Here is a 106,211-nt window from a genome sequence, read left to right as displayed (position 1 = left end):
AGACATCTTAGTATACAACTAGATCACGAAAGGCATAGACTTTGGTGAAAGAATATCAGGTGTGTTGTATGATTGTGATTAGGGTTCGCGTTATGGGGTGCCACAATAGGCCTAGGTCATGGTACGGTGAGCCTTGAGAAGAACCTCTAATGTTTCGTAGAAATCAACAAGTCCATGGTGAAATGTACGCTAAAGAATGATCCTTGTCCACCACCTTTCCTAAAAGCAGACAGACATACATACTGAAGAGAAAAAAGCTCTCAGGCACTTTCAACGAGGAAGGTTTTTGACTTCTTGATAGTGGGATCCCACGCTTTATCCAGCGTATCTTTCTTGCTTTGGAACCTTCGTCTCTGATATCGATCTAATTTTTTCGAATTGTTCCCCTGTTTGAGTTTTATCCACCGGTCTCTTCCCTTCACTGAGCTAAAACCCACCGGATTCTTCCCTCGACCCGGGTCGGAGGGACTGCCTCCGCCGTGCAATCTCACCGGAATCAAGACCTGAAGATGATAGAACTACAACTGAAGGAAACCCGACGAGAATCACCCAAAGGAAGCTCTCTAGCAGTGAAGTTCTGAGAAGTGCCATGTTTTCATCTTTATCCAGTGGTTACTGGAGCTTATCCTTTCGCCTCCAATCTCAGCAGGGAAGGACTCCGCCCTGTTAATCTGCTCATGCTCCTGTTGTGTTACAATTTACCTAGTGATTACTAAGGTGTCTGCCTCTACAACCACTCGGTATCAAACCAAGCTGCTATGTTTCTCTAAAATGCAAAAAGACTCTCCTCCTCTGAAAAAGGAAAGTATGTGGCTTTGGAACATATCCCTGCTCCCCGCAAAGCCAGGATTCGAGTGGCTGAGCCAGACATCTCTGCTCTGAAGGAGAAACACTCGCTCACACTGATAGGAAGGGTTACAAACCCATCAATGCAAAAAGTCTGGTCCCTTATACCTTTCTTTACTGACCACTGGAAAGCTGATATTCCACCAGTGGGCTCGGATCTCGGTCTCGGCATGTTCCAGTTCCAGTTCGAACTGGAGTCTGATCTCCTCACGGTTTTGGAAAAGCAACCCTACCACTATGCTCGATGGATGATTATCCTCCAGAGGTGGGAACCAACCGTTTCTCCTGACTTTTCCTCTATGATACCATTTTGGATCAAAGTTCAAGGGGTACCGATTCATCTGTGGAAGGAAGCAACAATACAAACCTTAGGAGAGGATATCGGTACTTTCGAAACATTAGAAATTACATCTACTTCCATGCGTATGAGAGTTCATGTAAATGGAAGATTACCTATCATCAAAAGCTCGGTTATTGAGTACCCAAATGGAGATGAGGTAAAGGCAACTTTGGTCTATGAGAGACTTGAGAGACACTGCTCTGTGTGCCAGCGACTTGACCACGAGGTCAGGGATTGTTTGGAAGCTAAACATCAAAAGAAGGCACTCATTACGACTCAAGAGGAAGCGCAAAGGAACCAAGCGGCTATGCCAAGTCTCTCCTCAAGGAAAAGCTCAGAGTTCAGACCTCCCCTGAACCATAGAGAGATGCCTCCCCCGCGTCGTGAGGAGACGACACGATGATCCCAAGGCGTTCTTGTTAATCACTCCTCTACTGACAAACATTCTTTCGGACCTCCCCGTCAACGTCCATATCAGAACGACTCAGTTCATAGAGGGCGCTCTACCCACAGACAAGAATGGCAGCCACGAGGTTACTGTGAGGGACTAAACTCACCTCCTAATTTTAGGTCAGGTTATAGTTTAGGAAAGGATTAGGGAAAGATAATCGTGGGCTAAATCCCGTAAGAACTTGTAGAATGAATGATGATTTTATTGATGATTTTGGTAAAGAATGGTTACAAGGAATGTTCTCTGATGATTACAAAGATAATGAGAATGTTACAAAGATAATGAAAGTATTGTGTCGAATAAGAGTTGAATAGATCTTCTTTCTTGATTCACTTTCTCTTTAAATAGCCTCAGGTCCCGCTTGATCGTCACCAACTGGTTCCCGAGATCTTCTCCGTTTATTGAGGAATCCGCAACAGCTTCCTTTGACCGGGTCATGCGCTCCTTCTGTTATGATGTGAGCTTCCTCTTTACAGTGACCTCTTTGGTAAAAGTCCTTAGCTCTCAGCCTCCGGCTCCAGCTTAGCTCCTTTCAAAGATTGAATTCGTGATGGGCCTGTCGTGGCCCGTTATCGTCTTTTGTTATTCATTATTCAGCTATCGGGCCATATTCGGGCCCAACAGTTGCCCCCAGCTCTCGAGATTAGGTTTCGTTATTCTCGGGAGCTAGACATAGCCGCCCAACCTAGATTTTCTTGTTGAGATCATGATTACTAGCTATCTCGACCATGTATATTCCTATCTGATCGAACGGCTGTAAATTCCCTTCGATTAAATCGATGGTTTAGATTAAGAGGAGTTTGAAATGTAGTTTCCGATTTTCGAGACATGATGGGATATAAAGCTGTGAATATTAACTACATGTCTCTCTCTCCACTTCCTCCACGCCTCCGACGGTTTCCAAGGTAACTTCTCCCTCTTCCTTTATTTTACTGCGCTTTGTTAATTTTTTTTATATCCGTTTCTTGATCGAACTAGTTCTTCACTCTTAATTCTCTCTGAGATTTCGTCTTAGTCCGATTCCTCTCTTTTGCTTCCTATTTCCCTTTCACTTTACTATCATGAGTCAAAAAGAAGGTTCCGGCGAGGTTCAAATCTCAGCCTCCGGTGCCCGCATTATGAAGGTCAAGCGGAAAGCCGGTGAAAAGATGACAGAAGCCAAGAAGAAGAAAGTTAAAGACTCGATCGGAGCAAGAGTCAAGAGGATGAAGAAGAAAGGTGGCAAGAGCGCCTCCTCTGGACCTCACTTTCCCTCGCTCTTGAAGAGTCAAGACGTCGTCAATCTTGCTGTTCAAGCCCATGGCAAGAGTGACCTAGCTAGAGCTTGTACCGAAGACGAAACCCCCGAAACCGTTCCGGAGGGTTGGTTTTGTGTTCATGAGAAATATATTTCTAAGTGTCATCTTACATTCCCTCTCCCCACCCTCTTGCTAGATCTCCTAGATCATTAATAACTGGCCCTTTCTCAACTCTGTCCATCGGTTATCCGAGTGATAAACGGGTTCATCACTAGGGCCAAGGAGGAAGGAGTTATCGTGGGGTTGACTGAGCTAATGAGTCTCTTCTCTATAAAGGAGAGTACTTCCAAGGATGGCGGAAGCGGTACCTACTACCTCCCCTGTCGTCCAGGGCTAGGCATCTTCAAGTTTACGGCCAGTGATGATGACTGGCGGAAGAAGTACTTTTATGTCAAGATTGACCCCTCGACGGTTCCTGTAGGCCGAGACCTCAGGACCTCTTGGTCTGACATTTCTGGTTAGGATTTTAGGGATATGTTTGCATATTTATTTTTGCTTATCGTGATGTGCTAATTGTCTTTTGATTCTTTTTGCAGAAGTTGAGGACCCTATCAAGTTGTCTGGTAAACTCACCAGAGCTCTTCACAGGAAGCTGCAGCACAGCCCTAACACTTGGGGAGCTTATACCACCTCGAGAGTTGGGTCAGCTAGATTTCCTGAACGATACAAGGCGTCCTTCCCTGATTCAGTGACGGTTGCTGGTTTAGAAGGTAACCTTCCCTTAATAATTTCTAATTTTCATTACTCGAATCTTTTTTTTTTGTGAGATTAATGAATTCTTTTCATGATTCAGTCTCTGAAGGTGATTTGGTATTCGAAGTCTCGTCTGGAGCCAGTACTTCTGAGAAGACTCAGTCACAGAAGATGCCTATTCAGCCCTCCTTCCATTCCAGGGGTAGATCGACCAAAGCTGCCAGCTCCTTTAGAGGAAGCGACAAGAACCAAGGAGGATCCTTCCTTGATTCCTTGAAGGAAGTCCTTAATGAGGGAGGCTCTGCTCCTGCTAAAGATGTTGGTCCTTCGGACCCTAGAGTTCAGGAAGTTGGTCTTCCCTCCGAGGTTCCGATGACGGAAGCTGATCCTCAAATGGCGAGGGGTCCCCCAGAATTTGAGCCTCCGAGGAGCAAGAGGTCCCGGACAGAACAAGTTAACAGACCCTTGAGGTCTTCCTCCTCCTCTTATAGGGGGGGAACCGTTGGCTGGAACTTTGCCCATTCGAAGCCTAGGTCAGTCTTAGATGACTCATGGGGTTTGGCTACGTTAATGAGGCATATGAAGAGGACTGGATGTGCTCTCCCCTCGATCGCCAACCTCTCCAACAAAGAGGAATACGTTGACATTGCCCATTGAATGGGTCAGGTATGGTTTCCATTTTGGACTTTTATCTCAAACTTCTTTGGAAGATGTTTATTAAGTCTTTGTTTTTGTTTTTGTAGCTGGCTGGCGCTATTAACATGGCTCAGTTCAAGTTTGAGGACGCTGTGCACAATGACCCCAGCGCTGAGGAATTAGCTCAGGTCACTGATCTAGTCAAGGCCACCAAGACTGAGCTCGATCAGACTCGGGCTCTGATCTCGGAACTCCAAGCTGAGGTCAAGAGACTTGGCTCCAAAGCTGATGCTCAGCAAGGGACGATCGAGAGCCAGTTGATTGACATCCAGGTGAAGAATAGGAAGATTGGGGAGTTGGATGCTGCTCGGAAGATAGCCGAGTACCAGGTTAAAGAGCTGATTGCTTCATCCCAAAGCAGCCAGAAGAACAAAGAAGCTGAAGTCAGGCTAGCTGTCCGGAGAGGAAAGAGGGAGGTAGCTGATGCTTACAACAAGGTTCTGGTTGCTGTCAAGGAGAAGTTCTCCAAGAAGAAGGACGAAGTCGATCTCCTGGTTCATGCTTAAGAGATTCAAGCCAATACTGAGCTTCTGAAAGACATGCTGGATGGCGAGAGTAAGAGTGCTGAGGATGAGTACGCTCGCTTGGTGGCTATGATGCCAGAAGCTGTTGCTGCGTATGAGAAGGCTCAGGTCTCGGACTTTTCGATCAGCAAGCTCCCTCTTCCTCAACTCTCTGAGAGCTCAGGTACTTTTGAGGTTAATATGTTTAATCTCTCCTTTTCTGGAGAGTTCAGTTCTAATTTGGGATTGATGGGTTCTTGCTCAGCCCCAGTCGAAGCCGCCCCTGGAGATGGCGACAAGGAGATGGAGGAAGAGGATCCTGAGGAGGATGATCCGGTTGACAAGGGAGCTGAGAAGAGCTCAGGTGACAAGGAGGTTTAAGAGCTAAGGCTCTTTCATGTGTTTCTGGGATTTCCGCCCAATGGGCTTTCGTTTCTTTTATTTCTAAGACTTATAGCCTGAGGAGGCTTTTAAACCTTTGTTTACGTTAAGGTCTTTTGAACCTTTGTTGGCCTGAGGAGGCCTTTAAACCTTTTATCTATCAAGACTTGGTTTTCAGTTTCGTTTCAAGTCTTTCGATTTTGACTTAGTCATTTTTTTGGATGAATTCGTATTTTGTTAAGAATTTCGATAGGAAGGGGGTTAGTGAATCCTTGGGATTAGATCCCGAGTTTTATGATAAGTCTAGGAGACTTGGATCGTCTTTAGTTCCTTAAGAGGAATTCTTGGGATATCGAGATTAGCTCAAGGTTTTTAGGAACCTGAGCTCGGTTTGGGCTCTCTTCTGAGATTGGTTCATGGGAACCTTCATTCGTTTGTGGGATTTTAGGACCCTTTGAAATTTGCTTAGGATTTTAAGACCTTTTGAGATTTGGTAAGGATTTTAAGACCTTTGTATTCTGTTAAGGATTTCAAGACCTTAGGTTCAGATCCATGGAGACCTGATTTTGTTTGAGGGTTTCAAGACCTTAGGTTCAGATCTGCAGAGACCTGATTTTGTTTGAAGGATTTTAAGACCTTAGGTTCAGATCTGCGGAGACCTGATTTTGTTTGAAGGATTTTAAGACCTTGGTGGTTTCTAAGGATTTTGAGACCTTAGGCTTAAGTTTATCAATTTTTGATTTTATTTGAAGGATTTTAAGACCTTCGAGAGCCTTAAGGGTTTTAAGACCTTAGGTCCAGGTTCTTGGCGACCTGAATTATTGAAGAATCGAGGTACCGAAAAATAATTACTTTATTGATAATTGAATACATGGTATCATAATAATCATACAACTGCTGTTTGGGCTATGTGATTTTAATCAGACATATGCCCCCTTTGGTTGTGGTGAACAAAGTATTGAAATGAGGTTGGGGCTGCACTCATGACGGAGTTGCCTACGTACCCAGTCAAGGGATCAAGCCTAACGTAGTTCAGGAATTTTAGGTACCTAATGATAGTATCTCTTAAGATTCGTGGCGTTCCACGATCTGATTTCAGGTACCCCGGTTCGCACCTTTTGGAGCTTGTAAACGCTAGGTCGTACCACATGGATGATCCGATAGGGACCTTCCCAATTGGTTCCTAACTTCCCAGCATCTGGTTCTTTGGTTCCTTCGAAAACTTTCCTAAGTACTAGGTCACCTACAGCGAACTGTCGGGGCCTAACTTTGGAGTTGTACTGTCGTGCCATTGCTTGCTGATAGTTTTGAATGCGAATCAGGGCTCGGTCCCGTCTTTCCTCGATTAGATCATGGCTGTCCGTTAGGAGTTGATCATTAGCTGCGGGGTCGGATGTACAGAGTTCCCGGCGGAGGCTACCAGCAATGGTTTCAGCTGGGACGACAGCTTCCATCCCGTAGGCTAAGGAGAAAGGGGTTTCTTCTGTAGCCTTTCGTGGGGTGGTTCGACATGCCCAAAGTACTTCATGTAACTTTTCTGACCAGAGTTCCTTCTGGGTTCCGAGGCGTTTCTTGAGGTTTGCTAATACTGATTTATTAGCAGCCTCCGCCTGGCCGTTTCCTTGAGGTCGTCGAGGTGTTGAGAAGGTCAGGCGAATATTCCATTTGTCACAAAATATTTTGAAGTCGTGGGATATGAACTGTCCTCCATTTTCGGTTACGATTTTATATGGGACGCCGTGTCTACACACGATTTCTTTCCACACGAATCGTTCGACCCCGACTCTGGTTACCTGTTGGAAACCTTCAGCCTCTATCCATTTCGTGAAGTAGTCTGTTAGGACTAAGAGGAAGCGTAGCTTCTTCTTTCCACTTCTTGATGCTACTAGTGGTCCTACGATGTCCATGGGCCACCTCATAAATGGGTAAGGGGTGGATATGTTGGATAGCTTCTCCACAGGTTGGTGTATAATCGGTGCATGCCTCTGGCACTTGTCGCATGAAGAAGAGTAGACCTCACAGTCTGCAATAATGGTAGGCCAGAAATAGCCCTGTCTTTTGATTCTGATGGCCAGAGCTCTTCCTCCAGAGTGGTTCCCGCAGGAGCCGTCGTGCATTTCCTTCATGAGTCTCATAGCAACGAGGCCATGGACACATTTTAGGTAAGGTCCGGAAACGCTTCGTTTGTGGAGGACAGACTCGATTATGCAGTATCTCGCGCTTAATGCTTTGAGCTTCCGAGCCTCCCATTTATTGGGTGGATTCTTTCCTTCCAGGATGTATTGCGTGATTGGTATTTTCCAATCCTCTCTCCCTACAACTTTGTTGTGAAGAGACGAGGGAGGTATTCGTAGGACTAGGCTCGTGGTGCCCCGGAGGTATTCGTAGGACTAGGCTCCAGGGAGTCTAAATTCCGAGGAATACCTCCAATTTCTTCATTGGAGGTATTCGTAGGACTTGAAGAGACGAAGTGTCGTGGTGCCCCCGGAGGTATTCGTAGGACTAGGCTCCAGAGAGTCTAAATTCCGAGGAATACCTCCAATTTCTTCATTATTCTCTGGGGTCTGGATAGTGCCTCCAGGTGAATTTCTGAGAGCTGAACGGCTTCTGGTTTTAACTCTGCAGACGAGTGGGTCTGAGTTGGTGGCCCCGGAGGTATTCGTGAAATTAGGCTCCAAGGAGTCTGAATTTCGGGGAATACCTTCCGTGTTTTGGACTGTGTTCCCGGAGGTACGCTTTTTAGAGCTACGTATTTTGGCTTTTGGGAACCAGAATGTTGTGAGAACTTGGGTAGCTACCGTTTCAGGGCAGGTACCTTCGGGTTGCTCTTTTAGCCTGCTGTCTATCTCAGTTTTAGTAGCTATGTCGATGCTTGGTTTTTCGATTCCTTCTACGGGTATGATCCGTTTTACGAGGGGGTCCGATGTGGAGACTAAAGCAGCCAACGCATCCGCTGAGGAGTTCTCTCATCGTGGGATCCTTGTTAGCTCGAATTTGTCGAACTGCCTAGTGAGGTTCTGGACGACTTCGAGATATGCCCCCATTCTTTCGTCCCTCGTTTCATATTCTCCGTGAAACTGGCTAGCTACTAGCTGTGAATCATTATAAGCGTTTAGCTCTCGAATTTCGAGGCTTAGGGCGAGTTTCAACCCTGTGATTAGTGCTTCATATTCAGCTTCGTTGTTTGATGCGCTGAATCCGAGCCTATAGACCGACCCCGGAGCCCTGTTTTGATGAGGCTCCGTCGACATACAGGCTCCACTTTGGAGATTCCATTTCGGAGTCTAATTGCTCGGATGCTAGCTCAATGACAAAGTCGGCGAGGACCTGAGCCTTCGCTGCTGCTCAAGGTCTATACTCAATGTCGTATTCACTGAACTCTATGGCCCATTTAGCCAATCGCCCTGACTGGCTAGGGCTGTGCAATATCGTTCGTAATGGTTGTGAGGTCATTACGACGATTGAGTGCGATTGGAAGTAAGGTCGTAATTTTCTGGCAGCTGTTACGACTGCTAGCGCTAATTTTTCCATTGCAGGGTACCTTGTTTCGGCGTCTATTAAACTCTTGCTGGTGTAATAGACAGACCTTTGTTCGTTTTGTTCTTCTCGTACTAGGACACCGCTAACTGCAGCAGTCGATACGGCGAGGTACATGTACAGTGGCTCTCCTACTACATGTTTGGATAGGATCGGAGGTTCAGATAGGTAAGCTTTCAATTGTTTGAAGGCTTCCTCACATTTCTCGTCCCGTAAGAACTTCTTATTATTTCTTAGAAGTTTGTAGAATGGGAGGCACTTATCGGTGGACTTGGATATGAATCGATTTAATGCTGCGATTCGTCCAGTCAATCTCTGTACCTCTCTGGTTGTCTTAGGTGACGGCATTTCTAGGAAGGTTGCTATCTGCTGCGGGTTAGCTTCAATGCCTCTTTCGGTTACGAGATAGCCTAGGAACTCGCCTGAGGGTACCCCGAAGGTACATTTAGTGGGATTGAGCTTCATATCGTATTTATTGAGGATATCGAAGCATTCCCTTAAGTGGGAGATATGGTCTTCTCCAGCTGAGGATTTGACTAGCATATCGTCAATATAGACCTCCATGGTTTTTCCGAGTTGCCCAGCAAACATCTTATTTACTAGCCTCTGATAGGTAGCTCCTGCGTTCTTTAATCCGAATGGCATAACTGTTGGGCCCGAATATGGCCCGGTAGCTGATTGCTGAATAATGAAAGATGACGATGGGCCGCGATAAGCCCATCACGAGTTCTAAGTCTAAAGAGAGCTGAGTAGAAGCCGAAGGCTGAAAGCTAAGGGTCCTAACCAAGGAGGTCACGACGAAGAGGAAGCTCACGTCATAACAAGAAGAAGCGCAGGACCCGGTCAAAGGGAAGCTGTTGCGGATTCCACCTCAAGCGGAGAAGATCCCGGAGATTAGTTGAAGACAACCTAAAGAAGTCCAAGGCTATTTAAGAGAAGGTCGAAGACTAAAAAGGGACCCGATCCCACTCAGATTTTACTTAACATTCATCGAAACATTCTTAAGATATAATCCTTTTTATTATCTTTGTAATCATCAAAAGAAACATCTTTGTAACCATCCCATTTCTATTATATCAATACAAATCGAAGTTCATTCATCAAGTTCTTACGGGATTCAGCCCGCAGTAATCTTTCCCTAACCTTTCCTAAACATAAAACCTGGTCTGAAATCTAGGTGTGAGTTTTACCCCTCACAATTGGCGCCGTCTGTGGGGAAGAAACAATCGAATCCCTTACTCTACTTGAGGATGAATCCTACCGATCAGACAACAACCCCGTCTGACCTTAACCTCCCGATTCAGGGCGATGGCTCACCGAACGACGGAGGCTCTAGTCTTGTAATCACAGAGCCTCAATGTGGCGACCACCGATCTGGGTAACAGCCTCCGGTTGATGCTCGAACGAGCCAAACTACAACCGGAGTTACTAACCCGAGGTCATCAGGTGGAAACACCTCCGGGCTCCCGATTACCGAGAATCCTCAGCAGCAAGCCATTCCGAATCAAACGGAGGCTCAGCTCTCTGAGATCCGCCAGATGATGATACAATTGGTAGATAAAGCTCAGGAAAGTGAGCGCACGATGCATCAGCTGACTGTACGTCAACAACGATTCGAAGAGATAACTAGATCTCTAAACGCAACAACCCAACCACCGCAACGTCAGGCTCCGGGGGTCACCTTTCATGATCGATTAACCGATCCCTCATTTCCCCGAGCACGTTTAAACTTTTCCCCTGATAGCACTACCCCGGAAGGACGCGGATCTGCTTTCCAGACACCTCATACTGGAACAGCTCCTGTGTTCAATCCACCTAATGCCAGTGCTATGGGAAGTAACATAGCAACAACTAGTTCCACACCCGGTCAGGTCACTGACAGGAGTACTCGTTTACCTCCTCCGCCGCCTGATCCTAGGTCCGGAGCAGGAATGTCCTTCCCATCTGGGGGCAGAGCGTCAGCTTCGGTTTATCAAACTAGAAGCTCGATCCCGAATGGGGACGGTTATCAAAGGATAGACTCCGATAACCCAAGAAATGCCGAGCGATTTAGCCCACCAACCGCATGGGAGGATGAGCCAACTCGTTTACGTCAGGAACCTACCCGTCGGATACCTGCGAACGATCCAAACGTCCTTCCGTTTGAAGGACCTGAAGCTATCCGTAGATATATGGAGCGAACTCACGCGGCTCTCCAGAAATTGGGAGCTCAAGTCCATAAAGCTACGAGTTCAGCTCCCGAAATCGATAGCTTAATTGAGGAAACCCGTGGAACTCCATTCACAGACAGAATTGCCAGCTCTCACATAAGAGATACCTGAAAAATCAGAATTCCTGAGTATGATGGGACCTCCGACCCAAAAGCCTATTTGAGAGCTTTCCGATTGGCAATTGTTAAAGCCCATTTCACACAGGAAGAATGTGAAGCAGGTTACTGTAGGACATTCGCCGAAAACTTGGTCGGAACAGCCCTTGAGTGGTTCTCCGGTCTCGAGCCAGCCTCGATAGACAATTTATGAAGCAATATTCAACCCATATCCAGAAGCAAGCCTCTGAGGCCGACCTTTGGAAGGTTAGTCAAGGAATGGGAGACTCATTACGAGTCTACATCGAGAAATTCAGGGCAATAAGAACTAAGCTCTCGAATCCTAACGACAAAGTTGCCATCGAGGCCCTTAGGAGAGGTCTGTTCTATAGATCGAAATTCTGGTCAGAGCTAACACTCAATGCTCCTCCAACTATCGATGACGCTCTTCATAGAGCCACCAAATATATTACTTTGGAGGAGGAGACAGCTGCACTGGATAAACTCCACAAGAAACCACAGAATCATTCGAAAGGTGACTCCTCCGAGACTAAGGGACCTCATAAAAAGGGTAACCCTCGAAATAATCAAACTCAGGGAGAACATTCCTATGCAATCGAGGAAGACAAGGAAGAGAAACCTATTGCAGCAGCAAACAAAACTCCCTGGTCAAAAGGCTTCGATAAAGGCAAACATTGCTCTTATCACGATCGCGAAGGACACTCAACCGAAGAGTGTTGGGACCTCCAACGCCAGCTGGCAGCTAAATTCGCAGCCGGAGAAATAAAGGGCGTGGACCTTAAAAAGCCGCCACCTTATCAGAAAAGAGGTTCCAGGGACACTTCCCCGAAACGCGAGAGGTCACCTGAGAAGGAAACCGATTCGCCACCTCCAGGTCCCAAAAAAAGAGTCGACATGATTCTTGGGAAATTCCCCCAAGGAAAAAGTTTACAAGTCGAAGCTCTCTTGAGCAAACCCTCCCATCAATCGAACCCCGACTCGAGGGTGGACTGTATCCTTGGAGGATCAGACATATGTCAAGACTCCGTCAATTCCATTAAGAATCACGTGCGGAAGGCTGTGTCTAACACTGGACCTAAGCCTCCTAATCCTGAATCCAACACTAAGATTTCTTTCTGGGAGAGCGAGACCTCAAACCTTGACAGACCTCACGATGATGCGTTGATCGTCACCCTGAACATCGCAGGATACGAGGTTCCTAAGCTCATGATAGACACAGGAAGCTCTGTCGACCTCATTTTCTATAACACCCTAAAAGGGATGGAAATAGACGACTACGAAATTATTGGCCAAAAAGCTAATCTCGTAGGCTTCTCCGGAGAAACAGCTACCTCATTGGGAACAATCAAGCTCCCAGTCATAGCTGGCGGAATAATGAAAATGACCAACTTAGTAGTCATCGATAGACCTTCCCCGTTCCACGCGATTTTGGGAAGACCTTGGATCCACAAAATGAAGGCAGTAGCCTCAACGTACCATCAGTGCGTAAAATTTCCAACACCCGAAGGGATAGCTACCATACACGGTAGCCAGAAGATATCTAGGATCTGCTATTTGGGAGGGTTCGAAATCCTCAAAAAATCCCCCCAATAGCAATTACAGATCCAGGAAGGTCGCGAAATGCAACAAAATATTCGAGGTCCCCCCAGGAACCTAACCGAAAAAGTTTGCATCGACGACTCAGATCCTGAAAGACAGGTGAGCATCGGGTCCGAGCTACCTCTTGAGACAAAAAAGGAGCTCATTGATTTTTTGAAAAGCAATGTCAAAACCTTTGCATGATCCACCAATGACATGAAAGGAATAGACCCGAACATCACCACCCATAAGCTAAAAGTTGACCCTACTTTCAAACCGATCAAACAGAAGCGTCGTAAGCTAGGTCTCGAAAAGGCTCAAGCTGTTAACGACGAAGTTGACCGACTTACGAAAGCTGGGTCCATTCGAGAGGTACATTACCCCGACTGGTTAGCTAACCCAGTAGTGGTAAAGAAGAAAAACGGGAAGTGGAGAATCTGTGTAGACTTCACAGACCTAAACAAAGCTTGTCCTAAAGACAGCTTCCCGTTACCTCACATCGACCGCCTGGTTGAAGCAACAGCCGGCCATCAAGTCCTATCCTTCATGGATGCCTTCTCAGGATATAACCAAATCATGATGGATCCTGAGGACCAGGAGAAAACTGCATTCATAACCGAACGAGGAACCTATTGTTATAAGGTTATGCCATTCGGACTAAAAAACGCAGGAGCTACCTATCAGAGGCTAGTAAATAAGATGTTTGCTGGACAACTTGGAAAAACCATGGAGGTCTATATCGACGACATGCTAGTCAAATCCTCAGCTGGAGAAGATCATATCTCCCACTTAAGGGAATGCTTCGATATCCTGAACAAGTACGATATGAAGCTCAATCCCACTAAATGTACTTTCGGGGTACCATCAGGCGAATTCCTAGGCTATCTCGTAACCGAAAGAGGCATTGAAGCCAACCCGCAACAGATAGCAACCTTCCTAGAAATGCCGTCACCTAAGACGACCAGAGAGGTACAGAGATTGACTGGACGAATCGCGGCATTGAATCGATTTATATCCAAGTCCACTGATAAATGCCTCCCATTTTACAAACTTCTAAGAAATAATAAGAAGTTCTTATGGGACGAGAAATGTGAGGAAGCCTTCAAGCAATTGAAAGCTTACCTCTCCGAACCTCCGATCCTATCTAAACCAGTAATAGGAGAGCCATTGTACCTATATCTCGCTGTATCAACTGCTGCAGTCAGCGGCGTTCTAGTACGAGAAGAACAAAACGAACAAAGACCTGTCTATTACACCAGTAAAAGTTTGATAGACGCCGAAACCAGGTACCCTGCAATGGAAAAACTAGCTCTAGCAGTCGTAACAGCCGCCAGAAAATTGCGACCTTACTTCTAATCGCACTCGATCGTCGTAATGACCTCACAACCGTTACGAATGATCTTGCACAGCCCCAGCCAGTCAGGACGATTGGCTAAATGGGCCATAGAACTCAGCGAATATGATATTGAGTATAGACCTCGAGCAGCAGCGAAAGCTCAGGTCCTCGCTGACTTTATCATCGAATTGACATCCAAGCAGTTAGACTCCGAAATGGAATCTCCGAAGTGGAGCCTATACGTCGACGGAGCCTCATCAAAACAGGGCTCCGGTATCGGTCTAAGGCTAACTTCTTCAGCAGGAGAAACCATCGAGCAGTCATATAGGCTCGGATTCAGCGCCTCAAACAACGAAGCTGAATATGAAGCACTAATCGCAGGGTTGAAGCTCGCCCTAAGCCTCGGAATCCGAGAGCTAAACGCTTATAGTGATTCACAGCTAGTAGCTAGCCAGTTTCACGGAGAATATGAAACGAGGGACGAAAGAATGTGGGCATATCTCGAAGTCGTCCAGAACCTCACTAGGCAGTTCGACAAATTCGAGCTAACGAGAATCCCACGAGGTGAGAACTCCTCAGCAGATGCATTGGCTGCTTTAGCCTCCACATCAGACCCCCTCGTAAAACGAATCATACCCGTAGAAGGAATCGAGAAACCAAGCATCGACATAGCTACTAAAGCTGAAAAAGAGAGCAAACTAAAAGCGCAACCCGAAGGTACCTGCCCTGAAGCAGTAGCTACCCAGGTTTTCACAACATTTTGGTTTCCAAAAACCAGAATATGCAGCGCAAAAAAGCATACCTCCGGGAACATAATCCAAGTCACGGAAGATATTCCTCGAAATTCTGACTCCTTAGAGCCTGATCTCGAGAATACCCCGGGGGCACCAACTCAGACCCAGTCATCTGCAGAGTTAAAACCAGAAGCCGTACAGCTCTCCAAAATTCATCTGGAGGTATTCCTCGGAATTCAGACTCCCTGGAGCCCAATCCTACCAATACCTCCGGGGGCACCACGACACCAGGTCCCGAACAGGAACCTCCCTCGTCTCTTCATAATAAAGTTGTAGGAAGAGAGGATTGGAGAATTCCAATCACGCAATACATCCTGAAGGGAAAGACTCCACCCAATAAATGGGAGGCTCGAAAGCTCAAAGCATTAAGCGCGAGATATTGCGTAACTGAATCTGTCCTCCTCAAACGAAGCATTTCCGGACCTTACCTAAAATGCGTCCATGGCCTCGTTGCTATGAGACTCATGAAGGAAATGCACGACGGTTCCTGCGGGAACCACTCTGGAGGAAGAGCTTTAGCTATCAGAATCAAAAGACAAGGATATTTCTGGCCTACCATTATTGCAGATTGTGAGGCCTATTCCTCTTCATGCAACAAATGCCAGAGGCATGCACCGATTATACACCAACCTGCGGAAAAGCTGTCTAACATATCTGTCCCTTATCCATTTATGAGATGGTCCATGGATATCGTGGGACCACTAGTACCATCAGGAAGTGGAAAGAAGAAGCTACGCTTCCTCTTAGTCTTAACGGACTACTTCACAAAATGGATAGAGGCTGAAGCTTTCCAGCAGGTAACCAGGGTCGAGGTCGAGCAATTTGTATGGAAAGATATTGTGTGTAGACACGGCGTCCCATACGAAATCGTAACTGACAATGGAGGACAATTCATATCCCACGATTTCAAAATATTTTGTGACAAGTGGAATATTCGCCTGACCTTCTCATCACCTCGCCGACCTCAAGGTAACGGACATGCGGAGGCTGCTAATAAATCAGTATTAGCAAACCTCAAGAAACGCCTCGGAACCCAGAAGGAACTCTGGTCAGAGAAGTTACTTGAAGTACTTTGGGCATGTCGGACCACCCCACGAAAAGCTACAGAAGAAACTCCTTTCTTCTTAGCATATGGGATGGAAGCCGTCGTTCCAGCTGAAACCATTGCTGGTAGCCTCCGCCGGGAATTCTGTACATCCAATCCCGCAGCTAATGATCAGCTCCTAACTGACAGCCTCGATCTAATCGAGGAAAGACGGGACCGAGCTTTGATTCGCATTCAGAACTATCAGCAAGCAATGGCACGACAGTACAATTCCAAAGTCAGGCTCCGGCAGTTTGCTGTAGGTGACCTAGTACTTAGGAAAGTTTTCGAAGGAACCAAAGAGCCAAATGCTGGGAAGTTAGGAACTAACTGGGAAGGTCCCTATCAGATCATCCATGTAGTACGACCTGGCGTTTACAAGCTCCGAAAGGTGCGAACCGGGTGTTGGGCCCGAATATGGCCCGGTAGCTGATTGCTGAATAATGAAAGATGACGATGGGCCGCGATAAGCCCATCACGAGTTCTAAGTCTAAAGAGAGCTGAGTAGAAGCCGAAGGCTGAAAGCTAAGGGTCCTAACCAAGGAGGTCACGACGAAGAGGAAGCTCACGTCATAACAAGAAGAAGCGCAGGACCCGGTCAAAGGGAAGCTGTTGCGGATTCCAACTCGTTTACGTCAGGAACCTACCCGTCGGGTACCTGCGAACGATCCAAACGTCCTTCCGTTTGAAGGACCTGAAGCTATCCGTAGATATATGGAGCGAACTCACGCGGCTCTCCAGAAATTGGGAGCTCAAGTCCATAAAGCTACGAGTTCAGCTCCCGAAATCGATAGCTTAATTGAGGAAACCCGTGGAACTCCATTCACGGACAGAATTGCCAGCTCTCACATAAGAGATACCCGAAAAATCAGAATTCCTGAGTATGATGGGACCTCCGACCCAAAAGCCTATTTGAGAGCTTTCCGATTGGCAATTGTTAAAGCCCATTTCACACAGGAAGAATGTGAAGCAGGTTACTGTAGGACATTCGCCGAAAACTTGGTCGGAACAGTCCTTGAGTGGTTCTCCGGTCTCGAGCCAGCCTCGATAGACAATTTCGATCAATTAACCAACGCCTTTATGAAGCAATATTCAACCCATATCCAGAAGCAAGCCTCTGAGGCCGACCTTTGGAAGGTTAGTCAAGGAATGGGAGACTCATTACGAGTCTACATCGAGAAATTCAGGGCAATAAGAACTAAGCTCTCGAATCCTAACGACAAAGTTGCCATCGAGGCCCTTAGGAGAGGTCTGTTCTATAGATCGAAATTCTGGTCAGAGCTAACACTCAATGCTCCTCCAACTATCGATGACGCTCTTCATAGAGCCACCAAATATATTACTTTGGAGGAGGAGACAGCTGCACTGGATAAACTCCACAAGAAACCACAGAATCATTCGAAAGGTGACTCCTCCGAGACTAAGGGACCTCATAAAAAGGGTAACCCTCGAAATAATCAAACTCAGGGAGAACATTCCTACGCAATCGAGGAAGACAAGGAAGAGAAACCTGTTGCAGCAGCAAACAAAACTCCCTGGTCAAAAGGCTTCGATAAAGGCAAACATTGCTCTTATCACGATCGCGAAGGACACTCAACCGAAGAGTGTTGGGACCTCCAACGCCAGCTGGCAGCTAAATTCGCAGCCGGAGAAATAAAGGGCGTGGACCTTAAAAAGCCGCCACCTTATCAGAAAAGAGGTTCCAGGGACACTTCCCCGAAACGCGAGAGGTCACCTGAGAAGGAAACCGATTCGCCACCTCCAGGTCCCAAAAAAAGAGTCGACATGATTCTTGGGAAATTCCCCCAAGAAAAAAGTTTACAAGTCGAAGCTCTCTTGAGCAAACCCTCCCATCAATCGAACCCCGACTCGAGGGTGGACTGTATCCTTGGAGGATCAGACATATGTCAAGACTCCGTCAATTCCATTAAGAATCACGTGCGGAAGGCTGTGTCTAACACTGGACCTAAGCCTCCTAATCCTGAATCCAACACTAAGATTTCTTTCTGGGAGAGCGAGACCTCAAACCTTGACAGACCTCACGATGATGCGTTGATCGTCACCCTGAACATCGCAGGATACGAGGTTCCTAAGCTCATGATAGACACAGGAAGCTCTGTCGACCTCATTTTCTATAACACCCTAAAAGGGATGGAAATAGACGACTACGAAATTATTGGCCAAAAAGCTAATCTCGTAGGCTTCTCCGGAGAAACAGCTACCTCATTGGGAACAATCAAGCTCCCAGTTATAGCTGGCGGAATAATGAAAATGACCAACTTAGTAGTCATCGATAGACCTTCCCCGTTCCACGCGATTTTGGGAAGACCTTGGATCCACAAAATGAAGGCAGTAGCCTCAACGTACCATCAGTGCGTAAAATTTCCAACACCCGAAGGGATAGCTACCATACACGGTAGCCAGAAGATATCCAGGATCTGCTATTTGGGAGGGTTCGAAATCCTCAAAAAATCCCCCCAATAGCAATTACAGATCCAGGAAGGTCGCGAAATGCAACAAAATATTCGAGGTCCCCCCAGGAACCTAACCGAAAAAGTTTGCATCGACGACTCAGATCCTGAAAGACAGGTGAGCATCGGGTCCGAGCTACCTCTTGAGACAAAAAAGGAGCTCATTGATTTTTTGAAAAGCAATGTCAAAACCTTTGCATGGTCCACCAATGACATGAAAGGAATAGACCCGAACATCACCACCCATAAGCTAAAAGTTGACCCTACTTTCAAACCGATCAAACAGAAGCGTCGTAAGCTAGGTCTCGAAAAGGCTCAAGCTGTTAACGACGAAGTTGACCGACTTACGAAAGCTGGGTCCATTCGAGAGGTACATTACCCCGACTGGTTAGCTAACCCAGTAGTGGTAAAGAAGAAAAACGGGAAGTGGAGAATCTGTGTAGACTTCACAGACCTAAATAAAGCTTGTCCTAAAGACAGCTTCCCGTTACCTCACATCGACCGCCTGGTTGAAGCAACAGCCGGCCATCAAGTCCTATCCTTCATGGATGCCTTCTCAGGATATAACCAAATCATGATGGATCCTGAGGACCAGGAGAAAACTGCATTCATAACCGAACGAGGAACCTATTGTTATAAGGTTATGCCATTCGGACTAAAAAACGCAGGAGCTACCTATCAGAGGCTAGTAAATAAGATGTTTGCTGGACAACTTGGAAAAACCATGGAGGTCTATATCGACGACATGCTAGTCAAATCCTCAGCTGGAGAAGATCATATCTCCCACTTAAGGGAATGCTTCGATATCCTGAACAAGTACGATATGAAGCTCAATCCCACTAAATGTACTTTCAGGGTACCATCAGGCGAGTTCCTAGGCTATCTAGTAACCGAAAGAGGCATTGAAGCCAACCCGCAACAGATAGCAACCTTCCTAGAAATGCCGTCACCTAAGACGACCAGAGAGGTACAGAGATTGACTGGACGAATCGCGGCATTGAATCGATTTATATCCAAGTCCACTGATAAATGCCTCCCATTTTACAAACTTCTAAGAAATAATAAGAAGTTCTTATGGGACGAGAAATGTGAGGAAGCCTTCAAGCAATTGAAAGCTTACCTCTCCGAACCTCCGATCCTATCTAAACCAGTAATAGGAGAGCCATTGTACCTATATCTCGCTGTATCAACTGCTGCAGTCAGCGGCGTTCTAGTACGAGAAGAACAAAACGAACAAAGACCTGTCTATTACACCAGTAAAAGTTTGATAGACGCCGAAACCAGGTACCCTGCAATGGAAAAACTAGCTCTAGCAGTCGTAACAGCCGCCAGAAAATTGCGACCTTACTTCCAATCGCACTCGATCGTCGTAATGACCTCACAACCGTTACGAATGATCTTGCACAGCCCCAGCCAGTCAGGACGATTGGCTAAATGGGCCATAGAACTCAGCGAATATGATATTGAGTATAGACCTCGAGCAGCAGCGAAAGCTCAGGTCCTCGCTGACTTTATCATCGAATTGACATCCGAGCAGTTAGACTCCGAAATGGAATCTCCGAAGTGGAGCCTATACGTCGACGGAGCCTCATCAAAACAGGGCTCCGGTATCGGTCTAAGGCTAACTTCTTCAGCAGGAGAAACCATCGAGCAGTCATATAGGCTCGGATTCAGCGCCTCAAACAACGAAGCTGAATATGAAGCACTAATCGCAGGGTTGAAGCTCGCCCTAAGCCTCGGAATCCGAGAGCTAAACGCTTATAGTGATTCACAGCTAGTAGCTAGCCAGTTTCACGGAGAATATGAAACGAGGGACGAAAGAATGGGGGCATATCTCGAAGTCGTCCAGAACCTCACTAGGCAGTTCGACAAATTCGAGCTAACGAGAATCCCACGAGGTGAGAACTCCTCAGCAGATGCATTGGCTGCTTTAGCCTCCACATCAGACCCCCTCGTAAAACGAATCATACCCGTAGAAGGAATCGAGAAACCAAGCATCGACATAGCTACTAAAGCTGAAAAAGAGAGCAAACTAAAAGCGCAACCCGAAGGTACCTGCCCTGAAGCAGTAGCTACCCAGGTTTTCACAACATTTTGGTTTCCAAAAACCAGAATATGCAGCGCAAAAAAGCATACCTCCGGGAACATAATCCAAGTCACGGAAGATATTCCTCGAAATTCTGACTCCTTAGAGCCTGATCTCGAGAATACCCCCGGGGGCACCAACTCAGACCCAGTCATCTGCAGAGTTAAAACCAGAAGCCGTACAGCTCTCCAAAATTCATCTGGAGGTATTCCTCGGAATTCAGACTCCCTGGAGCTCAATCCTACCAATACCTCCGGGGGCACCACGACACCAGGTCCCGAACAGGAACCTCCCTCGTCTCTTCATAATAAAGTTGTAGGAAGAGAGGATTGGAGAATTCCAATCACGCAATACATCCTGAAGGGAAAGACTCCACCCAATAAATGGGAGGCTCGAAAGCTCAAAGCATTAAGCGCGAGATATTGCGTAACTGAATCTGTCCTCCTCAAACGAAGCATTTCCGGACCTTACCTAAAATGCGTCCATGGCCTCGTTGCTATGAGACTCATGAAGGAAATGCACGACGGTTCCTGCGGGAACCACTCTGGAGGAAGAGCTTTAGCCATCAGAATCAAAAGACAAGGATATTTCTGGCCTACCATTATTGCAGATTGTGAGGCCTATTCCTCTTCATGCGACAAATGCCAGAGGCATGCACCGATTATACACCAACCTGCGGAAAAGCTGTCTAACATATCTGCCCCTTATCCATTTATGAGATGGTCCATGGATATCGTGGGACCACTAGTACCATCAGGAAGTGGAAAGAAGAAGCTACGCTTCCTCTTAGTCTTAACGGACTACTTCACAAAATGGATAGAGGCTGAAGCTTTCCAGCAGGTAACCAGGGTCGAGGTCGAGCAATTTGTATGGAAAGATATTGTGTGTAGACACGGCGTCCCATACGAAATCGTAACTGACAATGGAGGACAATTCATATCCCACGATTTCAAAATATTTTGTGACAAGTGGAATATTCGCCTGACCTTCTCATCACCTCGCCGACCTCAAGGTAACGGACAGGCGGAGGCTGCTAATAAATCAGTATTAGCAAACCTCAAGAAACGCCTCGGAACCCAGAAGGAACTCTGGTCAGAGAAGTTACTTGAAGTACTTTGGGCATGTCGGACCACCCACGAAAAGCTACAGAAGAAACTCCTTTCTCCTTAGCATATGGGATGGAAGCCGTCGTTCCAGCTGAAACCATTGCTGGTAGCCTCCGCCGGGAATTCTGTACATCCAATCCCGCAGCTAATGATCAGCTCCTAACTGACAGCCTCGATCTAATCGAGGAAAGACGGGACCGAGCTTTGATTCGCATTCAGAACTATCAGCAAGCAATGGCACGACAGTACAATTCCAAAGTCAGGCTCCGGCAGTTTGCTGTAGGTGACCTAGTACTTAGGAAAGTTTTCGAAGGAACCAAAGAGCCAAATGCTGGGAAGTTAGGAACTAACTGGGAAGGTCCCTATCAGATCATCCATGTAGTACGACCTGGCGTTTACAAGCTCCGAAAGGTGCGCGAACCGGGGTACCTGAAATCAGATCGTGGAACGCCACGAATCTTAAGAGATATTATCATTAGGTACCTAAAATTCCCGAACTACGTTAGGCTTGATCCCTTGACTGGGTACGTAGGCAACTCAGTCATGAGTGCAGCCTCAACCTCATTTCAAACACTTCGTTCACTACAATCAAAGGGGGCATATGTCTGATTAAATCACATAGCCCCGCAGCAAGTGTATGATCATCGTAAATACAGCAATTGTACGATTACTACGATACCATGTATCCAATTATCAATAAAGAAATTATTCTCGTTATCTCAATTCTTTAACAAACAGGTCCCTGCGAACCTGAACCTAAGGTCTTAAAATCCTTAAAATCTCAAAAGGTCTTAAAATCCTTCAGAGCAATATCAGGTCTCGACGAACCTGAACCTAAGGTCTTAAATCCTTCAGACAATATCAGGTCTCGACGAACCTGGACCTAAGGTCTTAAAATCCTTAACAATCCTAAGGTCTTAAAATCCTTCAAAGCAATATCAGGTCTCGACGAACCTGAACCTAAAGGTCTTAAAATCCTTCAGACAGTATCAGGTCTCGACGAACCTGGATCTAAGGTCTTAAAATCCTTACCAAATCTCCAAGGTCTTAAAATCCTTGTCAAATTCTCCAAGGTCTTAAAATCCTTATCAAATTCTCCAGGTCTTAAATCCTTATCAAATCTTCGAGGTCTTAAAATCCTCATCAAATCATAAGGTCTTAAAATCCTAAGCAAACTTCAACGGGTCTTAAAATCCCACAACAAGTTCAAGTTTCCAAGAACCACCACCTAAGGTGTCCAGATTAAACTTAGGTCCCTAAAAATCCTAAGCTTGTCCCGATACTCCAAGAATTCCTCTTAAGGAACAAAAAACGACCAAAGTCTTCAGACTTACCGTAATATTCGATTATGATCAAATTGTCATATTTCGCGACTAAAGCTAAAAACTTAAATAAAACTGAAAACCAAGTTTGAAATTAAACAAAGGTTTAAAAGCCTCCCCAGGCTAACAAAGATTCGAAGTTCAAACGGATAAAGGTTTAAAAGCCTCCTCAGGCTATAAGTCTTGGAAACAAATAAAACAAAGCCCATCGGGCAGAAATCCTAGAAAACATGAAAGAGCCTCAACTCTTAAACTTCCTTGTCATCCGAGCTCTTCTCAGCTCCCTTACCAACTGGGTCTTCCTCGTTGAATCTGTCCTCCTCAGGAACCTCCTCCTCCATCTCCTTGTCGTTACCTCCAGAGGCGGTTTCGACTGGGGCTGAGTAAGAACCCACCAATCCCAAATTAGAACCAAATTCTCCAGAAAGGAAGAGATTAAACATATTGACCTCAAAAGTACCTGAGCTCTCAGAGAATTGGGGAAGAGGGAGCTTGCCGATCGAGAAGTCCGAGACCTGAGCCTTCTCATACGCTGCAACAGCTTCCGGCATTATGGCCACCAAGTGATCATACTCGTCTTGAGCACTCTTAATCTCGCCATCCAGTATGTCTTTCAGGAGCTCGGTGTTAGCTTGAATCTCTTGGGCATGAACCAGGAGGTCGACTTCGTCCTTCTTCTTGGAGAACTTCTCCTTGACAATAACCAGAATCTTGTTGTAGGCTTCGGCTACCTCTTTCTTTCCTCTTCGGACGGCTAGCCTGACCTCAGCCTCCTTGTTCTTCTGGCTGTTCTGTGATGTGGAAATCAACTCTTTGACTTGATACTCGGCTATCTTCCGAGCAGCATCCAACTCCCCAATCTTTCTATTCTTCACCTGGAGGTCAATCAGCTGGCTCTCGATCGTCCCTTGCTGAGCATCACACTTAGAGCCAAGTCTCTTCACCTCGGCTTGGAGATCCGAGATCAGAGCCCGAGTCTGGTTGAGCTCAGTCTTGTTGGCCTTGACCAACTCAGTGACCTGGGCTAATTCCTCAGCACTAGGGGCATTGTGTACAGCGTCCTCAAACTTGAACTGAGCTCTGTTAATAGCACCAGCCAGCTGCAGAAAACGGAAAACGATTTAACAAAACCTTCCAAAGAAAAAGCTGAAAGATGAAATAAACTTCATACCTGACCCATGTGATGAGCGATATCAACGTACTCATCCTTGTGCGTGAGATTGGAGATCGAAGGGAGGGAACACCCGGGACTCTTCATATGCCTCATCAGAGTAGCCAAACCCCACGAATCATCTAAAACCGATCCAGGCTTCGAATGAGTAAAGTTCCAGCCAACGGTTCCTCCTCTAGAGGAGGAGGAGGAAGACCTCGAAGGTCTGTCAACCTGGTCAGTTCGGGACCTCTTGTTCCTCGGGGGCTCAAACTCCGGAGGATCCCTCACCATTTGAGGATCAGCTTCAGTCATCGGGACCTCGGAGGGAAGGCCAACTTCCTGAACTTTAGGCTCCAAAGAGGCAACACCTTTAGCAGGAGCAGAGCCTCCTTCATCGAGAACTTCCTTCACAGAGTCAAGGAAGGATCCTCCCTGGTTCTTGTCACTCCCTCTAGAGGAGCTGGCAGCCTTGGTCGATTTACCCCTGGAACGGAAGGAAGGTTGAATAGGCATCTTATGTGATTGAGTCTTCTCGGAAGTACTTGCTCCGGAGGAAACTTCGAAAACTGAATCACCCTCAGAAACTAAATCAAGAAAAAGATCCATTAATCACATGAGATAATTTCAAACAGTAAAAGCCATGAATTAAGAGTAGAAAGTTTACCTTCTAAACCAGCAACCGTCACTGAATCAGGGAAGGATGCCTGGTATCGCTCAGGAAATCTAGCTGATCCAACTCTCGAAGTGGTGTAAGCTCCCCAAGTGTTCGGGCTATGCTGCAGCTTCCTGTAGAGAGCTCTAGTAAGCTTACTAGACAACTTAACAGGATCCTTAATTTCTGCAAAATAAAGAGTCAGAAGACAATTAGCACATCACGATAAGCAAGGATAAACATGCAAAGATATCCCTAAAATCCTAACCAGAAATGTCAGACCATGAGCTCCTAAGGTCACGGCCTACAGGAACCGTCAAGGGATCAATCTTGACATAAAAATATTTCTTCCGCCAGTCATCATCACTGGCCGAGAACTTAAAGATACCTAACCCTGGACGACAGGGGAGGTAGTAGGTACCGCTTCCACCATCCTTGGAAGTACTCTCCTTTATAAGAAAGAGACTCATTAGCTCGGTCAACCCCACGATGACTCCTTCCTCCTTGGCCCTAGTGATGAACCCATTTATCACTCGGATAACCGATGGGCAAAGTTGAGGAAGGGCTAGCTGGTAATGATCTAAGAGATCCAGCAAAAGGGTGGGGAGAGGAAATCTAAGGTGGCTCTTGGAGATATATTTCTCATGAACACAGAACCAACCCTCCGGAACGGTTTCGGGGGTCTCATCTTCAACACAAGCTCTAACTAGATCACTCTTGCCGTGAGCTTGAACAGCAAGATTAACGACGTCCTGACCCTTTAAGAGCGAAGGGAAGTAAGGACCGGAAGAGGCGCTCTTGCCACCTTTCTTCTTCATCCTCTTGACTCTTGCTCCGATCGAGTCTTTAACTTTCTTTTTCTTGCCTTCTGTCATCTTCTCACCGGCTTCCCGCTTGACTTTCATAATGCGGGCACCGGAGGCTGAGATTTGAACCTCGCTGGAACCTTCTTTTTGACTCATGATAGTAAAAGGAAAGGAAAATAGGAAGCAAAAGAGAGGAATTGAACTAAGGCGAAATCTCAGAGAGAGGTTAAAGATGAAGAACTAGTTCGATCAAGAAGCGGATAAAAAAAATTAAAGAAAACGCAGTAAAATAAAGGAAAAGAGAGGTTACCTTGGAAACCGTCGAGAGGCGTGGAGGAAGTGGAGAGACAAGTAGTTAATTCTCTCAGCTTTATATCCCATCACGTCTCGAAAATCGGGAATTAAATTTCAAACTCACTTTAATCTGAGCCATCGATTTAATCGGAGGAAATTTACAACCGTTCGATTAGATAAAAATAAATATGGTTGAGATAGCTAGTAATCATGATCTCAACAAGGGAATCTAGCTTGGGCGGCTAGGTCTAGCTCCCGAGAATAACGAAACCTCATCTCGAGAGCTGGGGGCAACTGTTGGGCCCGAATATGGCCCGGTAGCTGATTGCTGAATAATGAAAGATGACGATGGGCCGCGATAAGCCCATCACGAGTTCTAAGTCTAAAGAGAGCTGAGTAGAAGCCGAAGGCTGAAAGCTAAGGGTCCTAACCAAGGAGGTCACGACGAAGAGGAAGCTCACGTCATAACAAGAAGAAGCGCAGGACCCGGTCAAAGGGAAGCTGTTGCGGATTCCACCTCAAGCGGAGAAGATCCCGGAGATTAGTTGAAGACAACCTAAAGAAGTCCAAGGCTATTTAAGAGAAGGTCGAAGACTAAAAAGGGACCCGATCCCACTCAGATTTTACTTAACATTCATCGAAACATTCTTAAGATATAATCCTTTTTATTATCTTTGTAATCATCAAAAGAAACATCTTTGTAACCATCCCATTTCTATTATATCAATACAAATCGAAGTTCATTCATCAAGTTCTTACGGGATTCAGCCCGCAGTAATCTTTCCCTAACCTTTCCTAAACATAAAACCTGGTCTGAAATCTAGGTGTGAGTTTTACCCCTCACAATAACCTTGTAACAATAGGTTCCTCGTTCGGTTATGAATGCAGTTTTCTCCTGGTCCTCAGGATCCATCATGATTTGGTTGTATCCTGAGAAGGCATCCATGAAGGATAGGATTCGATGGCCAGCTGTTACTTCAACCAGGCGGTCGATGTGAGGTAACGGGAAGCTGTCTTTAGGACAAGCCTTGTTTAGGTCGGTGAAGTCTACACAGATTCTCCATTTCCCGTTTTTCTTCTTTACAACTACCGGGTTAGCTAACCAGTCAGGGTAGTGTACCTCTCGAATGGACCCAGCTTTCGTAAGTCGGTCAACTTCGTCGTTAACAGCTTGAGCTTTTTCGAGGCCCAGCTTGCGACGCTTTTGTTTGATCGGTTTGAAAGTGGGGTCTACTTTTAGTTTATGGGTGGTGACGTTCGGATCTATGCCTTTCATGTCATTGGTGGACCATGCAAAGGTTTTGACATTGCTTTTTAGGAAGTCAATGAGCTCCTTTTTTGTCTCAAGAGGTAGCTCAGATCTGATGCTCACCTGTCTTTCAGGATTTGAGTCGTCAATGCAGACTTTTTCGGTGAGGTTCTTGGAAGGACCTCGAATATTTTGTTGCATTTCGCGACCCTCCTGGATCTGTAATTGCTATTGGGGGGACTTTTTGAGGATTTCGAATCCTCCCAAGTAGCAGATCCTGGATATCTTCTGGCTACCGTGTATGGTAGTTATCCCTTCAGGGGTTGGGAATTTTACACATTGATGATAAGTCGAGGCTACTGTCTTCATTTTGTGAATCCAGGGTTTTCCCAAGATCGCATGGAACGGGGAAGGTCTGTCGATGACTACTAAGTTGGTCATTTTCATTATTCCGCCAGCTATGATTGGGAGCTTGATAGTCCCCAATGAGGTAGCTGTTTCTCCGGAGAAGCCTACGAGATTAGCTTTTTGGCCAATAATTTCGTAGTCATCTATTTCCATCCCTTTTAGGGTGTTGTAGAAAATAAGGTCAACAGAGCTTCCTGTGTCTATCATGAGTTTAGGGACCTCGTATCCTGCGATGTTCAGGGTGACAATCAACGCATCATCGTGAGGTCTGTCAAGGTTTGAGGTCTCGCTTTCCCAGAAAGAAATCTTAGTATTGGACTCGGGGTTATGAGGCTTAAGTCCAGTGTTAGACACAGCCTTCCGTACGTGATTCTTAATGGAGTTGACGGAGTCTTGACATATATCTGATCCTCCAAGGATACATTCCACCCTCGAGTCGGGGCTCGATTGAGGGGATGGTTTGCTCAAGAGAGCTTCGACTTGTAAACTTTTTCCTTGGGGGAATTTTCCAAGAATCATATCGACTCTTTTCTTGGGAGCTGGAGGCGGTGAATCGGTTTCCTTCTCAGGTGACCTCTCGCGCTTTGGAGAGGAGTCTCTGGGACCTCTTTTCTGATAAGGTGGTGGCTTTTTAAGGTCCACTCCCTTTATTTCTCCGGCTGCGAATTTATCTGCCAGTTGTCGTTGGAGGTCCCAACATTCCTCAGTTGAGTGCCCTTCTCGATCATGATAAGAGCAATGTTTGTTTTTATCAAAGCCTTTTGACCAGGGAGTTTTGTTTGCTGCGGCGAAAGGTTTCTCTTCCTTGTCCTCCTCGATCGCGTAGGAATGTTCTCCCTGAGTTTGATTGTTTCGGAGGTTCCCCCTTTTATGAGGTCCCTTTGCCTCAGAGGATTCGCCTTTCGAGTGATTCTGAGGTTTCTTGTGGAGTTTATCCAGTGCAGCTGTCTCCTCCTCCAATGTAATGTATCTGGTAGCTTTGTGAAGAGCATCATCGATAGTTGGAGGAGTATTGAGTGTTAGCTCTGACCAGAAATCCGATTTATACCACAGACCTCTTCTAAGGGCCTCGATGGCGACTTGGTCGTTGGGATTCGAGAGCTTAGTTCTTACAGTCCTGAATTTCTCGATGTAGACTCGTAGCGAGTCCCCCATTCCTTGTCTGACCTTCCAGAGGTCGGCCTCAGAGGCTTGCTTCAGGATATGGGTCGAATACTGCTTCATGAAGGCATTAGTTAACTGATCGAAGCTGTCTATTGAGGCTGGTTCGAGGCCAGAGAACCACTCAAGAGCTGTTCCGACCAGGTTTTCGGCGAATGTCCTGCAGTAACCTGCTTCACATTCTTCTTGTGTAAAATGAGCTTTCACGATATCTAATCGGAAAGCTCTCATGCAGTTGGTGGGCTAAGTCGCTCACCAGCTCTTGGGTTATCGGAGTCTACCCTTTGATACCCGTCCCCATTCGGGGTTGAGCTTCTGGTTTGATAAACCGAAGCTGATGTTCTGCCCCCGGATGGGAAGGATACTCCTGCTCCGGACCTAAAATCAGGCGGCGGAGAAGGTAAGCGAGTGCTCCGGTCAGCAACCTGACTGTGTGTGGAGCTGGTTGTCGCTACGTTACTTCCCATAGCACTGGTGATAGGTGGGTTAAACACGGGAGCTGTCCCAGTATGAGGTGTCTGGAAAGCAGATCCCCGTCCTTCCGGAGCAGTGCTATCAGGAGAAAAGTCTAAACGTCCTCGGGGGAATGAGGGATCGGTCAATCGATCTCGGAAGGTGACCCCCGGAGCTTGACGTTGCGGTGGTTGGGTTGTTGTGTTTAGAGATCTAGTTATCTCTTCGAATCGTTGCTGACGAACAGCTAGCTGATGCATCGTACGCTCACTTTCCTGAGCTTTGTCTACTAATTGCATCATCATCTGACGAATCTCAGAGAGCTGAGCCTCCGTTTGATTCGTAGTGGCTTGCTGCTGAGGATTCTCGGTGACTGGAAGCCCGGGGGCGGTTCCACTTGATGATCTCGGGTTAGTAGCTCCGGTTGCAGTCTGGCTCGTTCGAGCGCTAGCCGGAGGCTGTTGCCCAGATCGGTGGTCGCCACGTCGAGGCTCCGTGGTTACGAGACTAGAGCCTCCATCGTTCGGTGAGCCATCGCTCTGAATCGGGAGGTTAAGGTCAGACGGATTTGTTGTCAGATCGGTAGGATTCATCCTCAAGTTAGGGTAAGGGATTCGATTGTTTCTTCCCCACAGACGGCGCCAATTGTGAGGGACTAAACTCACCTCCTGATTTTAGGTCAGGTTATAGTTTAGGAAAGGATTAGGGAAAGATAATCGTGGGCTGAATCCCGTAAGAACTTGTAGAATGAATGATGATTTTATTGATGATTTTGGTAAAGAATGGTTACAAGGAATGTTCTCTGATGATTACAAAGATAATGAGAATGTTACAAAGATAATGAAAGTATTGTGTCGAATAAGAGTTGAATAGATCTTCTTTCTTGATTCACTTTCTCTTTAAATAGCCTCAGGTCCCGCTTGATCGTCACCAACTGGTTCCCGAGATCTTCTCCGTTTATTGAGGAATCCGCAACAGCTTCCTTTGACCGGGTCATGCGCTCCTTCTGTTATGATGTGAGCTTCCTCTTTACCGTGACCTCTTTGGTAAAAGTCCTTAGCTCTCAGCCTCCTGCTCCACTGGATAGATCTGACCATTATGAACCAAGGAGGGAGGGAGAGATGAGGACCCCAAGAGGGAACAACTCCTCGCCAAGAGAGTTTACTTCCGCCTCAAGAAATAGACAAATACCTTCTGAAAGGGGGGGTTCCCCTTCTGATGTGTAACTCAGAATCTCAACATTAGGCTGTAGAATCTGCCCTGGGAGCTATCAAAGACACCATGGCCCAATATACCAATTGTGCTGACCCTTCGGAAAGTGCAGCTCGGAAGGAACGACTCCGACAAGCTGAAGCTCAGGGACTCCTCGAGCAAAACGCTAGGCGAATGGCGAGAACAGCCATCGTCCAGGAGAACAGCGTTGTTAGTCCTCTAGAGTCACACTCAGAGATACTGAGGACTCAGGATCCCCTACAAAAGCGCACCCCTATGTCTGAAAGATTGGGACCCTGCAACGAGGACCCACCTTCAAGCGAACGAGTATCAATAGCTGATAGATTGGGTCCGCTTACTGGAAGGCCTGCAGGAGATGAAGTACAAGACCTATTTTCTGAAAAGAGGAGAGGACCGACAGAATCCCAATCTCAGCTCGACTTGGACATGTTAATCTGCAAGATGAGGAAGTGCCCACAGACCCCATGGAGATGACACTACCAAAGAAGCGAAAACCGGGGAGACCACCGGGGGTCCGGAAAGTAATCATAACCAATGATCAGGCGACAACCTCTGTTTCACGCAAGCGAAAAGCACCGATGGAGAAACCCCCCCACATGAAGAAAAAAGACTGGAACAGAGACTGTGAAACCGAGGAGAGTGACAAAGACAAACAGAGTCCGCAGAGGAACTCCCCGAGCATCACAGCTATCCAACACTCCAACGGCTTCAGGAAACCGCCCGATAGCAAACATGATCCCACCAGCAGAAAGAAGAAGGATGGATTTTCGGGCTCCATCCAACCCCGTTCCTTAGCAATCTTGAGCTGAAACTGTCAGGGTTGGGGAATCTCCGGACAGTTCGCAGATTGAAAGAGATGTCTAGAACCTTTGATCCGGATATCATCTTTCTAATGGAATCAAAAAATCCCGACAACGTGGTCCTCAAGAAACTGGAAAAGCTTCGTTATGATCACCATCACTTGGTCTCCCCAACGGGTCATGGGGCAGGAGGACTCGTTTTATTTTGGAAACAAGGATTAAACCTTCAAATTCTTGAATCAAATGCTCATGTAATCGATACACTCATTGAATTTGAAGGGAAATCCTTTTATTCTTCGTTTGTTCATGGTAGCACCGATAGGCAACAGAGGAATCAGCTATGGGATCAACTGGTCTCTAAAGCGATTATGCGAGAAGAACCCTGGTTCATTACCGGTGACTTCAACGACTTACTAAGCTCGGTGGAAAAAGAAGGCGGACCTGATCGCTCAGAGGGATCTTTCACCAATCTCAGTACCTTCTTCTCGGAGGGGGATCTGTTTGATCTCCAACACTCTGGTGACCCACTGTCGTGGAGGGGAGTAAGAGGGAACCACTTGGTCCGGTGTAGACTAGACCGAGCCGCTTCAAACACGCTCTGCACGGAATGCTTCCCCTCTGCTCGCTGCCAATATCTAGAAGCAGACCTCAGCTCGGACCACACACCTCTCTTAGCTTTTTTCGATAACGGAGCGAGACGACGACGGGGGCTTTTCCGTTATGACAGACGTCTGTGTAAGAACGATGAAGTTAGGAAAATTATTACTGATTCTTGGCGCGGGTCTCCGGCACAATCAGTCAGCGATAAGATTTCTTCTACAAGGAGTGCAATATCAGCTTGGAACAAAACTCAGCAAAGAAATAGTCAGAAGATTATTGAGCAAACGAAGAAAGAGTTGAACGCAGCACTCGCGAGCCCTGAGAATGATACAGTACTGATCCAGGACATTGCCACAAAGCTTAATGCAGCTTATTCAGCTGAGGAAGAGTACTGGCAGCAACGGAGTCGACTTCTATGGTTAAAACTCGGGGACCGGAACACGGGATACTTTCATGCCATCACAAAATCAAGGAAGAGAGCAAATGCTTTCTCAGTTATAGAGGATGAAAGTGGACAGATGGTGCACAAAGAAGAGGAGATAGTGCAAGTGATTGATGCTTATTTCGAAAAGTTATTCACTACCCCTCCGGGCGAACGGGGGGAAACGGTCCGATTTGCATTGCGCCCTATAATAACTGATGAGGAGAATGCTATACTCACAGAAGTGCCATCAGCAGCGGAGGTTCGTGAGGTAGCTTTTTCGATAAACGCTGAGAAGGCTCCCGGACCAGATGGGTTTTCTGCCGGATTCTTTCACACACACTGGGAGGAGATTGGACCAGACATTGTTCGAGAAGTGCGTGAGTTTTCAGTGGTCAGAATTTGCCGGATAGCATCAATGATACTCATATCCGACTAATCCCCAAGGTCATAAACCCGCAAAAGGTGTCTGATTATCGCCCCATCGCCCTTTGTAATGTCTACTACAAGATCTACTCTAAGCTCATCACGAAGCGCATCCAGCCTCTACTGGAAAAGCTTATCTCCGAGAATCAGTCGGCTTTTGTGCCGGGGATAGCGATTGGCGGCAACGTTCTTATCACCCATGAGGTCTTGCACTACCTTAAGACTTCAAAGGCGGAACAGCGATGTGCAATGGCCGTCAAAACGGACATGAGCAAAGCATACGACCGCCTCAAATGGGACTTTATCTCCTTGGTTTTACTTCGGTTGGGATTCCACCAAACTTTCGTAGACTGCATCATGCAATGTATCTCTTCGGTTACATACTCCTTCCTCATTAACGGCTTGCCTAGAGGGAAGGTAGTACCGAGTAGAGGAATCCGTCAAGGAGACCCTCTTTCTCCCTACATATTTATAATGTGTAGTGAGGTCCTCTTGGGATTATGTAACCGGGCGCAAGAAGATGGCTCCCTTCAAGGGCTACGGGTGGCGAGAGCAAGCCCTCGTATTAACCACCTTCTTTTTGCGGATGATACGATGTTCTTCCTTGAATCTAGTAAAGGAAACTGCATGGCACTGCGAGAAATCTTGCGCAAATATGAAGAAGCCTCATGGCAATTTATAAACAAAGAGAAGTCGGCAATCACCTTTTCCCGAAAGACTCCAGCTGCCTTGAAAGTAATGGTGAAAGACGAGCTTCTTATACAGAAGGAGGGGGGCACCGGAAAGTATCTCGGTGTGCCTGAACAGTTCGGCCGGAGAAAGAGAGACATGTTTTCATCTATAGTCGATAGAATCAAACAAAAGGCTCGGGGTTGGACTAACAAATTTCTGTCCTCTGCGGGGAAGCTGGTTATGCTCCAAAGTGTTTTATCTGCTGTTCCATCCTACTCCATGTCCTATTTTGCCTTACCGTTGTCCTTCTGCAAGCGGATCCAATCCGCAGTAACCCGTTTCTGGTGGGATAACAATGAGAATGAGAAGAAGATGGCATGGGTATCATGGACTACTATGGCCAAACCGAAAGCTCTTGGTGGGTTGGGAGTTTGCGACTTTCAGACTTTCAATGTGGCACTACTCGCGAAAACAGGTTGGCGACTTTTGCAAAACCCGAACTGCTTGCTTAGCAGGGTTCTTATGGGAAAATACAGCCCGAATGGTGACATCCTTCAAGCCACAGGATCCTCAGCTATGTCACATGGGTGGAGAAGCGTACTGAGAAGAGACCTGCTGGTGAAGAATCTAGGATGGCTTGTGGGAGATGGAAAATCAATCCAAGTCTGGATGGACCCTTGGCTAAGTACCACTCGCCAAGAACGTCCAATGGGACCTCCAAACGAACACCTCCTCCAACTCAAGGTCTCTGACTTGATGATAGAGAATTCAGGCGAGTGGGATTTGCAAAAAGTGCTCCGTTGTATCCCTGATTATGCAGAGCAAATCCAATGCCTAAAGCCAAGTCAAACCGGGGCTCCAGATAAACTGATATGGCTAGGTACAAAGAATGGAGAGTACTCCACTAAATCCGGTTACTACTCTGAAATAGATAGGACTGAGAATGAAGTACCTGAGCTTTTTGGAAGAGATTTCAACTGGAAAAAGAATGTTTGGGACCTAAGCTGTGCACCAAAAATCAAGACTTTTGTGTGGAAACTCCTCAAGGGAGCGATGCCAGTAGGGGAAAGACTTGCTGATCGCCACATTCCGGTGGACTCAAGATGTAAAAGGTGTGGAGCCTCTGAATCTATTACTCATCTTTTCTTCCAATGTCAGTATGCTAGGATGCTAGGAAGGTTTGGCGTCTAGCCCCTTTCGTCTCTGCGGTGGAAATAAGTGTAATGATAGATTTAGTGGACTCCTTGCCTGCGCTAATGTCCAATCCATGCTTACCACCTTTGGGAATTACATCTAAGTCTCTGGCCCCTTGGATACTTTGGAACCTGTGAAAAGCGAGAAATAAGTTTGTCTTTGAAGGTTTCTCTAGCCCCCCTGAAGACACTCTGTCTCTGGCACTATCGATGGCTCGCGAATGGGAGACACAACAGAGCCAAGTCTCTGTCCAGAAACCTCTGCGAATTCGGCCTTTGATACAACCACCTTCACAGGCTATCGTCATCAGATCAGACGCAGCTTGGTCGCCACAGGCTACGATCGCGGGACTAGGATGGGTTATCCTCTCCCCCTCTGTTCATCGTAACTTCCACAAACGAGCAAGCTTTGTAGGCTCCTCTCTAATGGCAGAAGGACTGGCCATGCTGGAGGCAGTCAGATTGAGCGCAGTAGAGGAGATGAAGACGGTGGTGTTTGAATCGGATTCGGCTCAACTGATCAAGACCTTGAACTCAGGAAACATCGTTCCAGAGCTGTACGGAGTAGTGGCTGACATTTTATCACTAGTTTCTACCTTTGAATTTGTTTCTTTTTCATGGATCCCTCGAGAGAGGAATATCCAAGCGGATGGACTTGCTATATTCGCTCTGAATGTTGTTGGGAACGTGGTGGTTGATGAAGCAGTTATGGCTTCCAACTAACCTTTTTCAGGTTTAATTAATATGAGTTTCAAAAAAAAAAAAAAAAAAGTCCACCACCTTTCCTAGTATTAGGGGCGGAGAATGTGTAACAAATAGGGTTAGCTGATCCCACTATTTTTCCTTAAAAAATTCACTTCAAAAAAATTATAAAATATTCATTTTGTTGAAGAAAAATTTTATTGACCTCACTAAAATTAAAAATTTATTCTATTAAAATTATTTTAACCCTAATATAAAATGTTTTGACTCCGCCACTGTCTAGTGTAGATATTATCCCATTTTGGAACGAGAAGAAACCATATCCATATGAATACCTCTCTTCTATTCTATGCTATCCATCACCACCATGTGGTAACAGGCCTTGATTCTTTCACTGCTCCACATGTCGATAATTTATCTAACTATATACCTATGTAATCATAGATAAGCAAAAAAAAAGAACTAGAAATATATAAAGGATGTGTTGTTTAAAATATGTGATCCAGTCTATGATAATTTTTGATGATTAGGAATGTATTGTTTACTTACGTAGGAAAAATGTCGAAATCGGTATGTGTTAATTGAAATAATATTTTAACGTTGAACGGGCCACGTGCCCAAGTGGCAATGGACGGGTATAAGATGCTAACACGTTTCAGGTTCGATCCTTCTACTTTGGGAAAGTAAGTCACATTGTTTTATTCATCTAAAGCGGATATGAGTCTATGTTTTAGGATCTATTTGAATACCCTGAAAAAGGAGTCCATTCGCAGAGAAATTCAACCGGGTTAAAAAATTCAGTCAAAAAAAATATTCAACGTTAAGTTTGTATTAGATGCTTTTCTTGGTCAGCATCTGAATCAATATACAATATACAATATTGGGCTATTATAGTCCAAATGCCCATTCAATTTAACACGATTTGTCTCATTCCCGAACCGAGTGGAATTTAAGAGCACTCTTGTTGCAGTTTTTAAATGGGGTTTTAAGGAGGGTGTGGTCCATGAAAGACAGAGAAAAAGAGAAGAAAAGGAGAAAAAGGCTCAGATAGAGAAACTGATTCTGTGTGTTTCTGTCATTATTCCGCAGGTTCCACGATATTTGGCGGTCCGCGATTCGATTAGTGCAAATTTTAATATTTTTTATTCCGCAGATTCCACGATGATCCGGCGAGATCTCAACGAGAACTTGCAGAATCGAAAGGAAACTTGTTGTTGTTGATACTCTCAACGCAAACAAGGGTTCTTTGATGATGACGATACTCTCGACAGGATCAAAGGGGCTAGAGTACTCCTCTAAGTGCTCAAGAAAGCTCTGGTTGCAAAAGCAATTGTATTCAATGATAAAAACGTGTTCTTTACAAAGATGATAGCTGAGTATATAAACTAACGTAAGAAGATCCTAACTATAATGGATTCATAATTATCCTTACACTTTAATTAGAATAAAAGAAAGAAAACATAAAACCAATTGAGTCGACAAGGCTTGATGACTCAAAGCCCACTTAACAGATGATCCGCTACATCAGGTCCCCCGGGGAATGGAGGATTCGCCCACGAATCCGCAGGTACGTTGTCACCATAGAATGGCGCAAGATGCTTGACGTTGAAAACGTTGGAAGTGCGAAAACCAGGAGGCAGTTGCACACGATACACGTTGGGGTTTATACACTCCAAGATCTCAACGGGACCAAACTTCTTAGACTTAAGCTGATTATACTCTCTCAAAGGCAACCTCTCCTTGGTTAAGTAAACCCACACAAGGTCGCCAGGAGCAAAAAGAACCTTGCGTCGCTTCCCATCTGCAGCCGCCTTGTACTTCGCAGCAGAGGATTCCAAGTTATCACGAGCTTGCTGATGCACATGTTGCAGGTCTGAGACAAAGTCTACTACCTCACCGTGGTGACGCGTCTTGTCTGGGAGGGTCGTCAAATCTAAAGGGCAACGAGGCAAAATACCATACACCACACGAAATGGCGAGAACCCCGAGCTCCTATTCAAAGCGTGGTTGTGAGCAAACTCCGCTTGACACAGCTTCAAATCCCACGACTTGATGTTATCTCCCACCAAACAGCGCAAAAGATTGCCCAACGACCTGTTGACGACTTCGGTTTGACCATCCGTCTGAGGATGATATGCAGAACTCATGTCAAGAGAAGTACCAAGTAACTTCCACAAAGAACGCCAAAAGTGACTCAGAAATCTAGTGTCGCGATCAGAAACAATCGAGGATGGCAGACCATGAAGATGATAGATTTCGCGAAAGAATAAGCTAGCCACACTAACTGCATCAGTAGTCTTCTTACAAGCTATGAAATGAGCCATCTTCAAAAAACGATCGACCACCACGAAGATAGAATCAAAACCATGCTGCGTGCGAGGCAAGCCGAGGACAAAGTCCATGCTGACGTCAGTCCATGGCTGAGTTGGAATCGGCAAAGGAAGATAAAGGTCAGCATTGGAAGCCTTCCCCTTACTCTGCTGGCACACGCGACAACGCTCCACAAAGCGCTCAACGTCACGCCTCAAGCAAGGCCAAAAGTAAGACGTTGTTACCAACTGGAGGGTACGATCACGCCCCACATGACCCTCGTTATGGAGTTCACTGATAATCTGGAGGCGCAAACTACACTCAGGCACACACAAACGCAAATCCTTGAACAGATAGCCATCCTGAATAGTAAAATCACCCCGCGACCCATTCAAAGTGTCTGTGAAAATTCGTCCAAAGAAGGCATCTGAAGGGTACAACTCCGCCAATGAAGAAAATCCAGGAACTGTCGTATGCATAGTAGTCAAGAGACCATGGCGTCGACTAAGAGCGTCAGCCACCTTGTTTGTTTTCCCGGACTGGTGTCTGATAGAGAACGTGAATTGCTGGAGATACGAAATCCACCCTGCGTGTCTGGACGAAACTTTCGCTTGACTATCCAAGTGTCTCAGTGCGTCGTGATCGGTGAATAAGATAAACTCCCGATGTACCAGATAGTGCCGCCAATGCTTGATAGCTTGCACAATGGCGTAAAACTCAACGTCATAAGTACTATACATGCCACGAGCACCTGCTAACTTCTCACTATAGAACGCAATAGGACGACCGCCCTGACTGAGAACTGCTCCAATACCCAACTTCGAAGCATCGCAATGGAGCTCAAATGTCTTTGTGAAGTCAGGAAGGACCAAAATAGGGGCTGTGGTCAACTTGTGCTTGATCAGTTCGAAGGCCGTAGTCGCCTCCTTCGTCCACTCGAACTTACCCTCTCGCATACAGCTCGTTAGCGGAGCCATAATGGTGTTAAAGTTGCTGACAAAACGCCTGTAAAAAGAGGCAAGACCATGAAAGCTTCGTACTTCCGACACAGTGGTCAGCACTGGCCAAGACTTGATAGCCTCGATCTTGGAAAGGTCAACTGAAAGTCCCTTGTCTGAGATCACATAACCGAGAAACAAGACCTGAGATACCCCGGATTCGCACTTATGCTTCGCAGCAAAGAGCTTCTCGTCGCGCAGAACAGAGGGAACCTGACGGATATGGTCCACGTGCGCGTCCAGGGAGGAGCTGAAGATCAGTATGTCGTCAAAATAGACGACCACAAAACGACCAATAAAAGGGCGGAGAGCTTGGTTCATGATCCGCATAAATGTGCTCGGAGCATTAGACAATCCAAATGGCATGAGTAACCATTCAAAAAGACCCTCTCTGGTTTTGAATGCTGTTTTCCATTCGTCACCAGGTCTAATACGTATCTGATGGTAGCCACTCTTTAGATCGATCTTGGAAAATACTGTTGTCGTACCAATCTGGTCAAGTAAGTCATCAAGACGTGGTATCGGAAAGCGATAGCGGACAGTGATCTTGTTAATTGCTTTACTATCGACACACATTCGCCACGACCCATCTTTCTTTGGAATCAACAGAGCCGGGACAGCGCAAGGACTTAAACTCTCCTTGATGTAGCCTTTTCGCAGTAGCTCTTCCACCTGATTGCGTAATTCTTCGTGCTCGGTCGGACTCATCCGATAGTGAGCTCTGTTCGGCAATGTGGCTCCAGGAACAAGATCAATATGGTGCTGTATGTCACGAAGAGGCGGTAAGCCCTCTGGAAGGTCAGAAAGAAAGACGTCATCAAATTCACTCAAAACCTTCGATAGAGATGAAGGCAGAGTGGCCGCAAGAACTTCATGCACAACTGACGGGATGAGAGCAAAGACACGACCCTCTGTACGCATCTCTAAAATAAAAGACGAGTAGGAGCACAGTAACGTCGTTGGTCGTGTGGTGGAGGTGACGACTGGTGGAACTGGCGGTGAGGGAGGTGTTGGCACTAACACAATATGGTGAGTTTCCCAGATGAAACTATAAGTGTTCTGTGCACCATCATGAGTAATTTTGCGATGAAACTCCCAAGGACGCCCAAGTATGAGGTGGCTAATGTCCATCGGGGCAACGTCACAGTAAGTGCGATCACGGTAATGCGGTCCGATAGAGAAAGGGACCAAAACTCGTTGTGTCACGCGCACACTACTAGACTCCGTAATCCACCCAAGCGTATAAGGTGCTGGGTGTTGCTCACGGATTAGGCCTAGCTTGTTGACGGCGTCATCTGCGATGACATTACGAGAGCTTCCTGAATCGATGATGAAAGTGCAAACACGACCACGAATAGTGCAGGTAGACTTGAAGATATTCGTACGTAGCCATTGTGTATCCTGTCGTTGCGGAACAGTGCAAGCCCTTTGTATAACAAGGAGATGACCTTTATCACCTTCTGTGTGTTTAATGGTGTCATCGCCTTTCTGGTCAAGCTCATCATCGTCATAAGAATCATAGACAGGAGCACTCTCCTTGTTATCACCATCTGCAATTAGTCCTCTACGATTTTCATTAGGACAAGCAGAAATACGATGACCCTGTTCTCCACATCCGTAGCATCTGATGGTTGGAGTCCGAGTTGATCGACGCAAAGCTTGTTCCTCCGGTTGGCGATTAGTTGAGGGCTGAGCTTCATTTTCTTTTGACGCTGCAGGCGTCGAGGCTACTTCACTAGGACGTGAGCGAGACTGATTTGTCCAGTTGGACGATTTCAGTTGTTGCTCAAAGGAAGCCGCACGCCTATGGGCTTCTGCAATGGTTGTTGGATCAAACTGAGCCAATGCTGATTGAAGTTGAGGACGCAGACCACCTATGAATCGTGACACAAGTTGCTCGGCACTGTCGAATATATCTACTCTTGTTAACAGCATAGAAAATTCCTCTGCGTATTCATCCACGTTACGAGATCCTTGGCGCAGGTTCTGTAGGCGGTTATACAATGAACGCTCATAATTCTGAGGCAAAAAGGTTGCCTTCAGATGTTTCTGCAGTTTCTCCCAAGAGACAATAGGAGGTTTCCCGAGACGCTGCCTTGTTACTTTGAGTTGTTTCCACCAAGAGGATGCGTGTCCGCGAAATTTGAGAGCTACAAAAGGAACTCGTCTCTCTTCTGGTACTTGCTTGTACTCCAAGAGTTCATCAATTGTTGCGATCCAGTCAAGTAACGCCTCACCACGAGGACTGCCATGAAATTCTGGTATTTCAATTTTGATGGAAGATTCCCAACGTTGGTTAAATGGTCGCATAAGATCATCGTCATGTTGATGTTGACGATCTTGACGTCGGTGATCTCTTTGTCGACGGTTTCCCACGAACGGGTTCTGTAGTGAACCCTCATCCTCTGTTTCATTATCGTTAAACAGGGGATTGTTCTGTGTCAATCTGTCCGCAAGCACGCCTCCCAGCTCCACGAAAGAAGCATGAATGGTGCTTTGAAGGTTCTCCTGCATCGCCAACAGAGCCTGACGAAATTCAGTCCAATCGCCCATAGTAGGAGCATCGACTTGTCTCTTAGGCGGCATAGTTGCAAGAGTGTTGTTCCCGGAACGTTCCGTGTTTGATACCAACTGATAGAGAGCGGAAGCTAAGAGAACGATGATCCGGCGAGATCTCAACGAGAACTTGCAGAATCGAAAGGAAACTTGTTGTTGTTGATACTCTCAACGCAAACAAGGGTTCTTTGATGATGACGATACTCTCGACAGGATCAAAGGGGCTAGAGTACTTCTCTAAGTGTTCAAGAAAGCTCTGGTTGCAAAAGCAATTGTATTCAATGATAAAAACGTGTTCTTTACAAAGATGATAGCTGAGTATATAAACTAACGTAAGAAGATCCTAACTATAATGGATTCATAATTATCCTTACACTTTAATTAGAATAAAAGAAAGAAAACATAAAACCAATTGAGTCGACAAAGTTTGATGACTCAAAGCCCACTTAACGGATGATCCACTACATCAAGAAATCATGTGGGTTTCTGTGGATAATGTTGCTCTAATTGGTGGGGAACGGGTTTGACATTTCTCAAATTCTCCTCAACTGTACAATGCACCTTTGACTTTCTTAAGCCGCCGACATTGAATACCTCTCTGTCATTCACTTATTATTGTTGAATATGGTAAACAGATAACAAGGTCGACGGTCTTCTATAACGCTTTCCCTTTCCTAAAATATTCACATTCAATCTCTCACCGAGAAAACTCTACAGATGTGGCGGCAGCGACAGTGGTCACCACCACTTCTACTCTTCATCCTCACGGTCGCCACTCTCCTACCTTCCTCTTCCTCCATAGATTTCCTCTACAACAACTTCACATCCGCAGCAAACACGACGGACCTCATCCTCATCGAAGACTCCCGTGTCGAATCCACCGTCGTCCTCTTCATCAACGAGACCGAACAATACTCCTTAGGCCGCGTTTTCTACCCGCAAAAGCTCTCGATCATACCCGACCCGACCGGGAACCCGACCCGGCTCTCCTCTTTCTCCACCTCCTTCGTCTTCTCCATCCTCCCCGACATCTCCTCAAGCCCTGGCTTCGGCCTCTGCTTCGTCCTCTGCAACTCCACCTCTCCTCCAGGGGCCATCGCCAGCCAGAACTTCGGTCTCTTCCCCGACATCCCCTCCCGTGTCCCCGCTCCCCTCATCGCCGTCGAGTTCGACACCGGTCTGAACGGCGAAGCCAACGACATCGACGGTAACCACATAGGCATCGACCTCAACACCATCTTATCCACCAAAGCCGAAACCGCAGGGTACTATAATTCTTCTGCCAACGGAAGCTTTGTCCCTGTTAACATGCGTAACGGACAGAACATCCACGCTTGGATCGACTTCGACGGTCCGAACTTCGAGATCAACGTTACGATCGCCCCCGCCGGTATGCCTCGACCTCCTCGACCTACCCTCACTTACCGTGATCCCGTCATCGCCAATTACGTATCGGCTGATATGTTCGTTGGCTTCTCCGCGTCCAAGACGCTTTGGGTTGAAGTTCGGAGAATCCTCGCTTGGAGCTTGAGTGACACGGGAGCTCCTCCTCGTGAGATCAACACCACGGGTCTACCCGTGTTCTTTCTCGACTCTCCCTCCTCTTCTCTCTCGACCGGAGCGATAGCCGGGATCGTCATCGGTTGCGTTGTGTTCCTGTGTTTACTCGGTTTAGGAGGTTACTTCCTTTGGTGGAAGCTAATAAGAGAGGAGGAAGAAGAAGAGGCCGAGGAGTGGGAGCTCGAGTTCTGGCCTCACCGTTTCACCTACGAAGATCTCTCCGCGGCCACCGACTCTTTCTCCAGCGACCGTCTTCTCGGATCCGGAGGGTTCGGTAAAGTGTACAGAGGGATCTTGTCGAACAACAGCAACGAGGTAGCTGTGAAGTGCGTGAACCACGATTCGAAGCAAGGGCTGAGAGAGTTCATGGCGGAGATCGAGAGCATGGGTCGGCTTCAGCATAAGAATCTCGTTCAGATGAGAGGCTGGTGTCGCCGGAAAAGCGAGCTCATGCTCGTTTACGACTACATGCCTAACGGGAGTCTGAATCAGTGGATATTCGACCACCCTAAAGAGCCGATGACGTGGCGGATGAGGCGGCAAGTGATCAACGACGTGGCGGAAGGGCTTAACTATCTCCACCATGGGTGGGAACAGGTTGTGATCCACAGAGATATTAAATCGAGCAACATTCTTTTGGATTCCGACATGCGTGGGAGGCTTGGGGACTTCGGTCTGGCTAAGCTGTACGAGCACGGTGGAGCTCCCAACACGACGCGCGTGGTGGGCACGCTCGGGTATTTAGCGCCGGAGCTAGCGTCTGCTTCGTCTCCCACGGAGGCGAGCGATGTGTACAGCTTTGGCGTGGTGGTGCTGGAGGTGGTGTGTGGGAGGAGACCGATTCAGTACGGGGAGGAGGAAGATATGGTGCTTGTGGATTGGGTTAGGGATTTGTATGGTCAAGGAGTGGTGGTTAATGCGGCTGATGAAAGAGTGAGAACAGAGTGTGATACGGATGATGAGATTGAGTTGTTGCTTAAGTTAGGGCTTGCTTGTTGTCATCCTGATCCAGCTAAGCGACCTACCATGAGAGAGATTGTATCACTCTTGATTGGCTCGCCACAGGAGGATTTGTTGACTGGACTCACGCCGGTAGCTGTTGATACTGCCTCTCCCTCTATACACGCCTGAATAGCTTTTCTTGTTTTTGTGTTGTCTTGTGTTGTGAGGAAGACGTGTAAAGATGAGGACTGAATCTGTAGTTATTTGAACTCCAAAGTTTACATGTTGATATTATTCAAAAGACTTTTTAGATAATTATCATTCGCCAATATTGTGTTACATTTAAGCAGTAAGACGACTAGTTCTAGGTAAAACCTAATGAAACATTACTTTCGGTTTCTAGTTTTAAAGAGGTAATATACATATGTCCGTTAGCTCCGGAATTGTTAGCAATATATTAATGTTTACTTTGAAATGTTTATGATCTTCTCAATATCAAGACCGGCCATGTGCTCTTGGGGTTGTTTTTGTATGTGCTACTGGTGCTGTTGCAGCTAAACTTATTGGTGATAGCCAGTTTCAAGCTTGATGCATTGGATTAGTACATCAACTCGAACATTGCAATATAGTATTTATTCAGTGATCAATGCTCTACTGGTTAATTAAAAAAAAAGTTAATAACTCTTATCATATAAGAATCTAACACATAATCTATTTTTGCTTTAGATTTCAAATCTGTAAATTTATTCGGCTTGGAGTATAAAGTAATATGCTTTTGTTGCCCCTCACAATTGTCATTGGCATAAATGAAAAACAAAAGCTAAAACAAGAACCATATCATTGGGCAAAGAAGTAACCATGAAGAGTTTGTAGTATATTGGGAGGCTTTATCAAAACTCAAAAAGCTACTATAGTTTCTGCTAACATAAGAAAAAGGCGAATGGATCAAATAGAGGAGAAGACTATGTTCTGTTTATTTAGTCGAGAGACAATTAAAAGACAAAAACTCTGTCACATATTATAGTGATCCAAAAACAACTATGAATCTATGTGGTATTATCATAAGCTAAAACGATGCTTTCATTTAGAAGCTTCTGTGGCTTTCTCACTGATACGAAGACTTTCAGCTTTACGCACAACTTCCTCTGCCACAAGCTTCACGTGACCGCTCAGATTGTTGCTCTCCTCATGGTTCACCGTCCCCACCTCCCATATTCTCACTGTCCCGTCCTCTGATCCTGACGTGTATGACTCTCCTCCTGGCGCATACCTCACGCAGTGCACTGGTCCGTGGTGACCCTTGTTACACCCTGCATTCACCGGATTTGTCTCAAAAAGGTTACTTACTTAACTACACACAGATTCCTAAAATATCTTTCAGAGAAACTTACCAATCTCCTCTCCAGTCTGGAAATCAAACCTGTGTACCCACATATCTTCTCCTCCAGCAATGAAAGTGTTGCCGTTTTTCGGTTCCAAGGATGCCGATTCAACGTTGCAAGGCATCTCATAGCTCTTCACCAATCCAAAACTGGGGGAAGAGCAGGAAAAAACCTCTATAGCTTAAAGGAGACGACACATAATTAAAATTGTAACAGAGAATGCCTTGAGAAACTTACTTATTGGCGTCCCAGAACTTAACACTAGATCCATCAGCAGTAGTAATGTATCTCCCATCTTGACTTACTTCAGCACTAGTAACTGGGAACTTGGTTTCTAATGTTTGAACAATCTTGTCACTTCTTATGTCCCATAACCTAGAGAGGACAAGAAATGATGAGACACAGGAATATAGTAAAGGAGTGAGTCTAAAAACCCAGGAACGATGTGGTGGGTGCAGTACCTAATGCCACCGGTGTCTGTGGAAGAGCTTAAGATAGTATTATCACCATGAAGCCATTCGACGGTTCTGATTGAACCAGGAGAAGTTGCTACTTCTTTTGGAGGTGCGTCAGGCCGATTCATATCGAATATCCGAAGTATTTTCTCCATTCCACCAGTCAGCAAACGGTGAGTGTCCTAGAAAGTAAAGAAGTAAGCATTAAAGACCACAACAGAACCAAAAAAAAAAAAAAATGAAAACCCTCAAATGGCAATTGTGATCAAATAACATTTTTTTTTGCTGGAAAAGAAACAAAAAGCTTACCTCAGAGAAGGCACAAGCACGAACAATGTGCTTGTGTTCAAAGGAGTGCAGCTCATCTCCAGTCAATGCATTCCATATCTTCCTGAAATGTGTTACAATCACAAACAAACAAACAGTCTTAATCAAACGTACAAGAACAAAAAGGTAAAACTACAATCTTGAAACGGAAGAAAGAAAGAAGAAGAAAGATACGCAGTGAAATCAGCAGAAGCAGAGGCAGCACGCAAAGCGTTCTTATCAAGGCTACAACTCCAAACAGCTCCTTTATGTCCTTCAAAAGTCCCTATCCAATCCCCTGTCTCCCCATTCCTCAACATCGGGATCGAATCTAACAACACATCAAAAAACGGTCAGCTCTATCAGATAAGAGTTATACAACAACGAAGACAAACTCATAGCCCTTATAATCTTTCTCAACAAAATCATAAAAGAAGCAACCCACAAGAAAATCAAATCTGGGTCAGAAGAAAAGATGGGTACCTTTGCTAGCGCTAATGAGAAAGAAACCATCTGGAGTTATTGGGCTGTACGCCACATCCACGACGGGACGCGAATGCCCGTGACAAACTAATGGAACTCCCATACTTTCAGGATCGATCGATCTCTAATGCCACGAAAGTCCCCTTTGAAGAGGATCCACAACAGAACAGAAAAGTGAGAGAAGGAAGAAGAAACGATTAAAGGAGCAATTTTTTTTTCTTTTTTTTTATCACACTTTATTTTATATGTCAACACTTTATTTATATGGGCAGAGAAGAACGCGCGGAGACGACGATGGTAGTTAGTTACGCTCGAAAGATGATCAGAGACATGAGACGTTTCGTAATTTAAGAGTAAAGGCTTTTATTTAATCATATTTGTTTTAAGAGAAATTAGGGTGTATATACACCGTTTCGACCATAATTTGCGAAGTACCCGATCACTATTACATGCACTGTACATTTGAATTTAATACCATATTAACCCTATGACATTACACACCTATATACTGCTATCCTACCCGCCTACATAATCCTAGGTCCTATTTTATGTCAGATCAGAGCCACACTAACACGTTTAGCAATATATATTATAATTAATAATCACTCATTTTTACACCCAGAAAGAAGAGGGAGATGAGAAATCAAGAAGACGCCATTTTCAGATCTAACTAGGAAAGAAGAGACACCACTATTCGCAATCCAGTATTCCAACTTCTCATAATCTGTAAGTAAAATCATAATATTCTCTAATTTTTGCATTTCGATTTGATCGATCTTGTTGGTGTCTGCTACAAATAAAAAAGATGAAATCTCTCTGTCCCAAGCTAGTGTTGCCTTGCCTAGATATCTTGATGCTATTCAACTCGTCCTTATGGCCTCTGTCCCTTTGATTAAAGAAGTTGTTCAGCCTCCTGAACCTGTGATTTTGGTCGAGTCTGATAGCTGAGTCCGAGTGCGCGTCACATGATGTTGAAACTACTCAAAAAGATTATGCATCAACCTAGCTCACACTAAGTTAATAGACAAAGAGTGCAAGGTACATGAATAATTACCTGATATATTTTTAGTTGCTAACCATTAAAGTATTAACTGGCCATAATAATAAAGGTTAGCCCAAATTATAAATATTCTTATCCATTAAATAATTTATTAGTTGCTAACCATTAAAGTATTAACTGGCCATAATAATAAAGGTTAGCCCAAATTATAATATACTAAGGGCTAATGTTTTTGTTCGCTGTTAATTTTTTATGCACATCACTCATATATTCTTATCCGTTAAACAATTTCTTACTTGCTAACCATTAAAGTATTAACTGACCATAATAATAAAGGTTAGCCCAAATTATAATATACTAAGGGCTAATTTTTTTGTTGGCTGTTAATTTTTTATGCAACGATGTCCGGATAAATTATCTGTTAACTTACTTACACTAAGTTAAACACGAACAACATTATTATCACGGAAACACCATTAGTGAGAAGCATTATAGATTTAAAAAGGTGAGAAATTGATTGAGGTTGGAGTTTGTTATTTCTACAAATATTTTGTTGTGATTGGAACTATCACTGTAAACAGAGTTTATAAATTTTCTTGAACTCAATATTACAGTTTTTGTTTTCTGTCAAAAACTTTTAAGACAGTATAAGTGTAGAGGTTAATCGAATATACAAACCTTATAGAACAATAATATACCAATTAACTCCAGCCCAATATAGTGATTGCTTGATATTTTTTGTTTTGGTAGTCGATTGCTTATTATTTTTACAATATTTTATGCAGATTCATGTACTGGAGAGTGCATATATCAACCATAACGTGTGGCTGAGAGAAACCCACAAAAAGGCGTACGATCAAACAGTTACCTATATACCATAGGAGCTATCTCACAAAATCTGCAAGTGTCAACGTGGCTTAATCACAGGGGCATATTCGTCAGACCAAGTAAATTAGTGCATAGTGATTTTAGTTTCTGATCGTTTAGGGTACTTTGCTAATTTCGATCACTTTTGGGTATATCCAACCAATTGTCTCTTGTTTTAAGGCCCCGTTCTTTCCAAGTTATTCCTTTATCTGTCCTTATTTAACAATAGCTGTGATAATGACACCCACACAAACTAAATTGGCTTTCCCAACAGTTCATGACAACTTCAATCAACGGTATTATACATATATATTACATATATATTACATAAATTCACAATCAAAGACCTATTTTTGTACACCATATAGTTAGTGTTTGTAAATCAAAACATATATGATATGTTTATTGGTAATAGTACAGAAAATGTAATAGTACAGAAAATGGTAATAGTACAGAAAATGTTTATTGGTAATAGTACAGAAAATGTATTAACACAGTTACACCTCTCTCTACACTAAATACTGGAAACTTCCACTAAAATCTATGAGCCTCTTCATTCTTCAACGTATAAACACTAAGTCAAACTTTTCTATAAGTGTATTAAAGATGAGTTAATTAACACCAAGGATCCGTGGCGCAATGGTAGCGCGTCTGACTCCAGATCAGAAGGTTGCGTGTTCGATTCACGTCGGGTTCAAAATCCCGAATCTTGGTCCTTCAATTTTTTATCTTTTCCCGTCCCTCAAGAACTTCAAAATCCCGTTATAACCCATTGGTCCTTTAATTTTCTTTACCTTACCAAGTTGACATTTTTTATACAAGCCCATGGACCTATACTGCGCGAATTTGTTCTAGTTTTTCTCATTTTTGGTTCAAAAATTTAATCATGTTTTCTGTTCCAAACAGTCGTTAAGTTTTCTGCACATCATCGGACGGAACTCTTTGTTGTCACCGGAAATTTCCATCTCTCTCACCGGAGCGGCACTTATGATAAATGAACTCAGAAGAACTTGAGCATTCTACAATAATGCAAATTGCAAGTTTGCAACCATGTACCAAAGCATCAAAACTATGAATGAATATTTTGATTTTAGAAGAATATTTTGATTTTAGACAGAATATTTTGAATATGCGAAGAATGAACTCACATCTATGAAACACTTGACTAACTGAAACATAAATACAAACAATGTAAGGTATGCCTATAACAAGAGCTGATGTCACTATAAAAACCTACAACACTTTGAGAGTACAGTATGGATAAAAATCAAAACTTGGATTGAATTTCATCATACACTTGGCACTTGGAATAATCATCACGGAGTCCCTCTGGTACCATGGAACTCTAATCGGGGCATGCGAGTATTGTCACCACTTGCTTGGCCCCTTACACCAGCAAAAAGATTGTGCATGAAAGCATCAAAGTTGAGATCGATCAAGGGATGGTGGTGTGGAAGCTGATAGAGAGATCTCTGTTCCGATTCCCATCTATGACGAGCGTTGATCATCTCGATAAACTCCGCTCTTTCCAACTCATCCCACTTGCGTTTCTCCAAAGGGTCCACTTTCGGAGGTGTAAAACCCGGATGCTCAGCTTTCAAGTGACTCTTCAGCTGAGAATAGGTCCCAGAGAAACCACACTTGTCCATAGAACAGCACCTGGGTCTCGCGTTCATGAATCTCCGCGCGCACGTAGACTTCACCGTCCCGTAAACCTCTCCTCTGCAGTAGGGACAGTTAAGGGCCTTGAGACTGCAGCAGCGGCTTGTGCTCTTGTCGTTGTTTCTGCGGTACTGCTTGAAGCAGTTGGAGTGGCGGGCGCTTGTGTCGCACATGTAAGCACGGCATCCTTTGGAGAAGGAAGAGCACTGCAAGAGGACGGCATTGTGTGGCGGCTCCATGCAGATCACACACCTGACGTCCTCCCATTCACTCACACTCTCTGACTCCAGAGGTGATGATGATGACTCGGCTTCTTTTTGTTTCTTGCTCCGACAAGAGCGAAGCGGGTAAGGCGATACCCTGCCTCTGTTGTTGCTCGAAACCGGCAAAACCCGTCTTTCCTTGAGCATTGCACACACACTGAAAGCAACACAAAAAAATAATTAGATATGTATTTCAATCTACAAAAGTCTGTAGAGAGTAGAGAAAGCCACAGAACATGAATCTGTTTCTTCTATGGTCTCTAGAAAAAACATATGCATATTCAATGAAAATATAGGAGACAGAACACGAGCTTAGTCCTGATGAACGTCGTTACATTACCGACAATAGATAATAAACAGACAGCAATAGAACATGATGGTTTCAACTCGATTCAATTGAATTTTGAAGCTTTTCACTAATCACAAACAGTTGTAGACTTATCGATCCTCTGAGTCATTCTACCGCAGTCTTTCTAAAGCATAAAACAGATCAATTCGATTGCAATTCAATGAGTATATGAATTTTTTTTTGCCCCAGAAAATTAAAAGCATAAAATCAAATCAAAGGCCAAAACTGATTCCCAGGAACTTTTCTGATCATATCCACAAACAGCTAAACGACCACGGATCGAGAGATTCGCCGAAGATGGAATCAATCGCCGATAGAAGAAAAAAGAAGGACAATAAAATATTACCTGTAGAAGAGGTTCTTTTGAGAGAGAGAGAGAGAGAGTCGTAAAGAGTTTCGTAGGAAACGGTGAATATAGGGAGAGAAACAACAGAAGATGCGCGTGTAAGATTGCATTAGCTGGTGAGCTGAGGCTTTTACATAGGGGTCCGGTCTCGAGGCGTATTTTTGAAGATGACGAGAATGCCCTGGCCTCGTGGAAGTCCACCCTATCCCTTCTACTTTCCTTTGCCATTTAACAATTTTTGTCTTTTTCCCCCTTCTTTTGCCGTTGCTTTTCCTTTTCTGCCGCTTCTAAAGTTTTTTCTTTTCCGCCAACATTCAGTACACGTCGTACGAAAAACACATTATTATTTTATAGAAATTATAATCTATTGTGATTTATCTTCTATTTCATTCAAATCTTAATTATATGTTTACATAACTCATATAATGTACATTCAGTCAACTAAAATAAAATCAGCCATGTTTTCTTTTCTATATATCTAATAAATTCAAAGATCTTTTACCAAATGTAAATAAATTCAAAGATTATATATGAAGTTATTTGGGTTATCTACTAAATCTCATATGGAACATAACTCATATAGATACATCTCATGTTTTATAGGTAAGCTTAGTATGTACTTTTATATCTTTGAAAAAGATAACAACACATCGTATAAATAACTTGTGGATTTCTTTTTTCAACACTACAAAATATTTTCTAGTCTTATATCCAAAATTATGTTTATATATTTTTTAAAAAATATTATGTTTCTTATTAAGTAGTGTGAAAATAAAAATAAAATATATGAACACTCAACATCTATGTATACATATTGTCTTCCTCATTTGACGTATGGATATATATACAATATTATCTAACATTTTAAGCTATATGAGATTATCTTACATACGTTCAGATACTTTTTGACAAAATATATAATTTTAACACATAAAATCCTTTTTCTTCCTTCTCTATTCAAGTTTCTTTCTCTCCATTTTGATTTGTGGTGGTTAACATACGTTCAGATACTTGCTAGTAGAAACGTAAATCCCATAAACCAAACCCCAAATGACATGTAGCGTGCATGATGCAGGAAATGTAAGGAAGAACTATCCTTTGTCAAAATTAATTGACAGGCTTCCAACTATTATGTACTTATTCAATAAATTTCGTGGGAGAAGTCTGTTTATTGAGACAAAAATGTGAAAACACCATTGTTCTGATAAAAAAAAACCATTGTTAAATCACCACAAATGGACGAGGAGTTGCGTTGTTGGTATAGATCAGGAATCAATTATGTTCTATCGCGAAATTACTAGCTCATCATGTGGTCAGGTTACATGAGTCTCTAACTCTTCTTACGAGTAACTGGATATGGCTGTCAAACCTTTGGAACTAGTTAGGTTGGTTTCGGCCGCTGGATATTTCAGATTTATCAAAAAAACCATTGTTTTGTACTTCTTCCGTTTCTAAATATATAAGATGTTTTAGATAAAACACGTTTATCAAGAAAATTACTGTTTGTCTAAAAACTATTACTGAAGTTATAAATTAAAAACTATCTGACCAACTACAAAAAATAGAACTATTAAATTTGTTTGATTACACAGTTTTTGATAAAGTTAAAATTACCTAAAAATATGAGAACATCTTATATATTGAAACAAAAAAAAATTAATTCTAGACATCTTATATTTAGGAACAGAGGGAGAAGGAGTAATAAATTAAACAAAAAAATAATAATAATACAAATATATTGGAAACAGATTACACCATAAACCCAGCCCAAGTGTTGACTTATTTCGGCCTAATAGAGAAAAACACTTCAACCCACCCAATCCGACCCTTAGGATTTGTGTGAAGTTATGTTTTGCTTCATTCTACACTCAGATTTCATCAACTTGTTACTGCTCGTAGCTCTTTCACATGGCGAAACACCCTTCTCTTATGTTTTGCAGGTGACAAGAAGCATAAGAAGAAGAACAAGAAGCAAGCCTTCAATTAGAGAGGTGCGAGACTCCGGTAAGAGAGATACAGAACACTTGATATCAGCTTTTCATTGTGGCTAGTTTGTGCTTCATGATATAGGTCTTGATGAAGTTTGAAGATAGAGATGGGGATGCTAATAGACGACGCTCACACCGAGCCGACGTTAGGCGATAAACTTGAGAGTCTTGACTTATTTGTCGGAGAGAAACAAAGTATTAAGGATTCTGCTCCGAGCGTTGATAAGCCTCCTACCGTAGGCCTCCGTTAACGTTCTGTTGAGACAAGCGTTGCATGCCGATGATCGCTCTCTTCTTCTTGATTGCTTGTACAATAGAGATTGACAGGTTCGCCTAGTTATATGTTCTGTCTATTTCTGTTTTTTTTTTCTCTCATTCTTGGTTCTGTACAGGTGATTGGTAATTCGGTTGCTAAGTTGAATTCAGTAGAAGTACTCAAGCTTCTGAACTCCCTTATACCAATACTACAATCAAGGTTAGAGTTTCAAGCTATGTTTTGCTGTGTGTGTGTGTGTCTGTTGAAGCTGGTGGTGGAATTTTGTACGTAATTGATGATTTGCAGGGGTGCAGTTTTAGCTTGTTCGATTCCGTGGATAAAGTGTCTGTTACTTACTCATTCCAGTGGGATTATGTTATGTCCCAAGAGTTATCCTTGATCGCGTTGAACTCCATGTATCAGGTTGGGAACTGCATGAGTTTATCCTACTTGTTATGATTGATTGGCATTTGGTTGTGTGTGCAGCTCATTGAATCATGAGTGTCAACTCTTCACACAGCTGTACAAGTTTCAAGCTGCTTGGACTTGGTATGTATTGTATTACCCTGAAACGAGGAATACTTTTTTTTTCAAATGTGTAGCATAACATTAGTTTTTGGTGTTTGGTTCCTTTGATCACCCTATGGAAGTAGTCCTGACATCGCTTTTGCAATGCATGGATAACACTGACATTTTCACTGTAGAGTACGTTACTGATTCGTTATTGATTGTGTTAATGGTAGATTGTGGATGACTTGGATGAAGAAGAAGAGGATGCAGGTCCCGTGATCTATGAGGAGAAGGACAGTTATGAAGAAGAAGGAGAAGGAACAGAGGAAGCAATGGAGACAGATGAAGAAGCAGACGAATCAGAGGATGAAGCAGCTGATGGTGTCAATGATTTTGAAGATTTTGACGAAATGAGCGAATGATAAGACTTCCTACAAACAGAAGAAAGTTTGTATTTGTGCGAGGCTGATTGATTGTTAGATGTTAAAGAATGGAGCTAAAATGTTGTATCAATTTTGAGGCAGGCCTTGCAAGTGCATCCAAATTTCCATCAGAGCCATCTAAAGGTCTAACCCGAATTTTTATAATTCCCTCAATCAAATGGAATTCTCAAGTGACGTGTCGGTGTATTTGTAAGAGATGATGATGACCTTCTGAAAATGCAGAAATAGCTTTAGGGTAAGATAGCTCGAATGGAGTTTCTTTACAGAAAAAGCTCCCACTAACACAAACAAAAAAGAAGGCAAGAACAACAGATTCAATAAGAACCAACCTGTTATATACAAGTTTGATTCCGACATGTAAAATGTGATACACGTACGTATAACACCTTGTGCATTCTCAAAATTAACAGAGTGCATATATGAATGTGGTACTTGCTCAAAGTAGAGAAAAATTGTTAAGAAGAAGAAAAAGAGAGAAAGGCTAAAATAAGTTCTCTTTTGTCCCACATCGGTTTCTTGACTGACATTTGTGTTGTTTATATAAGTCCTCAAACAAACATTTGAACGTCGAGCTCAGTAGCGAGTGCTTGTGACCCATGTGGGGACAATAAGATGGTGGTACACTGGCCCGGGCCCGTAGGTCGGTTCTGTGTGGCGTATTCTGGACTGCCCAGTCCAAGTCGAGAGTGATCCGTATGTGTTGAGCGAAGGCTTGGCATATGCTGTTCCTAAAGTGGAGGGCAATGCGTGAGGCTGGTTTCACAGAGCAGCGATTACCTCCCTCTCTTGGCAGTGGACGGATCACAGCTCAAAGCCACTCATGATCCAACATGGCCTTGTGGCTTGTACCCAGCTGAACCCCCATCTTTTTTTATTTTAATACAATATCAATATTTTCCCATAAAATTCAACCAACTCCTTTTAAGTAACGCTCAAATTCAAATACAGATAATTTATATAGAGATCACCACAAAACATCTTCTAGAGCTTATCCTATCCACATTTGTTAAATGAAAATATATAACTTTAACTGAAAACAGAGTTTTTGATTAAGAAAATGAAAACAGAACAAGCATGCTGATTGCTAGTGCTCGGGTCAGTCCACAAGTCACTGTGTTTGTTTCAGTTATGTTCATGTCCTCTGAACGCTTATGAATCCCTGGGCTTTTCAGTTTATGAAGCCCTGTGCTTTTTAGTTTATGAATCCCAGTGCTTTTCAGTTACTGCTGAGCCGGTTGAGGCTGTTTCTGAGTCCTGGATATAGTCATGTGCTCATACTTGCCTTACTCCAACAAATTTAACAGAACCAGGGGTGAGTTTTCTATCTGCTATGGCTCTAATAAAAACTTTGATAAAATATATAATTTAAACTGAAAACAGAGTTTTTGATTAAAAAAAAACTGAAAACAGAACAAGCATGTCCATTGCCAAAAGAGCACTACTAATAAGTGTTTCAAAAAAAAAAATCTTTCTTTCCCTTTTTTTATCATAGTTTATATGTGACTCAAGAAGAAGCAAGTACATATCTAGAATTGTAAAAAGCAGTAGACATTGTGTTCATGTAAGAAGAAGGAGGCACCACCATTGTGTTCCTCAGCTCCTCTAGCGCAGATCTCATTTCCTGTAACTGAAGCAAACTCATTTCCTCCACAGACCATTTAGCCATCACACTCGATTTCCTCATTGCCTCACCTTTCTTCTTCTCTTCCTCCACCTGACTCAGCACCAAACTCAACTCGCTCCTCGTTTCCATGTTTTCCAGAGGTTGACTTTGCTGCTGAAAAGAAGTACTGTTCTTGTAGCGGTCCAGCACAGTGTAGACGTTTGGATGGCCGAACGAGTAAGGCTTTTTGGCGGGAGAGAATACGATGATTGCGACCTCTACACCGCACAAAGTGCATAGCTCGCTAGCTTTCTTGAAGAGACCAGCTCTGCGTTTTGAGAATGCTACTTGCCTGTGGCTCTCTTTCTCTATCTTTGCCATCCGAATCCTTTGCCGTCCGGTGCTTCCTTTTTTCTTTGAAGTCATTACTTCTTCAGACGTTGGAAGGATTGTATTTTCATGTCTTTATCGTATATAGAGTATTGATTGTGGTGTAGCATTATAATAAACTTGCATTCGTAACTGCCCATTTTGTAATTACTCGATAATGAAATCTCAAGATTTGTGAGTTATAGAATCTCAATTTGTTAATGTTGTGATGAGAAGAGATTTAGCCATATGGATAATAGCCGTTGTTGACCGTTTATTTATCTTCCGAGAAAATAGGTTCGCTAATCCCACCACATGAACATGTTACTGTATTAGTTACTTTAATTGATTCTGAGGAAAATGAACATATGAGGATGAATTATTAGCTTCACTAAAACTATATACTATACGGTGAAGTTGACTTGATTTACAAAATGTCCCCACTTTCACCTATCCGTATTGTTAATTTGTTAATTATTATTTTCATCTCAAATTTTAAACTAGAGACTTGGTATCTAACGCCATCCTCACTTGCTCACCTAAATATATTTGGCCACCCAATGAATGAGAAGCTTTTATAATAAAATTAGTCCTGTCCTATTAAGTCAATTCCCGTGTTCTTTTACTTTTTAAGCTTAATTATTATCTAACCCACGCCACTTGATAATAAAACAATAGTAATAAAAATGTCTACGCCATTTGATTTTTTTTTAAAAATAAAAACCCAACATATATATTATCTGAATTTGAATTAAAGAGTATTTTGTGGCGTTGAGATTCCAAAGACTCGTATACTTTTTTTATGAATCTTTGATACTTCGTAAAATTATATAATCATTCAATTTGCATTTTTCAATATTTCATATATGTTAATTAGGTTTGGTTTTGAATTTTTTTTTGTCAGCAGGTTTTGAATATATTTAGATTTTCTTTTATGTAAATGATTTTGTATAGCTGATTTTGAATTGAATAGTTTATAGGAGAATTGTCTAAACTACTATTTTCCTAGTACATATTTTCATTTCTGACTTGATTATATTGATCTTTGCTTTTAGAAAGATAAATATACATTTAAAATTTTATGATTAAGTAATCTAGATTTATAATTTAGATTTGAGGGATGGATAATAAATATATAAATAAATATTTAAGATAAAAAGTTTAAAAATAATCTTTAGAATTTCATAAAAAAACACAAAAAATGAATAGAAAAATTCGAATGATTAAAGATATAATACGAATATAAGAATTTTTATATTTATTTAATTATTTATATTTTTATAATAAGAGTATAAATGTATTTTAGCCTACTTAGTGAAACCTCATAGATATTTTTGAAATATCAATGTAGAGAAGTTAAACATTTTTTTCTTTTGTTGTTAAATAAATTTAACATTTCAACAAAAAAAAAGAAGTTAAAAATGAATAAAAAAGCCGGTTTTTAATCATCCAGTAAAACTGTTATCATTATTTTTCCTAATACCTTAATTCTGATAACAGTGATACTAGTTGTTACGGAAAATACAAATTCAAAACATCGTCATCTTATCGGTTCATCAAAGTAATAAATGTTAGTAATAATAGTGGACCGGCGTCAATTAAATAGTGAGGACAGAAATAAAAAGGAAGACAGTCTGAACACAATGATTGATTAATCACTTATAAGCCTTTACCACTTTTTAGTCTTTTAGCTCAAAAGAAACGAAAAAACAAAGAAAATCAAGATCGAGAGAGAGAGAAAGAGCCATGGAGGGTCTTCAAAGATCAACCATCTCCTTCCGCCGTCAAGGATCTTCCGGCATAGTCTTTGACGACCGTGTCATCGCCGAGCTTAACAAACAAGCAACGGAGCAGAAAGACGAAAGTCAACGCGAGGAACAGCCTAAGCCTATGTCTGAAGGCACAGAGCAAGAGAAACCAATCGCCGGAGACGAGAAAGACAAGCTCAGGCCAATCAAAACAAGTGTACCACCACCAACAGCCGGAGGACTCGAGAGGAGTCGATCTAACGGCGGAGGAGCTCCGCGGCATCACCGAACGACCGGAAGAGTGTCTCCTGCGGTGGATCCGCCGTCTCCGAGACTCTCGACATGCGGTTGCTGCACTGCGTTTGGGAAGAAACCGCCGGGGAAGAAGAATAATCCGAGGAAAAGGCCACCGAAGCGCAGATCAAGGTAGGCGTAAAACTAAAGAGATCATTACATAGTACTATAATACTGTCTTTGATCCCTCTTTGTGTGCTTTGATACAATCTTTAATTTTCATTTTTCGAATCTCTCCCGTTAAAGCTTATAGATCGCGCAATACTTTTGAATTTTATGTTTGATTGTAAATTAGCTGTCTTTTTTTTTTTCAGACAAATTTTTCATTTCTGTATATTTTTTTTCTCTTGATCACCGCCGTATTTCACGCCTTCGCCGCCGTGTCTTGCCCATAAATAACGAGCAACCACCTAGTTTCCACTTAAAAGAAAAAACAAAAACAAATTCTATGAACAGCTGTCTTAATGTGTGATATGTTCTGAATTAAATTAATAATACTGTCCGTAAAAGACAACCTTTGAAGACATGAAGCTCACTCGATCTTTAGAGAGTTTAGGAAGTAAAGCATTACATTACATAACAAACTTAATATCTATGTCATTGAGGTCCGAGTTTAGGACAGCCTTCTGCTAGAGGCAAGTCCAAGTTATCGACTGTCCTAAAAGTGCGTGGTATCATCTTATCGACATAAAGATAACCATCCAAATGATCACACTCATGCTGCAAAATCCTCGCTTGCCAGCCTGAAGCATTCACCTGAATCTGCTTCCCTTGACGATCGTAGCCTGTCACTACCACTTCAAGGTGTCTCTCCACCACAGCTCTGAATCCATCAACACTCACACATCCTTCAAAGAAGAGAGCTTTCTTGTCGCTACTCGCTTTAAGCTCCGGATTCACCATTACCTAACACGCAAAAAGGTTAAAACTCTCACTAATTTTAACAACTCCAATGACTAAAATGTTTACTCTTTTGTTACCATAAGATCAAAGGGACGTCTGTCTTGAGCAAAAGTCTCCTCCTTTGATGCGTAACTAATATACTCTTTTGTATCTTCAAGAACAATGATCTGAAAACCGGTTTAATCATTAACATTTTTAAAAAGATGAAAACCATTGGGCTTGCTTACTTACTCTTAAGGGGACACCAATCTGAGGAGCAGCAAGGCCAACTCCAGGAGCCAATCTCATTACTTTAACCATATCATCAATTATCTTCTGAATACGCTCCGACCCGATTTCTTCCGGGTCGACTTCTCGGGCCTTTTCGTGGAGAACCGGATCTCCAGCTGCCACGAGATCCGGTAAATCCACTTTCTTTTTCTTGTTGTCCCCGAGGCCCAGTAGCCAACCTGCTTTGGTCTTCAAAGAAGAAGAAGAAGAAGATAAATGATACAGATTACGGTTCAACGAAGCGGGTCTTGAAACGGGGAACCGGATTGAGCAACATGTCAAGGCGGCGGAAACCGGGAGTAGACCAAGTGAGAATCTGAAAATGGTTGCCATAGCCGTCGGTTGGTGTCACAGAGAGTCTCACCGGTTCGTTCTCTTGAGATATGTCTCTTTGGGCCTGCTAACTTCTGCGGCTCCTTCGACCCATTATCTTTGAAGCCCAATGTTGGCATTAATCTATCTCTCTAAACAAATGTCTTTTTTTTTTTTTTAACACTAGTGTCTAATTGCTACCTTGTTCAAAAAATCGGCCGCGGAGGGGATTACTCGGGCGGTTAAACGTGATGCGGGTGGACTCCGTGGCGAATTGTGTCAATTCGGTTGCATTATGCGGTGGGCTGTGGAATGGACGTGGATGGCGTGGAATTAGAAAACGCGGCCGCGTAACGGTGAATAAACTTCCTCCGATTCGTATGGTTCCTTGCTTTGATATTATCAACAACTTTTTTATTTTCCCAAACAGAACAGAGATTGGCTTTAGTGGTTGCTTTGCAGAATTGGATTGACGAAAGGTTGAACCCTGTTTAAAGATACATGGTGGTTATGTCGGTGTAGCGAGAACAAATCAAAAAGCACGCCAAGATCAAAGCACGCTAACTGTTTGATGAAATTCCTAAGAGAAAGGTCACATGATTGTAAACTGGAAAGATTACAACGCTTTGATGATCATGAGACGAGGAGATGTGAGTGGTACTTTACCACAAAATCAAGGGTAGGTGTTTGGTTCCAAAGACAAATGTTGTTATGCTCATGAAGCTTTTCATTGAGAATGGTGAAGCAATTTAGAACTAGACGTGAGGAAATATGTGATGGAGAAAGGGTATTGTCCTCATGCCATGCATTGGAACTCTTTACCAATGCATAGTGTGTTTGAAGAAAACACAGTGATGCTCTTAAATGCTCAACGCAGACAATGGAGAGAGGAAGGTGCATGAGCAAACCAGACTATTCTTCATATTGTATACAAAAATAGAATATTGACACTATTGTAGTTTGCTCATGTATTTACAAATATGTGAGTCTTTGTATCAATAATATTTTATTCATAAACATGTATTATATATAAAAATTGTATTATACGTATAAACAGAGTATTATACATACAAAAATACAAAAAATTCCTCCCCGCGTACTCTCCGATTTTTTTCCGATTTTTCAATAAATCGCTAGGCCCGGGTGTGCCGAACGCGTAACGCCTAGCGAGTTTCCGAACAAGGATTGCTAGTAGACATTTGTGTTCAAACAAATGTCTAATTGCTAGTTTAGTCGCTGTGGATCGTTTTAGTGATTTTATGAGACGATCATGTATGGTTGAGACCACTTACTAACTGTACAATGATCGTTGGTTTATTCGGGACTGAAAGAGGAATAATATTGTAACATTCCCGATTGCCATATATGGATAGGTTTAACATAATTGATTTGGCTATCTATGTCGCCAAAATGCGTTTATTTTCTCTAGCATAAATTTATTTAGAACTCCAAAGTTAAATGTGATTGAGCTGAGTAATAAAATGATGGGTAACCTATAGAAAAATGATTTACGATTTCACGTGATTGAGGGCAAAACACAGAAAAATATCATGTGATGAATATTTTAAGGTCAGTAAACAAAAATTACCGGATTTTGGAAAACTTGACGGACCGACCATTGGAATGGGATGGAGCCCACAGGCTGAGACATTGGTGTGGGAGGCTTATTAGTCGTGTGTGGTCGGGACGTTACAAGTGATATTAATTGGTGACAACTTGTCATGTGTGGGGTTGTTAAAAGGTGAGCCCTTGGGTTCAAAGATGCCAAGTACACAAACAATCTAATTAAGAAATCAATGAGAATTTATAGGTGAGGGGTTAGAGCCGATGCTCTACATGACCAGCATGGGATCCACAAAACGGATGGAGTCCACATAACAGATTGTCACAAATATTTGGGAATATGATCATGTCAAGCAGACATAAAACCAACATGTGCCTAAGAAAAAGAAAAATTTAATGGATCTAATCAACAGAGATACACTAAACTAACTTAGAATGTTTGTTATCATGTACTAGCTTGAATGATCCCATTGTCTAGCATTGAACGTACTGTCTTGTCGATTTCATCTTTCTGCAAAGATGAGTAGCGATAGGGGCGCATGTTTACTGGATTAGCTCCTTTCTCCAAAGGGATGCGGTGGTCGAATCCGTCTCTGAAGGGTGGGAGTGAGGTGGGTTCCTCAAACAACACACTGAAGTCATCTAACAGAGTCTGCAGAGCAGGATCAGTCGTCATGTCGGTACCGCTAGTGGAGATATGAGAGAGGAGAGCTTCAGGTTGCAGCGTTGAAGGCTCTTCCTCTGGCAACTCAACCACTCTTATCATAGCAATTTGAGGTTCTTGGAGCATCAATTTGTTGAAGCTGCTACCCTTTATCACTTTGCAACCAGTCTTGGTGTTACCTCGAAGAACGTTCTTCACACCGTTAAGCGTAAACTCCATGCGAGGGTTCAAGAAATCCCAAAGGATGGGACCAAGAGTGGAGAGCCATTGTACTCCCAATACAAGGTCACAACACTCTAATGGGAGAGTTCAAATCTCAGATGAGTACTCGTAGCCTTGGACTCGCCACTTGAAGTCGCTACACTTGTAGCATGATATCATCGAGCTACCACTAGCAGCAGTCACTGCCATCGACTTGGTTTGTTCAAACAGGCAACCCAACTCATTTGCTACGTTGAGATCAAGGAAGTTGTGTGTACTTCTGTTGTCTATGAGAATATACAGCTTTCGCTTGCCACAGTAGCCGATAACTCTCATGCAGTTGAAGGTTGAGGAGCCGTTGAGGGTGTTGACGGAGATGACATGAGTGTTCTCCACCTTCTCATCAGTATCAACAGGCGCTGGAGCGTCAGGTTCATCCTCTGTTTCAGAGAAAGAGAAACCATCGTCATCTTCTCACTCCATAACGAAGATTTGAGAGCGCTTGTGCTTTTAACTGTGACCCGGTGTGTAGACCTCATCACAGAACATACACAGTCCCTTTGTTCGACGTTCCTGCATCTCCTGGTAAGAGTATTTGCGTGGGGGTTTATCGTGTTGTTGGGAAAGGTTAAGGCTTTAGTGGTGGGTTTTTGAGTGGGTGGGGAAGGGAGGAGGGGGGTTGTGTTTGGGGGTTTTTGGTGGTAAGGTTGGGAGGATTTGTGGTATGGATTGAAGGAAGCTTTGGTGGGTGGTTTCGTAGGGGTGTGGAGGAGGGAAGATTCTTGGAGCATGGCGATTCGAGCAGCTCCAGCAACCGTTGCAAATTCAAACTGTCGAGCGTGAAGAGACAGATGAGTGTTCAGGTTTGCTAGAAAGATGCTGACGGCGTGAGCTTCAGCGAGGGTTATACGCTGTCTAGCAGACTCAAACTTTTCCAAGTACTCAGCGACCGAGTCAGAGCCTTGCTTTAACGCTACCAGCTCCGCCAGAGGGTCATCGTAGAGCTCGCTGAACCTACTGGAGATGGCTACAACGTACTCCGTCCACGGTGGATACAAACCGTAACGGGAGCTCATGTAGTTGTTGTGCCACTGTGTTGCCTTCCCGGTGAAATATAGAGCAGCTAGTCGGACTCGGAGTTCCGGCGGTGTGCCGTCGATGTCGAAGAACTGCTCGCATTTAGCGATCCAATCTCGGAGTTGAGAGCCATCGAAAGATGGGAACCCAAGCTTCGAAAGACGGGATGCTAAGGGGTGTCGCGGTGGAGGGCGACCGCCGTCATATCTGTCAAGGTAACCGGTGAGGTCAGGTGGGTCTGGAGGTCGGTTATTGGAGGGGTTTGAGGGTGTGGGAGGGTTTGAGGAGCTAGGATCCACGGGGGCTTTTCCGGCGGCTTGAAGGGGAAGGAGGGAGTTGAACATCATCGCTTCGAGACGATCGAACCGAGCGTTGATGGAGTCCTATTGGTTCTTCACTTCCGACGCTAGAAGGTCATGAAGAGACCGGATCTCATCGACCTGTTCGGTCAAGGAACGTTCCTGCAGGCGCGTTTCTACCATCGTTTCAGCTCCGAGAATCAAGAAGGCTCTGATACCAATGGAACAGCTTGCGTCAGTAACGATAAATAACCCAGTCTAGAACTCACCAAGAGCTTAAGATAGGGGAAATCTAGGCTTAGAAAGCGATCACAAGGAAAAAGGATCACCTCGAAGGAGCAAGATTCAATGATAATGGTGGAAATGCTTGAGAGCGTTAGAGAGATAAGACAATAAGATAACTTTGAATTTCTGAATAACTTCTGTAAATGCAGTCAAACGATACATAAAGGGCTCTCAATAACGGTCATAAGACTCATTAGCTGTAAAGCGATAAACCAAAAGCATATATGACAAAGACTAAGTTTGTTTAAACCGAAATGAGAAAAGCGAAATTGATAAATGATAGATTGAACCGGTTTGCTTGTGACTCTGTCACAGGTGGAGACCACTTACTAACCAGCGGACATTCTTGCGAAGAAGCAATTACCAGATAAAGTTTCGATTTCTCACTTTTATATCCAAATGTGATAACAAATTAATGATCTACCCTACTTTGGTTCAAGCTACTAATAAGATCAGATGTATATAAAAGAAAGTAAATTTTATACCCTGACTAAAAAGATCACGTAGCCATACTTTAACTTGAAAATCTAACTCTAAAACTTATATACTCTTTTGTCCAAAAAAAAAGAAAATAAAACTTATATACTCTAAACATTATTAAATTTTAAACTGCAAGTCTAAACACCAGGTTGAAAAACAGAAATCTCAAACTGTATTTTCGTAAATTTCAAAACTGATTACTTAAATTTTTTTTTTGGTCAAGATTACTTAATCTTAAAAATCTAAAGAAAAATCAAAAGAATATTGTGATGTATTCTCAGCTTTATAAAAAAGGTTACATGTTTTGTAGTTTAGAGTTTTTAAAATATATGTTCCTGATTATTTCTTATTTTATTTTACATTAGTGATGTCAGAGTCGGACCTGAGATGGTCCGAAATTTATGGATCCTATTCGAAATGAATTTTTTCAAATCTATATATAATTTTGTAGAAAATTACAAACAAAAATTAATAATTTATATATTATAGTATCAAATATATAATTGTTTATATCTAAATCATAATAATTAAATCATTATATGCATTTTAGTAGTCATACGGTTCAACTTGACAAATAATTAAACTAAAAGTTTAATACATACAGTTGTTCTTTTGACCATGAGCTTAGTTAAAAAAACTCCCTACAAAAATTAAGGTGAGTAAGAGCATTATTGTTGGAGGGCATTTTCAATAGCCCTTAACTTTTTTTCTTTTTATCATGAAAACTTAAGGGCACATAAAAACCAGCCTTTATCTAAAGGTTTTTTCTCTATTATTTTCTTCGGTCCTCTCTTTTTCTCTCTTAAAGGCTGGTTTTAAGGGCTGCCAATAATAATGGTCTAAGGAGGACGAAAACCGAGGCTGTCACGTAAAGGTGATTATCCATATTTCAACTAAACCTTTACAAACATATACTGATATTCATCTCTTTTTCACACAAAAATTTCAAGAATTAGGGGTCCCACAATGTGAGGAGCCATTCAAATGTTTCAAGATCCTTTCCTCAAACCCGGTTCTGAGTGATGTGATACGGAGCAATCACTACAGCGCGTAATTGATAAGAAAATTGTAATAAGAAAATCGTAATATAATTAGAAAATAACATCCCAAACTAGTGATTCAATTATTTTAACTATTGATGTGCTTAAAGAATGGATAGATGTTTGGGTCTGGCCAATAACGTTCCAGCTATCCAGATTAAATTTGTAAACATACATGCAGGTACATTGGCTTTGAGCCGATCCTCTAAACTATATTTAATAAGTGATTTTGCCACATGTTTTCTTTACAATCATTTTCACAAAATAATATGACATGGCTACTAAAATTGATGTCATGTCTTATAGATTAATATGACAAAGACAATTATATTTAATGTTAATTTATATTTTTGATAAACTTTTTAAAATATGGTAATAACTCATATATTACATTTATTGTCGATTTATATTTTTGGACTTTTTAAAAATATGATAATAACTCATAAGTCATCATTAAAATAAATATATTCAATTATGGCATTTCAAATTTCGAAATATCATTTAAATTAAAAATATTTCAAAAATATATACATATTTTTATAAAATTATAAAAATCAAATCATAAAAATCAAATTAAATCGTAAAATAAATAGTTTCTTATATATATCTACAGGTTTTATAAATATTGTTTAATTTTAATTTTTAGCAATTATGCAATTTTACATATTTATTTAATATATTTAGTTAAAATAAATAGATAGAAAATTCTACATAAGATTATAATTTTAAATATATACATGCACATTCTTAAATATAATTCAACATAAACAAATTTGTTTTTATCTTAATTTTAATGTTCACTTAAATCAAATTTATATTAAAATATTGATAAGAAAAAGAAAATTTATAATATTAATAAAAAATTAAATATAATTTATATTTATCTGTTAAAAATATTTTAAATTTTTTTTACTGCACATGGTGCAGGAAAACACCTAGTAGGTTATTAAATATGGTACATTTTTCATTTTCGTAATATGATTCAACGCAGTTTGGAGTTAGGTTAGATGCTAACTTAAGCCACATGATCTCTTCTTTGTTATTTTAATTGACATTCTTGGTAAAAGCAACAAAAAAGCGGGAAGGATTACCGGAGCGGCGACAATAGGAAGAGGGGGAGGTGGGTAAAGGAAGCTAATCTCCGATGCTTAAGCCGTAATTCTTTCCGTGTAAACAACTTGGTTATCATAAAATGGTCAAATCTTATCTGATTTTTATTTGGAATCTTGCTTGCTTACTTGTTTCTTCAAATTGATAAAGTCAAATTCAATAGTTAGGTAACATGATCTTCATTTCGTCCATGCAGAAATTTAGATTTGATTCTGTTTATATGCAAATTTTTAGTTTATTGCATGCCAATATATCTTTATATATCTCACAATTTGTTTTGTTGTAACATATATACTATAATCAAATTAGCTACAGTAACTTTTGCTGTCAATTTCACAGCATGACTAGAGTTTTTTTTTTATAATTCGGGAGTATCCAACGGAACGAGAACCAATCGATTAATTCCATATGAGCTTGTGTACTGGTGCCAAATGAAAGTTCAGAGACACGTAAATAAAAACCGTACACAGAGCTTTCAAGAACACTTCTTGTATTATAGAAATTTTTTAAACAATCTTCCTAGATCTGTTTAATCCGATTTAAGCTCAGTCACACACGACTAGCGACGGACCAGTTCCTAAGCTCTAAGTTGCAGAAACTCAATGCCAAAACCTATTGCTTGATTTCTGTAGCCGATAAGAACAACTCTCTTGCTCTAGCTTTTACAATGACGTGCTTAACCTAAACTTGCCCCTGCGCAATATAGTTAAGTAGTCCCCACCGAATATTCTCTTTCCTAATATCTCGATGAATCCAAATCTTTCCAATTCTTCTTTACTTGATCTTCAAGCAATATCCTAGAGTTAATGAGTATCTGCCACGTCATTACTCAATAACAAACTCGTCACAGTGTGTCACACACGAATCTTCATGCGTAACACCTTGTGCCGTTCCTCACACGATCAAGCTCTTTTTCTTGAGCTTACATTCTCCCCCTTTTTATCTGAATGTGACAACCTAAGCCACCTGCACAGACAAAGACAAATAACACGAGCAACAACAGAGACGAAACATAGTCATCCTTGCCAGAGAACACAAGGCGTATTCTCCTCCTGCTTAGGTGCACATACATGTAAAAACATCAGTAACACAATGAATATGAGCCAATTGCAGAGAGACCCAATAATCACAGAGATGACAAACAAAATTATCAAGAATGAAACAAGTTGTAACTCATCATGAACTTTTAACCAAGGGAACTTGACACCACTTACCACCATGTGAGAGCCCGAGAGAGAGATCCGAAATTCAAGGAGCAAAGTATCAAAAACGATCTTTACATAACAATAACCATTTTAGACATACTCATGATGCCTTTTTGTCCAGAGGAGAGACCCAAAACACGCTGCACAAGCTTAGTCAACTACCACAAAAAAAACTTTAGTGAAATCAATGAGTCCTCCCAAGTCTGTAGCTTTTTCTCAGCCGAGTAGCTGTCACAGACGAGATCCACTCCCGTTAATCATCCATCCTCAAGTCCACACCAACACTTATTAGTAATGTCTGGAAACACATTGTAAACCTCTTGTGCCTGTCACTTCTACTCGACATATAACTTTGACTAACTTTTCTTCAAGAGTACGATCAACAACTCAGTGCAATGAGATGGTATTCGAGCTTAGAAACAAAGTGGGGTAACACCCTAATCCAAGTCGAGCCATCTCTAAGAATTGAGATCTTCTCTGCCCAGTCAAGACAGTGATCGTGGTCAGAGTCAAAATATTGTGGCATCCAGCTCCAACCCGAGTATCTATCATTCCAGGCCTTATTTTCTTTAAGCTTTTGTAGCTGAGTGACTCAGATTTTTCTTTGTGTAACACACCTGTTTCTCCTTTCTTATACACTCAGCTTCTCATGTGTTTTCTCGTTCAATCCAGACAGTGATCAGTACTCAGAACGAAAATGTGATAGCATCCTGATCCAAGATGAGTGTCTTTCTTTAGTGAACCTAAGAGTGTGGGTGTTGAACTCATGGAAGATGATTCTCGAAAGTGAACTTGATGACTCAAGGTTTTGATGGTGCAGCAGTATAACTTAGCCTGTACAATGTATGTTCCGTGACTCTCCTCTTCTGACAGGACCTATTCAGAGATCAACGATTCCTAAGGCCTTACGAAGATCTAGGAAGGTATCGTGGTCCAATGGTTTTGTAAAGAGATCAGCAAGTTGTTTCTTTGTTGATACATGCTCCAGAATCACAATTCTCACCTCAACTAGCTCTCTCACAAAGTGATGTCGTATATCCACATGCTTGTTACGCGAATGCTGAACTGGATTTTTAGACAAATTTATTGCACTCATATTATCACAATAGACAGGCATGGGATCAGATATGATACCATAATCAACAAGCATTTGTCGCATCCAGAGCAATTGTGTGCAACAGCTTCCCAATGCAATGTATTCAGCCTCAGCAGTGGAAAGGGAGACACAGTTTTGCTTCTTACTGTGCCACGCCACCATGTTGTTCCCAAGGAAGAAACAACCTCCAGATGTGCTATGTCTGTCATCTAAGCACCCTGCCCAATCTGCATCACAAAAACCTGCAAGATTCTCATTAGTTTCAAAGGTATAATGAAGACCAAAGTTCAGAGTTCCTTTCACGTATTTGATGATACGCTTGACAGCCTTCATGTGTGATTCCTTTGGTCGTGCTTGATAGCGAGCGCAAATTCTAACACTAAGACACAGATCAGGTCGACTAGCTGTGAGGTATAGAAGACTGCCGATCATTGCTCTATAGAGTTTCTCATCCACTGGCTTACCATCATCATCTCGAGACAGCTTCGTAGTTGTACTCATTGGAGTATTGGCCACTTTGCTAGTTTGCATCCCAAACCTCTTGATGAGATTTTTTGCATACGTGCTCTGTGATACGGTGATCCCATCCGCCATTTGTTTGATTTGCAGTCCGAGAAAGTAACTGAGCTCCCCAACCATGCTCATCTCAAACTCCTTTGTCATAGTTTGAACGAAGTCATCCACCATAGCTTGTGACGTACTTCCAAAGATAATGTCGTCCACATACACTTGAATAATAATGACATCCTTTCCATTCTCCCCTATGAACAGAGTCTTATCAACTCCTCCTCTCTGAAAACCGGCTTTGATAAGGAAGTTGGTTAGTCTTTCATACCAAGCTCGTGGAGCTTGTTTCAGTCTATAAAGGGCTTTCTTGAGTTTGTAGACATGATCAGGGAAGTGTGGATCCTTAAATCCTTTAGGCTGTGTCACATAAACTTCTTCTTTTAAGATACCATTCAGAAACGCACTCTTGACATCCATCTGATAGAGTTTGATCCTGAAGCTGCAAGCCATTCCAAAGAGCAGCCGGATTGATTCAAGACGAGCTACAGGAGCAAAAGTTTCATCGAAGTCCACTCCCTCAATTTGAGTGTATCCCTGACCAACCAGTCTTGACTTGTTGCGAAACACATTACCTTCTTCATCTATCTTATTCTTGTGAATCCACTTAGTTCCAATGACGTTTACTCCATCTGGCCTAGGAACTAGCGCCCACACATCTAACCGTTCAAACTGTTCAAGCTCCTGATGCATGGAATCTGTCCAGTATTCATCATCCAGGGTTTCTTGAATATTCTTTGGTTCTATCTGAGAGACGAAACACTCCAATGTATTAATCTTGGCCATGAAGGATGCTATCTTAACCATCTCTTTGAAGTTAATTTGCTTCTTTCGTGTAACCCTTTCATCAAATAGTCCTCCAATGACATCAGCTGAGGAATGATTCTTATGCACTATGCTCTGGTCTAGATCGACTTTAGTCATCTCAGGGTCATCATTGTCTTCAGGCTCATCTTGCCCTTCGCTTTCAGCTTCTTTTGACGGACTTTGTGTGACACCCTCAATAGTTTGTGTTACCCGAGCCTCATAGAATCCAATATTGTCATCAAAGACAACATTAACATTGTCACCAATGAACTTGGTGCGTTGGTTGAACACACGGTAGGCAGAGCTGTTTACTGAGTATCCCAAAAACATACCTATGTCGCTTCTTGCCTCGAATTTTCCAAGATGTTCTTTGTCATTCAGAATGTAGCATAAGCATCCAAATACATGCAAGTGACTCAGATTTGGGGTTTTGCCCTTGAAGATCTCATATGGCGTAGTCTTGGTCTTAGGCTTGACATAGACTCGATTTATCACATAGCATGCAGTGCTAATTGCTTCTGCCCAGAAGCCTGATGGAACACTATTTCCACACAACATAGCTCTCGCCATTTCTTGCAGTGTTCTATTCTTTCTTTCCACAACTCCATTCTGCTGAGGAGTTCTAGGTGCAGCATACTGATGACGAATACCTTGACTGTGACAGAACTTATCAAACTCTTCGTTTTGAAACTCACCACCATGATCGCTCTTAATCTGAATGATTCCACCCTTGTCTTGCTTGAGTTGAAGAGCCATAATTTTAAAACTCTCAAGGGCGTCAGACTTGTGGCGTAAGAAATCAACCCAGGTGTACCTGGAGAAATCATCAACCATCACAAAGATATATCGCTTACCAGCAATGCTTGCAGGGGTGATCGGACCCATAAGATCCATATGAACCAGCTCCAATATTCGTGTAGATCTGATCTCTGAAATTTGTTTGTGTTGCACTTTGACTTGCTTTCCTTGACAGCATCCTCCGCATACAGTATCCGTTTGTTTCTCCAAGTCAGGAACGCCTCTTACCACTTCAGCACTTACAAGTCTGCTGAGCCCATTGGTATTCATATGTCCCAACTTCTTGTGCCATATATCAAGTTTAGACTCCCAAGCTGCAAAACACACGTTTGAAGGTCTCAAAAGATAGCAGATGTTCCCTGAGCGAATGCCTCTCAACACAACATTGTTTCTTGCATCAATGGCACGACATTCCTTGCTGTTGAAGATTACTTCCAATCCTTCATCACACAATTGACTTACACTGATGAGATTCGCCTTGAGTCCCTCAACAAAGTAGACGTTTGAGAGTTTAGGTACATCAGATCTGGAGGTAATCCCAATAGCATGAATCTTACCTTGTCCACCATCTCCAAACGTAACCTTTCCACCTCTGATAAGTTCAAGTTTCTCAAGATAATCTTCGTTTCCAGTCATATGCTTCGAGCAACCACTGTCAAAGTACCAAGGAAGTTGTGTCTGTGATGCTTCTTCAGCTGAGGTGTACGCAACATGACTCACAATTTCAGTTTCTTCTTGTATCCTCACGAAGTTACAGACAAGATCATGGTTGACTTCAGTGTGTGACTCAGCACGGATGGTGAGTGACACTGAGGGAGTGCGATCCTTGTAGTTTGGGTATAAGTCTCGTTTAGCTATCCACACACACCCATAGGCTGTTGGTTCTGTGAAGCACAAGTTCAACCTCCAAGCTCTCTCATACTGACTTCTTCGAAAGTAACAAAACCTGACATTGTGTCCTCGTTTTCCACAGAAGTGACACCCGTTTCCACGTCTTCTTGGTATAGGAAGAACAGGATTGTTCCTTTCAGCATGAGTAGGCTTTCCTTCAGGTTTCCTTTCTTCCCTAGGAGCTTCCTTCACAAATTTTGTTTCTGTTGTTGTGGAGGTAGATCCCTTGTATCCCAGCCCAGTGCTGTGACTTGGACACTGTCCCAAAGTCAGTATGTGATCAAGAGATGCGGTACCCGTTGATAACATCCGAATTTTTTGTGATTCTCAGTGAGTTGACTCTCAAGTAATCTGCTTCGATCGGTCTCCATAGTCAAGAGATCACTTAGCCTTTGCACGTGAGCTTCAGCTTCCTTGCAGACTCGTTCTTTCTCTGTCATAGCTCTCTTAAGTGCAAGCACTTCTTGGTCAGATTCCCTGTCAATAGAGTACTCCTTTGTTTTGACAGAGGGCTGATCAAGTTCCAGTATGTTAATCTGAGCTTTTAACATTGCAGTTTCTTTGAGCAACGAAAGATTCTCATGACTAAGATCAGAGAACTTGTTAAAGAGATCCTTGTACTCAGCTTCAAGATCGTGCTCGAAATCCTCATCATCCTCACTGTCAATATCAGTTGCTTTTCCAGTTTCTTCACCAATCAATGCCATGAAATTTAGATGCAGCTCCCCTTCATCAGTGTCGCTGTCGGATTCAGTATCACTAAAACTCACAAGAGACTTCTCCTTCTTAAGGATACTAGGACACTCACTGCGATTATGACCAATGCCTTTGCACTCAATGCATTTTTGCTCATTTCTCTTAGCTAGAGGACACTCGCTTCTAAAGTGACCGAAACCATCACACTCATGACACTTCTTAGTGTTTTTGCTAGACTCCTGTCTTGAGCTCTGAGAACTGCTTCTTTCACTGTCATTCCGTTGATACCGACCACTCGATCTTCCATTACCCTTTTCCATGCGCTTGATGTACTTGTTAAAGTTTCGAGCTATTAAGCTGAGATTCTCTTCAATCTTGGTGACACGGCTATCGTGAGACTCAGCTTTGAAGGCGATGCTCATCTGATTTGTAGCTTGCCTATCATTCTTCTCAAGGTCATGTACCTTCAGGATTCCGGAGAGTTGATCAAACTTCATCTCATTTGTGTCTACAGCAAGTGTAAGGACTGCCTTGTATGCCTCGAATCGTGGCGGTAAGCATCTCAACAATTTTTTTACCAAGTCCTTTTCTTCATACTTCTTCCCAAGGACTGATGCTTCACTTGCCAGCTCGCTGATCTTGCATATGAACCCCTCAATCGGCTCATCATCACTCATCCTCAGATTTTCAAACTTGGAGGCAAGATGATCAAGACGAGTTCTTCTCACACTTGTGTTCCCCTCAAAGTGGTTGATGAGTGTATCCCAAGCTTGCTTTGCAGATTCACATCCTTGTATGATCTTGAATTGCTCAACATCCACCGACGAAAATATGACAGTCAGAGCCTTGGAGTTGAATTTCGAAGCTTTCTTCTCACCATCAGTCCACTGATTTTTAGGTTTTGGACCAACAGACTTATCCTCCATGATGACAGTAGGCGCAATCCAACCATCTTCTACAGACGTCCAAGCATCTTCATCAACTCCTCTGATGATGTGTTGCATCCTAACCTTCCAGTGCCCGAAGTTGGTACTGTCAAGCATAATAGGCTTGTGAATGTGTAACAGTTCTTTCATGGTGTCCATGAAATCCGCAAGACCTCAACCTGTTAGTAGTACTTGATACCACAGAGGTTTTCTGCTCTGATACCATATGAAAGTTCAGAGACACGTAAATAAGAACCGTACACAGAGCTTTCAAGAACACTTCTTGTATTATAGAAACCTTTTAAACAATCTTCCTAGATCTGTTTAATCCGATTTAAGCTCAGTCACACACGACTAGCGACGGACCAGTTCCTAAGCTCTAAGTTGCAGAAACTCAACGCCAAAACCTATTGCTTGATTTCTGTAGCCGACAAGAACAACTCTCTTGCTCTAGCTTTTACAATGACGTGCTTAACCTAAACTTGCCCCTGCGCAATCTAGTTAAGTAGTCCCCACCGAATATTCTCTTTCCTAATATCTCGATGAATCCAAATCTTTCCAATTCTTCTTTACTTGATCTTCAAGCAATATCCTAGAGTTAATGAGTATCTGCCACGTCATTACTCAATAACAAACTCGTCACAGTGTGTCACACACGAATCTTCATGCGTAACACCTCGTGCCGTTCCTCACACGATCAAGCTCTTTTTCTTGAGCTTACACCAAATAGATTTGCTTGCTCGCGGTAAAAAGTAAATACTCATATTATCTGAACACATAAATAGGTAAATCTGAAATTTGATAGGTTTCAAATTCGGAATGCGTAGCGTCTTTTTGCAAAGTTCACAAAAACAAATAAAGTTCAGTTTCAAAGAAAGAAAAGACAAATAAAGTAGAGGCGGTGGTTTGAGGAAGGTTCCTCTGCCTCCAAGTCGCGTATGTAACTTGAGATTCAAGATTCCTTTTTTATTCTTCAACATTCAAATATGGTTTCTGTTTAGAGTAAAAAGTCTTATTGATTCCTTCAAATCTAATTCTGCTTTTAAGGAAAGTATTATCAAAATTCTCCTATAAATACATAGGTTTCGGAGCTTCCGAAATACCACAAACAATTCATCCTAAATCAAACACAAGGAAACACAAACACTCCTACATATCAACCATGATGAACAACAACAACAACAATCTGAAGATGAGTTTGGCACAAGAAAGTGGCAATCGTACTACTAACATCGTTATTACAGAGACGAGGAATAACAAGAAGGTAAAGAGGAAGGCATCCATGGACGTGGACAAGTGCGCGGAAGCTTTCATCACAAACTTCAGAAAGCAGCTTCTTCTCCAGCGTCTCGAATCCATCGAAAACATGCTCTCCCGTGGCCTATAATACCTTTTATCAATAAACTTGTATGTATGTATTAGTCCTCAACTCCTAGTATGCATATTGCTAGTTGGTAACAAAAATTTGATGTCATTTTTTTTAGTTTAACTGTCTGCTGTAATTCGGGTAACTCGATAAATCTAAAGCAAAAATAAGAGAGCATTCTAATTGAGGCGAATAACTTTTGAATATGATTTTCTTATTAAGATTTGTGAAACACTCCATACGACCCTAATTAAAAGCCCTCTATATCCTAAAAGTTCGATACTACAAATAGCAATACTGTAATATTTTGTTTTTCTTAGATTGAGTACTGTACCACCTTCCGGCATGTGTTTATTACTTATTTTAGTAGATCCATAACAAATCCCTCTGTTCTTAAATGATTCCTTTTTATGTTTTACATATATTAATAAAACATATTAAAGTTGATTATAAATACATCATTTTGTATTTAGCTATTTTCCATAAGTTTGAACCAATAGTATTTGAATAAATATTTTTTTGAATTTTACAATCTACCATTATCAATTATTAAAATTTGCACAGAAAATACAAAGTATATATGTTTTGAAACAGGGTTTTGATTTTGAAGTTGACAATTTACCATTATTAAATATTAAAATTGCATAGAAAATATAAAACATAGTTAAAAAGAGAGAATTTATAAGATAGTTTTTCTTAGTTATTTTCACAAAAAGAACTCGAGAAAATAAACAAAATAGATTTTATTGGAGTATGAACATACCGTTATATTATATCTAGGATTAATCTAATCTATTAATTCAGGGATTGGTTTTTATCTACTGTTTAAGGTTGTCATTTAAATTTTGGTATCTTTCTTAGTTGTTGCTAGAATATATCACATCTCCTACAAAATATATTCTCCTCTATGAACATATATAACTCTGTTACGAACGTCTTGAACAATCCTGAAAATATGCAAAATATCATAACTGTTTAATAAGTACTATTTATTATAATAGATAACAAAACCATTTATCCGATAGTAACATAATAACAAATATAACTGTTAAATTATGTCTAAACTACCTGATATTATTGTAATCTATATAGAGAATCATAACTAATTAAATGGAAAGTTCACGTTTGCTAAATCATCCCGCCTTTGCTTATCACTAAAACATTTTGAAATCATCCCGCCTTTGCTTATATAGCACCATTTAGTTATATATATTTAATATAAATAATATATATATATATGTCTAATATATATATATATATATATATATATTACACAAAATATATATAGCATATATTTTAATTAAAATTTAACAAATCAATGTCCGCCCTTTAGGACGGGTCCTAATCTAGTTAACCATAAATTTAGAGTTTAGAATCAACGGTTGGAGTTTAAATTTTTTAAAATAAAAAAAAGTTATTAATTTTTATAAAAAAATATATAAATAGTTAAAATTAAAAATTTAGAAATAGTTTCAAAAATATTTTTGAATTTCAGAAAGATTTTTTTTGAAAGTTATTAAAATTTTCAATTTTAAAACATATAATTATAAATTATAAAAATAATTTTATATTTTTATATGTATATATAGTAAGGAAGTATAAACGTTTTTTTGCCACTTTAATAAAATCATTTTTGGTCATTTGTTTTCGACAAAAAATTGAAAATAAACTGTTCGAAAGAATTGCTCTTCAAAAAGTCATAATTTTATTTTAAATATTTATTCTTTGGAACATTATATGATAAGAAAAGCTAGAGAATGATCATTTTCTCCAAAAAAAAAAAGTTCATTTCCTCTAGTGAATCACATTCAGTGATTCACGTCGGTCTCTTCTTTATTACATCCAAGATCAAACACACCCAATGTGTACACAAAACACAACATACGACAAAAACAGAAACCAACTAAAACAATATATGTAACATTGATTTCCTAGAGAATTATCATTTCCTCTAGGGGATTCACATTCACTGATTCACCAAGCGAGGAAACTATCATTTCCTCTAGGGGAATCACATACACTGACTCACCTCGGTCTCTTATTCATTACATCCAAAATCAAACACACCCAATATGTACAGACAAACGACACACGACAACAACAACAGAAACCAACTAAAACAATATATGTAACATTAATTCCCTTGGTGGTTATATCATATAACGAGAATGATCATTCCCGCGGGGGGGGGGGGGGGGGGGGGGGGGGGGATCACATTCACTGATCCCCGTTGATCGGTCTCTTATTCATCACACACAAAAGCAAACACACCCAAAGCACACACACAAACACAAAACAGAGATAGTTAAGGATTGATCTTAATTAGTCTGCGGTTGTGGTTGCCCCATCTGATGAAGTTTAACTCTTGCGCAGTACTGGGCCAGTCCTCCTACGAGAGGGACAACAGGGAGGCTATCACAATTGCAGATCTCTATCATGAAGCCATCAGGGTCGTGGAAGAAGAGCTGGTCCACTTTGATCCCTCTTCCTTCGACCATCTCCCTCACATACTCTATTCCCATTTCATCAAGCTTCTTCTCCACTGACGCCATACTCTCGCACTACATTTCCACGATTAACAGGTCTTCTTAATTGCACCAAGATTTTCAATAAGAATCATACATATACCCAAAAACAGAGCAACACCTATATATACATGACATCATTTTTATGTCTGTGACCTCATTCTCTTTACACACAAAAAAAGGATGTATCAATTCTTAAAACCAAACCTTCGGAAACCGTACTATTACAAACTATAAAAGAAAGGTAGGTTTTTATTCTTAAAAATAAATATTTTGTTGTCAATGATTGGAATATGAACAATTCTATCTTCCAAAACTTCGACCTATTAAAACCCCACCTTCCATTGACCTATAAACTTCTACCTTTTTCTCCTATTAATTTTAACATTTTGTTCGTCCTTTCCTCATGATAGCTTGCCTCGTAAGTCAGTTTCTTTCTTTCAAAGCTATTACAACTCACACTAAACTATACTGTACACTCTACCTTCAGTGTTTAGCAAGAAACTTAACAGTTCAGTATGGAGCAACTTTAGTTTTTTTGCCTCCCTAAATAAATAGTTCTGAAGTTGGTGTTTTGCACAAAATATTCATGAATTTATATAAGTTTCTGAAGGGGAACCTTTTGTGCGTGTTTCTTATAAGGGAATACAGAGCTTCTGGGCACCTAAATTATGTTTTGTTTAACCTAAATTACGTTTTTTTTTGTAGCAGACCTAAATTAAGTTTCAGGTTTTAAAATGCTCAAAAGAAAAGAAAAAAAACCTGAAAAGAGATATGGTTATCTCTGGAGTCAATCACAGTTTTCTTGGGAAGTGTTTGAGGCTCTGTGGAAGGCAAGAGATGTATTCCGATTCCATGTCCAAACAACCTAACCCCAAAAAAAGGAAAAAGAATTAAACTCACTTATTGTTTTATGTAAACTCTTTTCAACATTTCAGAATACAGATATTAATTAAAAGATAGCTACGGGAGGGTACCAAGCGCCTTCAAAATCTAAAGATTCAGGTCTTCGAACTGGGAAGAACCCTAACACCTTTTGGTAAAAATTCATCGACTCTTCAAGGGATCGGCACAAGAGAGACACATGGTTCAGTGATGTGAGACGGAGAGGGTTGACTGCGTTTTCCTTCATTTTACCAACAAAACTCATAAGGACAGAAAAAATTGCAACGCCGCCTTGCAGAATGCTATATAAGTAGCTGTGGCTGTATATATAGATTGTAGAAGTGTATATTGATTGGATAACTTATCTGATAATCAAAGACTTGGCCATGATATTGTATTTATAGAAGGCCTCTAAGCAAATGGAGACTTAGGGTTTTTAGAAACTTTAATATACTTACTTCAACGTGCCAAACTTAGGCCTATAATATTTTATTTAGTTGGTTTAGATATTAGAAACTTAGGAAGTCTAAGAATAGTACAAATGAATATAATGGACAGTATTGAAAAGAAAATATATATGTGGTTAAATAAATGCAAGCCATGATCGAATATTCTTGTATACAACGAAAAGAAAGAAAGGAGTAGAAAGTAATTAAGAATGTGGTGAGGAAGATTGAAATAGCCACCTACTACATAATACCATCTACGATGTGATTGGTAAAAAAATGACAGGATTTGGATTCACCCCCTCGAGTGAATCTTTAAATTCATCACTTGATTTATAACTAATCAAACTGATATGTGGATAATTAAATAAAAAATATTAAATATATTTAAAAATAGTTAAAAAAGAATAATTTCAATTCTAAATCCAAAATCTTAATTTCTAAACCCTAAACATTAATTCATAAATCCAAACCCTATACCCTAAACTCAAATCCTAAACCCTAAATCCAAATCTTAGACCCTAAACTCAAACCGTATACGCTAAACCCAAATCTTAAACCCTGAACTCAAATCCTATATCCAAATGTTAGATCCTAAACCCAAACCGTATACTCTAAACTCAAATTATAAACTCTAAACCCAAACCGTGAACCCTAAATCTAAACTCTATACCCTAAACCCAAATCATATACCCTAAACCCAAACTGTATACTCTAAACCCAAATCCTAAACCCTAAACCCAAACAATACCTACTTCGGGTGCTATCACTAAACTTGACAAAATTACGTAGTAATTCTTCGGGGTTTACGGTTTGGGTTTAGGGTTTAGAATTTGGTTTTAGAGTTTACGGTTTGGGTTTAGGGTATAGCATTTGGATCTAGGGTTTAGATTTAAGGTTTACGGTTTGGCTTTAAAGTCTAAGATTTGGGTTTAGGGTTTAGGATTTGGGTTAAGAGTTTAGGGTATAGGGTTTGAATTTAAGAATTAATGTTTAGGGTTTAGAAATTAAGATTTAGGGTTTAAAATTGACATTATTATTTTTTAGATATTTTTAAATATATTTAATACTTTTTATTTAATTATTCACATGTCACTTTAATTGGTCATAAATCAAGTGGTGAATTTAAAGGTTCACCATATGAGGTGAACCCAAGTCTTGTCCTAAAAAAAGGTGCAAATATTTAAAATTGGGAAATCACAGAGGGAAAGTGTTGAGAACCCACCAATGTCAAGATGAGTTCGATACGTAAGAACCCAAACAAGCTGACTCGGACAATCACAACATCTTGTTTTTTGTTTTTCCTTTGACTAAACAAAGATTAAGATCATACTGGACACGTCAGCAATTACCAAACATAAGTCCTTTTGTTGTCTTGTGTACTTTGGTCTTGTTTTGGCGTGTCCAGAATGGGTTATCCCAATTATATCAAATGCTTTGGTTTGCTACATTTTGGATTGGCCTAGCTATAGCATTTTGGATGGGGAATTTGAAGTTCTCAAAGAGTATCTAAAATAAAAGAAAAGTTAAGAGATCAGTTCTTATTTAAAACCCTATTACAAACTAATGAGAATTTGTATAGCCATTTAACATCTTATGAATAGTTTCTAGAGAAATTAAGATTATCTATTTATTTAAACTATATTAAAGTACTAAACATTTATTATTGAGTAATTAGAAATGGAAAATTGAAGAATAAATGCTTTTAGACAAAGTTATTGGATACTTTTTTGAGTTACTTAGGTTTGATTGCCAGAACATTAGCAGAGGGAGTAAAAGTAAGTAGTAGAAACTGTATGTTACATTAATTATAATTCAAATATGTGATTGGTAAAACTGTAGCATTTAAGATAACAAATGATCAAAATAGACATAATTATAACTTTGATAAAAAATACATAACTAGCTAAAAGAATTAATAAAAAAATAGAAAACAGAATTTCCTAACAACTATAAAAATTATATAAAAAAGAAGTTAACTAAATCAAGCTAAAAAACAAAAGAAACCAAGAAATATAGAATTATAAACAACACAACAACCAAACAACATCGCAAAATCAAATTAATTTGTACATGTATTCGTACCTTACTCGTTGGCAGCGTAGAATCTTGTGGGTTTTCGACATTTTTTTTTGACTAAAGGGTTTTAGACATTTTTCTGTTTTTCATAAAGTACAAATACTAGTATATATAAAATAAGTGTACTTTTAATAAAAAAGCAACAACTAAAAATAGTTTCAGCTTCATTATGACGAACACAAATATACAGAACATGAAAAAACTAATAATTCAAAACAGGTATACGTTACAAAAAGTTCCAAGACCACATTCACAATTTCTTAGGTCTACACAAAATTTTACGTGAATTAATAATATATATAAGATCAAAAACCAATATACCTTATGTTTACGTTTACATTGAAATTCTGGACGGCGGTTTTTGGTCAAACACAAACTTTTGTCTTCAAACTAAGATTAGGGTCGGAAAATATTATGTTGTTATCTTAATAATTTTTAATTGAATATAAATGATATTTTAGTAATCGTTAATTAATAGGTTATAATGCTCTTTTAAAAGCTTGATAAAAGAGCATTTAGATGTTGATATAGACGCTGCTAATGCTTTCTCAAATGCTTTGATAATTATTGTGATTGGATATAACAAGGTTTTAAGCTTAACTAACTACCGTCCCCATCAAGCTCAAGTGATTTCTTTTCGTTTTTGAGCAGATATAACTTAATTAGTAACTTACTCGTGCACGGAAAACCTACACATGCACGTAAGTACGTAACATAACTACAAACTAGTAAGCTTCTTACCTCGGTAAAAAAACATTTGGTTCTATGGAGAGAAAACCTAAAATCATATAACGTCTAAATCTCATTAATGTTTTAAAATATGTTTGTAAATTTTGGCCTATAAAATTCTTATTTCATGAGCTTTAAATTTAGCCAAGTAACCAACGCGTGTTGCCCTAGTGGTAAAGGAACTCCGGCTGGAGTGCCCGCCCTGGGTTCGATCCGCGTTAGCCACGAAAGCATTCACATGGGTTTCTCTCGCCCTTCAGACCACTTCGCCTAACCAAAGGCCCTTAAGTGGAGACTTAAAAATCTTGTAATGGCATGGGCATAAGCCCGGTGGACTATTCGATCACGCTTAGTGGTCAGATACTGGATTATAAAAAAAAAAAATTTAGCCAAGTATGTTTTGTTGGTTTTATTGCTTTTGATAACTCTCTTTCTAAAAATGATGGATATACAATTAGACTACAACACGAGTTGGAGAGAATAAAAACATGTATTATATACTGTATGTATGGAAAAGAAAACCTGCTGAAACCCCTTTGTATTTTATTTTGACTGTTACGTTTTCCTAATCTAGCAATGATAATATGATCTCATTTTGTAGTTTCACACACTAAAAATCTACATTATATCAGACTTTATTCTGGAAAAGAGAAGTGAAAACAATGTGTATGTTAATAATAGCTTTAAATATCTCTAACAAAAAGAAAAGGTTTATAATAGGAATTTGCCGGCGCTACGCGCCGGTTTTTTATATTATTTAATTACTTTGATACATAATTTATATAGTTTTATAATTTAAATAAATTTAAATATTTTTGTTATGTTGTATATGATTTCTTCACATAATAACAACAATGAGATATGATAGTAAACATATCTAAAATCTTAAATTCGATAATTATTGTTAGTTAGATAAAATGTCTTCTTTGTTTATTGTTTATGGTTTATTTTTCATTATTCTTTGAAATCAGATGAAAATTTTAGTTGTTATTTTCAGGTTATTAACCAGCTTTTTTATTTAAAGCCAGTGACTATTTTCTCTCCTCCTCTAGTCTTTTTATATCAAGATTTCTTTTTCTTTTTCTTTTTGAACATTGTATCAAGATTTTCATACAATATATCAGTAACATATTACTTTATTGGTTGAAAATTTGTTGCGACATTAGAATATTTTCAATGTAAAACTCTATTTTTTCTTCTAAAATAGAGTAGAAGAGAAAATAAAATAAAATTGCTACAATCTAATCCATATCTCACTCCATAATAGAGTAGTGAACAAACGAAAAATAAATTACTCTATTTATGAAATAAACTTCATTATGAAGTAAACTTCATTATAAAGTGAGATATGAAGTTGAGACGAAGCACTTTTTACTTCATGTCTATTTCACTCCATTTTGGAGTTAAAAATTGAGTGGGGTTGGAGATGCGCTTGGTAAATACTCGAACACATATAACAAACCATAACACATTGCGTAATCTTGAAGAGGATGTCAAAAAAAAAATAGGAAAAGATATGAATGTAATCCAGCAATATGCTAAAAATAATACATTTTTACCTTCGATTTGTTTAACTTAACTTAAGAAACTTATTTTATTATTGTTGGTGCGGTAAACATTTTTTACTCTGTTTTAGCAAAAAAAAAAACTATTTTACTCTTCACAACTCTGATTTGCTTCTGTTACAAAAGGGAAACTTTTGAACTTTAATAGTTTTAAAAATGATTATTATATCTGTTAGTATAGATTTGATTTCAATTCTTATCGTTCAGTTTCAAAAGAGCAATTAGTAAAGGCCAACTATACTGATATCTTTAAGGTTATATATATATATAAATCCTCTGTATATACCTTCTCGACATATATTAAATCTCTACAGTTTATAAGGATGGTGAGAAATCTTAATTGTAGAGGAGATAGTGGGAATTATTGATTTCCCACCATGATCTAGAGTTACTCTGACGTATGAATCGAGAGGAGACGAAATGACAGAGATACGCTTATTACTTCGGAGAAGGCAAGAACGTGTATCATTATTTTTTTATCTGTTTGTGTGCTTCAATTAAAAGGTTTTGTTGGGTTAATTTAAGTCTTACATAGAAGACCCGATAGCATAAAACATTTAGAAAGTTAAAGACATGATGACAGTGGCATTTTCCCCCTGTGGAGAAAAAAAAGTCTGTTTTATTATATAAGATTTAGTGATGTGGATCTGTCACTTGCTTTCAAAAAGGACAGAACATCAACACTGGACACCTATTAATTTCTAATGTTTGCTATTAATATAGATATAGGCAGTCTTTTCCCTTGACGAAGGGCCGATAAAACCAAATCTGGAATCCAAATCAAGATTATACAAAGCTCTTTTAACATGTTTCTCTCGTTTTCAAATCTTAGTAAAATAGTTTTGTCCATAATCTAATCGAAACAAGTACTAGTGCATAGCGCATTCATAATTAAATACATTTATCCACAAAAATGGTAGGGACAATCAAATGAATAGGCTTAAACCTTTTGTCCCTTTATGTAAATGGAGAGCACAAAACAATAAACAATTCCTGAAATGATTATAAAAACTGTAAAACTTATCTCACTACGCAGGAGTGTCCCACAAGTTGCCAAGGAAGTTAGTTTATCTTATATTTTCTTACAAGCAATCAAGCAACTAGCGTCTGAGATTCAGACAGATGGATATGTTCTCTTCTTTTCCACGGAAGCAGGAAAGCCTATGTGGATATACTTGAGGTGCTACGTACCTTACTAAGAAGAAATCACAACCGTTTCTATATGGAAATGCTTGCTTTTGGTTTGCCCGGAAGAAGAGGGAAACAATATGAGCTGATTGATTGATATGCAGTTTGACAGGTCATGGAATGGAAGTGACTTTGCGCTTACCAGCTTGCTCTCCAGCTTGAGGTTACAACTAACTATATCATATTACAATTCCATGTGGCATTTAGATGGAAACCTGACAATCAAAAATCAAAACAACTGTATTAAAATAGAGAGGTGGCATAGTGGATAGATAGCCTGCTTAGGGCAACCACAACTCTGAAAACTGTATTAGGTATCCTAAAGTAAAAAAAAAAGTTAATAATTTTATTTAAGAAAATAAACCGACCAATAACAAAAAAGACACGTAGTGGAAAGGCTAAGAGCAAAGTATCTTTGCACCTCTATGCACGCATACCCTTTCTCTTAAGACCATTTCTAATATATTTCTCTATTTTTGTTCCAATATATTTTTTAAAATAGAGATCTCCAAATATAGAGTAAATATAGATGAATGTTATTTTTTACTCTATAAATAGAGGCAAAAATAGCAATTTTTATATTAAAAGCAAAAATAAAAATGGTTAAAATGATTTTGATTCTAAATGTTATTATAAAGATAAAAAAATAAAAATGGATTGGAGATGATCTAATGGTCTATTTTTCAATACCTTTTATTGGTTTAATTTTAAGATACTAAAACACTAGTTGGAGGCGGTCTTACTATATTATGGAGCGGTTAGCCCCGGGCCCATTCCAGTTCTTTTTCTATTTTCCATATATTTTGCTTTTTATTAACATATACATATTAGATTTAAATTTAAATAGTGTTATAAAATGTAATAATATTAGATATTTTCACAAAACCTCAAGAAAGTTGTTAATTTTTTTTTTTTAAATGTATTTCATAATAGTTAAAATATTAATAATTCTAGAGTTTGTCCGAAAACCCATAATCATGTTGAGCCAGCCGATAGTGGATCTTGGTTGGTTTCAGAACACGTCTAATCTTGAATACAATTGTTTTGAGTGTCAGGTTTCCATCTAAAAGACTCCTGAAACTGAAACCTTCATGCTTGTCTTGTCAGAGGCTCTGATGCTCCAGCATATCCACTATACAATCAGCCTTCTTGCCTCATATGTCATATAGTAGAGAGACTGTATACTTCTCAATGACCAAGCTGTTTGTGGGAATGTTTTTAAGATATTGAAAAGCTTGTCAGGGTCTCGCTCTGATTCCAGCAAGACAAGAGCAGGTTCCTCATTGTCAAAACCAGCTTTATGGAGGAATGTTCACACACAGTTATCACACTAATTGCTTCATGTCTGATCAAACAAAAGCAGTATCTAACAACTAACAATAAAATATTTGATCGAGAGAGAAGTGATTCAACAAATGACATTCTGGTGAGAGTGAGAAAATCAGAACGTGTGGGTGGATGGAGCAAATCAAAACTCAGAAGGAGGTTTCAATCTAATGAGACGCTTGATCCTGTCTTTGTCGGTGTTCTCAAGAAGTCCGTTCCAAACGATTTCATCAAGACACAAACAAATCCTTCCATATTTGTCCAAAAACACTCGCTCGGTTGGAGGTTTCCCGCATATGTCTTTCACAGCCCCTGTAATGATAAAGATGGCTTCTGCCACTGCAAGAAGAAGATTCAACAAACTCTGAATGAATCGCTTCTTATTATCAGCTCAGAGAGAGAGAGAGAGAAAAAAAGAGAGGCTTACAAGCAAGTTCATCGTACTCGTCTTTGCCAACGAGGAAGATGCTAACATCCCCTAGCATTGTGTACACGATATAAACCGACCTGCACAAACAATCTAATTACACTTGCATAGCTCGAAAATGGTTACAAGAAAGAGTAGATGAATGTACTTGTGGCAAGCGACGAGGAGCTCCTCGTTTTTAACACCTTTGAGATTCTCAGCTCCCAACTTAACCAAGAAAGATCGCCACGTCAGGCGTTCCTCAGCTGGCACTCCATTGAACCTGTCAACAAGATCAATGCTTCTAATAATCTGTCATCAATGGAGCAAAGCAAGCCAATAAAATTAAAGATCAGACAAATGAACCAAATAACCCTATTCGATCCATTAACAAGAAGATCAAGAGCTTTTAGGGTAAAAGCTCGATTTTTTAATTCGAACCTTTCGATCAAAACGTTCCCTACGGAATTAGCGAACAACACAGCAAGGATCATGATCCCCCTCCCCTCTTCTGCGACATTCCTTTCTCTGCTTTCTTCTTCGTCTCCTACTTGAAATATCGACAAGGGCCTTTTCGTCAATTCGCAGTTCGAATCCTGTAAAAGTTAATTATTCGTGGATTCCAATTATTCACAAAGTCGTCCTCCAGAGTCCAGTGCTTTATAATTTTTCACCCCAACTAATTTTTTTTTTTTTTATAATCTAAGGTTTCCCGCTTCGCGAGTCATTCTCTGGCTCCGGTCAAGCAGCGGTCCACTTTATCCAAGAGGGCATTAACCTGGGCCGAGGCCCGGTCAGGCAGCGGGCCGAAGCCCAGTCAAACAGCGGACCGAAGCTTAGTACCACTAATAATGACATAGAAGAACAGTTCGCTTCTGGCTGGCGTCGAACCTGGAAACATAACAATTGACCTCCAAAACTCTAACAAGTAGAGCTACCTCATTCATCCCGTCAGCCCAACTAATTCTTGTAACACTTAAAATAACCACTTTGTGTCTGTATGTGATATGAATATATCATATCACCCATCTTTCTTGTTAATTTGTTTTTCTTTTTTTTTAAAAAATGGTAGATGCATAATGAAGTAGAAACACTAGTTGGATGTAGACTAGTAGATATGACTCGATAGTTAATTATATGAGGAAAGTAAGGTATTGATACTGGTTGACAAAAAAAAAGGTGTTGATACTTAGGTCATCTGGAACAGAACCTTAAAACACCATTTTAGTGTAGTTTTTACACTAAAATCATTTCTAATCTAACTGTAAAAATTATACCATTTTTGTATAACACTATAATTTTACATCAAATTTAGTGCAATACTTTTTTTTGTGTGATACTTTTCACCATACTAAAATACTATTCAATATACTAAAACACTATTCATTTATTTTATTAATAAAATATACAATTAAATAATGATAAATAAAAAGATAAATACATATAATATTATAAAATAACTTTTAATGTGAAGTTAAATGTTATGGTTGGAGAAGAACTCTTTTTAGTGCTAAAACTACTACTACAATAATGTGGTTTGGATACAAAAATAGTGTTATGGGTTGGAGATGATCTTAAGATAAGAAAATGTCAATATCAATGGTGATTCAAAGGTAATGTTTAATTGTTTCAGATCTATCAAGAGAAAGTAGACACCACCACTTTCCTTTCTTGTTTACCTTCATTGTTATTCATTTTCGCTATTTTTTTTTTCATTTTTGCTACTTATATCCTTTTTATATTATTTGAGAATCACTATTATTACATAATCTTGCCTTCATGTGTGATTAACCAAAATGACATTACTTAAGTGTCATTCTTAGAGTCATTTTCATAGCCTTATATAAAATACTCTTCTTTTTCACTAGATTAATTACATAAAATACCATTACTCATCCAACTTTGGTGTGACCATAATAAGAATGATACAAGTTCGTTATTGGTTGGTATGTATACTGTCAGTAAACCTTTATTAAAAATATAGAAATTCAAACCATTTAAAGAGTCCCCGTGACTATTTAGGTTTGTGTATACAGATTAAAAAATATTTAGTTTTAGATAAATACATTATTAACTATACACTAACCACATTTCAATCAATAAATAAATAAAATAACATATAAAAGTAATAATTTTTTTTGAAATTATAAAACAATACTTATTTTGAAACAAAAAATTTTACTCTATAATGACAACTAAATTGAAACGGAAAGAGTAGTAATTATTATGTTAGCTTTTATAGTTAGGTAGTACATATATCCATACATACAACGTGGTTAAATGTATATTTATAAGTGTAAATATAGTGTATATATATATAGGTTCTATATGAAATATTTCAAAATCATAAACATAGGAGTTTCATTTGGTCTGTTTTTAAAGTTATTAATTATTATGTTAGTTTTTATAGTTAGGTAGCACATATTCAAACAAACAATGTAGTTAAATTTATATTTATAAGTGTAAATATAGTATATATAGTTCTACTATAGTAATATAAAGATTATGCTCCCAGGAACGTTTCCTCAAGGCAGGCAACAAAAGTCAAACTCCCGTCTAACCACCGCTTCTACCAGCTCGCTCCGCCGCGTTCCGTATACCTCCACTGTTAACTACTTTCCGGCGAAGCTCTAATCACCAAGTTTTCGTCTCCCTGGAGCTCGGGCTTTCTCCCTACGGTCTCAAAATTGGTTTCTAATGGGCCAAGTGTTGCAGATCTGGTTTGGAAGAATGCTACCGACAAAAGATGACTTTAAAGCTCTGACCCTGTTGTGGTTGAGCCTTTAAAGCTTCTCAGCTCCTTGTGAATCTTTACTGTCGAGTACAGTTTTACCTCACCACTGAGGGCTTTTACCCAGAAATTGGAATTTAATATAAGTTACAACAGCTCCTTACAGCAGTACAAGTGGACCTCCTCTTCTTTTGTCTCGACATGGCTTATCGTAACTCGAGGATGGATAAAGGAAAATGGATCCCCAACCCACCAAACCCCACAAGAAGGCCACCAGTGAAAATCCCACAAGTAAACACTGCAGCGCTCATTGAAGAACACAAGCTGACGCTCATTGGCAGAGTTACTAATCCAGCGATACAAAAAATAAGAGCACTAGTGGACTTCTTTCTACAGCACTGGAAGGTTAAGGGTTCCTTCACCGGCAGAGACTTGGGACCCAACATGTTTCAATTTAAATTTGAAATGGAGCAAGACTTACCATCAGTCCTCTCTGAAGCTCCCTACCACTATAAGAGGTGGATGATAATCCTCCAAAAGTAGGAACTCATTGTCTCTGATCACTTCCCAGCGCTAATCCCATTCTGGATCACAATTCATGGGATCCCACTCCACTACTGGACAGATGTAGCCCTTGAAGCCATTGGACTTGAATTGGGCCCTGTGGAAAACGTTGACGTAGAGCGTGGAAGAATCAGAGTGATGATCAACGGACTTAAACCGCTAGAGATGTTCCTTGACATCAGCCTCTCAGGGGAAATAAAGCAAGTGGAGCTGGAGTATGAAGACTTAGGAAAACACTGCTTTGCGTGCTTTTCACTCTCACATGAGAAAGAACAATGTCCAGTGATCCGCTCTCCTGCTAACCCTCACTCCTCTGCTCCCTTGAGGATGGGAATATCTCAAACCAGAACACTTGACAGGCTAGACGCTGACAAAAGAAAACAAGATGCAAAAAGTCAAGCGAGGTCTAACTTCACTAGACCATCAAACTGGGACCAAGGGGGGAAGATGCATTGGCAGAGTAACTCCTCCCACTCTTTTGACTGGAACCAAGAGCGACAATTCAGATACGACTATGGGGCGAGAAAGGATCCTAATCATACGAGTGGAGCCCCAGTTGAAAGCAACCCACCGCGTAAGCCTGCAAAGGCAAGACTCTCCTTCACTCGGGAGAATTCTTCTGCTTCCTTTAAAGAATCTCATTCCTGACAAACCCCCCAAGGTCAAAGATCAGAGTGGAGACGAGCGACTAGCGGGTCAGAGAGAGGAGCTACTCCAAAATCTCTACAGACCATAGTCTCCCATACACCATCCCCTAGACCACAGCGTGAAGAAAACTCAAACATCAGGATGGCAACTCCAGAATCCAGACACAAATCTGGAAATGATAGTGCTCCTTCCCAGGAGAGAAGGTCTGCTCTAGACCGTCTGTCTCTCCCACTGGAAAGAGTTCCTCTGCTCCAAGACGGAGTTGCAAATGAAAAATTGTGACGACTCCAAGAAGTCGAAATTCAAATGCTGGAAGACGTAATTTCCCCGAATTTTTCAAAAGGACCAGACATTCCTTCTGGCTCAAGAAATCTAAATCAAACGACAGAGGAGCAGTACGATCCATCTCAAGACAGATCTCCGACAAGATCGTTGAGTGAGGACAGACTACATGTATCTCTGAGACTTGGGCCCCTTTACCCGGTTTCTGAAGATGGTACTGCAACTATTGAGACCAGAAGAGGAGCAAAAGCTGGTAAAGCTACCACTTCGAAGCCGAGTGCCTCTAGAAAGAGAACAGGGCGCACAGAGAAAGTATCTCGCAGCCCTGCTCAGGGTGTAAGTGTTAAAAGAAGGAGAGTCACTAAAGGCCAGAACTCTCCAAAGAGAAGAACGCCAGTGGATCCTAAAAAGAGCACTGCAGGGACTGCTACTTCCTCAAAAGCTCAACCAACGATCAAACTAATCCCGGCATCTAGGAAGAAAGGAATGGATTTTCGGTCCGGTCCTCCTCCTCTTCCTTAGTCAATCTGAGCTGGAACTGTCAGGGAATGGGGAGCGACCTGACAGTTCGTCGACTCCGGGAGTTTAGGACAAAAAAAACTCACCGGACATCATGTTCCTCATGGAGACAAAGCAGAAAGATGAAGAAGTGTACAAGATATATAGGGGATCATACTTCACAAACCACTTCACAGTCCCTCCGGAGGGGCTTAGCGGTGGGCTTGCACTTTCATGGAAGGACACTGTCCAACTAGAAGTTCTGTACTCATCTGCTAATGTAATAGACACAAAAATCGTCTGCAATAAAAAAACTTTTCATGTGTCATACATCTACGGTGCACCAAACAGAGAAGACAGACCTCGTTTTTGGGAGACAATGTCAGACATAGGGGCGAGGCGAATCACACCGTGGCTTCTCACAGGTGACTTTAACGATTTGCTGGATAACTCCGAGAAGGAGGGTGGCCCTTTGCGGTGGGAGGGATCCTTCCTGGCTTTCCGCAACTTTGTCTCGCAAAACGGATTGTGGGATCTCCAATTCTCCGGAAACTCACTGTCTTGGAGGGGAACGAGATATACACATTTTATCCAATCCCGCCTTGATAGAGCCATGGCAAATGTGGACTGGATGGAGCTTTTCCCAGCGGCTCGTAATGAATACTTGAGCTTTGAGGGGTCGGATCATAGGCCGTTACTGACACATTTTGATGATCATCTCAAGAAGAAAAAAGGCATGTTTCACTATGACCGAAGATTGAGTGAGAAACCAGAAATTCGAACTTTGGTGGAAACGACCTGGAATGCCTCAACTACTGACTCGGTCTTAACAAAAATCTGTCAAGTGCGACAGAAGCTGGTTGAATGGGCGAAGCAACAAACTGCAGAGAGCAAAGACCATATCCTGAAGCACAGAGCCCTACTGGAACAAGAGCTGACTAAAAGGATCCCTGACCAGGAGCAAATTGAGACTCTGAAGTAGACTTTAAGCAAAGCTTATGCAGAAGAAGAAGACTTCTGGAGACAGAGAAGCAGGATTCAATGGTTAAATGGGGGAGACAGAAATTCAAGTTTCTTCCATGCTGTAACCAGAGGAAGAAGAGCATGTAACAAATTCACCAGTATAGAAGATGAAGAGGGGAGAGCGTTTTATACAGAGAACCAGATTGCAAGAGTGTTCTCTCTCTTCTATCAGAAGCTGTTCACAACAGGGAACTCGGATGCCAGCGAGGTGGTTAACGAGGCTCTCGCACCCGTTGTCACAGAGGAGATGAATGCAACTCTTATCGAAATCCCTGATAAGGCAGAAGTGACAGCATCAGTTTTCTCCATAAACCCCTGGAAAGCTCCAGGCCCCGATGGCTTCTCTGCGGGCTTTTACCAAGCGTTCTGGGATGTGGTTGGGGATGATGTATATCGAGATGTCAGAGCTTTCTTTGAGACTAGCTACCTGCATCCTCGCCAGAATGAAACCCACATCCGTCTCATACCGAAAAACACAGGGGCAAAACGAGTCTCGGATTACAGACCGATTGCATTGTGCAATACCCACTACAAAATCATAGCAAAGATCATATCAAAGAGACTAAAGCCTCTACTACACTCAGTGATCTCTCCTTACCAATCTGCCTTTGTACCGGGAAGGGCGATATCGGACAACGTGTTGATCACGCATGAGATCATGCATTACCTGAGGAAATCAGAAGCGAAAAAACATGTGTCAATGGCAGTGAAGACTGACATGAGTAAGGCTTACGATAGAATCGAGTGGAGCTTTTTGGAAAAAGTTCTTCAAAGAATGGGATTCCACGAGACCTTGAAGGGCTGGATAATGGAGTGCGTATCATCGGTCTCTTACTCATATCTCATAAATGGTGGACCGCAAGGCAACGTCATACCCTCGAGAGGGCTTAGGCAAGGAGATCCCCTCTCAGCGTACCTATTTATCTTGTGCACAGAAGTTCTTTCCGGGATCTGCAAACAGGCACAGATAAAAGGAACTCTCCCGGGGGTGAAGGTAGCGCGGAACTGCCCACCAATAAATCATCTACTCTTTGCCGACGACACCATGTTCTTTGGGAAGTCAAATGCGGCTAGTTGTTCTGCTCTGCTCTCGATTCTGGATAGATACGAGAAGGCATCGGGACAGTGTATTAATCGGGGCAAATCAGCTATCACCTTCTCGTCAAAAACAAAACCGGAGTGTAGGACAAGAGTGAAGGCAGTGCTGAACATGAGTAATGAGGGAGGTATTGGAAAGTATCTCGGGCTTCCGGAACACTTTGGACGAAAGAAACGAGACATCTTCTCCTCTATAGTGGATCGTATAAAGCAACGAGCTCACGGGTGGACAACCAGATTTCTCTCAGGTGCAGGAAAGATGGTGCTTCTCAAAGCGGTGCTGGCCGCTATGCCCACCTATGCAATGTCTTGTTTCAAGCTTCCCATGTCTTTGTGTAAGCAGATTCAAGCAGTATTGATTAGATTTTGGTGGGATGTAAAACCGGAAATCAGGAAAATGTGTTGGATAGCTTGGGAGAAGCTGACACTTCTGAAGAGTGATGGGGGCCTTGGCTTTCGAGAAATAGAAGTGTTCAACGATGCTCTCCTGGCTAAGCACGCATGGCGACTTCTCAAAGACCCTAACTCTCTACTGAGACAGACGCTGTTAAACAAATATTGCACAGATCGGGATCTTCTAAGCTGCTCGGCACCGAACTCCGCCTCTCATGGATGGAGAGGCATCTTGGCTGGAAGAGAAGTGTTAAAGAAAGGCCTAGGCTGGGCAATAGGGAATGGAACATCCATTAATGTTTGAAACGAGAGCTGGCTCTCAACGTCCAAACAACTCTGCCCTATAGGTCCAACCACTCTACAAGCGATGGAGCTGAAAGTGAGTAATCTCATAATGCCTGGTTCGGCAGATTGGAATGCCGAGCTGATTAAGCTCCATCTCCCTCAGTATGAGGATCACATCATGAAACTCACGCCAAGCGCCCTTGAGATGGATGATGAACATGTGTGGCTCTTTGATAAATCAGGGAACTACACGACTAAATCTGGGTATGCAATAGCGAAGAGGAGTACTTGCAATCACACTGACCAGTTCAACTGGAATAAGTGCGTCTGGAACGTTAAGACTTCACCAAAGTTAAAGCACTTCCTCTGGAAACTAAAGTCCAATGCCCTTGGTGTGGGAGAAAATTTGCTAAAACGTGGAATGCAAGTAGATGGAAGATGCGAAAGGTGCGGAGCGATGGAGTCAGTCCACCATGTGATGATAGCTTGCCCTTTTGCGCAGAGAGTGTGGAGCTTAGCTCAAATGGTGAAAACTCCATCAACAACTTCCTCCATGGGGGAGGCTCTGACGGCATGTGAAAGGTTAACTAACCTCCCCCCCCCCCCCCACAGGTCTTTTCTCTCCCTTATACCCTTGGATATTCTGGGTGTTGTGGACTAGTAGGAATCAACTGTTGTTCGAAGATAAGTCTTTCTTAGAATCAGAAGTGATGTTAAAAGCAATTAAGGCGGCCAAAGAATGGCAAAACGCTCTCCAAGCTACAAAAACATCCCCTGTTTCGCTTAAAGACTTGAGTAACTCGAACATGACGCCACGGTTTCCGGAGAATGCCCTTCGCCTTTACTCGGATGCAGCTTGGAACAGCTCATCGCTTGCTGGTTGTTTTGGCTGGGCTATCTCGAACGAAGCGGGTGATACACTCTTCGAAGGACAATCTGCAAAACGGATAGTTGCCTCTGTTTTAACTGCAGAAGCACTGGCGTTAATGGCGGGCCTCTCCATGGCTGCTGCAGCAGGTTTAAAGGATGTGGTCTGTTTCTCAGACTCTCGACATATGATTGATATTATCACAGGAAACAAGTTTGTGATTGAGTTTAAAGGAATTCTCCATGACCTCAGCGTGTTGAGTCTTTCCTTTTCATCTATCTCCTTTCGTTTTGTTTCCCGTAGTTGTAATGAACAGGCTGATAGGCTTACAAAGAATGCTCTGTTTATATTTTCAACCAATCCTTCATGGATTGGAGACTCTGTAGCTTAAGTTTTATGTAATGAGAGAAGCGATTTGAACAAAACAAAAAAATAGTTCTACTATAGTAATGACCCGTAACGTGATTTTAGATCTTATTAATTATTGATTTTTTGGTCAAATTCTCTTTTAATACAATAATTTTTGAATATATGGTAAGTAGATATTACAATAATTCCTAACTTTACGCATTTGAGTTAATACATGATGTACTGATGTGGTTTCTTGTGGACCATATAATGATTTGAATATGTTTTAAGGAGTGTACGTATACTTACTTCCACTAATTTAGGTATATTAATTTCAAAAATAATTGAAGTTTATACGGGGATAAATATCTTTCACACTAACCTTTTTCACATCAAAACCTTACTTAGAGGGGTGTATTGAATCTGAAATTTGAAGTGATTTGATTTTTAATGAGTTTTGAAATGATTGCAGGAGAATTGGAGAATTTGATGTGACTTTTGTTAAAACACTCTAAAATCTCATATAACTAAGGAACTCCCCTCAAACACTCTAGAAACACTTAAAGTATTCTAAAATCTCTAACTTAAATTTTGTTCAATAACAGTGGATTTCAGAGTGTTTTATAAAATGTCAAATTCAATAACACTGGATTTTAAAGTGTTTTTCAAAATTCACATTTGAATAACAGTGGATTTGTCATTTTAATACAAATCACTTAAAACCCTTAGTTGAATACAGCTCCCTTAATCTTTGCTCTCTATATATATATATATATATATAGTGAAAGACACCTTCTTATCACAATTCACACTCATAGACATATCAATACTCGAGTTTATTCTAGAATAACAATGGCGGGCTTTCTTTTCGTTGCTGATTTGAAATCATTCAAAAAAAACAATAAAAAAATATAGAAGTGAAAATCATACGGGTTTTGAAATAGTATATTTGTTGCTGGTGGTATATATAACCATTAAAATGGTTTTCAATGATTCTAACGTGAGTTTTTATTTTGACATAAAACAAATAAATTCAGTATGCTTCTCGTCAAATAAACACCGCAAATATAACTGAATTATAAATTAATATAGTCAAATGTTAATGTCTATGAACTGAGGGAATGCATGTTCAACATATACCTCTACAAAGGAAGATGAACACAATGGTCCATTTTACTGATTTCACTGTTTTATGTCCTTTTGGCCCAATAAATGTACAACAACAGTATTATTTAACACATATTTAAATTTCTGAATCACTATTATGTAATAAATAAAAATTTAAATTCTAATAAACATATTTTATACAACACAAAATTTTTATTCATAAGTTTAAAATAAAGATATTACTTTGCACATGGCACGAATTACTACATAGTGTATGTTATAACCATTTTCTTCTTTGATAACTAATAACAAACTCGTGATTTTGGGAAAAGGAAAAAGATGTTAAATTATTTAGGTTTCAAATGGTAACGCGCAGAACAACTATGGACAAGTGAGGAGTGGTTGTAATAATAACGAAAACATATAAATATATAGGTATATTTAAAGATTTTTGTCACTATTCACTACGGTGCAGCGTGGGACGGTTCCTCACGCCTTAGTATGAACTGGTTAAGTGCAAGTTTAAAGTGAAAAGAGGACAAGTCATAAAGATGAGCCCAAACAAGTACCAACAAGCGACTGTTGAAGTGGAAGTTTATGCTACTCAATAGCCTAATTCGTTATGGCTTTGTACTATATAAAAGTGAAAGAATCCTAACTTTTATCATTTCTTATTTTATTTTTAACACTTCTACCTTTTTTCTATGCATCATGATTTAATTGATGTATTCGGTAAAAACCAAATTAAGTTAACTAACTCGTCCTCAATTTTCCTGTTTTTTTTTTGGTAAAATGTTAAATAAATTTTCCCGTTTTTTTGGTGTAAATGTGAAGAATATTATAGTACAACACTTAAAAATTCTTTTTTTTTTGAGCAACTGGGTAATTTTCTATTAATACAGGCCTAAAACAGTTTAGAACTGGGCCCAAATAAAGAGTTTTGAAGACAAACAAGACTTAGAGAGCAGATCCGCAGGTCCATTAGAGGCCCGTGGAATAAATGAAAAACAACAGAATGGAAAAGAGCAGATAGACGCTTCGACATCTGAAAGCACTCCGAAGAGATCCGTCGGTCGTCGGGAAGCGGTGATGGCTTGAACAAGCCCTTTGCAATCTGATCGAAGCCAGATATTGGTGAAATCGAGTGAAGAGGCGTGGGATAGAGCATCTCTGATGTGCCGTGAATCAGCAGCAGAAATAAATCGAGAAAGTTTGGCTTTTGGGCTTGAGTTTTAAACTAGATGGGCTTGACGATTTATGAAAATATGTTTATGAACATGATTCAGCCCAATGAAAGAATGGCCCAACAAGAAAATACAAGCTATGGTTGAATAATATATCAATCTGACGGCAATGCAGAGACGGTCGACCATGCGGAAGTACGAGATCAACCGAAGAGTTATTCACTCCAAATCGTCCAACTTTGGTCAAGTCATCATTTCTTGGTCAATTCAAAGTCTTTGGTCAAGTCTTCATTGTTTTCATAAATTGCTAAATTCTATGTTGACTAGCCTTTTGTATTCCAACCTTTTGTATTTCTTGCCTATTATATAAAGGCCATTTGATCAATGAAATAAAATAAGTTTTGAGTGTTTATTTTTGGAACCTTGAGAGGGTATCTCACTTTTCTTGTTCTTGGTGTGGTTAGCTCCAAGTAACACTCTCTTTCTCGTTGGACCGGTGCGTCACATCCGGCAACAGATCGAGTTTGCTTCCTTGTCGGACCTGTGAGTCATATCAGGCGACAATCAAGCACCTCTGGTAGTATCATTGGGCCTTCCGCAACCCTTTGTGTCACCGTTCAATCCATCAGTTCTCTTCGGAGTTCACCTCTGGTAGTATCATTGGGCCTTCCGCAATCCTTTGTGTCACCGTTCATCCCACCAGTTCTCTATCCTTCCGGATCAGAGTCCATATCAACCTTACCGAAAGAGTGATCCCGATTTTGGTTCTATCAAGTGGTATCAGAGCCACTCAACCGGTACTATCTGTTCATTTTTCTCATCTTTCCATCTTCTTCATCCATCTTCTACCTTTCATCTTCTTTTCTAAAAAAAAAAAAAAAGAGTTCTACGAAAAGCCAAGAGATCATTATATCTGAAGCTAAAGAAAGACAGATTTGAGGGCAAATCTTTTTAAAGAAGGAGGGAATGATGTGCCGTGAATCAGCAGCAGAAATAAATCGAGAAAGTTTGGCTTTTGGGCTTGAGTTTTAAACTAGATGGGCTTGACGATTTATGAAAATATGTTTATGAACATGATTCAGCCCAATGAAAGAATGGCCCAACAAGAAAATACAAGCTATGGTCGAATAATATATCAATCTGACGGCAATGCAGAGACGGTCGACCATGCGGAAGTACGAGATCAACCGAAGAGTTATTCACTCCAAATCGTCCAACTTTGGTCAAGTCATCATTTCTTGGTCAATTCAAAGTCTTTGGTCAAGTCTTCATTGTTTTCATAAATTGCTAAATTCTATGTTGACTAGCCTTTTGTATTCCAACTTTTTGTATTTCTTGCCTATTATATAAAGGCCATTTGATCAATGAAATAAAATAAGTTTTGAGTGTTTATTTTTGGAACCTTGAGAGGGTATCTCACTTTTCTTGTTCTTGGTGTGGTTAGCTCCAAGTAACACTCTCTTTCTCGTTGGACCGGTGCGTCACATCCGGCAACAGATCGAGTTTGCTTCCTTGTCGGACCTGTGAGTCATATCAGGCGACAATCAAGCACCTCTGGTAGTATCATTGGGCCTTCCGCAACCCTTTGTGTCACCGTTCAATCCATCAGTTCTCTTCGGAGTTCACCTCTGGTAGTATCATTGGGCCTTCCGCAATCCTTTGTGTCACCGTTCATCCCACCAGTTCTCTATCCTTCCGGATCAGAGTCCATATCAACCTTACCGAAAGAGTGATCCCGATTTTGGTTCTATCAAGTGGTATCAGAGCCACTCAACCGGTACTATCTGTTCATTTTTCTCATCTTTCCATCTTCTTCATCCATCTTCTACCTTTCATCTTCTTTTCTAAAAAAAAAAAAAAAGAGTTCTACGAAAAGCCAAGAGATCATTATATCTGAAGCTAAAGAAAGACAGATTTGAGGGCAAATCTTTTTAAAGAAGGAGGGAATGATGTGCCGTGAATCAGCAGCAGAAATAAATCGAGAAAGTTTGGCTTTTGGGCTTGAGTTTTAAACTAGATGGGCTTGACGATTTATGAAAATATGTTTATGAACATGATTCAGCCCAATGAAAGAATGGCCCAACAAGAAAATACAAGCTATGGTCGAATAATATATCAATCTGACGGCAATGCAGAGACGGTCGACCATGCGGAAGTACGAGATCAACCGAAGAGTTATTCACTCCAAATCGTCCAACTTTGGTCAAGTCATCATTTCTTGGTCAATTCAAAGTCTTTGGTCAAGTCTTCATTGTTTTCATAAATTGCTAAATTCTATGTTGACTAGCCTTTTGTATTCCAACCTTTTGTATTTCTTGCCTATTATATAAAGGTCATTTGATCAATGAAATAAAATAAGTTTTGAGTGTTTATTTTTGGAACCTTGAGAGGGTATCTCACTTTTCTTGTTCTTGGTGTGGTTAGCTCCAAGTAACACTCTCTTTCTCGTTGGACCGGTGCGTCACATCCGGCAACAGATCGAGTTTGCTTCCTTGTCGGACCTGTGAGTCATATCAGGCGACAATCAAGCACCTCTGGTAGTATCATTGGGCCTTCCGCAACCCTTTGTGTCACCGTTCAATCCATCAGTTCTCTTCGGAGTTCACCTCTGGTAGTATCATTGGGCCTTCCGCAATCCTTTGTGTCACCGTTCATCCCACCAGTTCTCTATCCTTCCGGATCAGAGTCCATATCAACCTTACCGAAAGAGTGATCCCGATTTTGGTTCTATCAAGTGGTATCAGAGCCACTCAACCGGTACTATCTGTTCATTTTTCTCATCTTTCCATCTTCTTCATCCATCTTCTACCTTTCATCTTCTTTTCTAAAAAAAAAAAAAAAGAGTTCTACGAAAAGCCAAGAGATCATTATATCTGAAGCTAAAGAAAGACAGATTTGAGGGCAAATCTTTTTAAAGAAGGAGGGAATGATGTGCCGTGAATCAGCAGCAGAAATAAATCGAGAAAGTTTGGCTTTTGGGCTTGAGTTTTAAACTAGATGGGCTTGACGATTTATGAAAATATGTTTATGAACATGATTCAGCCCAATGAAAGAATGGCCCAACAAGAAAATACAAGCTATGGTCGAATAATATATCAATCTGACGGCAATGCAGAGACGGTCGACCATGCGGAAGTACGAGATCAACCGAAGAGTTATTCACTCCAAATCGTCCAACTTTGGTCAAGTCATCATTTCTTGGTCAATTCAAAGTCTTTGGTCAAGTCTTCATTGTTTTCATAAATTGCTAAATTCTATGTTGACTAGCCTTTTGTATTCCAACCTTTTGTATTTCTTGCCTATTATATAAAGGCCATTTGATCAATGAAATAAAATAAGTTTTGAGTGTTTATTTTTGGAACCTTGAGAGGGTATCTCACTTTTCTTGTTCTTGGTGTGGTTAGCTCCAAGTAACACTCTCTTTCTCGTTGGACCGGTGCGTCACATCCGGCAACAGATCGAGTTTGCTTCCTTGTCGGACCTGTGAGTCATATCAGGCGACAATCAAGCACCTCTGGTAGTATCATTGGGCCTTCCGCAACCCTTTGTGTCACCGTTCAATCCATCAGTTCTCTTCGGAGTTCACCTCTGGTAGTATCATTGGGCCTTCCGCAATCCTTTGTGTCACCGTTCATCCCACCAGTTCTCTATCCTTCCGGATCAGAGTCCATATCAACCTTACCGAAAGAGTGATCCCGATTTTGGTTCTATCAAGTGGTATCAGAGCCACTCAACCGGTACTATCTGTTCATTTTTCTCATCTTTCCATCTTCTTCATCCATCTTCTACCTTTCATCTTCTTTTCTAAAAAAAAAAAAAAAGAGTTCTACGAAAAGCCAAGAGATCATTATATCTGAAGCTAAAGAAAGACAGATTTGAGGGCAAATCTTTTTAAAGAAGGAGGGAATGATGTGCCGTGAATCAGCAGCAGAAATAAATCGAGAAAGTTTGGCTTTTGGGCTTGAGTTTTAAACTAGATGGGCTTGACGATTTATGAAAATATGTTTATGAACATGATTCAGCCCAATGAAAGAATGGCCCAACAAGAAAATACAAGCTATGGTCGAATAATATATCAATCTGACGGCAATGCAGAGACGGTCGACCATGCGGAAGTACGAGATCAACCGAAGAGTTATTCACTCCAAATCGTCCAACTTTGGTCAAGTCATCATTTCTTGGTCAATTCAAAGTCTTTGGTCAAGTCTTCATTGTTTTCATAAATTGCTAAATTCTATGTTGACTAGCCTTTTGTATTCCAACCTTTTGTATTTCTTGCCTATTATATAAAGGCCATTTGATCAATGAAATAAAATAAGTTTTGAGTGTTTATTTTTGGAACCTTGAGAGGGTATCTCACTTTTCTTGTTCTTGGTGTGGTTAGCTCCAAGTAACACTCTCTTTCTCGTTGGACCGGTGCGTCACATCCGGCAACAGATCGAGTTTGCTTCCTTGTCGGACCTGTGAGTCATATCAGGCGACAATCAAGCACCTCTGGTAGTATCATTGGGCCTTCCGCAACCCTTTGTGTCACCGTTCAATCCATCAGTTCTCTTCGGAGTTCACCTCTGGTAGTATCATTGGGCCTTCCGCAATCCTTTGTGTCACCGTTCATCCCACCAGTTCTCTATCCTTCCGGATCAGAGTCCATATCAACCTTACCGAAAGAGTGATCCCGATTTTGGTTCTATCAAGTGGTATCAGAGCCACTCAACCGGTACTATCTGTTCATTTTTCTCATCTTTCCATCTTCTTCATCCATCTTCTACCTTTCATCTTCTTTTCTAAAAAAAAAAAAAAAGAGTTCTACGAAAAGCCAAGAGATCATTATATCTGAAGCTAAAGAAAGACAGATTTGAGGGCAAATCTTTTTAAAGAAGGAGGGAATGATGTGCCGTGAATCAGCAGCAGAAATAAATCGAGAAAGTTTGGCTTTTGGGCTTGAGTTTTAAACTAGATGGGCTTGACGATTTATGAAAATATGTTTATGAACATGATTCAGCCCAATGAAAGAATGGCCCAACAAGAAAATACAAGCTATGGTCGAATAATATATCAATCTGACGGCAATGCAGAGACGGTCGACCATGCGGAAGTACGAGATCAACCGAAGAGTTATTCACTCCAAATCGTCCAACTTTGGTCAAGTCATCATTTCTTGGTCAATTCAAAGTCTTTGGTCAAGTCTTCATTGTTTTCATAAATTGCTAAATTCTATGTTGACTAGCCTTTTGTATTCCAACCTTTTGTATTTCTTGCCTATTATATAAAGGCCATTTGATCAATGAAATAAAATAAGTTTTGAGTGTTTATTTTTGGAACCTTGAGAGGGTATCTCACTTTTCTTGTTCTTGGTGTGGTTAGCTCCAAGTAACACTCTCTTTCTCGTTGGACCGGTGCGTCACATCCGGCAACAGATCGAGTTTGCTTCCTTGTCGGACCTGTGAGTCATATCAGGCGACAATCAAGCACCTCTGGTAGTATCATTGGGCCTTCCGCAACCCTTTGTGTCACCGTTCAATCCATCAGTTCTCTTCGGAGTTCACCTCTGGTAGTATCATTGGGCCTTCCGCAATCCTTTGTGTCACCGTTCATCCCACCAGTTCTCTATCCTTCCGGATCAGAGTCCATATCAACCTTACCGAAAGAGTGATCCCGATTTTGGTTCTATCAATCTCTGATCGCCATAGCCGTTGGAAGCGGGAGCCTCTTGTGATCTCGTTTGAAGCTCCATCAGTGAAGATCCATGCAAGGCCAGCTTCTCTGGTAGTAGGATTCCATGCGGCGTCCGTGTTGCAGTAAATTGTGTTCGGTGGAGGCTCCAGCAGAGGCGGCGGTTCAGACGGATGTTGTTGTGGTTGCGGTAGAGCCGATTGGGTCTGTTCCCACTCTCTCTGAGATGCGATTGCTTTTGAGATCGTTTCCTCTGGCGATGAAGTCCTGTTATGGAAGAGGAGTTGATTGCGACATGTCCATAAACCCCAACATAGCCACGGGAATAGATTGGTCGTGATTCCTGATGGGGGCAGGTTGACACTTAAAAATTCAATCATTAACGTTGCTATCTACTTCTAAGGTTCAATATGATTGGTTATCCAAAAAGAAAATTTGCTTATGATGAAGCGTACACATTTGGTTCGACAACAAACAAAGATAGGTCGTTGATTTGGAAGTTTAAGGATTCAATCATAGTCTTGATCTTCAAGGTCACAATAAGACGTTGATATATATTCTATAAATAAAAGATAGTACGTGCTGATGTTGGCGCATGATTTATGAATTATTTGCAAAAATAAAACTCAAATGAAAGATACGTCTATGATCAACCAAATTCCTTTGGTTTAGTTAATGCACTTTCCTCTCTTGGTTAGACAATGAACGTTTTGTAATTTATAGCGGCTAGATGAATAGCCGTTTTGTCTGTGGTAAGCATCTTTTTTTACAGTTCACGCGAAAATATCGATCTTCTCTATAGAATACAGGTATTGCAGTTTATAAAGTTACCATCATTACTTACTCATCTTGAGTTCATGATTCATTTGATGGTCCAGTGATTCTTAAATCATACGTACTATTCCGAATGTAACTAGCTCAAAATTCTACAAAAAAACACTAAAATCTGAATGCATGTGTTTGTGGGGGAATGGGGATACATGATACATTAACAAACCTAATTTAACCAACTATCCAATTTCCCTGTATTATTGGCCCTTACATTGATGAAGGGAAATAAACTCATTAACAACATAATATAGAAGTAGTTTATCTCACATACAAATTTAATTAGAAAGTGTAGTCTGATTTAACCAGGAGAACAAATTCACTTGCTACAAATTGCATGTGCTCTTGTAATAAATTTGTTGTGTACTATGCAAGACCGGATCTAAGCATAGGCAAATGAAACATTGGTCTCCCCCCCCCCCCCTCCCCCCAAAAAAAAATTTTGGAGGGTTTTCACATAAGTATCGATCCCCAAATTAAAAAAAAAAATTACTAAAGTTCTTTAAAAAATGTTTCAAACCCCCAAATTATCATATCTGGCTCTGGTATTATGTAACATCATTGTATTTTATTTTGTTTTTATTTAATTGTAACTATAAGCCTACCAGATAATGCAAATTAAAGGAAAAGGGTTCCTGGTTTGAAGTTACAAATACGAATACTTTATTGGACACAAAATGAGGACACAATATATAACACATGTAAATATAAGGGATAATTTGCAAAATACCCTATTTAAGATTTGAAATTTGAAAAATATACTACATTTTTTTTTCTTTTTGAAAACTATACTTTCTTTAATGTGAATTTACTGTTTTACTCAAATAAAATATTTCAGTAATTAAGATAAAATTTGAAATTAATAAGAATATTATAATTGTTTATATTTTAAGATAAATATGGATGTTTGAGATAAATATGTTTTTATAAAATTGATAAATAATGATATTAAGAAGAGAAGTAAATGGATGAATGCGCCTACGAACTACGCCACCGTCGAAGATCTCAAGAAAATCTCCACGACCGCAGCTTCAGTCATTAACGGCGGCGGAAAGAAATCAATCGGCGGCGGAGGAAGGAGGAGAAATTCAGTCGGTGGTGGTGGTGGCCGGACTATTCTAGGTTACAGACAAACTTAATTTTTTTTTTGTGAAACAACGAACGTAATGTCTTAATCTAACTTTTTTGGTTCCTACGATTTGATTTGTTTATAGGTTTTGATTGATAAAGACTGAATCTTTTTTCCTATGATTTGATTCGGTGATTGATAATATTGTTACAAGCATTGATCATATGATTCATAACGTTTAATAGTGAATTACACAAATACTAAAGTAGATCCATAACTAACTCTCCTACCAAACACATAACGATCTCACACGCAATCTCTGATCCAACCCCAAACAAATGGGTTTCAAGAACCATCCATTTCTCCATCTCAATCCTCACAACTTCATCCATCTCAACTCGTGACAATGCTGTAATTTTTTTTTTTTTGAAAATATATTAGGAATTGAAAAATATTAAGATTGGACAATTTGGTACATTTATGTATATATAAGTGTATTTTTCAAAAAATTAAAAAGGAAGGTGTAGTTTTCAAATTATAATCTTATTGGAGTGTATTTTTCCAAATTTTCCCTAAATATAAACACTCTATATAAATATTAGGGTATAATTTGTAATTATGGCTGTAAATCAGCGATATAATATAGGTTTATAGTATATATAAGCAAATATTATTTAGTTTGTATTGAGAAGCTCCTCTATCATTTGCAAAGCAACCTTCTCTTCCTCGTCCATTGTTCCTTCTTCTCTGCCGCCGCCAACCTCAGTGGCCAGACCAAGATTGTCTAGTGAAGCTTTTCCAGTAGGCTCCTGGGAAGAGCCGGTGGGGCCAAGCTCCACCGTCATGACCCAACTAGAATCAGAATTGGAACCGGCGCGTTTCTGCCAAACACCAATGTCGGAGCTGTTCGGGTCAAGACGGAGGCAGGTGAGAGATGGCGAAGGAGACTTGCAGCATTTCCTCAGTTTGGCGCTGAGGATGGAAGAGAGGGATGAAGATGGTGAAGATAAGGATGAGGATGCAGAGGCTGAAACGTTGGTTTTACTCTCAGACGTGTCTCCGGTGTTGTTGTTGTTGACGGGGAAGTTGGTCTTGGCGTTGCGGCCACTCATTAAAACAGCGGCCTCGTCGTAGGCTCTTGCTGCCTCCTCCGCAGTCTCAAACGTCCCCAGCCAAATTCTCCTTTTCCTTTTTTTTTTTCATTTATCATATAGTCCGTATAAGCAATAAGTTAACCAAATTTAAAAAGCTTAAACTATAGATACTAAAACGGAGTTCATGTGCTAGCTAGAGAGAGGAAAGCATGAATATATAAGTTCGTGTGTGTGTGTGTGTTTGGTTGTGTACTTGAATGCATTAGGGAAATAAATGAACAACACATAAAAAATGGTAAGAAAGAAGAATGGTACAAGAGAGGATGACGAATCTCAGCGACCCAAGAACCCCAATGGCGTTGCCTGACACCTCTGAACTTCTTCGTATGTACCATTCTTACTTACTCTCTGTTCTTTGTCAGAGAGAAGAGTAAGAATTCTTGATGACGAGTAATACATGCATGATGAATGTTTGGTAAATGGTGATGTTGGATATTTATATATAGGTTAAATTTTGGTGGATGAAAAGGGTTGTACTTGTTCTTACTCTTATTACATTTTATGTACCCTCGCTATTCTATAAGAGAGAGAAGGATAGAAGGAAAGAGAGAGAGCGTGTGAGAATTTAGTTGGAGTTGTTGGTACCGAGTGATTGCTAATGTTAAGAGATGGCTATAATTAAGGATAAAACGATTTAAATTTCAAAGGTTGGATTGTATATATGTAGGAAAGGCACAAGTAATACAAGCATCACATGGCCGTGTATATTGTTTTTAGCATAGCTACGTACATCCTATTCAGTTACCCACATCATATATATAGCTAGGTACGTACTACGCCTCTCTCCGTTTAATATGATGTCTGCTTATATTTGTATACAACTTCATACGTACGTAGCCTTTTGTGCTCACCATTATTTGCAATTTTTTATGATTAAGGTGGAGCGGCAACTAATGGTATATTATCAATGGGTTTTCACTCACTATTCTATCTCACAAATTCAAAAACAAAATAAAGTAAAAGAATCTCAAATGTGTAGATACCCTATCGAAAAT

At 41.1% G+C, this 106,211-nt stretch overlaps 11 protein-coding genes, 1 long non-coding RNA gene, 1 other non-coding gene and 1 pseudogene across 15 annotated transcripts; 7 read left to right on the top strand and 7 right to left on the bottom strand.

Moving 5' to 3' along the window:
• The first annotated feature begins 31,113 nt into the window (after window positions 1-31,113).
• On the top strand, window positions 31,114-35,092 carry LOC108808390 (uncharacterized). Its single transcript, XM_056987343.1, has 3 exons — window positions 31,114-32,454; window positions 32,544-34,281; window positions 34,536-35,092. The coding sequence occupies exons 1-3, from the start codon at window positions 31,114-31,116 to the stop codon at window positions 35,090-35,092; spliced, it is 3,636 nt and encodes a 1,211-aa protein (XP_056843323.1).
• A 6,445-nt stretch (window positions 35,093-41,537) lies between these two features.
• On the top strand, window positions 41,538-43,752 carry LOC108813492 (L-type lectin-domain containing receptor kinase S.1). Its single transcript, XM_018586062.2, has one exon. It carries the CDS (start codon window positions 41,653-41,655, stop codon window positions 43,624-43,626), a length of 1,974 nt encoding a protein of 657 aa, XP_018441564.1. The 5' UTR covers window positions 41,538-41,652; the 3' UTR covers window positions 43,627-43,752.
• A 611-nt stretch (window positions 43,753-44,363) lies between these two features.
• On the bottom strand, window positions 44,364-46,388 carry LOC108809801 (uncharacterized). Its single transcript, XM_018581944.2, has 7 exons — window positions 46,064-46,388; window positions 45,776-45,911; window positions 45,584-45,665; window positions 45,281-45,456; window positions 45,057-45,194; window positions 44,829-44,968; window positions 44,364-44,747 (listed from the first exon to the last, which is right to left on the bottom strand). Exons 1-7 carry the CDS (start codon window positions 46,164-46,166, stop codon window positions 44,518-44,520), a joined length of 1,005 nt encoding a protein of 334 aa, XP_018437446.1. The 5' UTR covers window positions 46,167-46,388; the 3' UTR covers window positions 44,364-44,517.
• LOC108810383 (uncharacterized) lies at window positions 46,360-48,224 on the top strand. Of its 2 annotated transcripts, XR_008935717.1 has the most exons (3): window positions 46,360-46,416; window positions 46,686-47,101; window positions 47,849-48,224. It is a non-coding gene; the product is annotated as an uncharacterized LOC108810383 (long non-coding RNA). The 2 variants fall into 2 exon arrangements; XR_001943068.2 differs by lacking the exon at window positions 46,360-46,416 and having other exon boundaries at window positions 46,432-47,101.
• A 331-nt stretch (window positions 48,225-48,555) lies between these two features.
• On the top strand, window positions 48,556-48,627 carry TRNAW-CCA (transfer RNA tryptophan (anticodon CCA)). Its single transcript has one exon. It is a non-coding gene; the product is annotated as a tRNA-Trp (tRNA).
• Window positions 48,628-49,074: 447 nt separating this feature from the next.
• LOC108806989 (uncharacterized) lies at window positions 49,075-50,708 on the bottom strand. The gene is made up of 2 exons (XM_018579216.2): window positions 50,551-50,708; window positions 49,075-50,012 (listed from the first exon to the last, which is right to left on the bottom strand). The coding sequence occupies exons 1-2, from the start codon at window positions 50,658-50,660 to the stop codon at window positions 49,247-49,249; spliced, it is 876 nt and encodes a 291-aa protein (XP_018434718.1). The 5' UTR covers window positions 50,661-50,708; the 3' UTR covers window positions 49,075-49,246.
• Window positions 50,709-52,338: 1,630 nt separating this feature from the next.
• On the top strand, window positions 52,339-53,971 carry LOC108810736 (uncharacterized; annotated as a pseudogene).
• A 1,259-nt stretch (window positions 53,972-55,230) lies between these two features.
• LOC108808389 (agamous-like MADS-box protein AGL61) lies at window positions 55,231-55,864 on the bottom strand. Its single transcript, XM_018580546.2, has one exon. It carries the CDS (start codon window positions 55,774-55,776, stop codon window positions 55,252-55,254), a length of 525 nt encoding a protein of 174 aa, XP_018436048.1. The 5' UTR covers window positions 55,777-55,864; the 3' UTR covers window positions 55,231-55,251.
• A 1,504-nt stretch (window positions 55,865-57,368) lies between these two features.
• Window positions 57,369-58,095, top strand: LOC108805704 (uncharacterized protein At1g15400). Its single transcript, XM_018577638.2, has one exon. It carries the CDS (start codon window positions 57,466-57,468, stop codon window positions 57,895-57,897), a length of 432 nt encoding a protein of 143 aa, XP_018433140.1. The 5' UTR covers window positions 57,369-57,465; the 3' UTR covers window positions 57,898-58,095.
• Window positions 58,096-58,226: 131 nt separating this feature from the next.
• LOC108805703 (peptide deformylase 1A, chloroplastic/mitochondrial) lies at window positions 58,227-59,385 on the bottom strand. Its single transcript, XM_018577637.2, has 3 exons — window positions 58,896-59,385; window positions 58,742-58,831; window positions 58,227-58,667 (listed from the first exon to the last, which is right to left on the bottom strand). Exons 1-3 carry the CDS (start codon window positions 59,265-59,267, stop codon window positions 58,359-58,361), a joined length of 771 nt encoding a protein of 256 aa, XP_018433139.1. The 5' UTR covers window positions 59,268-59,385; the 3' UTR covers window positions 58,227-58,358.
• Window positions 59,386-73,865: 14,480 nt separating this feature from the next.
• On the top strand, window positions 73,866-74,501 carry LOC108810673 (uncharacterized). Its single transcript, XM_018582774.2, has one exon. It carries the CDS (start codon window positions 74,111-74,113, stop codon window positions 74,333-74,335), a length of 225 nt encoding a protein of 74 aa, XP_018438276.1. The 5' UTR covers window positions 73,866-74,110; the 3' UTR covers window positions 74,336-74,501.
• Window positions 74,502-76,196: 1,695 nt separating this feature from the next.
• On the bottom strand, window positions 76,197-78,180 carry LOC108809525 (glyoxylase I 4-like). The gene is made up of 3 exons (XM_018581664.2): window positions 77,817-78,180; window positions 77,602-77,707; window positions 76,197-76,875 (listed from the first exon to the last, which is right to left on the bottom strand). The coding sequence occupies exons 1-3, from the start codon at window positions 77,987-77,989 to the stop codon at window positions 76,633-76,635; spliced, it is 522 nt and encodes a 173-aa protein (XP_018437166.1). The 5' UTR covers window positions 77,990-78,180; the 3' UTR covers window positions 76,197-76,632.
• A 6,834-nt stretch (window positions 78,181-85,014) lies between these two features.
• Window positions 85,015-86,059, bottom strand: LOC108809229 (uncharacterized). The gene is made up of 4 exons (XM_018581375.2): window positions 85,905-86,059; window positions 85,633-85,746; window positions 85,485-85,564; window positions 85,015-85,396 (listed from the first exon to the last, which is right to left on the bottom strand). Exons 1-4 carry the CDS (start codon window positions 85,955-85,957, stop codon window positions 85,200-85,202), a joined length of 444 nt encoding a protein of 147 aa, XP_018436877.1. The 5' UTR covers window positions 85,958-86,059; the 3' UTR covers window positions 85,015-85,199.
• An 18,188-nt stretch (window positions 86,060-104,247) lies between these two features.
• On the bottom strand, window positions 104,248-105,887 carry LOC130495948 (ethylene-responsive transcription factor WIN1-like). 2 transcript variants are annotated; one of them, XM_056987615.1, is made up of 3 exons: window positions 105,472-105,887; window positions 104,779-105,250; window positions 104,248-104,471 (listed from the first exon to the last, which is right to left on the bottom strand). In XM_056987615.1, the coding sequence occupies exons 1-3, from the start codon at window positions 105,549-105,551 to the stop codon at window positions 104,439-104,441; spliced, it is 585 nt and encodes a 194-aa protein (XP_056843595.1). In that variant the 5' UTR covers window positions 105,552-105,887; the 3' UTR covers window positions 104,248-104,438. The 2 variants fall into 2 exon arrangements, with proteins under 2 accessions (XP_056843595.1, XP_056843594.1); XM_056987614.1 differs by lacking the exon at window positions 104,248-104,471 and having other exon boundaries at window positions 104,531-105,250; window positions 105,472-105,881.
• Window positions 105,888-106,211: the final 324 nt, after the last annotated feature.

This window comes from Raphanus sativus, chromosome 6, assembly GCF_000801105.2.
Source record: "Raphanus sativus cultivar WK10039 chromosome 6, ASM80110v3, whole genome shotgun sequence".
Lineage (NCBI taxonomy): Eukaryota > Viridiplantae > Streptophyta > Magnoliopsida > Brassicales > Brassicaceae > Raphanus > Raphanus sativus.
This window is presented reverse-complemented; position numbering and strand designations above follow the sequence as displayed.

Coding starts and splice junctions, on each gene's coding strand:
- LOC108808390 (XM_056987343.1), top strand. CDS start 31,114: ATGTCTAGAACCTTTGATCCGGATATCATCTTTCTAATGGAATCAAAA. Junction 32,455..32,543: donor GACCAGACATTGTTCGAGAA/GTGCGTGAGTTT, acceptor AACCCGCAAAAG/GTGTCTGATTATCGCCCCAT. Junction 34,282..34,535: donor CATTCCGGTGGACTCAAGAT/GTAAAAGGTGTG, acceptor TTGTCTTTGAAG/GTTTCTCTAGCCCCCCTGAA.
- LOC108813492 (XM_018586062.2), top strand. CDS start 41,653: ATGTGGCGGCAGCGACAGTGGTCACCACCACTTCTACTCTTCATCCTC.
- LOC108809801 (XM_018581944.2), bottom strand. CDS start 46,166: ATGGGAGTTCCATTAGTTTGTCACGGGCATTCGCGTCCCGTCGTGGAT. Junction 45,457..45,583: donor GTGCTTGTGCCTTCTCTGAG/GTAAGCTTTTTG, acceptor TTTACTTTCTAG/GACACTCACCGTTTGCTGAC. Junction 44,748..44,828: donor CCAGACTGGAGAGGAGATTG/GTAAGTTTCTCT, acceptor CGGTGAATGCAG/GGTGTAACAAGGGTCACCAC.
- LOC108806989 (XM_018579216.2), bottom strand. CDS start 50,660: ATGCAATCTTACACGCGCATCTTCTGTTGTTTCTCTCCCTATATTCAC. Junction 50,013..50,550: donor CAAAAGAACCTCTTCTACAG/GTAATATTTTAT, acceptor TGTTGCTTTCAG/TGTGTGTGCAATGCTCAAGG.
- LOC108808389 (XM_018580546.2), bottom strand. CDS start 55,776: ATGACTTCAAAGAAAAAAGGAAGCACCGGACGGCAAAGGATTCGGATG.
- LOC108805704 (XM_018577638.2), top strand. CDS start 57,466: ATGGAGGGTCTTCAAAGATCAACCATCTCCTTCCGCCGTCAAGGATCT.
- LOC108805703 (XM_018577637.2), bottom strand. CDS start 59,267: ATGGCAACCATTTTCAGATTCTCACTTGGTCTACTCCCGGTTTCCGCC. Junction 58,832..58,895: donor AGATTGGTGTCCCCTTAAGA/GTAAGTAAGCAA, acceptor ACCGGTTTTCAG/ATCATTGTTCTTGAAGATAC. Junction 58,668..58,741: donor GACGTCCCTTTGATCTTATG/GTAACAAAAGAG, acceptor TTTGCGTGTTAG/GTAATGGTGAATCCGGAGCT.
- LOC108810673 (XM_018582774.2), top strand. CDS start 74,111: ATGATGAACAACAACAACAACAATCTGAAGATGAGTTTGGCACAAGAA.
- LOC108809525 (XM_018581664.2), bottom strand. CDS start 77,989: ATGAGTTTTGTTGGTAAAATGAAGGAAAACGCAGTCAACCCTCTCCGT. Junction 77,708..77,816: donor TTAGATTTTGAAGGCGCTTG/GTACCCTCCCGT, acceptor TTTTGGGGTTAG/GTTGTTTGGACATGGAATCG. Junction 76,876..77,601: donor ATAACCATATCTCTTTTCAG/GTTTTTTTTCTT, acceptor GTGGAAATGTAG/TGCGAGAGTATGGCGTCAGT.
- LOC108809229 (XM_018581375.2), bottom strand. CDS start 85,957: ATGATCCTTGCTGTGTTGTTCGCTAATTCCGTAGGGAACGTTTTGATC. Junction 85,747..85,904: donor GGGAACGTTTTGATCGAAAG/GTTCGAATTAAA, acceptor TCTTGTTGACAG/GTTCAATGGAGTGCCAGCTG. Junction 85,397..85,484: donor CGAGTACGATGAACTTGCTT/GTAAGCCTCTCT, acceptor TTCTTCTTGCAG/TGGCAGAAGCCATCTTTATC.
- LOC130495948 (XM_056987614.1), bottom strand. CDS start 105,551: ATGGTACATACGAAGAAGTTCAGAGGTGTCAGGCAACGCCATTGGGGT. Junction 105,251..105,471: donor GAGATTCGTCATCCTCTCTT/GTACCATTCTTC, acceptor AAAAAAAAAAAG/GAAAAGGAGAATTTGGCTGG.